We start from the raw sequence: 144,179 nt of genomic DNA on the forward strand, positions 1-144,179 counted from the left end.
GCGCTTTTTACTATCTTCAACAGGTTCGATTCGCTAAACTTACGACACCTTTATGTGGTGACCTCAATCACATGGGCTGAGTAAGAGTTGATGTGAATTATTCATAACCGATCGATACCTTGCCTCACTTTGTTGAGAGCAAGCCAACAAAATTTGCCATAGGTTTGCGTGGCTAAACAAAAGCCGTGAATTTAGTGTCACCCCCCTGCAATTGGTCGGACCTCATCTGCCCAGAACATATTGACCCAGGTCAGCATCATACCGCCATATCCTTCCCGACGTGCTTAGTAGCCAAGTCCGTAGAAGAGTGGATCCACACAGTAGGCCTATGTACACAAATATACATTTGGCCACATTTTATTATACGATTAATACGAATTTATTAAACATGGTAACAAATATTCTCTAGCAAATCGGTTATAGATGGAAGTGGTAGGCATATTATAAATTCGGGATATTAAATATCTTCCTGACCAGCCAGATCTGCGCATGGTCAAAGACGAGTATCAGACCGACGCAAACTGGCTTAGTCTCCACATCAGCCAGTTTGGTTCCGCCCCTCCACAGGGAGCGTAACCTGTGTAGGAGACTCGGTCGGACCTGGTCGGACCTCATCTCTCCCCATCGATTGTGTCCTATAATCCCCGACATTGCCCTTATGAACTCACATCCGCCTGGGTTGCTATACTTGACTGTAGGGTGTTGCAATATGTTATTGTCTGCGGGAAGAAGGAGAACTTATGACAGTCCTTATTTGATGTCTTCAGTTTGTATGCTTCACTGTGGTTCACTGTAGGCCTATGCTTGCACTCCTGAATTAACATATACCCAGGTGGACGTGTCTCCATCAACAACGACTCTCTGATTCATCTTTGTCTGGAAATTTGAGATCCAGTTCAAGGTATTGCCTGTGATGCCATAATTATTGATTTTATATCATAAAAGGCGCTGGTGAGGTACACAGTTTTATGAATGCCTTAGAAAAGTCCATGATCACTAGATCAACTTGGGATCGCTTATATAGGATTCTGCAAGATCGTTAAATGTCTAGATCAACTGGGTTTCGCAGGAGTGTTGTTGTCGGAAACCGTGCTACTTTTCCGTTCAGATGTTATAACGTTCCAAGTGTTTCATGATGTTACTGTGCACGATATGTTCCAGAGTTATATTGACGTAAGAGATGCTGGACGGTAATTACTGGCAACAGACCTGTCACCCTTTTTGTAACTTGACGGTTCGCCAGTCGGCAGGTGATTCAGCAGAGTCAAGTGATTCGGAGAAGATCAAGCAGAGTGCAGGTGCAAGCTCCTCGATCAGTAGTAAGATTTAGAGGGTATTCCATGGGGTCCTGAAGCCTTGTGCTCATTAAGTTCTTTCAGAAGTTTTTACATTAATGTCATTGGTGGCATAGACGGGAAGTGTTGTTTCATAGGAGCACCCGTAATTACCACCCACCTTTATTGAAATAAGATGCATTGATACTTTTAACTTAACAATGAATTCAAGTTACATATCATCTCGCATAATTCCTTGCGTTTTCTTTTCTGAACAATAGACTAACAGAAACTGAAAAGATAAAAAGGACCAGATAAAAAGGTTTCAGATTCTTTATCAGTTTAAACCAATAAAGAATCTGAAACTAAGATCCTTTTTATCTTTTCTAACATATTTACACAGCTTAAAAGGGTAATGTGTGGATGAGTTTTACAAAGACGTCATTATCAGGATTGTGTCAGTGTTTGATAGTAAACTAGCGGGTACCCGCGCTTCGCGCGGGCCCCAGCTAGATGAGTAAACGGGAGCGGTTAGCATAAACGATGGAAATGGTAATCATGGCAATTGGTATCGATTTAAGGCGATATAATACCCTGATTTTCATCAGTACCCATCTCTACATACAAAGTGGTTTTAAACCATTTTAGAAAATCATTTGTAGCCCTATATATTTTTTTGTTTACTGTATCCTGGTAACTGAGATGTGTGTTTCATAACAAACCATAATTTATTCTATTGAACATGTCCAAGTAGAATACATGAATAGAATACATTAAAACCTTTGTTATACTATCTATAGAAATGTACTCACTGATTATAACACTGAATAAATTAAATAGGCCTAATTTCTTCCACATAGACAATTTAATACTACAACATGTATGTATCTTCTATAATGTGTTGTTAGGAAAAGAGATTAAAAAAGGCTATAAGGTCATCAAAGGTCAGGTTATAGGTCAATTGGTTCAGGTCAAATTCAGGCATCAATTTTGAATACATGTGATAGTCTGTGATATCATACATGTCATAATGAGGCATCAATTTTGATATTTTGTCTGTTACTGGATATATAATGGAAATGTGTGAGGTGGGTATACTAAAATATCTTGGGATGTAAATGGTGAGTACAATTTAGATTGCTTAGTTGAGATGGATTGGGCAAATAAATATAAAATAGTTACCAAAATCACAAAAATGCAGCTTACGGAAAACTACCTAATATGGTGGTATAGGTGACAAAAAATACAATCTTTTTCAACATTGCTGTAGTGTGCATGTGGTTGTGGTAACCTGTTACCTATGGCTTAATTAAGTTTCAGTTCAGTTCAGTTCAGTTCTCTCCATATGGAGAGATTTTATTTCACAGTATATATAGGCCTTCGGCCTTACAATACAATAAAGTACAGAACAATATATTTACCCATCACCAGGGGGCAAAAGAGTTTGCCTGATTTTATGAGCATTAAAAATAAATTTTGATAATGAAATTATAGTTTGTTGATTTCTAGACTGAAATAGAGTAATAAAATAATTGAAATTTGGAATACACTCTGGCAATAAGCGATTTCTTTCATTAGCATAAGCAGGACATTTTAATACAAAATGATACAAATCTTCAATTTCACCAGTGTGGCAGATTTTACAAATACGTAAATTTCGAGGAACCTTAAACCATATTCCACGAACATATTCTAACTCAAGAACACCCAATCTGGCTTTGGTCAGAAGTATTTTATGAAATGGTTTCTCCAGCCACAATAAATAGTCTTCCACCACTAGATTTTCTTTGATTTGAGTATAGACATAGTGTCGCAAGTTCAAAATACAAAATATAGCTCAACATTGAAAATAGAAGCATTTTAATCGGTTCGTTTTTTGATAGTTGTGGAGCACCAAGTTCATGAAGTCATAAAAGAAATCAGGGACCACGTATTCCCATTTTACATATCAACATTATTTCCCTAATGTGTTAGCAACACATATCCACAATTTTAACGAAATCCGTTGGCTTATACCATTAGAAGCATGTACGCGTCGTTGATACTGATGCCACCAATTAAACGAGAACATTTGCCCCTTCATTTTGCATACCACTTTGTCCAATTTCTTTTTCTCATTTCTTCACAACATGCAAAAAAATGCAAAAAAAATGCAATGGGTGTAGTACCCCCTTATCAGCTCAATTATCACGTGGTCAGTGATGTGGTACCATTTGTTGCCTCCATGTTGCAAACGATTTCCTTTAGCATAATCTCTTGCGTAATTTTTGTACCAAACACCCTTTTGACTTATTTTTTCTTTGTCTTTGCTTTTTTTCTTTCAGTTTCTCTCTCTCTATCTCTTTCCATTTCTTGCTTTCCTGTTATTTCGTTCCCTCTCCTTTTCATTTTCTTGCTTGTTCCCTTTCTCTCTCTCTAGCTCTTTCTTTCTTTCTGTCTGTCTTTTTTCTTTGTCTTTCCCTTTCTTTCTTTTCGTTTCTCTCTCCCTTCCTCTTTCTTGCTTTCCATTTTGTTTCGTTCTCTTTTTCTTTCTTTCTTTCTTCCTTTTTTTTTCTTTCTGTGTGTCTTTCTTTCTTTGTCTTTCTTTTTTTTTTTCCCAAGTATCGATTATCGGCAAGTTCCTCTTCAAAGTATCGATCAGTTCCTCTTCAAAGTATCGATTATCGGCAAGTTCCTCTTTAATAGTATAGATACCAGGGCGCTGTGAATATGGTGTTACCAATAAATAGCATCCAGGGAATTTTGATTGAAATAAATGCCAGGAAAATATGTTGCCCCCAAATTTGTAAAAATATTTTTGCCGACTGAAATTGTTACTTGTTGACCCCTATTTTTTTGGCCCAGGGCGAAATTTATTTACCAAAGCACGTATTTATAGCAATATTAATTAATGTTTCATTATTATGGCCAGATATTGGTTCATTTTTGTGAAAACAGACAAGCAAATCAGCAAATCTTTGCAACATATTATATAAGTACACACAAAAGTTTGAATTGGTTACCTAAGACGTCGCCCAAGGCACGTGTCCCGGAAGCGTGGCCTGACTGGCCCAGGGGCTATTTTAACGTGCCTGTGCAGTGAGATTAAAAATCCGTGCAGTGAGAATTAAAAATCCGTGCTTAAAATATTTTTATGCTATTCGACAAACTCAATATGGACGCTTTAAATATAGCATCTACCGTATGGTCATTTTCAGATGAAATGACAAAGGTTTTGCGCTGGCCGCCCTTTACACTTCATACCCCTTTTCTCATGTTTCTAGAAAACTCTTTAATTTTCACAGGGCCTCATGCATATTATAGACATAGTTTGCTAACCGCTAGTATCATCAACTTCCCCTCCCCTCACGCCTTGCTCACGATAGTCATGATAGTGTTTACACATACTGCAGTTACTGTCCGTTTTCCTATACACAATACACAGTGCTCTTTCCCATTGACGCGTGACCTCTACAAATAGCCTACGTTAAAAGTATGGGGATATGCCTAGTTAACGTCGCTGTGTGAAAAATAACCGGCCAATATTAAAAGTACTCTTCTAAAGTTCTAGAAAATATAGTTTTGTAACATGTCCTAAATTTTTAGGTAATTTAGATGTTTGGAAATATGCGTACTTTGGTGTTTTAGGAAGGATATGTAAACGACAGATAACACCAACAAATATGAAGAAATTATTTCCAAACCGTGTTAAGTCTGCAAACCACCCTGTTTCTCATTTCCAAGAACGCTGGTTAACAATAAGCACGTTTTGTCTCATTTCGTAAACAAAGACCATGCAGAATTGTTCTCTAGGGCTCGCTTTATAATCGTTCACCCAACTGAAAGTATAATCCCAGCGCATTGCTCCATTGTACGTGTAAAGCAGAAACATATGATGTGTGTATTTAACCAGAGAAGATATGATTTAATCAGTTGAGCTGTTTTCAATGAGTGTTATCTTGGTTTAATAGCTTTTAATGGGGTTTAAGTCCTGCAAAGGTCGAGTTGAATTCTACTGTAGACATGACTGCATCATGAATCAAAACAAATTCTGGAAACTTTCCATTTTGTCAACCTGCGTGGCAAATGGGGTTGTGTGCGGCAACTACCAAAAATTGATAAGGGGCACAGTATAATACAATCACCCCCACGTTGACGTAACACCTGTATGTGGGTTTCTGTCCAAATTAACCTCATTTGGTCATTTTATCCTCGCGCTCATTTTTGCGCTCTTCATTCAAATTATTCTACTTTTGCACCATATTTCACCATTTTAGCTTCAATATAGCAAAATGTTCGCGCGCTTCGTGCGCATTTGTACAATAAACTTATATTATGTCGTCAAAACGTGCGGGATTCGCTGTACTTCAAGACATTTTTCCAACCCCGAAGTCGGGGGATATTTGAGGTGAACGTGGAATTGCAGTATAAACGAATCCAATTTCACGCATTCCTACACCTCGATGGCAGCCATAGCTGGGTCCCCCTTAGGTCTAATCCCACCTAAAATGTGAAATGATGTGGCCTTGGCGGGGATATTAAACTGCATTCCATCACCCGTGTTACACGTAGACAAAATAATGATGAAAGTTTACAACACAATACAATTCAACATCGATTTTTAAGCGGATTTAATCCACCCATTTGGGCAGTAATAACACCAGTTTGGTGCAGTCGGGACCCAGTAATGGCCGAGTAAATCCTGACCATTACTTGGCTTGTTGGATTCGACTATAGTTACATTATTTTGTTGTTTCTGATTCTCTGACGTGACATGTCCTGACATAAAATCCGACGTGCCAATTTGTCATCACTGAGCTATTTAAAATATGACTACATGTAGACTGAAATTTACCCAAAATTGAGAAAATGGTAATTGCTTTCTATTAAGGGCATGATTTTTCGGAGTTCAAGTATACCACATCTACTCCAAGTAGATAATCAAACATCAAATAGTATTAAAATGCTTAGGACACTCATTTTAGAGACAAAATTTGGCCAAAAGGACCAGAAATGTAGGGTACCTGCAGGTAATATGGGACCATTAAGGACGTTTAGCTTATGTGCATAAAAACTATAGAAGATATGCCCAAAAGAGATTGTTATGATGAACAACCTGTCCTTTAAGATTAATAAAACAGGCAATGTTATCTTGTTTTTATGTTTGTTTGGACGCTATGACGTCAAAATGACGTCATCGTCAAGTGTCCCATATTACCTGCATGTGCAGGTAATATGGGACACTGTGTTATCTCTATGGTGAAAATCAAAATGTTCAGAAAATCACTCTTTTGTTCTAAAAACATTTTTGTTACATGATTTTGAATGTTAAATGCAAATTTCAACAAGAAAATTCAATTTTCTAAATAGTTTTGCTTTTCGCATTGACAATGCACACAATTTCCTATGTGTCCCATATTACCTGCACCCATTCAGTTGAAAATCAGAGAAAATAATCATTTATAAAGGAAAGTGCCACTTTTCAGTGGAATTTTACCTGCTGATAAGCTTAACCCATCACCTAAAGATCATAAAAAGTGACAAATGCACCCTCAGTACCAGAGTATTTGGATACACAATCATAAAATGTGGCGTCATTGATTTTATATCAGGCCAAAAAAACGACGTAAATTTTTGGGCAATTTCACTCTTTTGGCATTGATTTCCAAGAGTTTGATACACAGACTCCAAAACTGCATTTCTAGAAGCACAATTGATGTCTCTAAACACTTAACAAATCAACTTAAAGTGTGTACCTTCTCTAAGCTACTTTTTGTTAAAATGAAAACAGGTGTCCCATATTACCTGCTGTCCCATATTACCTGCACCTACCCTAGTAATAGTCCCTTACTAATTTGTTAGTAATTTGTTTCTGACTCACTGGCGTAGCCTGGTGAACATGATGAAGTTTTGAGCTTTGGATATATTGAGAAATATCACCTATTACCAAAAACTACTCAAATTGAATTTAAATTGAGAAAATAATAATACAATCATATTGCCTTCAATGTTTTTCTCGTTTCGGTGTCACAATTTGCTCTTTGTAGATACCAGTCGATAAATGACATTAACATGTTTAAAAAATCCCCTTTGGGGCACCAAAATGACCAAAAATAACCCAAAAGACATAATAGTTAAAAATGTATTTAAAACAGTCATGTAAGATGGTTGTATTTGTTACTAGAGAGATTGCGGAGAGGCGTTCACTGCAAACGCCATACGGGTTACGGATTTCTGCATTTTGCGGTAGAACGTCATAGTCCCGTTCACATCCAAACTAGCCTCCTACACAGCCAGTTTGTGTCGGTCCTAACGCTCGTCGTTCCTAGTATGTTCGTGATAGCCGCATAGAGTCTGAACCAAGACTACGTGTAAACGCAATTGCAATCATGATGGCGCTATGCTGAGACAAATAATCTAAAGGTAATAGGAAGCACCCATTGATTCACCTTGGGTGCATCGAACCAGAGAAGATTATCTTCTTTCATCGAACTACTTTCCTCGGTATTGATATGCGACTGGCTGTATCTATAATGTTCTAAGCATTCAGTCCAGATTAGCGATATTTGAGTTTTGGAAAATGAGTATAGGCCTATGTTCACACGTGTATGCTATTTGTCTAAATAATCTAAACAGAGTTTGATGTTGGATGCCTAGGAAGTCTTGGTGTATATTATTCGAATAACAAGAAACAAACTCCATTATCATATAAATAATACCCTGTTTACTTTCTAAAGCAAAATGAAAATAAATAATCTAATATGCCTAGTTCGATTACTACCCAGCAAACACCAAAATATTACAGAAAACGTTAAATGTCGGGTTAAAGGTTATGTGAGGGTCAAGGACATTAAACGTTTTAATAATATTCAAAAAACCTTTTGTTCAAAACTTGCTGATAAACGTTCTAACACAATAGACACTTAAATATGTTTGCCAAATGATATTTTACTATAGCATTTCGAATTTTGGCTTAAAATGTTGTTGTATTACTTTTTCAGTATAACACGAGTTTTCATGATTTTTATATAAACATACATCGATATGTTATCAAAATGTTTTAACTAAAACCAAAAACACATGCATTATCATGTTTTAAAAACATTTTTAAGTTTACTGAATAGTATCCATAAGCAAAACACTTTGACAGCTGTTTAATGCACAACGAACAAGCAAGGCGAAAAATAGCGTTGCACGAACTTCTGTTCCCCGTCCCAAACAGACAATTATACCGCATTTATGCCGTAACACGACACAATCTTGCCCAAAACGCCTCTTCGCAAGCTGATTTTTGGACGGCATTTTCCACACACAAATGAATAGGCAATTTGCCCGTTCGAATTCGCGTCGAAAAAATTGAAATTTGTTCACTTCTTCTTGTCTATACGAGATCAAATTTTAACCCCCAAAATGGATTTTATTACATGTCGGACTCTACTTGTTCTATTAGGATACTTTGATTCGCTTCATAACAAGATAAACATAACATTTTTCTGCATTTTATAATGCGTTTTTTTGTCATTTTGGAACGTCATTTTTTGCTACCAACCGCAACGTAATCGCCTTACGGTAATTCCACGATTGACCAATTCACAATAGATTTCATCCTCTAGAGGGCATAATAACCGATTTTCGACTAGTGTAGCTTGCTGTTCGCGTTCCCGTGTCACGTTTCACGTAAATTTCGCAATCTCTCTACTTTTTTCCGGCCTACGCTACTTAAAATATATATCATTCCCAGTAACTAGTAGTAGGGATGACCACTGTTAATACAGTTTCCACTAGAACGATTTTTCATTTACTGTGTGCGTGCACTCACACACGTATTGTCTATGGAGAAAGTGATCATACAAGAAATCCCAGGCCTGTTAAATGGCGCACATACTTGTTTTGATCCAAATGTGGGCCTATATCAGGGTGTTTCAAGAAATTCCTGATTCCACCAGAAAACATTAACCAAACTTTTTCCTGTTTGGTCAGTAAATAGAGAGGACCTTCCTTCATGAAGAGATCAACTTTTTTAATGAAAAATTTAATGAGATGAGAACTACAACAGGTTGAAGTGACACCATTCCGTGCATCAGGTGTTCAAACGCAATTATCTCCGAATTTGGAGTGAATCAGACAAGCAAACTTACATACTCATAAAATTTAACTATTTTTGAAGACAAAATGTGCAGGATGTTAAGAAATTTAAGAATGTTTAAGCCTACTGCGGCCCATCTCAAATCTTTTACTTCCCCGTGCACTACTCACTACCTAGTCTGTGTTACAGACCGTGTACCTATATCCATAGGGAGAGAAACTACTGGGAACCACACACTCTCGGAAACCATAGTGGGCACATGCACACACAGTGTATTGCTCAATGTAGTAAAGATAACCTTTGAGTTGGAGCAAATTTCTCAAAATTGGTAGTGATTAATGTTACCAAACTTATGCCATGATGAAATATAATAATTTTTGAAGATAAAATGTGCTGACCTTAAAAGATTGAACAATGTTTAAGACTACCGCTATTCATTTGAAATAATGCACTTATTGTTCATCTCCTCTATGGAGATATTTTCCATGGCGGCCATCTATGATCATGCTTGAGGTTTCACCAAACAAACCATGGGTTTTGAGGTCTTATATTTTTTGTTGTATGTCAACAAAATCGATTAAATTTTCAGGATGATCTTATTTTCATGTTGTTATAAGCAAATATAATGTTCCAGATAACGCTAGTTAATAAATACATTAAGAAAAAGTACCTTAAAGTTGCACTTTCTGTTAGTATTCCTTTTGGACTTTAACTTTTTAACATGTTCTAGCAGCCCTATATAAAACCGTGACACTCGAAAGGCCATATCTCTGGAATGAAACGTCCGATTAAGATTATTTAAACGCCAAAATGTTTCTTTCATCAATTCCAAGCCAATAAGTTAGGTCTGAATCAATTTAAATGTACTTCAATTTTTAGTGGACATGCCTACTAGTAGCCATCAACATTAAACGGCTTATGAGAATAATTTTAGGGCCAAAAATTTGTAAACAAAATCTAAAATTAGACCCTTCCTCGGGTCCATGGAGAACGACTGGTAATGTAGATTACATAGCATTAAAAATCAATGCGGTCACTGAAATTTAGCGTTCAATATAGGAGGTGTGATTAGTGTAGTGGCATCAATTTGTGTAGAAAGAGGAATTGGTTTTGGGCGCTGTGAATTTGTTCGGGGCGCTGTGTATTTAGAATCGGGGGGGGTGAAGGACTATGGCATATTTTGATAGGCTATTATGTTATTATGTAGGCCTATCGTTCCATTATCCAGGCCGGACCGAACCGAGACTGTGGGACAGTCTATCCAAAATGTGTAATCGTTAATTTTGATTTTTATAAAGGTTATAATCGCTAGTATCGTTTCAATTCCTTTGTTGGTCCTGATCCTCTGACACTGTCTTAGAATGAAATTCTGGACCTTGACTCGCTTGTCATCATTGAGTAATTTCAAAGCCTACCAAAACACTGTGAAATGGACGTAACATTTTTAAAATGGAAAAGCAGAAGGCTGTGTATTTGTTACATAGTTCTTTACGGTTGCAATGTATAGTCACCGAGTCGAAATATCTCTAAAATAAGCAAATTTAACCCATATCTCGGCAAATAGATATATTGACAAATCCAACGAGCCAAGTGAAGGTCAGAATTCAATCGGCCATTACTGGGTCCCGTCTGCACAAAACTTGTGTTCTTACTGCCCAATAATTGGGTGTATTAAATCCGCTTAAAAATCGATGCTGAATTTTATTACGTGTAACACGGGTGATGGGTGATGCAGCTTAATATCACCGCCAAGGCCACATCATTTCACATTTTAGGTCGAATAGACCTAAGGGGGACCCAGCTATGGCTGCCACATATGGAAAACTTTGGTGCATCTGCTCACGCCACTTTCAAAAGGTCTTTTTAACACAGGAAATTCTAGTAAAATGTCGACTTTTCTACCTATCTTCAACCACTACAGGAAAACAAAAAATGTTTTTAAATATCTTCGCTCGGTATTAAAAACTTTGATATATCTACTTTCAAATAATATAAATTATAAATGCATTGAGTTTTGGGAAAAGGTGGCACTTTTTACTTAGAAAGTTGTACGTTTTTCAATTTTTAATGGGAAATGGGACATTTTTCTTTCTTTTTCAAGTTTTTTGAGCAAATTATTTGATAAATAATTTCAGAACATTTCACTGGAACATGCTAACATTTTTCTTCGCATTGGAATAAACACTTGAGAGAGTTATCTTTCTGATGATATAAAATTCAAGTTTATTAGTGGATAGCAAATGGTGGCACTTTTTGATCCAAAATAATAATAAATATCACCAAAACTCATATTTTCGATGTGCACGGGGATTCCTAACAATGGAAATCAATCAGCCATAACGAGTGAACAATGGGGAGCACAATGGGTTTTTCCATGCTTGCCTAATACAAGGTCGTGCAGTAAAATAATGCTGCTCTTCATGCTACCACTTTTATGCTCATATTGTGGCCAAACTTTTTCATATGTTGAGGTGTAGGAATGCGTGAAATTGGATTCGTCTCAGTGAGACATTGAGACATAGGTAAAATGTTTTGAAAACGTTCTAAACATATGCTATAAACGCGTTTTGGTTTTGGTCAAAACTTTTTAATAGCATCTAGATGTTTGGTTATGGTCTTAAAAACGATTTTTAAGATGGCTGATATAAAAAATAATCAAGAAAAGCGAAAAAAAAATTTGAAACTAGGCCTATACTCCAATTCCAGGTTCCCGACCAAATTTAATGTTCCCAATCCCGACTATATGGTTTGACATAGTTTAACAATATTTAAGCAGTAAAGCCATTTAGACCATGGTGAATAAACTAAACAATTTTAAAGAAAATAGTGGTGTGAAAAAACAGCCTAACGCCTTGAACCAAGGCTAAAAGTAGGTTACCTGTGGTTTCTTTTCAGGATCTAGATCTTTTGTGCACAAATCCATGTATTCTTCCGTGATATGACTATGCGTGGTTTGGAAACAAAATAGTGGGGATTATGTTGTCAGTAATAAACACCTCAACAGATGAAAGTTCTTACTGTTTGAGTGGTCATAAAATAAAATAATTTTTAACTCAATGAATTAAACCAAATTATTGTCTACACTCACCAAAAAATAAGTAAATATCGTATGATATGATCAACTTGTAAATCTCGAAGACGTTATTAAACGACTTCAAGAAAACGCTTTCCAACTTAATCATGAAAACTTAATAAAAAAAGGCCTTTAAAAAACTCGTGAGCTTGAGACTCTACTCCTTGCCCCAGCAAGGGGCTTTGACGATGGATTCCACCAAAGGATCTAAGGTGGATCCTTGGACCCCACCCGTTTGAGCTAATAACATTGATAACTTGCCAGTAAAATAGTCCTAAACGCCCTACAAGTGAGAAAAGCGTTTGACTGCAGTATTTCCCCCCTAAAATCAATATGTTAGACCTTCGGCCAAGTTGCTTTTTTATTCAAATTTTATTCAGACCTATTTTGCACTTTTGTTTGTAGATTAAGTATTGATATATAATGAGTGTCAAGTGTCCAATCAGGTAAAGTCAAAAATTACTAAAATGCATGATTTTTAAAAATCGCCAAAGCTGGAGAGGGACCAGCCCTCCACCCCTCCCCGCAAGCTCGTCACAGCTGGTTGATCATCGAGACTTTACATTTGCCAACGTGCAGTGACTTTTTCCTCCTAAAATAGCCCCTGGACTGGCCTCCTAAATGTTCAGGCCTCCTAAAATTAGAACCCCCCCCCCCGTCACTGGGTACCGCTAGTATTTTGCCGGTATACGTCAATATCCCCCCACACACACAAATGCAAGCCGGGAAATATATTTACTAGTATTTGGAAGTAAATGGCCAACACTATATATTTCCCATAAAATATTTAATTTACCGCCAATTCTTATTTTAAAGTAAATAAAGCACAGCCGACAGGTGTAAAAAGACAATATATTCTTTCAATATTTTATTAAGATTGATTACCTGTAATCAAATGGCTAGAACACGTTGCTGTAACTAATGCTATTAGCTACTGCATGTAGCAAAGGCTTGAAATGTATGTCTGGATTTATACCAATCGTGTTTTAAATCTATAATGAACTCTCACCTTAATTAAAAGCACATTTTATTTTCAAACATGCACATGATGCACATTCCACCACATACAAAGTATCATGAGAAAATAACACCATGTGTCGCCAGCATGCAAATGGTATAACTGTAAATTGCTATTTGGTGTACACAAAACGTTATCTACTGAAGATAGCATATCTACTGAAGTAGATGAAGTATGATATTAACACATGATGCTATAATGTATCTACTTAAGATAACATGCACACAGGTTTCAGGTTTGTCTGGATATTGTTATAATAATTTTAGCTTCCATATTGTTATTCCTGTTCCAAAGTAGAAACTGAACTTCAATCAATAAATAAATATGGCAAATATTTGAAAAAAATATATACATCTCTTTCAAATAGCAAGAGTTGATTTCAAGCTAAAGATATCATCAATACTACATATCATTAAATGATTATTGTATGGTGCCCATCTTTTGTTTGTGCAAAATAATTTACTGGGTGGGAATTTTTGGGCAATGCAATGGGCAGGTTGAACTCGCATCCAGTTTAACTTGATATCCGAGGTAAATACCTCCGCTTATAATAAAAATAAAGTATCTTTAAGGGATCGGATAGCAACGTTTGCACGGTATTTTTGTGGGACATGAAAGCACATCAGACATATGAAATTGCATTCTGAATACGAGGAATGTCAAATAATTTTTTTTTTAATTCGCGATATAATACAAATTTTATGGCAAATTATTAACAAGAGCACCAATGGTGCTGTGGCTCTGTGCTTTTTTGAATGTGAAAGTAATTGCAGTCGAATGTGCAACAGGTGAAATCATATACATTGTATGTGCCAGATCACACACAATCATACATCTTGCTGGTTGGTAGCTATATCTTATTTGCAGAGCATAATACATCCATCAATAAGTTTCATATCCACATGAGGTTTTAGTAATTTGACCACAGATGACCCCTGAGTGACCTTGGATGACCCCAAAATGACATTCCAAAAATTTGGCTTGAAATGTTGACTGTACCCACCAAGTTTCATGCCCATGCGAGTTTTTAGCAACTTAACCTCAGATGACCCCTGGGTGACCTCGGATGACCCCGAAATGACCTTCCAAAAATTTGACTCTAAATGTTGACTGTACCCACAAAGTTTCATGCCCATACAACAGTTTTAGTAATTTGACCTCAGATGACCCCTTGGTGACCTCAGATGACCCCAAAATAACCGTCTGAAAATTTGACTCTAAATGTTGACTGTACCCACCAAGTTTCATGCCCATACGACAGTTTTTAGTAATTTGACCTCAGATGACCCCTTGGTGACCTTGGATGACCCCGAAATTACCTTCCGAAACTTTGACTCATAATGTTAAGTGTATCCATCAAGTTTCATGCTCATACGACAGTTTTTAGTAATTTGACCTCGGATGACCCCTAAGTGACCTCGGATGACCCCAAAATGACCGTCAGAAAATTTGACTCTAAATGTTAACTGTACCCACCAAGTTTCATGCCCATACGACAGTTTTTAGTAATTTGACCTTAGATGACCCCTGGATGACCTCGAGTGACCTTCACCCACTAACCAATACAAACTTGTTCTGTCTGGGGTCAAGATGCACCCGCCCACCAAGTTTGAAGAATGTGCGACCCCTAGTCTCCGAGAAAAAAGGTTTTTGCATATTATGCATAAATTATGCAAATTAGGTAGGTAATTACCATATTTTGCGCTGAAAATCGAATCAGGTCGAGATCCTCTGGTCATGCTACCCCCACCACGTTTCATCATCATAGGGCTTAGCATTCTTACGGATCCCCAGAAACAGCTTCACAAGGCGGATTTCTTCAGATTTCCAACCATTTTGTAGAAGCGTTCCGCATAAATTATGCAACTTAACAACTAAATGCGCATACATTTCGCCAAAAACTAATCAGGTGATCAGCAGGTGTGTATCATTCCTGTCACAAGGTTTCGTTACCATGCACCGCTATCAATTTGCGCTGATATTCGCATAAATTATGCAAATTAGCTATGTTAATTTGCATATTTTCACCGAAAACATACAATTACGGAGCAAACTTGGATACCCTTCCTACCACCAAGTAGCGTCCCCGTAGGTCTTACGGTTCCCCAGATACAGCTCCGGACAAACATTCGGACATCCCACCCCCACACACAGACGGAAATAGTGATTACTAAGTCCCATCCTGAACAAAGTTCAGAAATGAAATTTTATCAATTTGCGCTGATTTTTGCATAAATTATGCAAATTAGCTATGTTAATTTGCATTATTTTTCACCGAAAACATACAATTACGGAGCAAACTTAGATACCCTTCCTCCCACCAAGTAGCGTCCACGTACTGCGTAGGTCTTACAGTTTCCCAGATACAGCTCCAGACGGACACACGGACATCCACACCCCGGACAGACAGAAATACTGAGGCGAGACAAAAATGAAATTTTATAACAAATTTTTGTGACTTGAGATCATTTGCATTTTTTGTAAACACCAAAACTGTTCTGTCCTGACATGTCTGTTGTGTCATGTGTGTTGAACCCGGTCCAACCGAACAATCGTAAGTTCTGTTCGGATCTGGATCTGCCTGGTCTGGATGCTGTACTCCGATTAAGCAGGACTAGCCTACATCACATCAGTGTTTATTTCTGATAGATTTCACTTCATGATTTTTTCTTCAATTTCATCACTTACGAAAGTACAAAAGTAGACAATCTAGTAGTCAGTATAACCTCGGAGCAGTTCGTGTGAGACCTACGTACATGGAATAGTAGTACATGGCTTCCGAATTTGGAACTTCACATGTTCAACTTGTCATGCCGGTCGAGTCCCGCGTTTACAACTAAAATCAAACCACTTCTATATTAAGTCCATCGCTGAATTTTACAAATAACTTAAATAAACATCTTTATATATAATAAAAAAAATATTATGGTATGCTCGTAAATGCTTCGGAATGACATTTACCAGAAGCTCATGAGCTCAGAATGGTAAACAAACTAGCGTATTTTCACCTCGATTATGCACCGTAGCTCTCTGTGGTTGAGTTTGCAAGGTCAGTGGGTCAGTGAACTTAGTCTCCTATGCAGCCAGTTTGGTTACGCTCCCTCCACAAAAATGTTTGTGTGGAAGGGGCGGAACCAAACTGGCTGCTGTGGAGACTACTGCAAGAATCGATCAATCACACAAAACTGTTTGCTGATTGGTTCAGAAATGGTGATGTCATCAATCAAGAAAAACTAATCGATTTATTGGTTCAAAATAGCCTCATAGAAAAGTACGAAGTTTGTTGAGCATCGCAGCTTATCGGTAAAAACGTGACCTTTAACAAAAAAATCGGCACAGTGCTTTCGTACTGCACTTGCGCAAGCCAAATAGTCCCCCAGAAAAGTCATTTGTTCAGATTTATTCGGGGATTTATTCAAGATTCAGACATGTTCTTGACTATTTTTTGACATTCCTTACCTATCTCTTTATTTAAATTATAAAGAAATAGTGAAGAAAAGTTAAGAAGTAGTCAAATAATTTCTGATCTGAACTAAATCTTAAGAAATGTACCTCCATTGGTTTCCGTCTGTATTACGCATCTTAAATTATACAGACCAGAATAATCTCTAGCACACACAGGGAACCAAGATATAACTCGATTATCGTGACTATTTTGGTCTTTTTTACCCAAAAATAATACTTTTATCGCCTGAATTTCAATAAAATCTGGAGTGCAATCGATTCGAAAATAACTTAGCCAAACTTAGAAACGAAACTTAAGTCTTCATATCAGTCATTAAATGATCCTTAGCATAAAAAACCAACAGCGTATTGTGGCCTGAAAATGAATGCTAGTTAGTTGCATGACAAAGGCACTGATAAGCTCCGCTCAGAGCCAAAAATGTATATTTTTGACATTTAAAAGTCCTTAAAGTAAACTTAATCAATCTAATGAGATGTACTTAAGTGTATGTGGCTGGGAGGAAAAGCCGTCCATGGTTTGAAAAATTTTGACCTTTCGTATTGAAGATATACATGAATTTCCCCAATACACCAACATAATTTAGGTGTTTTGGGGAGAAAAATGTATATGTATCTTCAATACGAAAGGACAAAATTTACAAATGATGTACGGCTTTTTCTCTCAGCTACGTAAAATTTAAGTAAATATCATTAAATTTATAAAGTTTATTTCGAGGACTGTTTAATATCAAAAATATTTGCCATAAAATTTGTATTATATCGCGAATTAAAAAAAAAAAAATTCAAAATTATTTGATATGAGCAGGACATTCCTCGTATTCAGAATGTAATTGGGCATGTCTGACGTGCTCTCAGTTTCCACAAAAAATACTGTGCAAACGTTGTTATCCGATCCCTTAATGATTTCAAATTTGAGATTTCACATAATTGGTTTTACACCTGTTACGGTAATTTACATAATAATTGCACTGATTTAACCCAACACGTGTTTTGAAGAGGAAATATACAGATCTACGTGCATTTTGGTTACTAAAAAAAAGAACTAATATTTTGAGATTAATTTTTGTTATCAATTTCTGTCAAATGAAACACAGCTCAATCCTAATTATTTCATTTAGTACTAACTGGCAATAAATGTTAAATTCCACGAATTGGCCAAATTTATGAAGGGTCAAAAACGGGCATTTTAGGGTGTTTTATGTGCTTGCAAGTCTTAAGACTAATGTCAATTTATGCATTATAATTTTTGGAAAAGACATGTTTCATTCTTATAACCAATCATTTAATTAAAGTATCACAAAAAGCTGAACATTTGAGCAAAATTTTGACTTTAATTATTTTTGTGACGCGATTGTCCCAAAACATGCTGAAAATTAGACTTCTCCGTAGTCCACTTGCCCATTTTGCATACTCTGGTTATTACATAAGCATAAAACGCTGATTTGTATTACTTTGTGTGCAATTGATAGATTTTCACATCCTATCTTTTCAGTCACCGTACTCCCTCTGTTTGTTAGCTTCACTCGGGCTTTCGCAAATAAACTGGTAGATTCCAAAATTTTCAGTATTAAAGTGAGCCATTATGCAATGGCTCATGGATCCAATCTTTTCAGTCACCGTACTCCCTCTGTTTGTTAGCCTCACTAGGGCTTTCGCAAATAAACTGGTAGATTCCAAAAATTTTCAGTATTAAAGTGAGCCATTATGCAAGATATGTTGCATTCAATAACATAAGTATACTTTACTTTTACTGTCACTAATTATATAAACTCTTTAAGACCATTACTATTAATTATAATACACATCAGTATAATTTCGAGTTCCAACAGATGCGTTCAAAATTCGACTATGGCATAGGCCAAGTCTAGCTGAAAATCTTTATTTTTTCAAGAAATTAGTAAAACAGTGAGCTTTTTCTTTTATCTCAAGTTAGTACTAAATGAACGATAAGGATTGAGCTATGTTTCACTTGGCAGAACTTAATGTTTAATCCTAAAATTAGTGCTGTATTTTTCTGGAATAAGGAGTAGACATTGCGATTCTCATACGCCGTGAACGTACGCTTGTCTAACTATTCAAAACCACTCTCCCGTGACGGAGAAGTCATGTCAGTATTTAGTATTATACACGTACGCAATGAACGCGCAGAAATTCGAAGAATTTGTTCAGTTTACAATATAATGAAGACAATCAATGATATTGAATACACGAAGGAAATACCAACTATTAACTTCTATTTTGTTGGTAAGAAATCATTATAATAAAGAATCAGCGAGTTGTGAAAATTTGAGGTCATTCATACGCGCGGTATACGCGAGGATTGTTCATTGAGTTGTATATAAGACTCCCCGTACAACATTATTGCATCTTTGATACACACTTCTATAAAAGCCCGATTACACAATTTGAGCAACGTGACTATTTTCCCCACGAAAAAGTATAATTTTGATAATGACATTATATGCACGCAATGGTCCTTTATCTACAAAATATATTTTTGTTACAACCATAACATTAGGAAAGGTTTTGGTAGTTCATCTTACACTCGTTTTCTAAATGTATCCAACGTGAACGAACCATCGCGTACGTATTCGCTGTCGAAGTGACCAAATAATCGGATTAACTACCATAGCAATATATGAATACAATTTTTGAATATATCGTCCTGCACTATAAGCAGGTTGCACTGATCACCTGTGTGTGTCTGCAATCATAGATGGAATACAATACAGCTCTTTTCAAAGATACTAATCTTACAGGTGCAAGTTATCAGCATTTCTTTGACATCTATTGTTCAATGCATGTACCGCGTGAACGTTGTCGTGCAGGGTGATCTATATTCAAAAAGAGTATTCATCTATTGCTATGGTAGTTAATCTGATTATTACGTCACTTCGACAGCGAATAACACTGCTATTTGTCCGCCGCATATTTCGCATTGTAATAGGTCGGCTATTCGATTTTTTAAAAGGGAAAATGAAAGACAAAATTACAATTGTTATGGTAGAAAAATATGATAATATTATACAGATGGTTTTAAACACATTGAAATGTGACGTTTATGAATGAGGTTAATGACTGTGCATCAGTTTATGGTTGGGCAGTGTGAAAAATCTAAACATCAAAACAATTGATGCGCAGTCATTTTCTTAGCTATAAATAATATCAAATATCTACCTTTCATTTTTAAAACGCTAACTTTATTACAGCCACTTACCCAGCAAACACAAGAATGTTCTTAAAACGTCATAAACGTGTTATAAACACGTTTTGGTTATATTCAGAACGTTTTAATAATATTTGAATGTCGTGTTATATAAAGGTCGTGAAAGCATTTTTAAACCGTTTTATATGAAAAAGCACTAAATGTTTTCAAAATGTTATTGTACTTTTTTAGCAAACTTTTTTCAAAATATTTTGTCAACTCTATAACATTCTATTTAAATGTTTTGCATCAAATTTTCAGGAATATTTTTTTGGAATGTGATTAAAACGTTTTACACCATGTATATATAACCCGACAATAAAACGTTTTCTCCAAAACGGTTTGTGTTTGCTGGGTATAGTTGATATTACATATTATTATATAAACACTTCCAATATAAATATAAAATAGATTTCCTCTACTCTATGCAATCCATGACGACACGGCTGCTAAGTCGACGTTCCCACCGCACAAAATAACACCTACATTCTTCAGATTGGATCCTTCTTTTTTAAACTGATCCGATAAAACAGCTGCCACGCCAACTCCTGCAGAAGGCTCAATACACAATTTCATTGTGTTCCACACCAGCTTGGTTGCCTCCTGAAAATACAATGAAAACATGATACAAGAAAGGCACAAGGCGTGTCAGAGTAGTCATGGTCGTTCAAACCCCCCTCCAAAAAAAATCAATTTTCATTGTCTATAGATTAGAGGATTAATGAAAAATTTAATCTTGCAGATTTGAATGGGTACAGAATGCAAAACATGCACTTTCAAAAATTGCTTAATGTATTGTGGTTCTTGAGATATACGTGTCGTTTTATGAAGATGTTTCGTTTTAACACTCTTTGCATCTGAACTCAAGACCCACCAGACCTACAAAGTGTAACTGTTAATATTTGAATTATTCGTCAAGCCCTCAAAACAACCACAATAGTTTCGCTAGAGCTCATTACTATTCACAGGATACCACGATTCCACAAATTCAGCCTTTTAACAAATAAACAATATTTTGACTATAAAGTTTAAGGAATTTGATGATATACATGTTTGGCATTTGCAGAATTAAAAGAGTAATGATAAGTTGTTATCTTTTTTCATTTGAATACCTTTATTTCATCTTCACCGACGACTATGACGTCATCAACTAGATCTTTTATGATTGGCCAAGCGACTGGTCCCATGTTGATCTTTAACCCATCGGCAACTGTATCCGGATACTTCGGAAGGGGTAATCTTGTTCCTGCGTGGAACGATTGATAACAGTCGTCTGCAAGCTTAGGCTCGGCAGCTATGACTTTGATACCGGGTTGAAGCGACTGCAATAAGCACAAAAATGTCATAAGAGGTTGCGTCGATATTATTTAGCAAAACTTAACCCTAACCGTGCGCTGTTCGTGCCTGCATCCCACGTGGTGTGACAACGCAATCGCTCTAAGTGACATATCGGCACGGTTTCGCTGGCCAGCGAAGCCCAACACCCATGACAAAGTGTCGCCGACCCAGTGCTTGGCATGCGAGGGGTCTCAGGTTCGAATCCCACCCAGAGCAAACAACTTCTTTCTTTGTTCTCTCTCTTTATTCCTTCCTTATTTCCCTTCCCGTCGCCAAAAAGCCGTAAGGGTTAGTATCTAATATGTGGCTTTTCAAAATTATAACCGTCTCGACGACATATTCACCTTGACTTTCAGTTCAGCAACTTCATGCAGACGCACTTGGAGCCCGAGTGTTAAAAGCCAATGATTTCAAACACATCATTCCCTAACTCACGACTTTTACTTGTATTACCTTTATCATGTAGGCCTATATTACAAACATGCATATTATTTGAGGCATTTAAAGTAAAAACATAAAAAAAATATTGAATCAGTAACTCGACCGGTTTGACGTGTAGTTGCATAGGTTCGAATCTCAAAATTCTAGCCATGACCAGATACTTTTTTCATATTTGAAACTACCTAGATCCTGGTTTTCAAAGCAAATATACATTTGAAGCAACCAGACCCTTTATGGAATGCCTGTCATTTTTTTAGCAAGGTGTGGGGTAATGTATTTGTGGTGTGAACCAATATAGTAGTCACACAGTTTAACACCATCTATAATTGCATTCATTAAGGAAATTGTATATCAATTTAAAAGGGCACACAACTATAATATGTTGTAGCTTACCTTAGCAGCAACACAAATACCAGCCAACATTCCCCCACCGCCGATCGGTACCACTATTGCATCCAAGGGATTGTTGTTCTCATCCGATACCTGATCAAGGAGAAATTATAGATGTTTTAAGAATATCAGTGGGGGGTACAAATTTCGTAATGTAGGCCCTACCGACGGAAATATTTGTTCCCGACGGTGTGTGCAAACTTTTCAACGACAAAAAAATGTTCAACCCACTTTTTATGTACTAGCCTATTAACTTATAAACAGGCAGATTGTGGCAATATTTACTTTGTTTCTTATGGATGGCGGAAACCTTCTAAGGGACCGTTCACAAACACTTGTTAGGGGGCCTGATGCAAAAAGGGGGGGCCCTGAATTTTTTTTGACCCTCCTAAGGGGGGGGGCCTGAAAAATGACCACAAATTTTCCTAGAAAAATTGAGTTTATATGCTTTACTATGGGGTTGACCCATAATTTTCATGTCAAAAAGGGGGGGCCCTGAAATTTTCGAGGTCTGTAAAGGGGGGCCCCGAAAAATTTTCGCGATAAAATTTGTTTGCATCAGGCCCCCCTTACAAGTGTTTGTGAACGGTCCCTAAATACGCCTAAGATAATACGCCTAACCTTAGACGTCTACGATTGCATCTTAGACGTCTAAGATTGCATCTTAGACGTCTAAGATTGCATCTTAGACGTCTAAGGTTAGGCGTATTATTTTAGGCGTATTTAGAAGGTTTCCGCCATCCATAGTTTCTTCACCATGTGCATGCAGTGCATACAAAATTGTCTATTGTTTACCTAATTAAATTTTTGCCAAGGCCTGTCGTGTATCGACGGCCTAAATGAAGGGGGGGGGGGGGCATCGGCACTGGTTACGACACTGAGAATAATGGCATTGCACCTCAAACTTATAGTTTGAATTTGACGATTTATAGTATAATATATAAGAATAAGATGAAATAATTATGATACCCGGAGGTGATAGCACTTTCAACAGCACCTGTCGACACCTATGACGTGCAGTGTTTTTTTCACTCTTCTGACAGTTATAAATTAGCAGATTCTTTTCACGATTTTAATCAATATTATGTCCTAATTGTCATCATTCAATATCTACTATATAGGCCTATTACCTGTTCAAGTAGTTCTGATGCTATAGTTCCTTGTCCAGCTATGACGTCATAATGTTGTGACGACGGAATATAAACAGCACCATTTGTTTCCACAATTTTATCCTTTTGAGCTTCACGATCCTTGTTAACATGTTAAAAGAAATAATATTAAGTGCATGAAAGGTATAACGCGTATACAGTTGTTTAAAAATCAAATTACACCGTGAAGTATTACCCTTTTTCAGAGGAAAGTTCCGACTCAAATTCCGAGGGGGGGGGCGGAGAACTCACTCAACTTGAATTTTTTGAAGGGGTGTGCCCAGGATGTGTGCGACGCAGCGCGGTCCCCGAACTTTGGGAATTAAAAAAGAACTTACATTTTGGTAGGGTGTGCGTCGCGCTTAATTTCTTTCTGCAACCATAATGGGCCGCAATATACCACTAGCCGCATAGTCCGAGGTAAGGTTCATTATTGATCGGAATTTATATACGGTAAGTTTATAAACTAGTCATAGAATATCGTGTGTATGCGCTTTATTCCGTAATACACTTCTAGTGCCCGTTTCTATTCATCGTTATGTATTCTTCTCCCGTGCATTATTTTTGCGAACTACCCTTCATTTTTTTTTTTTTTTTTTTTTTTTGTAGACAGCTGATTTTATTAAAAGTTTCTTACTACATAATACTGCCACTAATCAGTGACCTTAATGTACATTTACATGCATTTGATTAATGACATAGGCATTAACAGAGAGTTATAAGAGGATTGGAAAAAAGCAACACTTTAAATAAAAACTAATCAATGCAGAGCAAAAAGGGAACAGAGCACCAAAATGTAGCGAATAGAGCCCAATGTTGACAACCCCGGGTTGACAACTACTGGATTACGACTCAAATTTAGTAGGCCTATCAAACACACAATCAACACTGAGCTCCACCCGTCTCACCCGCTGTCCCGCTCCCTCTCACTCAACATTAAGCAATTTTTACTATTTTTTTTTTTAAATTAAGAGTGAAGCGAGTTTACAATGGTTAAAATACACAGGGATTAGATTTTTATCATGCCATTAACAGTTGCCAGGATTGCCACCTTTTATTAAACTTTTGTAACTGTAAGCTACATTTTGCTTGGTATTTCAAAACATTGTAATAACATTTAACTTCCTTTTAAAACATCGAAATTTGGTCGTTTTTCTGTCATCTTTACTTTATACAAATGAAGTTTTGCAATAGTCAAAATCAGTGTTAAAATAAAATCATGTGTTGATCCAAAAAGAATTAATTGAGGGGCTATAGCTAGATCTATTAAGCTTCTCTTTTATCCAATCTTTAAAGTTATCCCAAAAGTTTCTAGAAATAGTGCAATCCACAAAGAGATGCTTGATTGTTTCCGGATTTGTCTTACAAAATGTACATAAGTCATCATTTCTCGTGTTCATTTTCAACAACAAAGTGTTTGTGCCTATGATACTCTGATTAATTCTATATTGAAACCATCTCATTTTAATATCAGTAGAAAATTTAAAATTTAAGGTACATATTTTTTTCCAATCATCATTGTCCATTCCAAATTCCGTTTGCCACTTACTCATTTTATTCTTCATCTTTGATCCAATAGAAATATCATAGAACACTTTGCACCCTTTTCGTTGCTTAAAAAGTAATTCCATATTATATGACTGAAAAGGCGAGGCTAGTTTGGAGCCTATAGTGCCATTGTAATTAAAGTTTGATTGAATTGCCCTGACAATACCATTGTATTCCAAGAAATTGGTCTTCACTTTATAAAGTTTTGTAAATTCTGCACTAGACAAAAAAGATCCGTTTACTTTTAAAAGATCATTTATAAACAGCACACCCTTTTCTTCCAATGGGCATAACAAACTGATTTACCACCAATCTTTATTTTATCGTTCCACCACAAGTATTGTTTTGCAATACGATTGAAATCCAGATTATTATAATTTACAATGTTTATAAGCGAGGACCAAGAAAGCAGAGTATCATACCAGAACTTGTTATCGATCATGTTTTTCATGTCATTAAGGCCGTACTACACCCATATATTGGTTTGATTGGTCTAAAAAAATATTTTTTCATTTATAGCTAGGCGATATATGCACGGATCATGTGAAATAAAAATAATTATGAAAAAACTTTGTAAAAGTGTGTCTTTTCACCCATTTGTCTTAAAGTTGACTGGTTGGTAAGGACGCTTATTTTTTAGCGATCCACTTTTTACGTCTGTGACAGGCGGCGTAGGAAGCGCAACACGTGACGTACGAGGCTGGCGAAGATACACTGACAGCCCCATTCAAACTACACGGTTAGCAATTACAAATAGAAAATTATCATACTTGCAGTGGGGTACTTTGTCGTACCCCGACGGTTTTAAAGTAAGATAATTTTGCTTTGACACCACATAACAAATTTAGAATTCTTTGTGACGATTTCATGATTATGTGTTAAATCTAATGGCGACCTCAAAATTGGCGATATCGTTTCCATCACCGCCTGGTCTGTGATGTCAGCGGATGTCACTCTCCATAGGGATGGGCGATACCAGCTTTTGTCGATTGTCTATCTAGAGCAGTCAGGGGGTGGCGGCCGAATTTTTAGAAAAAATAAAATAAAATTTAAAAAATGGCCGCGGAGCGCGCTTGCGCGACGCAGGAGGTTGTCTGAGGGAGGATGTTCCCCCTCAGAAATAAGAAACTGGTGCAAAATGAAGATCTAATTGAAGCGATTTGGTGGACAATTTTGGCGCTATTACTCACGGCGTAAAATTTTAGTTTGGCGGCCGAATATTTGTGAAAATTGTTTTAAACATAAATCGGCGAAAGAAGAAGCGAAAATGGCCACTTGTATATCGATTACGCAGGGGAGTGTAAAATGAAGAAAATTGAAGTGTTTTGGTGGACCATTTTGGTACTAGTGTGTAAAACTTTAGTTTGAAAAAGCCGCGAATTTGTTAAATGATGGTCCATGAAACCTTCCTTGGACAAGTTTTCCCTGTAAGCCTATACCGCAAATTGTGTTAACATAGGGCTTAAATTTGCAAATGTTGGAAGAAGAGCGAAAATGATCATATGTTTATCCACTACGCAAGGGTTAGTCTGAGGGATGTTCCCCCTGAGAAGTTTGAAAAATTTGCAAGATGAAGGTCGAATTGAAGCCATTCGGTGCATTGTTTTTACACTACTATTTGAATCAATTGCTTTAAATAGAAAAAAGGGCCCGAACTCAATTTGCAAAACTTGAGATTGGCAATTTACTAAAGCATGCATAAATCGATGAAGTCGGTATGGAGTCCGTCTTAATACTGACTTTGGTGGCAAAATGTGAGGGGCCCTGCATATCGGCGGACCCGCAGTAATTTTCACATGCTTTTAGGACGAGGACCCGCCTTCAAGCAATACCGAAAATAATCGCAGGCCTATAGGCCTATAGGACCTACTTCCAATCGTCCCGACTGTGCGATTATTTAGACATCGGCCTACTCAATTACGTGCAATTTAGTTTCTCTCCTCCTTTCCTCCATTTTCTCTTCTCTTTTTCTCCTTTCTTCCCCTTCTCTTCTCTCTTTTTTTTTTGGGGGGGTGGTGGGCCGTCAGCCCCCGAATCCGCGCCTTAAATGAGTCAATGTGTATGTTGGGGGAGGGGAGGGGGGTACTGAGGCCTACCACATTTAATAACGAACTTGCTATACTCTTTGTGGGATTTCGAATCGCAACACAGGTAATAATAAAAATAGTAGCAAACTTCACTTTACTAACAAGATACAACAACTTTACAACTTTCTTTTTAATTAATGAAACAAAGCTTATTTTTGACTCAGAGTTTAATTTTAAGATGCTAGCCGAAGTCAATAACTTTGCACATATTTCTTCGGGTTCCTTTGTTTCCACTCTTGTTAAAAGAAGACATAAAACCTGATGATCAGCTGACTCTTTCTGTTGACAATTTAAGTTTAAAACATTATTAACACAATTTGTGTGTTGATTGTAAACAAAACCAACAGGCCTACAATTGGCTAGTTTCAAATCTTTCGTAACATATTTTAAACCGTGTTTTTTGTACTGAAAATATTTTGTAAAAGATTTGCAATTACTTTGATTGGGATCGAACATTGCCACTTTACAATGCTCAAGGTCACCAAAACTCAGATGTGTGAAAAATCCTTTTTGTTAAAAATTGTATGAAATCATCCCTCAGCGTAAACTAGTTTCTATACCGGGGTACACTTCTAAATGTGAATGATACGGTAGGTAGCTGAAAAGTGTTTTGTGACGTTACATGTATACGTAGGCCTTCATTAGGAAAACAATTGTTATTTAAAGCACCGTAACATTTTTCAAAATCGGGATTTTTACCTAATTGTAATAAATATAACATAACAAACACACCTTGAAATGTTTTATCGTGTAGGCCTACATGCCCCGCCAATACCCGCCATGATGTGCTGCTGAGTGCATATCCATAGACAATCCATTGGATTATTCAAAACACTGTTAAATGTAGGCCTAGGCCTAGCGGTGGGCCTGGGCTGCGAGATCTGGATCTGGATCATTTATACTCCAATAAACTAGCAGTGAATTCTGCACCCGGGATTCTGCATCACACTAGCTCACACTAGAGTTGGAGATAGTCTAGACCTACCACACAATTTATTCGCTACCTGAAGTCGCTAATAGAGAATGAGAGATTAGAATATTTGTTTTCAATTTTCTAATATTTTTTCAATACGTTCCATTAAATAATTCTTTAGGCCTATTCTGTCATGTCTGTAAAGTACGGTATCGTACGCGTACCGGTATCAGAGAATCCGCGGTATCGAGTATCGCGCAACCTTAGTCAAAGGTCAAAACCAATTATAAAAATATGGCGTCGATTTCGTCGGCTTATCTTCGAAGCGAGCAGTGATTTTATCAGTTCCAAATTTCACACGGATTTTTCATCTTTCTCAAAGTGGAAGGAATACACACCCGCTACAGGTAAGTGACGAAACCGTTACTACACATGAAGTTTTAGGGTGTGTCCAACAGTTTAATATTGAGGTTTTACCATAGTGAACATACCGATTCACATTATTATCGTGTTTTGTAAGCTTTGCTATTTTCTCAGAAAACTGAGCAAAAATTCACCTAATACTGAAAATTGACTGTTTTGACTGTTCTTTAATTTCAACCGTATCAAACCTGAAACAAATGTGCTGCCTTGTGAACACAAATTTTGCATATCATTGTCAACTGGAAGGGGGAAAATAAGTTTAATTTCATTGATAACATGAAATTGATGCATATTTGTGTTTTCAAAGCTGTGCATAATTAATGCATTTCCAAAATAAAAACTATTTTGGTACTATTAGGGTCTGCCATTGCTGATAAATAAGTGTGTAAAGTGGATTCACGTCAGCAGTTCTGAAATTGCAAATATGATCAAAATTGTGATGGGGTCATCATGTACCTCTCTTTGGCTTGTACAATTAAAAGCATGTAAGCTACATTATTATCAATACCACCAATAGAACGAGAAGATTTGCCCTTCATTTTGCATACCACTTTGACCAATTTTTTTTTCTCATTTCTTCACAAAATGCAAAAAACCCGCAAAAAAATGTGATGGGTGTAGTACCCCCTTAAAACGATTCATACCAAAGCAACAAATATCATCACTTATTACATTCAAACAAAAACGAAATAGCTTAACCCATTTTGATCACCACAGGCAACTCTCCGAATCCAATTTACCTTTAGAGCATTTATATGCATTTCTACATTTGGCATCTTTACTCCACCATTTTCATAATTTTGTATAAATTGGCTTCTTTTTACTCTGTCTGGCTTGCCGTTCCAAATATATTTATATATCTCATCATTTACCGTTTTGATAAACTCCTTGCTTGGGTTTGGTAGCATTTGAGCAATGTAACTTATTTTTGGCAAAGCCAGTGATTTCACAACTACAATCCGTCCCAACACAGTTAAATTTTTTTTTCCAACTTGATAACATTTTTCTTATCAAAAGAAGTGCATTATCATAATTATCATTTACCATTTGAGCAAGGTTTGTACTAAAAGAAATTCCTAGAAAATCAAAGCCACCATTGAAATTCCATTTTATTCTTAAATTGTTACTAATTTTAGTATTTCTGAATTTCTGAGACCCAATCCAAACTGCAACCGTTTTATCTATATTAATTTTTAAACCAGACATCTCATAAAATGATTGCAATGTTTTAAAGGCACTTTCCAGTGATTTTTCTGTACCATCTAGTATTAATGTAGTGTCATCTGCATACTGCGCAATTTTAAAATTTATGTCATTTATGCAAATTCCTGTTATATCCTTATTTTGTCTTATCATGGAAGCTAATACCTCCGCACATAAAACAAAGATATATGGTGAGAGAGGATCGCCTTGTCTACAACTGCGCTGAATTTGGAATGGTTTAGATATATTTCCATTTATGATTACAGAAGAGGATGCATTTTTATACAAAGCTCTAAACCATTTGCAAATGTCTGATCCGAAATTAAATGCCCTTAAAGTTTTAAGAATAAAATCATGTGAGACCGTGTCAAAAGCTTTTTCAAAATCTATCAGTAAAAGCATCCCAGGAATTTCTTTAACTTCTGTATAGCTCAACAAATCATAAATAAGTCGAATACTTTCACCAATGAATCTATTCGGGACAAAACCTGTTTGGTCCTCCGAAATTAAATATGGCAAAACCGATTTTATGCGGTTTGCAATACAGGCAGAGGCCAATTTATATGATACATTTAGAAGTGATATAGGCCTCCAGTTTTTTAAGAACTGGCGGGGCTTATCTCCTTTCGGCAGAAGAGTAACATGACCCCTTTTTTGAACTTGAGAAAGGGACCCATTTTTAAAACCTTCATTTAAAGATCGAAGAAGAAAACTGGATATTTCCAACCAGAAACATTTGTAAAATTCCACTGTAAACCCATCCGGCCCAGGTGACTTATTGTTCTTCATGTTTTTCAAAGCATAGGTGAGCTCAGAATGAGTAATTTCGCCCTCTAAGGTATTTGATTGTATTTGCGTTAATTTGTTTATGCAAGCATAATCATCAATTTTAACATTATTATTTCCACCTTTTTCTTTATACAGATTTTCATAAAACGATACCAGTGGCGGCTGGTGGGTGTTTTTCTTGGTGGCGCCGACCCTCGCACTTGTGCGAGCAGGGGGTGTCTGAGGGGGGATGTGCCCCCCTGAGAATTTGGAAATTTTGTAAAATTACACACCAAAATGAAGCGATTTGGTGCAAAATTGTACCTAATTTGATCCATATGTGACAAGTATAAAAAAAGTATAAAAACATGAATAGTGATCTAGTGAAACATGATGAATGACATGAAAATAAAATGAAAACTTTCCTTGACAATAGTTTTGATGTTTTGAATCTCATTTTCAAAACATTTGCTGAACATATTTTGGAAAAAGACAAGAAAACTCCATTTGCAAATCATCATCATTTTCTCAGAATCCTCTGTATACTATAGGCCCCTATTGTGCTGAAAATAAAATAGGTTAGGATGAATCAAGGAGAATTTGAATTTCTACAAAAATCTTACCTTAAAGTTAAACTACTCATCATCAGCAAGATGACACAACCGCATACATAAACTAGATGAAACTAAACTGAATATCCGATAGGCCTATACAGCAAGTCAAATCACTATGTTTCTCAGAAACTGAAACCTTGACCTGTTTTGGTCCATTATACCAAATGGCCTACAGGGTGTAAATTTCTGATGAATACAAATTGAGCCTATATAATTCCTCACTAAAACTCTTCATATTTTACTTGTTCAATGTAGGCCACCCTGAATCATGCACCTATAAACAAGGACAAAGTTGATACCCTGCACCCTATTGACCTTAACCACAAATGCCATAACTTTGAGTAGATGATAAAGTATCTAGTCTCTTGAGAAAACTCGAGGCTAGGTTAGGAGCTATTACAGGTTAGACCCACTGATAAACTTTGGGGTCATATGGTTTCTTATGGAAGGGTGTACAGATATATGACAATGCCCTTTTTCAATGAAGATAATAAGGGCTGTTGGAGCTATCTCAGATAAGCTCCACATTGGAGTTGCCAGTTTATTATTTGGTACACACTTGATATAAATATAAAAATCCCCAGCAGAAATGAAAGCATATGAATTACACTGATAAACAGAGAATATCCACTACAATAGCTTACAATAATAAGGGTAAAAAATAAGAAGTATTTAAGATTAATAAAAATCACATAATACTTTGAAAATCTGGGTGGGGCTCTGCCCCATTAGTCCCAATGGAAGAGCCACCCCTGCACGATACTACTTCCTTTTCAATCTCATTTTGAGCTGTTACCTCTGTGTTGTTACTTCTCACAATTTTTACCATTTGTTTGTTTACAAAGTTTCTCTTTTCAAGATTAAGAAAATATTTGGTGGGTTTTTCTCCCTCCTCTATCCATCGGGCCTTTGTTCGAATAAAACATCCTTTAATCCTTCTACTACGAATATCTTCAAGCTCATGTTTAGCATTATCTAACTCATTCTTTAAAATTTCAACATTAGGGCTATTTTTCAATGAAGCTTCCTCGTATGACGTATTTAAGTTTTCTATTAATTTGTCAAGTGCTTCTTCAGACTTGTCTATCTCTTTCTTTCGTTTTGATGAGTATGCTATAGTAGCGCCTCTGATTTCCAAAAGCAGTGTTTCAAATAACAGTTGGTCATTAATAGTTAATTCTAACTCATTTGGATCAATATTGTTTATATTTTCTCTGTCATACGGCGAAGCAGCATAGATTTGTTTCACTTTAGTTATCGAGTCTTTAACCACTTTCACATATTCATCATCTTCAATTAAATCATTATTCAACTTCCACGAACCTCGTCCCCTTTGTATATTATTGCTCTTACTTAGACCAATGACTACCATGGAATGGTCAGTCCTATAACCTGGTAGAATGTCTGTTTGACCTATTATATTCAAAATTTCAGAAGAAATCAAGAAAAAATCCAGCCTAGCTTGTTTTATGGGATTGTTTCTTCTCCAGGTAAAACGTTTTATATCTGGGTTCATAATTCTCCAAGGGTCACACAGACTCAAATCTTCTTTTATTTGTAAAACAGTTTCTTTTGCCTTTGGATTATTAATATTCAAATAATTAAATGTATCTTTATTTTGATCTTGGACTAAGTTAAAATCTCCACATATAATACAGTGTGGGTTCCCAACGTTTTCGATAACATTTTTAACATGATTATAAAAATCTGGATTATCCTCATTAGGGCCATACAGACAAACTATCGTGATATCCATGGACATCATAGTAATATCAAGTACAATCCAATTGCCTGCTTGATCCCGCTGAATATTACGCACATTGAAGTCAAAGTTGTTATTCATTAAGGGATCTAAAATGAGCGTTTATTGCGTTTCGACAGTATTTTTTGTGGGACATGAGAGCACTACAGACCTATCAATTGCATTCTGAATACGAAGCATGTCTTTCTGATATCAAATAATTTTCATTTTTGAAAATCACAATATAATACAAATTTTATGACAAATTATAAAAATTTGATATTTTTCAAATTTTGATATATAACAGTCCTCGAAATAAATTATATAAATCTAATGACATATTCTTAAAGTGTATGTAGCAGGGAAGAAAAGCCGACGGTCAATTGAAAATTTTGACCTTTTATATTGAAGATATGGATTTTTTTCCCAAAAAGACCTAATTTTTTTGGTGTTTTGGGAAAAAATCCATATCTTCAACACGAAAGGTCAAAATTTTCAATTGATCGTCGGCTTTTCATCCCACCTACATACACTTTAAGTATAAATCATCAGATTTATAAAGTTTACTTCAAGTACTGTTAAATATCAAAATATCAATTTTAATGATTTGCCATAAAATGTGTATCACATTGCGAATTTCAAAAAATCAAAATTATTTAATATCAGAATGACATTCTTCGTATTCAGAATGCAATTCGATATGTCTGATGTGCTCTAATGTCCCACAATAAATACTGTCCAAACGTTCATACCCCAGCCCTTAACACTGCCACACCCCTGGAATTTGTCTTATAACATGCAGTATAACATTCGTATCCCCATTCTGATCTGATCATATTTTCCCATTTCTGGTCCCAATGTACATCCTGAAGGCAGTAAATTGAAAATTTTTTTCCTTAAATAATTTAAAACATCTCTTCTCTTCGATTTATCACTCAACCCTCTACAGTTTACAGAACATATATTTATAGTACTATCCATTCTTTAACCATGTTAACATGTTTAACAGAAACCTTCATTTGATTTTTGATTACCACATACATAACCTGGTTCACAGCTGTCTTTATATGAAAACTATAGTACATACCAAAACACATACACAAAACTATAAGTGAAAAAAAGTTGTTTTTGAAAAAAAAAACACAGAAAAAGCAAAAATAGAAAAAAAAAAATCGTACCACCGAGCCCACCAAGAAGAAATTACACTAATTTTGGGAAAACTGTAACCTCTGCCTTCGAAGATTTATAATCATCTAGCAGGGTTAGCTTTTTGTCACAGAATAATTTACATCATTATTATACACTTTCATAAATATGCAAGCAAGCAAATAAATGATACAAGTTACTTTTATACAACAATTTCTCAACGTTTGATGCTTTTAAGCAGTGCATATAGTGTTCATTTCATTTAATTAATCGTTTTCAAGTTTTCTGATTTTTTTTTTTCAGAGATGCACTTTTTTCTTACTGTTGACTTGAAAATCTGTGAGGGTTTTTCACACCTCCTTATTTTATTTTTATTTGTTCAACTGTTCCTATATATTGAATTTAAATCTTTCACATTTGGATTTTATAACCTTTTCGGTGTTTTTGAGCTAAAGTCAGTCAGATTATGCAGGGTTTTGAAATAAGAAGCAGATTTGCATATTCATCCTGTGTATTTCACCCACGGCCCCTGTCGCTGTTCCTTGGCTCTATGTTCCATGATGACTTCTGTGCCTTTGATTCGTGTTACTCTGCCTTCTCTTCTTAACTTCTTCGCTTCTGCTGCCAACATTCCCCTCTTTCTCTTCATTTCTGCGGGTAAATCTGTATATACCATCACTGGTTTCCGTTCAGGCACATAGCTTCTGTTTTTTGCTTGTTCCAGGATCCAGTTCCTGTCTGGCAGATGTCCAAACCTGACAATTATGGGGTCCGGGCCTTTTCTTTGACCACCATAATTTCTTCGAGGCAAACGATGGGCATTGACAATATAGAAATCATAAACATCTGCCTGTGGTACATTAAAATCTGTGATTAGGAAATTTCTCACCACTTCATAAATAGTTTTGTCTTTCTTTTCTTCAGCTCCATAGAACAGAAGATTAAGTTTTCTGTCGTGGATTTCACTGAGTAAGAGTTTTTTCTCAATGTCTTGTTTTAGATCCGTAAGCCTTTTGTCTATGTTTGGAACTGTTTCCTGTGCTAGCTCGTTTGTTTGTTCTGAGTCCCTTGTTATCTTTTCTTCTAGGGTCCGTATCGTTTCTTCATTCGTTGAAACAGATTGATTTAGTTTGTTTACTTGTGATTGTAGTTTATCCATTCGCTTATTCAGCGTGCTCTCTAAGCGTAACATAATAGTCTTTAGCTCGGCGTTGGACACGGTATCCGGTCCATCCTTTGTATTGCCCGCCATGTTTCTACTCACGTACTGTATACACGTACTGCCTGGTTTCTGTCCTCGCTGTTTTTGTATCTCAGTTGAGTCAAAATTCGATGTCCCGTGTTTCAACTGATTTGGCTTTCCACTTCGAAGATTGTATGTACGATTCAGATTGATTTTGTTCCCCTGCATACTATTTTTTTGATATTTAAGTAGGCTCGGTGGCCGAGAAAAAATTACCCACGTCCGGCCATGATGGAGTCCGGGTTGCCAGTCACCACCCTTCATAGCCCAAATTATATAAACCTGCACGCTAAACAATGCATTATCTAAAACCCGCACGCTAAACAATAGATTCTAGATAATACGTGCACGCTCAAACACTAGAAATACTACTTTCACATAACTATATAGTAGATTTAGGGGGCGCTTTCGACACAGAGGTCACATAACTATATAATTGTCAAAAAAGTACGAATATACATTCTGTGGTGTTAAAATGGTATAGTTACAAACGGTGTTCTATTTTGCAAATATCATTGTCATAAATTATGATAAATGACCTCAAATAAATCAAACATCAAATGAGAATAATCGAGCTTCTATTAATTAAAAAGGGCCAAACACAGGTGGATCATAATTATAGGCTACAAGATGACACCATTGCAAAAAATTCAGCATTTTATAAATGAAATACATGTAGGCCTATATCTAAAATAACATGGTCGGGCCCGGGAAAAACACACTAACGCATAATATCATGATCATGCTTTATAATACTGAACAAATTGTAAAATCCCAATGTCGTGTGTTTTAATATAAGTAGATTTTTTAAAGTTCAAATTATAGAGCTATAAAGTCCAGTTGATATGTTTTTTTTCTGATCTCAATTCACCGTAGTACTAGTCGGACATCTAAATTGATCGTTTCCAGGTGAGCTGGTTCAGTGCTCTCTGTGTTCGAAACCACGATATTAAATGATCACAACATAAAGTCAATTGGTTACAAACCATGCGTGAATAAGTTACTAAAGTATGACGTATGATAGTTAACTTATACAGGGCTTGATTTTCTTTACCAGTTAAATTTTACCTAGCTGGTCAATGACCTGACGGTGTTTTTAAAATGTAAGATATTTTCCCTAATATTAAAACTAATATAATGAATGCAGCAATTAATATTGCCTATTGTTTTAATACACTCAAAGTGTATGACGGATAATGTACACGTGCAAATGCATTCGTCAAGATAATTGCACTTGCCATGGAGTTATTGCATTTAGCTCTCGAGCCTATCGGCTCTCGAGCTAAATGCAATAACTCCACGGCGCGTGCGATTATCTTGACTAATGCATTGCACTCAGTTCATTATCCTTATCATCAATAAGTATGATAAACCATAGGTATCTCTTCCAATACCTGTGGATAAACGCCTTTCTGACAGAACAACTCGTAGCACAGCGGTATAGCCACTGGACTATGGATCCATAGATTGTAGGTTCGAATCCCGGTTGAACCCTGGTGGAATTTTAATTTTAATTAATGTCTTCTTTTTTTTTTTGTTAAGAAAGGGTAATACTAATGGTAATAAACTGGCGTTATATCTAGCCTCGTATACTTAAGTACTATGTTCTCGTATTGCGGCCCATTATGGTTGCAGAAATAAATTACGCGTGCAGCGCGGGTCCCCGAACTTTAGGAATTCGTACTGTACGTCAATTATGAGTATCACACGGGCGTTAACATGCACAATTAAACACATTTTGATGTTAATTTCTTTCCAAGAAATGCCCGCGGTCTATATAATGTTTTGTTTGGTGTTAGCTTTAGGTTGCTATAAAGTAACTGGGACGATTAACTCTTACCTGCTCCGACGGTTCACATAATATCTTAACAGCCCCGTATTCTTCGATTGCTTTTTGCTTGCACAACGGAGCTATTTTCGGCAAAACGACATACGCCTTGAGTCCAACTTGGTGTGCAGCACATGCTAGACTTTGTCCATGGTTTCCACTACTATGTGTAACAACACATGGGTACGAACCATCTGAATGTTTCTCCGTTAATTTACACACAGCATTTGTGGCTCCTCTGATCTGTTAAATGATGAGCATAAAGAACAATTTTATAACAAAAAAGTTACCTCAAGCTAAAACGATTCCGAAAAGGTTTGGTCACATTATTTTTTCCACTGCAATGCACCGCTTTCTCAAAGGTGATGACCATGTCCAGACTGGGGTGGGTGGGTGGGTGGGTGGGTGGTTATTTCGGCTGGGGAAGGTGCTGGAGGCTCAAGATTAATATTTAGGGGTTATGTTTGGGTGGGGTCAGTGCACCTAGAATAAAATTCGGCGTTTCTAAAAATTTTGATTGAGGCATTGTTTTAAATTTAGGGAAAGATTTTCTTCATTGAGGCACGTATTTTCGAGAGTAGGCCCTATATATATTAGGATATAGGTGGCTATTTCGGCTGAGGAAATGGTTAGACTAAAAATTAATATATCAGGGGTCATTTTTTGGAGGGGTCGGTGTTTCTAGAATAAAAATTTGTTTCGGTATTGCCAGCAGCACACAGAATTTTCTGCCCAATTAGACGACTTTAAAAATGGAATTAACAATATCAAGCAAATGAGACACAACTAAAAACAACAACGTACTTTAACCACAAACCTGTTCATGAAACCACAACTTTTTAACCCCTCATAATGAAACTTAAATATTTTGACACCCCTTATTTCAGATACAAAACCTTGGAACTTAACGTTAATTGTTAAACTTTTTGAAGGGGGGCGGGGCTGAGTAACTGAAACTGATTTTGTATGAATACAGTCTGCATGGCTGATATTAATTTCAAATTCACCTTGAACGAGCCCGTTCTCTGTAATACTTCGCATTTGAAAAACAGATTTCTTCCTGCCATTTTGTCTACTCGTCGTGACGTCATTACAGGTGTTCTATGTACATAGTTCTGTATTCGTTTGGCGGCATCCTGCACATCTTGGATGGACACGGGCTGCTTGAGTAGTTTTGAATCGCTGGGTAATTTCAAATTACCATTTTGCTTCAATTGATTGCGTGAGGTGGATACACATCTTGCTGTAGCAATGATGAAAAATACAGGAAATACATTTTATATTGAATAACATAGGGGCATAGCCGGGTACGTTGGCGCAGCGGTACGGGTTCTGCCTTATAACGGTGGATTGCGTGTTCGAGCCCAGGCGGTGCCATCGTGTTGTGTTCTTGAGCAAGGTGCTTTACCTTACTTGCCTCTCTCTACCCAGGGGTGAAATGGGGAAGTTATTTATTTATTTATGCTTTCATTTATACAGGGTATCCCCTTCAGTAACAAAGCAATGCTATGAATATTGTCCATTGAGCACCATCCAAAGGTAGGAGCATGCCTTTGGCATATGACAGCTGATATATTGTAACACCAGCGGAATAATGATGTAATGTGCACATGTGAAAGGCGCTATATAAATACCAACATTTATATTTTATTTTAAAAGACCTTATTGACGGTTCCCAAACATTTTTTTATAAGCAACCCATTTTTACCTGACTTAGTATTCGCGACCAAAGGAGTCTGATGTCAATCAAAATCAAATAATTCAAAATCAAATAATTCAAAATTAAATTTCAGTTTTGATTTTATTACACGAGCCATTTGCAGAATAGGGCAAAGTAACATGCACACTTAAATGATCAATATGCCTTTTGTTTGAAGCAAATCGGGCACACGGTTTCCATGCCTATTGTCTGTGTATTTTGTAAAATTACCAATAATCAATGGAACATACGAATGATACGATTAATAATCAATAATTACACAGGGGAAAGAAGAACCACGCATCGCACACCAGCACAATTTAACATGAAATTACAATTGCATAACACGCATATCTGCCTAAGTTAAGGGAACTGGAATGAGCGTTTTGAGCGTTTCGACAGCATTTTTTGTGGGACATGATAGCACATCAGACCTATCGAATTGCATTCTGAATACGAAGAATGTCTTTCTGATATCAAATAATTTTCATTTTATGAAATTCACGATATAATACAAATTTTATGACAAATTATTAAAATTTGATATTTTTCACATTTGGAGATATAACAGTCCTCGACGTAAATTTAATAAATTTAATGATATAGTCTTAAAGTGTATGTAGCTGGGAGGAAAAGCCGACGATCAATTGAAAATTTTGACCTTTCATATTGAAGATATGGATTTTTTCCTAAAAGACCTAATTTTTTTTTTGGTGTTTTGGGCAAAAAATCCATATCTTCACTACGAAAGGTCAACATTTTCAATTGATCGTCGGCTTGCTTTTCATCCCACCTACATACACTTTAGGTAGAAATCATCAGATTTATAAAGGTTACTTGAGTACTGTTAAATATCAAAAATATCAATTTTTAATGATTTGCCATAAAATGTGTATTACATTGCGAATTTCAAAAATCAAAATTATTTGATATCAGAAGGCCATTCTTCGTATTCAGAATGCAATTCGATATGTCTGATGTGCACTAATGTCCCACAATAAATACAGTCCAAACGTTCATACCCCTTCCCTTAAGGTTAGTAACTATTTTAAACTGTTGCGATTTGGTCATTCACAGCATCTGGCGAATGGTACATGTATAGCTTTGGGAAAAATTGCATTGATCATTTCATAGCGAGCGTGTTCAAATATCGCAGATATGCGTTTGTAGGTCATGTGGTTCTTGAGTTATGTTGTAAACATATCACCTTTAAAAACGTACATAACTCATTAACAACAATAAATCAAGTAAGTTTTCAAAGTATGATTTGTAGACTGAACTTCTGCAAAACATCAAGGTGTTATTTTTCAATATTGATTTAGACAATGTAAATCGACCTTTTTAGCTGCCTCGACCAACAATACTTAGTCAACCCTGTGATGTGCCCTGAGTAATTTAATTTGATTACTTATCTATGTTTACAATTAAAATCGATTTCATGAGACATTTTAGGGATTCCCCTCTGATGCATCAAGTTGAGCAACAACAAATTGAATCATTTCTGATTTTGGATACTTGGGAATTCTTCTTTCTAAAATGTTCATTTTGTATTGCACCATTAGGGGAATCCCCAACATTGTAAAGTGAATATGACATCATTTTGGGAAAAACCCACAGGAAGTGATGTAATATGAAAGGTTAATGCTTGGGAATTTCCCTGATTATATCATGTATTGTGAAAATATCAATTGGCTTTTAATAGAATGGGATTTTACTATGCTTGGTATAAGAAAATGGTCAGACAATTCAGTACAGTTGAGTGTTGTTTTGGGCTAGTAAGAGTGTGCTTACAGTCCACATGCCTTCAAAGAAAGGAAATTGCAAACCACACATATCTAATGTAGTCAATGTACTACTATCCAGTGATATCGGAGATCTAGAATACGTCAAAGTGCGAACCTCTTCCGAGAAAGGAATAAATATATTCTTCTGTCGACTTGCTGAAGTCTGGTTTATTAAACAACATGTTTTGCTTTTATATTGATATCCAAGGTGTATTTTAATAAGAATATCCTGAAGTAATTTGACACATTTTTGGACATTTCAGACATTTATTTCACATATTTTGTGACATTCCGTATTAGGGTAAATTCTGCTCTAAAATATTTACGTGTCCTGAAGTAATTAGACACCATTTTTGGACATTCAAAAATAATTATTGGTCAAGAAATTAGTTTTGGACATTCGTTATTGTGCTGGAGTAATTTAACACGATTATTATAGACATTCAAAAAATTTTGACCAAAAAAACTTGGGCATTCGTTTATTTTTAAACACATTTTTTGCATCGATCACGTGTCCTGGGGTAATAAGATACCATTTTTGGACATAAAAAACGTTCGCTAAAAAGAATATGTCCCAAGCCAGCACTCTACTTGGATAGTAGATAGTAAAATTAGCCGGCACTCAACTAGCTAGAATCCTGGTAGAACCTACACTCATTGAATCCCCAAAACGTACTTTTTCATGGATGTTAATATTGCTTACTGTAAAATAGTCAACATTGGGTAGAAAATAACAGCCAATATACGTTTTCCTCTCTTCACTCATGTTATTGGGAAATACTATTAAAGTAGTAGGTATCAAATGGTTGAGCTGGTCTACCTGTAATGAACTTAATTCTTAGCTATACACATTGTTCCCGGGTCATTGAATCGTTGCACAAATACAAAAGAAATATTCAAGTTTCTTCTCGTGAATCAAGTACCCTACCCATGGAAACCTTTGAAAAAGTAGTGTTAAATGTATACATAAATCCCGGGGATATGGATCATCAACAATTGACAAATAATTCATTGGATTGCATTGAAATTCAGATATTTGTCGGTTCTGGGCCATAGTCCGTTTAATTTTCTATAGAAAATATTTGACATTGAAATTGTAACGTACACGTATGCACACGGCTCCGTTTACCAAGCACTTTTGCACTTTAATATACGCTTTTGGTAAAAATTTTATATGATCATTACCGGTATTTGCCAAAAAGTTATTACAAAAAAAAATGACCAAGTTTTTTCAAGTGTATGAGACCAGATCTGGTTTCTTGAGACGAAATCATTTACAGGAGATATTCATCATTTTCCACCCCGGTATCCGAAGATTTTCGTCTGATATCAAAATCGTGCATAGCAATTCACGTGTATCGATCCCGGGTATTTATTTTAGTATCTCTGCTGCACCAAATCATTATTAGCCAGGCGATGTCGGTGAACCCCGTCAGTCCGAAAACCCTAACCCCAATACCCTAACGGGTTTTCGGACTGACGGGGTTCAGATTGACGGTGTTTCGGTCCTTTGGTATTATTGTTAGCAGTAGTAGAAGTATTATTATTATTATTATATTTTATTATTATTAGGCATATTATTATTGAATAATTATACGTGATTAGGGTGAGAGTCTTGACGGTGCCAAAAATAATAATAACGTGATTCAAGTCAAGGTCGTTCTGTGCGCCTGATGAGATAAATAGAATTTGACATGTTCATGGTTCATTTATGTTTCCATTCATATATTACTCTTTTCATTACAGTGTTTACAATGCTAGAGAAGATCACCTGCATAAATTATGTACATGCACAGGTGTATACACACAGTTCGAAATAAATCTACTCCCTATTCCAGAAAAATACAGCACTAATTTTTTGGGATAAAAAAAATATTATCCTGTTTTGCCAACTGAAACATAGCTAAATCCTAATCCTTTAGTTAGTCCTAACTGGCAATAAAAGTAAAATTTTAATATTTGGCCAATTTTTAGAAATAAGGGCCAAAAACATGCGTTTTTAGGGTGTTTTTCGTATGCTGTGACAATCAAGCTCAAAGACTTATACTAAGACTAATTTCAGTTTATGCATTCTAGTTTTTGGAAAAGACATGTTTCATTTTTATAACCCATTATTTAATTATAGTAACACAAAAAAGTGGGAATTAGAGCAAAATTGCGGCATCTACTCAAGATTTTGAATGCTTAGACTTGTTCCAAGTCTTTGATTTTTGTGACTCGATTGTCAGAAAACATGACAAAAATGCATGTTTTTGGCTCTTTTTTCAAGAAATTGGCCAAATATTAAAATTTTACTTTTATTGCCAGTTAGGACTAACTAAAGGATTAGGATTTAGCTATGTTTTATTTTGCAGAACTTGATCATATTTTTTAATCCCAAAAATTAGTACTGTATTTATCTGGAATGGGGAGTAGTTATAAATGTGTAAAATATATCGTGGTAACAAGTACATGTACAGGTTTGTTGCACAAAAATGTCATGGTTTACAGAATAGAGATCATAGTCAATCAATGATTTTTTTGAGTCAATATGTGTAACAAGTTTCAAAATCATCGACCATTGTGTTGCCTTTTCATCTACTCTTCAAATTTTTATTTTACTATATGTATGACTTCCGACTACTAGGCCTAGTATTTGAATGTAATTGGACAATTACAATAGTTACATGTAATAACAACTAATATAGAATTCATATTTTAACATAAATATATAAACCCAGCAAACACAAAAATGTTTTTAAAACGTTTATTCAAAATGTTTTAATAATATTAGGCCTACAAGTTAGGTTATATAACGATCATGAATACGTTTTTAAAACGTTATTGTGAAATATGTGACCCGGCAGCACAAATGAGCCGCAAATTCCCTAAATTGTATTCTGAGTTACGGTGTAAAATGTGTACGAAGGTCATATTCATCAGTAACTTAAGCTGGCCCGACATCCGTCTCATTTCGATAGTCAAAAACTAATCAATAATCCTATTGTTGAAGTGGATAATAAGCTTCTACCTTAAGGCTGGTTCAAAGTGAATATTCGAAGGCGAATATTCGGCTTCGAATACGTTTTGGGCGTCAAAATATATGCGGCTTCGAATATAAAACTATGAACCGGAGAAAGATATATTTCTACAGTTCATAGCGTTGCCCGACTGTTAACAAGTATTGCCCGTTGACCAAGGTAAGCAAAATTAAGAGAATTTCTTTAACGAAGTTAATAAAATCATAATAGGTAAACTCCATTGAACTATTGTCATGATTTAATGTCTGTATAAACATGATAAATGGGTTTAAATAGGAGCAGTGGCGTAACCAGTGGGGGCCGGGTGCAAGCTGCGCCCCGGACACACAAAAACCTGGAAGAAGAGTCAAAAATTGGGAAGAGGGAAAGAGAGAAAAAGAGTGAAGAAAAAAGAGGGAAGAGAAGGGGAAAGAAGAGAAAAATGGGAAGGAGAAGAGAAAAAGGGAAAAAGAGGGAAGAGAAAGGGGAAAGAAGAAAAGAAAAAGAGGGAAGAAAAGGGGAAGAGAGAAGAAAGGGAAGGGACTCAAGGGAGAAGAGAAAAGGAAAAGAAAGAGAGAAGAAGATCTATATAGGCCTACTACTTTCATTGTAAAATTTGTACTCTGAAACACTGATATTTTCTAATATGCAAAAAACCAGGAGCTTCATGGCGCTCAGCCCCCTTGACCCCCGCCTGGGCTTTGCCCCTGGACCCCTGGACCCCACCGACTCCACCCGTTTAACGCTTCGTGGCAAGCGAGCGTTTACTCGAATATAAATACTAAAACTTTTGATCAGAAATTGGGAAATTTTTCAATCTTGCCCCCCCCCGGAAGGTCAGGTCTGGTTACGCCCTGACCTGAATAGGAGTCAAAAAGATTTGCTTTTCGGGGCATTTACGACCTGCCTGTAACAGGCGCCAGTGAGGCGCGGAGGTTGACCCATACCTTCTTGTAGGTTTCAACTGCAAAGCAAATCAAGAAATGAATGAGTAATAGATAAATAAATAAATAAAATAAATAAATAAATAAATAAAAAATAAATAAATAAGTCAATAAATAAGTCAATAAATAAATAAATAATTAAAAATTTAATAATAATAAATAAATAAATAAATAAATAAATAAATATATAAATATATATAAATAAATAAATAATTAAATAAATAAATAAATAAATAAATAAATAAATAAATAAATAAATAAATAAATAAATAAATAAATAAATAAATAAATAAAAATAAATAAATATATAAATAAATAAATAAATAAACATATAAATATCATAAGATATGATTGAAGCGACGACAAATATGACAGCCCTCACAAGTGTTATATATGAGACCACCCACGGTGACCCACCAAATATATATCTGTCGAGTTCAACAAAATTCAACTCCCACAAATATATTTCCGGTGAATACTTTTTTCATTGGTTGATATCCACTTGAGATCGGTATCATCAAAGTAGTATTGCTCTCATTTCATGATTCATTGAGCAATCAATTTTGGCATTCGACCGAAATACGCGTCAAAAGATAAAAAGTCTCGTTCCGAACTTGTGTAGGCCTACATTGCTAGGGCCTAAGTGTGTTTTAATGCCTGATTCACAAATTATAGAAATAAACAAGAATTTATTTTAAAAGAACACGCAATGATAGGGTACCAACCCTCGTGGTTTTGGTTGTTCTGCATAGTTTATGAAGAGATTCATTGCAAAGCGCTATATATCCATTCCTACATATTACTTATTTTGCCCTCTTAATTATTAATTATAATTATGAATTTGACTGATAACAACGCATTACATCTTTAATCGGCCCAAAATAACAAAAATGGGTGAACTTCCATGGCAAACGCATTTTTATATCAATAACCAATGATTTACCACCCGGACCCTCACACGTCCTCTGCCAGGGGCAGATGCATATGGGGACCTAGAACTGGGGCCAAACATTATTTATGTAAAACCGGGGTGGAGGCATAAATCTGAATTTGGAGTTAGACTTTTTTTCTGCATCAGTCGATTTAAATAGAGCTACGTTAAATATGGAAACATTCACTTGTACATATTTGTAAGCCTAAATATCATATTATTTGCATAAAACATTACTAATCATATAAAAATGGGTACTCTTGTACCGCACTAATAAGGGGGCACACCACTAAATCAATGCGCCATTTGTGTAACCCTAATGAGTTCCGGTAAAATACAGAAACTATTTGAGGTATTTTGGGCTGGTCTTTAGACTTATTAATCAAAAAGAGTGGCGAATTATAGCTTAAATAAAAGTGGAAAGCCTATACATAAATTTGAGTCACCAAAAAGTAGCATTTTTATAATTATTGAGAAAATAGGTCCGCGAATTAAAAAATGGCAGAATCGGGTTTGCAGTCTTGACTCTTGAGACTGAGAGCATGTCAAAAACAGTGAGGGCGCTGTTCGCGGCCTCGTAGCGGGAAAACGAGGTGGAAGGACCCCTATACATTGAAACATATGTTAAACTTTCATCGATTTACAATCGACTGGTCATCATAAAAATTTTTTAAACGAGCCCAAAAGGCCTCAAAATGAGCAAAGAAAACCGGTGTTTTTACACGTATTTCAATGGGAAGATTATTTAGTGGTGTGCGCCCAAAGCATTTTCTTTCAGTTCGTTATCAGCCATTCGCTACTTGCACGGTTCCGCCATTATGCACTATGTGCGGGGAGAGCCTCGAACTGGCAGCATACATGAATGGGAATTGAACTAGTCATAACGTTCTGTTAAGGTTACATAATTCTTCCTTTCATGTATGCTGCCAGTTCGAGGCTCTCCCCGCACCACACCACTCTTCGCCATACATACATTCTCCCAGCCACATTTCCCTAACATATTAAATATGAAATTTAAAAAAAGAAGGAAATTTAATTGGCAGAGGCGGGGCTCGAACCCACGCTGCATTGCGCCGCTATCACGTATACCATGCATATGACCAGCGCCTTAGACCGCTCGACCACGAAGGACTTGATAGTGTCATCGTGAAAATTTAAACATATAATATTAATAAATCGCAACTTCATTACTACATCATATTTTGGAATTTCATCTGCATAAAACATTAATGTGTATTATAATAAAGCTACCATTATTTATATTGTTGAATTCTCAAGCGCATAGAGACAATTAATACGAGGGAGGGTCCTATGAATATACATACACAATACATAAAATCGATTTTGATATCGGCCACGTGCTCTGCTGTGCATGTGGTTTCCCGCAGTGGCGGAAGTTGTATTACGAAGTGCATCCGAACTCCATTTTGAGGCAAATGCTTTTGACAAGGCATTGGATTGTTCCAGTTTGCATCCTAAATCCACATTAGACCCCTAATTTTATATACGAAATCAAAAGATTAGATTATCATAACAACAAAACGGTAATCTTTTGTCGGGTCTAATGTGAAAATTACATTAAAAAATTACAGTTTTTACAGAATTAATTTTCACCTAATTCCAAAAAAAAAAATGGCGTATATAAGATTGAAATAAATTCTCTACCTTCTATACTAGATCAATTGTGACGCAAGTTGTTATCAAAAATTGTTGTGATAGATGTACAGTTAATATTCATATATTCCATTACCTATCTGATGGTGCAGTTTTTACACAGAAAATATTTATTTGAAAAACCTACCACTCGGCTTTTTTTCCGGAAAGGTCACAGGGTCGCCGTGACCTGTGCAATAATTACAATTAAAATTTTTCTTATTCTAACAGCCAGCGTTTCTAAAATGCAGTATGGCGAATTGTGGTGTATCCCCGCACATAGTGCATAATGGCGGAACCGTGCAAGTAGCGAATGTTGGAACTATCCAGGCGTATTTGACAACTGGGCAGGTTAAGGGATGGGGTATGAACGTTTGGACAGTAGGTCTATTTATTGTGGGACCTTGAAGCTCATCAGACATATCGAATAGGATTCAGAATACGAAGAATGTCCTTCTGATATCAAATAATTTTGATTTTTTGAAATTCGCAATGAAATACACATTTTATGGCAAATGATTAAAAATTGATATTTTTGATAGGCCTATTTAACAGTATCTTAATAAATATGATGATTTATACTTATAGTGTATGTAAGTGGGATGAAAAGCCGACAATCAATTGACAATTTTGACCTTTCGTATTGAAGATATGGATTTTTTCCCCAAAACACCAACAAAAATTAGGTCTTTTGGGGAAAAAATCCATATCTTCAATATGAAAGGGCACAATTTTCAATTGATCGCCGGCTTTTCCTCCCAGCTACATACACTTTAAGAAAATATCATTAGATTTATAATATTTACTTCGAGGACTGTTATATATCAATATGTGAAAAATATCACATTCTAATAATTTGTCATAAAATTTGTATTATATCGTGAATTTCAAAAATGAAAATTATTTGATATCAAAAGACATTCTTCGTATTCATAATGTAATTCGATATGTCTGATGTGCTCTCATGTCCCACAAAAATACTGTCGAAACGCTCAAAACGCTCATTCCAGATCCTTTAATTTTCATTGGGGATTTTTGAAATCATCGTTCGTCGAACGATATTCAGGTGACCTCGAGCCTTTCATATAAATCAATAGTATCTCGCTATCAGTTGCGCGATATTTAATCCGGTTCAACTCATATTTTATTCGTTGCCGTATATATTTTGACGTCACAAAAAGTATTCGAAGCCGAATATTCGTCTTCGAATATGCACTATGAACCGACCCTTAGATGGCTATAGAACTTTTAATAGCTCTGGTCTTTGTTTGCTTATATAGTGGTGGGTTACCAGGCATTGTATTTTGTACAGGTATGCATAACCAACAATTAACAATGAGAGAACTCTCTTAAAGCTCGTTGACTTGGGAATGATTTGAAATGACCGCCAATTATGACTGTTTGATATTTATTGCCAACAATGTGGAAAAAGAGACACATGTAAAAACGTAAAAAGCTATAATTTTGTTGAAGGAGCAAAGTTTAACAAACCATGACCCCGCTTCTGATATACCATTTTAAGTTTATGATGTTTATTTTTAAACACGAAATAAAAAAACAAAATTGACCGGGGAGGAATTTACGGCTCATTCGCCGTGGACGGTCACATATTTTGGGCAAACATTTTTGCAAAATATTTTGTCAACAGTAAAATAGTTAAAATGTAATGTTTTACATTACGTTTTCAAAAATGTTTTATTAATGTTATTAAAACGTTTTTATACCCTTTATATAACCCGACATTTATACCTTTTCTGTAAAACGTCGTGTGTTTGCTGGAAAGATGGTTTAGTTATACGCATTTTGTTACCCCATTCCACAAGTTTCGTTCAAATAATATTAATAACAATGTAGAAAAAACCCACACGTATTATCAAAAATTAAATAGGACCTAATGAATGTAAAAATAAAAACAAATACATCGTGATGGCAAGAATGCTTGAACTTCATGCCACACAATTTTCATTTAAAATTGGCAAGATCTGAAGTAATTTTTAAACCGTCATCAAGTGAGTTCCACACAGGCCCGTACGCAGGGGGGGGGGGGGATTTGGAAAAGTATATAAAAAGTCCCAAAATTTCAGAATTTGCGAGCGTAACGAGCAAAAAAAAATCATTTTTTTAACGCTTTTTTGGACAAAAAAGGTCCCAATTTTGTCCAATTTTCACAAAATCGCCCCCCCCCCCTTGGAAAAAGGTCCACTTTTTCAAAATCAGCCCAAATGAAATCCTGCGTACGGGCCTGGTTCCACAGTAATTTTTTGGCACCTTTGTAAAACTTCGTTTTTATATTATGTAGGCCTATATGGCTTGTTAATACACAAGGCTTGATGTCATTTTAGCTCTTCTATTATAATTCTTCACATCAAATAGCCTGCATCGTTCTTAAAGGAAGTGTCCGGTAATCACAACATTAGGTTTTATATGTTAGAAAAATAATTATCAAGCACGAGTCATATGGTTTTATTTCAAACAAACTCATATTAACCATAAAAGCGAATAAAAACAGCCATCTCTCAACACGCGATATTCAAAATTCCCGCGCCAAAATTGTCTAGAGCAGTGACGTCCCAAAAGTTCAATGAAGCCTGTCGACAAATGAGCACAAATAACCATGACGTCACTGCTCTAGAACATTTCGGCGCGGGAATTTTGAATATCGCGTGTTGAGAGACGGCTGTTTTATTCGTTTTATGGTTAATATGAGTTTGATTAAAATAAAACCATGTGATTCGTGCTTGATAATTATTTTTCTAACATATAAGACCTAATGTTGTGATTGCCGGACACTTCCTTTAAGGCCGACATACACGAGGCAATTTTCCAAGCAATTGCCTGTTGCACAGACCTTGGAAAAAGATTGCTCCGTGTATTTTGGATTTGCAAGGAATTAATCCCCCAAGCATCAGGCAAATTAATCCCCGGAGCAACAGGCAAAAAGGTAGAGACATGCTCTACTTTCAAGGTTGTTGCATGCAATCTAACCTCCTTCAGCCAATCAGCTGAGTGAAAACGAGCTGGTCGCTGCATTCATTTGGGAAATGTAGGGACCAACTTGATTCACCATCCACAACATGATAAATGTGTGCACATGCTACATTATAATACACTAGGCCTATGTTGTTGGCGGTGGTGGTGTTTAGCCCTTTTGATCTTAGTTTTCATTAGCCGTTTCTTTATGGAAAATTGTCTAGATATACAGGAGAGGATGGCAATCTTTTGCTTTCAGGACAAGACATGCGCCATTTGAATATGATTACGAAAATCATTAGCCACTACTTATGTTTTGAGTATATCCCCAAACCTATGAGCACGCTCAAGGAATTGCAAGGCCACCCATTGCTTCGTGTATTTTGATCAATTGCTTAGCTTCATGGTCAGTGAGCACATAATCTCACCCACTAAGTAATGGGCCTTGCAATTTCCTCGTGTATGCCCACCTTTAGAGGAACAGTTCTTAGAGGAACTGCACAGTGTCAACACCCTATATTATAAATATTTTTTTCATACAGCTCCATACTCCGTTGGTGAAATCAATATTCTATTGTTGACATAGATAAAGAAAGTTTACATATGCATTGTGATATACACGTGTGATCGAATATTCAATACAAGCACCTGGATTTTAGGCGAATAGGCTATTTGTGTTCCTTTATATAATTGTAATTCTCAAAATTAAATATATCACAATTTTAACTTACGCCAAAAATGCAGTAAAATGTATCCAGAGCCAACAGCAATGGCCGCTAATTAGTGTATTTAATTTCAAGTTAGTGTATTAAAAACAAAACCTGGGGTTTACCTCAAAACAAATCGAATTTCCTTGTAATAGCAACACCATATGGGATACTAGAGCATGCGCAAATCGTAATAATTTGTAGAATAGAACTTGGTGGTATCTCATATGATAGTCGTACTATGCTTAACCTGAGTCGCTCGGCCTATCTCGAACAAAATCGCCATGCGTAGCTATTGAAAAACGAGAGGATTCGCCGTACTATCACGGCAATTTTTGCGGACACGAAGATATAGGGATAATGACGTTGTGCAGTGCACTGTGCGTCGTCAGGTCGTCCTTAAAAAAAGGGTGGTCATCGTGTATATTCGGCTTCAGAAGTGGGGTCTATTGACAGGAACATAGGCCTATCCATGATATCCGCCACTTCAAAAGTTGGTGAACCTGACCTTTAAAAAAAAAAAAATTGCGATCGGACAACAATATGTCAATATAAATTATTTACGATACGCTGACTGCGCACATCCCGGTCCCATTGTTTTGCAGGTCAAAACTAGAAACGTCGTGGTTTTTGACGCAAGGCGCAGCGTCGATTGGGATGCCTCCCCCATGGATTATAATGGGACGATTCAATTTTAGAAATATATAGTTGAGGGTTCCCATAGTGCAGCTATGACCCAAGTTTGGTTGCAATTTGATTTGAACTATTCATGTGAGACCAAATTTACAACTTGACCTCAAATGGCCTTTGACCTCAGTATATGACCTTGAACCCCACCCAAGAGCCAGAGACCATGGCCCACCTATCCTGAAAATCTGAAGTCAATCCGCCCATCCAACTCATCCATGCCCGAGATATGTCTACAGCATCCGGACGGAATGCAAAAATAGTAATGCTTTGCTGTGGAGGCATAAAAATATGAAAGGCACAAAACCAAAATATCTTGACAATGACATCGACAGTACGGTAGCTTATATTTTACACAATTTCTAACTGGAGTCAGGGAAGTAAATAACAGGAAACTACGTGAACATTTACCCACCCAGTAAAATATTTCCCCACCCGGTAAATTGCCAAAAAAATGCCCAGCCAGTAAATTATTATCCGTTTTGAGGGCAAAAATAAATTTAACCAGCCAGTAAATTTAGTTCCCTGACTGACTGAAGCCGCGATGCCGTTTTGTGGTAAATATAGGCCTATAATGTATACATGCAATTGCACATATTGAACAATGCTCGACAAAATCGCTTGCGCTGTTAAACTAGATACGCTAACAAAATACCAATAGAATCAAATTCAAACTCACCGTTCTCCTTACTTTTCGACATTTTTGTTGTCAGATACAAAAAGATAATTCCAGTAACAAAACCAGTTACTGTACCCACAACAAAATCATAATCAGGCATGATGAGATAATTATAAAAATCCAATTGAGAAAGCGACTGCACTGCCACTGGTGTATCAAACTATACTGAAATGTATGTTATGTATACATTAGACAATAAAGATCAGCTTTGGCAATAAACACAGTAAATTTGTCTATCAATTAAAAAGCGTCAATACCGGGCGCCAATACCATGAACCAGTACGTCGATTTATACATTGGAGCGTTGCGTTGGGAAATTGTTATTGGACTTCGACATTTGTCCTAAATAGCAATGAAGATAAGTTTCTCTGGAAATCACCGATTTAAAAATAACAAAAGTATTGTCTGAATGTTGGTAATTATTTATCACTCCGTGCCACGCATAACTGGGAATCAGTACAGCCTGCATCAAAGTGGTGTTTCCTTCATACACGACATGCAATTGATGCGAATCTCTTTGCGAAACAACAATTTTTACTTCAAACAAATCATATCAAAACAAATATGTCCCAATTTCCGATATATAAGTGAAAAGTCCATTGCCGAGAGGTCTGTATGAGATCCCACTACTAAATCAGGTCCAACCCTATCTGACTGAACAAATAACAACTAGTGCTTCCATTCGCTGATTGATTTTTAAGGAAAAAAGTTCTGTGTATGTTTTCTCACTATCTACGCACAAAAAGACTAATTAAACATATTACAATTACGAAATTTTAGAAGGTTTTTAAGCTGGTTGCCTAGTTCTTGGGTAGAAGTATAACATAAACTTCTGGCATAATGGTGTTTTGAATCATGGATGATAATGCACGATGACGGTATCGGTAACCATGAAAAAATGACGAATTCTTTTCTACTTTTTAACCAGTAGCGTAGCCAGGGGGGGGGGGGATAGAAAAAAGAAAAAGGGCAAGAAGCCCGATTTCCACCAAAATTCACACCGATCATGGGCCACAATGTGGTAAATACAACATTTTGGTAACAAAATTTGTGTACATTCAGCGCACATTCTTCCAATGAAGCCTTTTCACCCGAAGATGGGCCAAAATTGTATTTATACAAAATTTGTGTGCATTTGTCTTAATGGACTTACTTGACAAAAATAATGTAAGCTAATAAATGTAGGGGTCCAAAATGAGCAGAAAAAGGGACACTCCCCAAAAAAACCAATGGCTGCCTGTACGATTTTATGAACGCGCGCGGTTAACCAGAGACAAGCCTTCTTTTTTCTTTGGCCTTACAAATTACAATTGACAGATAAGTAAACATATAGAAAGTTAAACATATAGAAAATATGGAATATGTTATCACAAAGTCCAGTCGAGGGTCATAGTACACTGAAATGTTTATCTCGGGCTTCTGCTTTTCTGCACGATTTACACGTCACATCAGAAAACTCGTTCATGGCGTAGAATATAAGAGTTCTAAATTTGTGGCCCAGGCCAATTGCGTGTACATGTGTATCAAAACCATATTGTTATGGCCAGATATTCGGTAAGCCCATAGCAGAGTTACTACAGGACTGCTCCAGCTGGAGTAGCCCTGCAATAACTCAACTGTGGGCCACGCAATTACTGGCCATATGAATATGGTTGTGTCATGGTTGTGTACATGGAGCTATTATCGATGGAGACACAATAGATTACGTAACGCATTGTTCCTTTGTGCCGATTTGATTTGCCGACAAGCTATTCATCGAGAGGTAGGCCTACCTTTTGTTCAGGACAAAAGGGGTCCGCCCAAAGAGCTTTTAATATAAATAGAGTGACAATAGATTATGTAATGCTTTGTTCGTTTGATGCCGATTAGAGTTTGCGACAGGCTATTCATAAAAGTGGTACCATTGTTTCGAACAAATTAAATTGGTCACTGATCCGGCATCATATTAACGCTCTACACAACAGGCGAGCATCAATAAGTGACCACAATACAGTCATGTGTAAGGGCAGTCATGTGTAAAGTGGTACCATTGTTCTCACGTATCCCAAATGTCTGCTTGTGTGGGTCTGAAGTCTACAAATGAGGCTTTAGCTGTCGATGCAATCATCTTTACCACCCACCTGACTTTAGGCGCTTCATTTAAATAAATTGAATGCTCTTGCTGATCGATTACACATCACAATGTATTAAGGGCGCCATGTCCACATATCTATATTACTCTATAATGTTAATCGCTATACGTATACATGTAAGTATAAGTATAGGCCTATAAAGGTTGTTTGTAACAAATGTCCATTTAATTTTATTTTAAGAAGGAGATTGGTATAGAAATAGTGGCGTACTCAAAGAGGGGAGGGGGTTGGGGAGGGGCAGATTCACCCCCTGTGAGAAGTCTTGCGGGGGGAGGAGGGAGGAAGAGGGGATATGGAGAATGAGAGAGGGCTGGAGGAAGGGAGAAAGAGGAAGAAATGATGAAATATAATAAAGTAGATCAATAGAAATATAAGGAAAATGATAGGAATGAGAGAGGGAGGGTGAGAGGGGACAAGGAGAGCGAGGGAGTGATAAAGTGTAGGCCTAGGAAAGAATAAGTACAGAGAAGAGAAAAGAAAGGAACGATGAATGCATTTAATAATAATTATTAGGCCTATATAATAACTAAACACATAACAACACTGGGCAGCCATTCGATGATGTCAATGCCTTTATTCGTTACGTAATTAAAACGCCCAGATGTATTTCACACCTGCCAAACACAAGTCACCCAATTTCGAAAACTGGACGTTGAATGTACACTCTCATGAATATTGATTGGCAACATTTTCCAATATGTCAGCGCTCTAATCGGAAACAATAGAACAATAGACCCTGTAGAGCGTTGGTTCATCAATCTGAGACAAGCATATAAACCGTGTTAAGTCCACAAACTCATGTATCTGATTTCCCTGTGCCATATTGCAATGCTGTAGGTATTATAGTTTCAGTTGGATGAAATATTACAAAGCAAACGAATAGTAACAATACTGGGTGAGGCTTTGTTTCCCAAATGAGAACAATAGTCTGCATATTGTTATGCAGCATTGTTATGGTAAATAATAGTACAACTCATGGTTGCTATTGTCAAACTTGTTAAAGTGATTGTGATTGTATCACACAAGTAAATGAGAGCATGATCACTGATGATATAGTGTCCGCTTCATTTACTTACGTCATCAGCCCGCTGCATTGAAAAATAATTTCGCTTCAAACGGGGGAAGAACACGAACTTTACCCACACAATTTCTCATTTTTTTCAGGAGAAATATGCATAAAAAAATTGCAACGAGTGTCAACTTGTAATGTAATAATTATTCTCTTCGAATGGAGATAATAGATCTGCCCTTTAAGTCAAATGGGTTTCTTAATATCACGAATATCCATTTCAAAAGCCAGGGGTAAGTAAGGGAGTGAAGGAGAGGTCGAGGGGTGAAAAGAGGAGAAGCGGATGGGCTATCGAGGGGAGGGGAGGGGTCAAAGAAATCGGTCAAAGAAAATAATAATGTCGTACAGTACCAAGTAAATGTTAGAAGTCCATTTTTAGGGGACATTTGAGCGACACATGATATGGAAAAAGATGTTCTGTTATTGTCGAAATGCTTCGATATCTTAATTGTGATTATTTTAGGCATATTACTAATTGTCTTTAATATTTATGTTTATATTCATATCTTTTTCGACATTGATTTGACAAATTTTCCTGGTGCTTTATTTGGCGCGCGATCTGCTAAAACGCAGCGATCTGCTGAAATGCTATAAACAACGCCCTCTGGAATCCAACATCTGGAATCAGACCTTAACCTGCTCCGGGACCATAAGAAATCGCATATAGCGGCGCTATTCATTAATTAACACCGGGCTTTTCGATTCTGTATCTTCTGACGACTTTAATAGGACGGCGTGTTGCAGTGGTATGGGATGTAAGGCATAACACATACGCCGGTGGTTCGCGGCTGCAATTTTCTGTTTTTATTTTATTTTTATTTTCGAAGATAATATAGATGAGGTTAAATTAGACCAGGGAAGTTGGGAAGGCCTACAGCAGGTCCGAACTCAAATTTAAAACTTTGATGTTACTCCATGGTTACACAGGTCCATATTAATGCGAAAGACTTCAGACTTGCAATGGATGATGTTGCTGGTGTGCCCCTTGGAGCTCATGGACATTATTTTCACCCTCTCCCCTCCTCTAAAGTTCACCATCCCTCTGCTTCCCATCTCATTTACTCTGTCAATAAATCACGTCTTTTACCATCTTTTTAATTTTGGGGCTTTAATTTATTTGTTTATTGTTTGTGGTAGTTTACCTTCCTCGGCAATAAACATTTAAAAAAAATCAACTTAATAGAGCAGTTTGGAGAACTATTACGCACACTGACATCGCCTAATACATTGTACAGCAAAGAAAATAAAATCAATACCCGGGATCGATACACGTGTATATGTGCTATGCACGATTTAATATTCAGACGATAAATCTTTGGATACCGGGGTAGAAAATGATGAATATCTCCCGTAATTTTGTGATTCTAAAGAAGCCAATTTTAAGGTTTGCACTTGAATATATGTATTGAAAGAATATGATAGTCTTTAGCTTGTGTATTGAGAAAGAACCGTGTATTTTGAACTAAAAAACTGACAAAATTCTGATTATATGTGCCGAACAAAAAAAAGACAGCTGTCCTCATTCGTAAACACACGGGTCACGGAAGCGCAGCGTAGGCCACTGATGAAAAAAAAAGACAGCTGTCCTCATTCGTAAACACTAGGGTCACGGAAGCGCAGCGTAGGCCACTGGTGGAGGCAGTCTAAAAGCAGATGTCGTCATGACGTATACCATGCTCACTGCACCCGTTGTCACACTTTAGCACGCTTTGTAGCGATCAAATAAGTGTTTTGGGATTAGCAATTGCTATTGTTTCGAATGAATGGAATCAATTAATCAGTCTCCTTGAGCAATTATGCCTGTATATTATCAGTCCCAGGTGATTTGTCATTCCTGAGGTTTTTTGTGGCTTCTTCAACCTCACTCATCAAGATATCTGGATCGTTATAATAGTTCTCCTGGTCTTTTTCTTTAGGTGGAATACTTTCTTCCTGTGAAGCATATGGCTTCTCAGAATATTGTTTCCCTCTTGTTTGAACCTCATCCTCTATGGATGTTGCAATGTTCGTCCTTCACAGCTCTTCACAACATTGAGCCGGGCGTTGGTTTGCTGGTCAGTAGCCTGCTGTTTCTGTACATGTCCCTGGTGTAATTAATTACACTGTTTTTTACTACCTCGGCAAACTTCTGCTTGATGAAATCAGTCTTTTCTTTCCTGATCAGCTTCTGGATTTTCCCACTCAGATCACAGTATTCTTGGCGATGGTCATCCTTATCAAGTCCCTTTTCCTTGACCTTCCTTCGTTGGTCAGCTAGGTTGAAAACGTCTTCTGTCAGCCATGGCTTTTTCTCACTCTTACGTTTGGCAGTGTCTTATGTGCTGAATCTGTTGACGCATGCTTGATTTCTTCACACAGTTTCTCTGGTGTAGACTCTTCAGGATCATCTTCTAATAACTTTTGGAATTGGTTTCTCACTTCTACTCTATAGCTATCACTGATCTTGCTAACATCATCAGATCTTATTGGGTTTTTTTTGACGCTTGATTCAACTTCATGGTTGATACAAGCAGTTGGTTGTCTGATCCACAATCTGCCCCTGGGTGGGTCTTTGCAGCCATGAAGATAGATCGCCATCTCTTCTGGACCAGGATGTAATCTATTTGGTTCCTTATGGTATGATCTGGTGATGACCATGTGTAGAGCCTCCTTGGATGTTGCTTTATAGAGGTTATTTAGGATGATTAGATAATTTTCCTGGCATAAATCAACCAGCATTTCTCCTCTTTCGTTCCGCTCTCCTAAACCAAAGTTTCCCATCATATTACTGTTGGTATACTTTTCTCTCCAGTTTTCGCATTAAAATCTTCTGTGACGATGGTTATGTCTCTCTTATTGATGTCATCTATCGCCTTCTGGAGATCATCATAGAAGGTCTTGATTTCTTCTTCTGTTGATGTTGAGGTAGGTGCATATGCTTGAACCACAGAAAATTGGTGTTCCTTGTAGGTCAAATGATGATAATTCTCTCATTAACCGGATTGTATCCAAGGACACATTTGGCAACATCTGAATTCGTTATGAAAGCAACTCCATATTCTCGTCTTGGCCCTTTCCTGTCCATCTCATTTCGGAGATTCCTGCAAGATTAAGATCGTTTCTATCAAATTCTCTGGTCAGAATGACCAATTTTCCTTGGTTCATTGTTCTCACGTTCCAAGTTCCAAGTTCCGATCTTTAAAGTTGTTTTTCAGAAGTTTCGTCTGGCCGCAATGTCCACGGAACCATCTACTTTAACACCTCCAAATGGATTTAATATGGATTTAATGGACTAAATATGACCACCATTTCCCTTCTCCTCTGTTCATCCGCCAGTGGACTGCCGTTGACTTTGTAATACCTCTCCGCCTTCACTACCGATATGCTCATTACTGATGCTGGCTCGCTAGATTCGCCGTTGGTCTTCGCCGTAACCCTGCCCAGGGAGGCTAAGGGGTACTCAGTGCTTGCCCAAGGCACTGCCCCTACCAAGTCTACGGAAAGGGGAGGGGTGACTCACTGTCCCTCCACAGGCTGCTTTAAAATGGGTCCCGTACAAACCCTAATCAGAGACCCATTGGGAAAAGAAACACCCATGGGAAACCTAGCGCCATACCAAAACCAATGTCGTAACTAGACCTTATTTATTTTGCCAAAATTTTTGAAATATTTCTTTTCTAAACACCATTGTAGATCCTGGTCTTTAAAGCTTTTGCTAGATTGCGGTTTTTTTGGGCAGAACAAAGGCCCACACAGCAAACCTGGTTCGTTTCTTTACACCTTCCTCCACAGAAGGAACATCGCTCCCCAGGTGCATCGATGATCAACTACCGAGCTGCTCAACTACTAAAATATTGCTGGTTACAGGGTAGAATATATCATGAACTTTAGGCAAAATGGTCTTTTGAGTGCACCAGTTTTAACCATATGCAAATGACGAATTCTTCTTTACCTTAAAAGAAAAGGAACTTGATTTTGTGTTATGAGCCCTGCTACTGACTCAAATTTATCACGAAAAGGATCATAATAGGTCTGCTCTGAATAAGAGAAGTATAAGATCTAAACCAATGCCAATTAAAGTACAGATACTGTATCATTTAATGAAGTGATAATAATAATAGCGAAAAGCCACATATCCACTTAATTAAGAGCGCTCAAGGCCCTAAAACAAAAAACTGAACAAAAGACAATGAAACAAGATGCAAAATCAAGGAAAATAACTCCTCTCTCTGTGTCAGGTGGCGCTGTGTAGCGCTGCTATGGTCTTCACAAGAGTACGCCATCTCACTCGATCTGATGCGAAGTGCGTTGCACCTTGCATTCCTTGGTTAGAAACCAGCTTCACATCATTAGTCCAAGATGTTGGCGGACGTCCTCTTCCTCGTCTGCCTTCCATAACCCCTTGCAAAATCTGTTTTTCTACACCTCCATATTTCCTGACAATATGGCCAAAGTACTTCAGCTTTCTCTCCATTATGCCGCTTCTGATGGTTAGACTTGTACCAATCTTGTCGAGGATCCAGGAATTTGTTCTCCTGTCTTTCCATGTCACTTGTAGAAGCCTCCTGTAACACTACATCTCAAAAGCATCTACTATTTTCCTATCATTCTTGGTCATAGCCCAAGACTCGCATCCATAAGTGGCAATGGAAAACACAGTTGCACGAAGTAGGCGTACCTTGAGGTCAATGGATAGGCTTCTGCTTCTCCATATGCTTGACATGCCCTGCACAGTTGTCCTTGCAATAGCCAGTCTTCTCTTAATTTCAGTTGTGCTGTCACCACTGTTGTTAATCATTGAACCCAGATATTCAAATTGCTTCACCTCCTCAATCTGCTGTCCATCTATCACAAACTCATCACTTTTCCGCTCTCTGTCTACAACCATTATTTTTGTGTTCTTTGTGTTCAGGAGAAGGTGTTTTTCTTCGCTGGCCTCTTTGATGCACTTCAAAAGATCAATCAGCTCTACTCTGCTGCTACAAATAAGAGTGGTATCATCGGCTTACCTCAGGTTAGTAATTCTTGTACCGCCAAACTTCACTCCACCTTCAAACCCCTCCAAAGCTGTTCTCATTAATATGTCTTCAGAGTAGATGTTAAATAGGTTTGGTGATAGCACACAGCCCTGTCGTAAGCCTCTTCCAATCTTGAACCAATCTGTGTCCCCACTACTTGTTCTGACTGCCGATTCTTGGTCTTCATATAAGCAGGTGATCAGATCCACAAGATGACTTGGGAAACCCATCTTTTTCATAGTTTCCCACATCTGAGGGTGGCTAACACAGTGTAAAGAGGAAGTCTATGCTCTCTGCATTTCTCAATCACATTCCTGATATTGACAATTTGGTCCCTGTCCCCCTTCCTTCATGAAATCCTGCCTGCTCATCAGATATTCTTGCTCCATTTTGTTCTTCATTCTCTTGATGATGATCTTCAGAAGCACTTTACTTGCATGACAAAACAGGCTGATGGTCCGGTGATTGGCACACTTTTTCAAATTTCCCTTCTTTGGCAGTGGAATAAATACTGCCCTGCACCAGTCTCTCGGCCATTTCTTCTTTTTCCAGATGATACAACATAGACGCCACATTAGGTCTATCCCTTCTTTCCCAGTTGCCTTCTACAACTCAGAAGCTACATTATCAATGCCAGGTGACTTAGCATTTTTCATTTGTTCCATGGCAAGCTCAACTTCGGATCTCAATGGTGGAGGTTCTTCCTCATTCGTTTCACACTGTACATACACCTTGTCATCTTGTGCCTCAAACAGCTGGGTGGAGGTGGAGGTTCTTCCTCACTCGTTTCACACTGTACATACACCTTGTCATCTTGTGCCTCAAACAGCTGGGTGGAGGTGGAAGTTCTTCTTCACTCGTTTCACACTGTACATACACCTTGTCATCTTGTGCCTCAAACAGCTGGGAACTATGACCCATCGCCTTTTGATGTCTTCACTTTCGGTAAGAGTGTTACCTTTCTCATCATTTATAACATCCATCCTGGGGTTCCACTTCTTAGTAAGTTCTTTGGCAATACCAAAAGCTATTTTTGAGTCACCCTTACATCTTTCCATTTCCACACAAATTTCGATGGAGTTTCTTTTGTCCTCCTTAACACTTTTGGAGACCTCTTTGTTTAAGTGTGTCCATTCTTCCTTTCCTCCAGCTGCATTTGCTCTCTTCCTGTCATCAGCAAGGTTTAAGGTCTGCTGAGAGATTCACGGCTGTTTCTGTTTCTTCTTTCTGGGGATCTACTTCTTTGCTGTGCTCTGGACTGCTTCTTTCATGTCTTCCCACAATTCATTTGGGGTCTGCTCCTCTTGAAAATAACTTACAAATAACATACAAATATGAAAATAACTTACAAATAAGAATTACAGAATGTCTCCGACATAAGATGAATTTTTTAACATCTTTTTAAACACCGTAATTTAACCTTTCTCCCACCGCTCTCTGCATAGACGGTCAACAAACTATAGGCGGATTGAGGTGTTAGCTCTGGTGTTTTCTTGGAAACGGCTCTGGAGACCAACCTGATCAGTAGGTGACGTCATCGAATATGGAAAATTTCTTCTGCCCCTGGTCTGGCTGGGTTTGATCAGGTTTGCAGGATCTAGTTCCAATCCTGTGTCTTCTTGTTTCTTGATCTAGATGGCTTCCAGGACTCTCCTGGTGAAGTCTTTTGTTTCCTTCTCCAGTACTTTTATGTTATCTCAATTCTATTTGGGTCACATTCTTACTTGCTTATGTTCATTGCACCGAGACTGGATCCTGTGTGTGACAACCTGATCAAATCCAGCAAGACCGTAAATTATTATTTATTATAATAAGAGTTATAAAGGAGGGACAGATAAAGGGGGGGGGGGCATATGAATCATGCTGGAAACATATTATCTATAACTTGTTTGTCTGACAACTGCAAGAATTGATCAATGGCAAAGTGGTCAAGCTGATCATAATAGTACTGTTCATACTGTTTTAATATTTGGGATAACCATCAATTTATTTCTTATGTCAAGACTAATCTAGGCAAAGGCATATCTAGGCATTCATAGCATGAAGGAATTGTCTTGTAGAGACTGCTGGCAGGTTTGCAACCAGATAGCTATCAACGACCTCGTTAAAGCTGGCCCAATGTTTAATAGCAGGGATGCACACGGAGAGCATTCCAAATGTGGGCTATTTGTAGATGGTACAAAAGATCTTTGATGGCTGACAATGTCTGATCATGGTAATCCACGGCAAGATTGTTGGAGCTTATGTCAAAGCATCTGTGGTTTGTGTGCTTAGCATTAGCTGGTGCAGTAGTCATACAGTGAAAGAGTGTTGCTGCCCCAACCTTTGCATGGTGGTTTAGTGGGTGAATATGGTGGTCAAGGTATTCATCTTCTGATAGTCCGATGGTGTGCTTTAACAGCTCTGTTTTGGATAGAATAAAGCTGAGGTAGTCTTGTAGATGATGGCTCTCAGCCACTGGTCTGCTATGTTGGCCATTTTAGTGACAACTGGATTCCATGATAGATCTCTACTCAGGGTAAGGCCATGAAGATTTACACGATCTACTTCCTGCAGCCTTATACTAAAGAAATAAGCCTCAGGATGTTACCCTCCATTTCCATATGCTTGAAGATGGACTTTGATGTTGTAGCCTATGTCTCAATCATACCCTATTAAAGTATGCAAGCCACCAACCACAAGCTGTTGGAGCTAGTCTGTTCTGTTGTCATCTTTACCTTGACTCGTTTCGTTGGTTGAAATTTGTGTTTCTTGAGATTAATGTGTATCATAAAATGCACTTCTAGCTTTGTTATCCATCATAACATATCATTAAATTTTATACACAAACGCACAAGAAAAGGATTTAATATTGTATTTAGTATACCCAATTTCCATGCCCCACAGAACTGGTGTGCATCAGGAATTAACCTTTTGTTATGCTAACAGCCTTCCCAATTTTTAATGTTAAAGATCACACTTTACATACATCATTGAACATAAAAAGAGAAGTTAGCTGTTTTCTGTGTCAAAAAATGACACAAATTTCTGGCACACAGTGTATAATAAATATGTATTGATGTACTCAAGATGTGACTCAGGAGTTTGAAGAGCCTTACACCTCCTCCACCGACGATCTTTTTCTTTCAGGGCCTTATCACATTCCTTATCCAGATCATTCCACAACTCAGGACGCAGTGTTCGAAGGGTTTGACCTTAAAAAGTTACCGGCCAGCCGGGCCGTCAACTTGATGCTAGTCAGAAAAGTTACCGGCCAGGCCAAAAAGTTACAGGCCAATGGCCGGCTGACCGGCCCTATTTCGAACGCTGTCAGGACGGTTAACTGCCTCTTTTGGGAAATGTATGTTAGCATCATATCATAGATGGTGTTAATGATGCTTGAATCTGGTTTTGAAGTAGAAAGTGTGAGCAGTTATGGATTGGCAACAAGTCACCTCTCCAGTGGTACAAGTTGACAAATCAATGTTGAATCGGTGTCAAATTAATGTTGATGTATCAACTCGTTGATCATCAACCTGATATCCTGGGTGAAGGGGGGTACTCGAATTCTGGTCGGGTACCCATGCTCGATCCGAAAAAAGTCAGACTAGCACTCGGGACCCCTCGGGACTCACAAGGGGTATCAAATTCACTGTATCCTCTTCTAGTCCCGTCTAGGCCTGATATCAACTTATTCAGGTTGATGATCAATGTTGATTTGATGTCAATTATTAACAAGATTTCAACCTGATTTCAACCTTTGTTGAAATGTAGTTGAAATCATGTCATTGTCAACCTTGTCAATCATGTCATTGTCAATCCTTTTTCAACCACATTGATATTGGGTCATTGATATCAGGTTGAAAATGTGGACGCATATATTGAGATTAAAACAAACAAACATCTTACTTGTTTGAGATGATAGCAGTCTAACTCTTTTCAGCACCAAATAGTACATTCCATGGAGTGGCCCAGTAGTCTATCATGCACCAAATAGATCATCCATGGAGTGGCCCAGTAGTCTATCATGCACCAAATGGTACATCCATGGAGTGGCCCAGTAGTCTATCATGCACCAAATAGATCATCCATGGAGTGACCCAGTTGTCTATCATGCACCAAATGGTACATTCCATGGAGTGGCCCAGTAGTCTATCATGCACCATATAGATCATCCATGGAGTGGCCCAGTAGTCTATCATGCACCAAATGGTACATCCATGGAGTGGCCCAGTAGTCTATCATGCACCAAATAGATCATCCATGGAGTGGCCCAGTAGTCTATCATGCACCAAATGGTACATCCATGGAGTGGCCCAGTAGTCTATCATGCACCAAATAGATCATCCATGGAGTGGCCCAGTAGTCTATCATGCACCAAATGGTACATCCATGGAGTGGCCCAGTAGTCTATCATGCACCAAATAGATCATCCATGGGGTGACCCAGTTGTCTATCATGCACCAAATGGTACATCCATGGAGTGGCCCAGTAGTCTATCATGCACCAAATAGATCATCCATGGAGTGGCCCAGTAGTCTATCATGCACCAAATGGTACATCCATGGAGTGGCCCAGTAGTCTATCATGCACCAAATAGTTCATTTCATGGGGTGACCCAGTTGTCTATCATGCACCAAATGGTACATCCATGGAGTGGCCCAGTAGTCTATCATGCACCAAATAGTTCATTTCATGGAGTGAGAAAAGCAGCAGCAGCTTCTTATTCTCCTTTATGGTAGTCATAAGTGTAACATCATCAGCATAAAGGATGGATGGATTCAATAGTCTATGTGTGATTTTATCTATAAATATGATGATTGATCCCTGTGGAACACCTACATGTATCTGTTTCTTGCTGGATGTCCTACAGACAGTCCGACAGCTTTCAACCATTATAAGCTAAATTGTAAACCTTTGATATTTTGGAGAACTTTTGCTTGGTTCATTAATGGCATCTTACCTTTTTTAAATAACTGCTCTAACATTCTGCAAATGACAAATGGTACAATATGTATGGCTTGCTGTCTGTCAATCCCTCTGAAATATGATGAACAGAAGAGGGCCAAGGATTGATCCCTGTGGAACACCTGCATGTATTAATATTTGCTGGATGTGCTATGCCTTCATGGTCTAAGGTAGTCCTGCAGCCAGTCCAACAGCAAGTTTGAAAGTGTTGATAAATCAACTTGTGAGTCTGTACTGTGCGATATCTGCATCCCTTTTGATGTTTTGGGAGAACTTTTACTTTATATTAATAAATTAATGGCATCTTACCTTGTTTTAAAATAGTTGCTCTAACATTCTGCAAATGACAAAAGGTACAAATATGTATGGCTTGTTGTCTGGCAACCCCTCTGAACATGATGGTGCTACAAGGTTCCTTCAAATATGTAAAGAATGGAGATAACAGTCCACACAACTATAAATGCTGTATTTCTGTAAAATTGATCTGTAATTGAAAAAGCAAATGAAATCTACTATTATACTGATATATGATCATTTAGGGACCACATTGAATTTAGTCCTATGATGACTCTTTCCATCATATACCCTGTTGATTTAATAAATTGTCTCAAACATAATAATTAACTAGAGCATTGACTAGTGGTGTTAAAAGTGAGTACCAAGAGTTTAACTTTACATTAGATCTGGTACATTATAAAGCAAGATTATTAATTAAAATGATCAAGTCAAGTCAACACACTGGTCAAGTCAAATAAAAAATTTAGCTTTCAAGAGTCAACTTGAGTCAGCAGTTGACTCGAACAAGTCATCTTCAGTCACTTCAGAGTAGTAACTGAACACAAATCATGTGTCCGAGTATTGCCTATGAAATTATTGAAATATATACTCATTAGGCTTTCGGTACTGGTATCATGTTTAGAAATATATATGCTCCAAATTACAAAATTGTGAACAAAATTGAAACAGAGTTTATGTAGATTAATTAAGTACAGATCGAACTTTTATGTTTAAAGCATAATGGTGATGAGACCATAAAACAAAACAGCTGTTCTGACTCATCTACCGTACCTAATATACCACTACCATTTAGTGCACTGTATATGTACTCATATTGTTTTTATGCATGTCAAGGCATATCTAGATATTTTTTAGCAATTAAGAAACCGGTATCATTATTTTGTAGAAGCTGCTAGCAATCACCTAGAGAGTGATAATCTCCGTACAGCAAGCCCATGATCTGATGGATGTGAACAGGAAGAGCATTCCATCCATATGCGGGCTATAGATGAATACAATGAGCCATATTCCTATACACCGCATTGGCAGCCATAGCTGGGGGACATCCATCCATTTTACGCGGATGGCCCCCTGCAGCTATGGCCGACTTAATCCTGACCATCACTTGGCTCGTCGGATTCGTCTATAGATGGCAAGAAACACCTCATGTGATCATCTAATAGATCTTCATAGCCTTGGATCTGGAGTGAGAATGTATTGATGTCATAGGCATAGATCCGGGGGGATGGGGGATTTATCCCCCAATATTTTGCCAGGGGGATGGTCCATACAATTATCCCCCCCAATGTTGACGCCTGATAATGGGTTTCTGACCAAATTAACCTCATATTTGCCCATTTTAGCCCCAAAAGTGCAAATTTTTGCGCGCATTTAATCTACTTTTACACCATATTTCATCAGTTTAGCTTCAAAATAGCAACAATTTTCGCGGGCTTTGCACGCATTTATATCATAAACTAATTGTCACCAAAGGGTGCTGGATTGACTATACTTCAAGATTTTTTTCCAACTTCATCCCCCCCAATGTCAAAAAAGAAATCTACGCCACTGATTGATGTTGGCAAAGTAGCTCAAGCAAAAATTCCTCAATGACTAAAAGCATTTAGGACTAAAAGGTAAACTTGCATTCATGAATACATGTATTATATATGCACATGCCTTACATTATATTCATGGACCACTGAACAGATTATTCATCAGGTTTGTAGATAAATAGATAAACAATTTCATATAACAAAATCAAATTTGTGAGTAAAACTAGTGAGTAAAATTTGGTTTTGTTATATGAAATTGTTTTATCTTTTTATTTATATTCGTGGAGTCTATATTAGCATTCAAGAAACACAAGAAATGTCATGAATATGCATATACTATTATAGTGGTGGTTGAGGTTGGATGAATCCTAAGGCTTTTTGGCGACTGCACAGGATAGATCATAGATGGAAGAAATAAAGAGAGAAAACAAACAAAGAAGTTGTTTGCTCTGGCCGGGATTCAAATCCGCTACCTCTTGTGACATGCCAAGCACTAGGCCGGTGACTGGTATCAACGGGTCTTTCGCTGGCCTGGCCAACGAAAGCGTGGCTATATATCACTTTGAGTGATTGCATCATCACATCACATGGGATGCATGCACATGCAGTGCATATATATTATGTATAGCCTTTGCAGTACCTGATGGGAGTGTTAGGGTTAAGAATTTTCTATCTATCAAAAGGCTGAAAATTGCATTTATATTGTTCACTTCATTTGTTGGGTTGTTGGCAGTATGAATTATGAGATACTGGACAACATTCCCTGCAAGAATCATATCTGTTTTTTCCCATAATAATTAATATCATTATCATGTATTAAATAAACCAGCAGTTATAGACATGCGTCATTACTGTCATACCCTATCATGTACAAATGTATTACCATGATGACTAGATGCTTCATGCGCTTAATACTGATGTTCATTTCTCTCGACGGAGGGAAAATTAACATTGTCAAGATAGGACCCATGGGATAGGACATCTGGGCCCTGCTCTGCCATGTTTGGCTGAGTAAAGGTACATGAACATGTTATTTTGTGCCTATAAAATTATTCATTGTGTAAAGCTGAGTTTATGTATACTCATGGCGGGGTACTCATGCTAGACTGAATCCTTGTCATTACCAACTGTGCAAGTTTAGTGAACATTAAAACCATTTGAACCCACATCTCATATGCACAGTTTATCCCTTACAATTCAGCATCAAGTGGTTACGTAATTCTCTTGGTTACCGGATCACGCTACTTTGGTATGCCTTCGAGTGCCATATACTTTATGTGGTGATCATTTCGATCGTGGTTCATTACTCTGTAGCGTGATCCCGTTGACATAGTAACATTACGTAACCTCGATACTGAATAGCTATTCAAGACACATGGTAACATACCAAATCTATGGTAAAGAGGCTAGGAAATAATTCCTAATATCTCATACCCTCGCTCGTTGGTATGCCTTTATCTAATCCTGCTCCCCATGACAAGGACAATTTAGCACATTTAATCTTCAGAGAGACTGCTCAGAGTAGGGAATTTTTAGCCTTTTTATTAAACATGTTTACAATTGGTTTATAGCAATCACATGCTGACAATACACATAACTGATTGGTTAAGCAGGTCACCATGGTCAGTATAATTAGCTATAATTTTATTTATTTAGTGATAAGGCATAGAAACCTACAATAGGCGATTTACTTAAGAAATAAAGGGTAATGCATGATCCTTTACACGAAAATAATGTGTCCGAGGCAGTAAAAACGTAAATAATGGGTGAGGCGCAGCCGAACCCATTATTTAAACATTTTTACTGCCGAGGACACATTATTTGCGTGTAAAGGATAATGCTGCACCCTTTATTTCTATTCTATTACCACAAAATAGTGTGATTTAAAGAGAAAATATCAAATTTTTTGCCCAAATATTTCAAGTTGTTTACCTCAAGGTGGAGCGCATGCACGTATGCACATTCCAATAACACAACCTAACATTCCATTCTCCCTATAAGCAGGTATGCACATACAATAACACACCCCTGACATTCCATTCTCCCCTACATAAGCAGGTGTGATGTGCGCTCTGCAAAGCGCTGTGATGATAGAAGAACATAAAGTTCGTTGCCCTTGACACTTTATCGCTAATTAATGGTCTGTCACGTGACGCGTTTCAACAAATCACAGTGCGCGATTTTGAATAATGGGTCGTGGGGGTAATAGAATTCAGAATATAACTACAGCGCACAAAATTAAGTCCATTCTCTATAGTTAGTTGAACACTGTTAGTTAATCGATTGTTTATTGACTCTTGTAATAACCGTTGAAGCAATGTGTGTATAAACATATCCAATGTTATATTTTCTGTTACAAAATAATAATTGGTGTTCATAAAAGCTCATATGCTGACAAAAACTAGCAAGACCATGTAGTGTAATGTGTTTACTTTAGTGATAATAGAAAACTATTCATTTCGTCGACGGGTCCTTAAAGAACTTTAGCAAAATTACCCTCGATTAGAGAAAAGCGAGGGTAATTAATTTTGTTTCACTGGTTTCATTTTCTGATATTGGATTTCATAATTTGATCTTATATACCTCGACACCTGCTGATGTTTGACCTTTTGCATGTCAACACATTCCTGGTGCTCTGGAGGTCAGCTGGGCAGGGGAGTGAGTTTCAGGGCTGGAATTGCCAGAGGGCATATAGTATGGTGAACCAAGTGAAGTCCAGCTGGTTAGGATGACAGATTGACCACTGTGTTTTTAAGACTAACTTTCATGCTCATGGCAATTGCCATGGCAACTGGCTGTCAAAGCTGAAAACATTTGAAGAAAGCATGGATTCAAAAGTTTTAAGGATATGTACATGAAATGTCAACAAAATAATTTGAGATGTATACCAATTAAACATGCAGTGTTCCTGAAACACATTAGGCGATTTGCTTCCAAATAAAATTTCCTTTAAAAAGGAATGGGATGTCGAATGGGAAATAGCCCGGGGAAATAGCATCTGATGGGCTGATACAGTGGACATTTTGATGTAAGTTTGTTTCCTGTAGGTGGCTTAAAAATCTAATTTATGCAAAATGAGGTTTTTTGAAAATTATTTTCCAGAGTCAAGATGCAAGTATCATTTATGCCTCAAATCACTTATTTATTGTTAAATCAGTGCAGAGTAGGTTAGTATCTGTGGGTTAGTATAATAATATTGAAAGTTAGACCAAAGTAGAGTACTATACACCTGATCCGTGAACTTTGTCTTTTTAAAGACAAATTCTTGTTAGTGGATGTTAACCGAGGTCTACACCTGTCACTTTTGCAAAACAGCGAATCACTCTCATGCTCAGCATGCAAATACGACAGTGATTTTGCACACTGATCCAGCTGATCGTGCATGCAATTTGTTTTCTGTAAAAGCGACAAATTTAATGCATCTTTACAAATGACCAACAAATTGTGTAGGGTTTTATTAGCATCCTGACATACATTTTGTATATGTTCAATCAAGCATTAAAGTGCTTTCAACTTTTGTACTGGATCATTCCTGCATGCACTCCCAGTTTTTCAATGTAAAGTTCTCTGGCTTTAGAAAAAAGTAAACACGGTTACTATAGTCAGACTCAGAGTTCTATGGCTAATAATGACTAGGCCAGCTATAGTAATTAGTACTAATCATGCTTTTTATTACTCGAGAACTCTAGCTTCGAATTTGCACACGATTTTAGTTATGCATTCGATGCTGGAGTGTGTTGCTATCGTTTTTCGGTCGGACAGAGGTGCAATTTTTTGCACCGGAGGTTATTTATTCAGTAAATGTTGAAATTTGGATGAATATTATTTCGATGAGTCAACTGGATCTTTTGAGCAAGATTTGCCTATATTTTGGCCCGGGGGTATTTTGGACAGTCTAAAATTTTGCTGAAGTGTAATTTTAGCAACATTTTTAATGCGATCGCCTGTTGTGATAGCACTGATCGGCTATGTTTACTTCTGAACTTCCATTGCTTTACACATGTGTCATGCTTCATCAGCGAATCCGACTAGATTTTGAATGCAATGGTCTCTAGCCACAGCAGCTGAAAGGAGTATCCCACCATGCATTGCAGTATATCTGCTTGCTCCATAGCAAATATATACGAAATATAAACAAGAGCCGCTTAGATATTGAGAGCTATTGATAGATTCACAATACTCTATGGCTGAGATTTTTTCAAACAAAAGTCTAAGCTTCCCTGATTTAAGAGAGTAATTGAAAGTTGAAGTGTGGTATTTTGTGTACATTTTCTATGGCACAATCTGTTCTATAATGGTACTGCAAAGCATAATGGGATACTCCCTTCAGCTGCTGTGGTCTCTAGCCTAGAATGTGAAGCTATCGGTGAGCAAATTCTTGGCTAGACTTCTCGAGCAAGCTATTCATTCATTCATTCATATTTTATTTTCATCAATCATCAACATCAATCAAGTGATACTAATAGCTCAACAAACTAATAAAATTAAATGTAAACAAGAGTCATTGGCATAAATAAATATCAATACATTTAGGCAGTAACAATTAAATCAATATAAATAAATTAGAATAGCATTACTATGTATGATTGACCAAAATACACTTTAAAATGCATAATGATATTACGAGCGTGCATGTAGTAGTTTATCACGGAAATACCACACTGCAATGGCAATTGATTTTGAAGTACTTCTACGATGATAAGCACCTAACAACAGATAAGCTGGCTCTCTACAAACACGCTCAGTGAATAATACATACTATCAAAATATAACATAGTAATACATGATAATAAATATAAAATTTTCAATGTTTTTAATATTATAAGAATATAATAATGTAATGATAATATAATAATATTATAATATAATAATATAATAACATAATGATAAAATAGTATAATAATAATATTTCTAATTCTCTTATAGTGATGGCAGAGCACATTTTAAATGTTTGTTGATACAATGGATGCATAATATAATGCATTAAATGCATGATAAGAATCATAAGTATGATACATTAGATTTTACAACATACATAAATGACCATTGATATAATGGATAATAATGTTAATGAGTCAATCTCTGCATACTTCTTCTTCTTCTTTTTTAGGTATACTGTCCAACACCCCTTTTATTTCAAAGGAGTCAACCGGACAGGATGTGGTGGTGCGCTTTCTGCTTTGCTGTTACTTTCTTGCTGCTGGTGTCTTGAGATAATCTTTAACTGCCACTTTGAAGTTTTCTTTGTCCGGGATTATGGTTAGGTTACTTGGTAAATTGTTCCAATCAACTAAAGTTCTTGGTATGAAGCTGAATTTGAAACAGTCTTTGTTTGTGGTTATTGGAATAAAGTTGTTTGCTGAAGGTGATGTGTGCCTTACCCATATCGAAAAAACACAACTTTGCGGATACCTATCCGCTACTCACCGGGTAAGCACCGGCTGAAATGACATGCAAATTAGGTAGATACCGGGTAAGCACCGATACCTTTTAGTGGATGCCTCCATGGTATCTGGTCACTTGTGAATAGCCATCGGGTAAGTACCAGATAAGTATCGGTGCCTATCGGGTGCCTACATGGTATTGTGAATAGCCATCTGGTAAGTACCGGATAAGTACCGGTGCCTATCGGGTGCCTCCACGGTATTGTGAATAGCAATGGGATAAGTACCGGTGCCTTTCGGGTGCCTTTTGTGGAAAACTTTTGAGAACCGTTAGGTACGCTTACCGGATAACTATCCGATGGCTTTTTGGAGACCACCGGATAAGTACCCGATGTCATTTGGCACATTTCAATTGGCATCAATGGTTTTCAACAAACCGCACTTGGTCGGCATATATTTAGGGGCTGTGCAATAATTATGAGCCCCGAACGGCTCGCCAAAAAATCGCCCCCCCTCTCGGTCCACTAAAATTCAGTTGCCCCCGTGCATGCCAAATTTTTGTGATCCCAATTTACAAACCTTAAATGGTCTAGATACATGTTGCGAGCACTGCGAGCAGGAAAATTTGCATATTTAAGCGTTTCTGTACTGTTTTCCTAAGCCTTTTTAGAGCGTTTTCTTTAAAAGGTGCCTTTTCCCCCCCCTCCGGATGGCAAAAATTGCTTGTCCCCCCTTTCGGCTCGCCTAAAAATTTCTTGGCCCCCACAATTTTACCCTCCCCAGGGCTGAGGGCTCATAATTATTGCACAGCCCCTTAGGCAACATTCTTGTGGAAGTTCATGTAAATGAGGCAATACATTGATTGAGTATAACATGGATACAACAAACCGGCGAACATGTGAGCTTTATTATCATGGGTGCAGTTTTTACTGTAATACGACGGTACATTGGAATTTACTTTAACACAAAATCTGTAAAACACAATGAATTCCTGAACACTAAATGATTTTGAGTCCCAAGCATAAATTGTAGGCCTACATAATGACATGATAACACAAAGTAAAATGCAAAACTAAAATCCAATTAGGCCTGGACAATTTTGTTTGACAGGTTTCAGACTCCTATAAGTGCCAACCCGGGCCCAGAGGTACACCACCCGGGGGGGGGGGGCACTCAACACAAATGACCATATGGGTATGCTCCCCCGGAAAGACCCCCCTTTTTGGGTTTCGCAGCGCCGAAAGACCCCCTATTATTTGACCAAAATAAAGCTCTGAAAGACCCTTGATTTTGATAATTTCAGCTCTAAAAGACCCAAAAATTGCTTATTCCTCATATTTCTTGTTTTTTCAAGCGATTTTCAACCAAAAAGCCAAGAAATACCCTTGATTTTGACTTTTCGCAGCTCCAAAAGACCCCATTTTACTTGTTCACAGCCCGGTTCGCAGCTCCGAAAGACCCCTTTTACCAGTACGTCGTCAGCTCCCAAAGACCCACCACCTCAAAATTCGGGGAGCATACCCACCAAAATTTTTGATGTGCCCCCGGTACACCACATGCTATACTTTATGCATTGTACAATTATACCTCCGATCTCCAACCTTTTAGACATGTATCAGTAATTGCCAATGATATGAATCCAATTTGCAGTGGCTACTGAAGCAAGGTTATCAGAAAACTAATTTTGGATACTTGCAAGTGCATACTGCAAAATTCAGCAGCCTTTGCACACATTATGTACAAGCAGTTGATAAGCTTATAACATTTACTGCTTGAAATGCAACTCTGCAAATCTTTAATTTACCTGTGCATCTACATGTGCATATATATAGTCATTGTAGTCATCTGTAGTATAAAATTCTCCATAAAGAATGAATGATTTGTGTGAAGAGACCAAAACACCACCATCAAGAGAACAGCTTGTTGCATGAATCCAACAGCAAATTTGAAATGGCAGTTGGTGATCATGTGACCTTAGTGGATACCTTTTGGATGCCTCCTTTTATTGACTAAGTTAGTGGATACCTTTTGGATGCCTCCTTTTATTGACTAAGTTAGTGGATACCTTTCGGATGCCTCCTTTTTCTTGACTAAGTTAGCGGGTGCCCTTTCGGATGCCTCCCTTTTTATTGACTAAGTTAGCGGGTGCCTTTTTGGATAACTTGTTAAGGCACCGGATACCTACCCGGTAGCTCCCAACTCTGACTTTGAGGCATCCGAAAACTAATCCGCTAGCGGGTGCCATTGGATGTCTTTAAAAATGACATCCACAAGGTATCGGATACCTTGCGGATCAGCACCGGGTAGGCACCCGCTACCTTATTTTTTTGATATGGGTAGACTCCGTTTGACCGGACGCAGGGCCTTTTGCACTGGGATTGCGAGGTGACCCGCGATTGCCTGATGAAAAATGGTTAATCTTGTTGTTTTCTTCCTGTCGCTGAGATTCTCCCATTCGAGTTCTGTTTTCATCGCTGTTACGCTTGACCTCCTTTTGTAATTACCTGTTACAAATCGTGCAGCACGATTTTGGATTGCTTCGACTTGTTTTATTTGGGTTTGGGTATGGGGATCCCATACTGGCGAACAGTATTCTACCATCGGGCGCACAAGCACTTTATAACTCATGTCCTTGATGTGCTTTGGGCACGAGTAAAGGTTCCTTCTTAAAAACCCGAGAGATCTGTTTGCTTTTGCTGAAATTCTATCTACGTGTGAGTTTCAAGTTAAATTGTTGCTGATGTCTACCCCTAAGTACGTATGTGATGATGTTTCATGAAGTATTGTATTGTTTAGTGTGTAAGAGAATATATGAGGTGATCTGGCGTGTGTGAAACGCATAACAAAACATTTTTGAGCGTTAAAATCCATTTGCCATGTATTCTGCCAGTTTGTCAATGTATCCAAGTCCCTTTGTAGTCTGCTAGCGTCCTCTGGCCCAGCAATTTTGGTATACAATATGCAATCATCCGCGAAAAGGCGAACATGGCTTTCAATGCCCTCCGGAAGGTCGTTTATAAAAAGTAGGAAATCTAGAGGTCCAGTGACCGTGCCTTGCGGCACACTAGATTCTACATCAACCCATTCCGAGCACTTTACAGTGAGTCCCATCACACGCGTCCCATCACACGCGTATCTCCGCACGGAGTGACTGTAAAAAACAAACAAACAGACAAACCAATGCTACCTTCTTGTTCCCAATTCCTTTGATTGAGCCCAGAGATTGAGATTCTGGATTGAGCCTACCTTGATTCAAAGCTATTGAACATGTAAATTTCACAATGTTATTGTATACGGGCATTGCCACTTTCAGCTGGTTCCATGTATCCACAAAATATGTAGCATTTGTAGGCCTGATTAGCCAATATCCTGCGATTTTGGCGTTACGTATTTTACGAAAAGCCTGTTATGAGAAAAGTGGTATCGCCCAATAAGAGGGGTGTATTTGTAATAATTTCTGTACCAGAAGCAGTAATAATAGGACAGATATAATAAAACACGTCCTATTTTGTTTTTATTGAAGTAAATGAATACTTTATACTCCCGGATATACATTGCAAAAGAAATTTGGTGACATACACATGATACACTGTACGTTATTGGTTTAAACCACTTCTAGTAAACCTATAGAAAAAATGGAACCTCTCGTGGGAATTTTTGCGAGCGGTTACGAGAAAATGGCGTCTAGAACTGTTGACATTGTTCGAATAACTCAAAAGGAACTTGAAAATATAAGTGGAAACATGTCAAAAAATACAGGACGATCACGTCTTAGAGGTAATGTAATTATAAACTTAATTTTCTGATAAATACAGCTGTATGGCGAGGATGGTTGTCGGCATATTTTCATTTTTGTGGCGAAAATGCTTACTCTTGACTTTTTAGGTCTTCCATGGCATGCTTCCGAATTTTGCAACCCTGTCAAGTGTCATGCTATGATGTGTGGCTTATTTTTGAATTTGACTTTGAAGAATACTCCGCAACGCTTCCATACATGAAGTCAAGCGCGAAGGGATGTGAGGGCGCGTAGGTTGCTTATGCTTGTTGTAGTTGCTTTCTTCTTAGGTGATCTGTAACTTCGGTCTTGAATGAATGTTGAGGTGATTGGTATGTTAACTATGAATGCCAGACGACTCGCCCCAAATACAACTCGCCCCAACGGACAACTCGCCCCAACGGACAACTCGCCCCACGTATACAAACTGGCCCCACGTACAACTCACCCCAATGATAAGTACGCAGAGAATATCTTCCCTAGCATACGTAAGAAGGTTTTATCACACTGCTACAAGGATAGAACAATGGTATATCAACAACTATATGAACGTCAATTGGCAATATTTTGTGATGATTATTGCTGAAAATGTTGGTCAAATGTGACAACTTATTAGTACACTAAAGCGCACGAACGGAAATTCGCACATAAATAAATGTCAATCGGTATTCAGAAACATCAGTAGAATACACGCACTCAGTAGAAATTAATTGTTTCATAATACTTAAGTATAAATAGAAACAGCATACCAATTAATATTCTTGGGTATGTCAAGTCTAAAAGTTGTAAAATTGAGCAGAATTGACGCCAGGATTTCGATCACCCGGACGATCACCGTATACAGCGAAACCTGTCGAATTCCACTACCATAACACTGGTCAAACTGCCGTCGATCGCGTCGTTCTTTGCATGTTATAATTATAATTATGCCTTGCCGAGATACACCGTAAAGAATCCACCATAAAATGGCCTACTCAAAGTATATAATATGGCAAAACAAAACATTATAAAAATAATAATAATAATAATAAACAACAACAACAAAACGCTTGCGAGTTTTGTGCATTTTTATTTTACCGACTCAGTTAGGTATAAAAAAAAGCCTCAAAATAAGTTGGAGATCACACTTTGAGATGTTTAAAACTTGCAGTCCTATAAACATTATTAAATCAGAGATCTTCTTTGACAAAATGAAACTATTAAAAGGACTGAAAAAATATTTGGCAAATTTTTCAAAGACAAATGAGCAAAACAAACACCAGCAGCAGATTTGAGATATTTTGTGGGTTCCGTCTATGCACTGACTTTCACCCCCCCCCTGTTTTTTTGTTGTTTTTTTTGCACCGCGTGTTAGCGGCGGATTATTTGCTGTCACTTACACGAAAACGCCGGGTGTGATCATGTTCAATCAATGGTACCGTGATTAAGCACGCTGAACTCGGCGAAGTGCCAGAACACACCGACGGCGTAGCTTGCTTGACAAGTCCCCGGGCCCGCGGCCGCGTGCTTTACACACTGACGTAGGCTACAATCGATTGCTTGACAAGTACCCGGGTCAAGTAGTCTGCTCTCAATTTGATTAAGACCCCGAGAATTACGAGTCGCGTTTTGTGTTTGCGACGGAGGCGTATCGGGAGGCAGTGCCTTGAACTTGAAGAAGAAAAATGAAATGATTTTGTTTGCAAAACTGGTTAAAGCCTAGCGATTAACGATTTCGGTCTAATTTTAATTTGGCTATTCTTTGCCCAATATTATTATAGTAACAACTGTCAGGAAAGATTTCTGGTCATTTTAAACTGTGGTGTTCTATAATAATCACAGATATAAATCTAAATTAATTATATATCTTTAATTGTTTTAATTATATAATTTTTTATTTTTTATGTATCAGATCGCCAATTCACCAATTCAAACATCTATTTATTTTTGGTAACAAAGAACCACTTCCAAATCTGGGTGTTTGATATACCTAGATTTGGAAGCCGAGTTTATTTATTATTTAAATTTTATTTATTAAGCATATCGTATGTAAAGGCCCCCTCCTGGTGTTACTGGTAATAGTCATTATCAAATATAGGCCTACATAATGTTATGTTGGGTTGATGAAAATGCTATTATTCAACAATGAATTAATTTATCGGAGATTTTAAAGCTCTTTGACTGTCTCCAACTAGGAATTCCCTTTTAACAAAGGAACACCGGCGAATTGAAGCGCACTGCTGCATTTAGCATAATCTATCGACATGATCAAATAACTGTCAATTCTTTACAAATCAGAATATAGTCAGATTGCACCCTTTTTAATAAATAAGTATGATTAATATAATATATAGCTAGGTTTGAAAGAAATAATGCATGTACAACATGCAGAAATGTATAATCATCAACATGGTAAATGAAAGAAAGAAACCTAATAATAATAAAACTGAGATTTTCCATTTGAATTATTGGAGAAAGAAAACACAAATTCGGATTTATGTGCGCAAAAGTAAAATTTTCCATTTCCTCGCTCAATTCTTCTGTTGAGTATGCGTGAGTCATGAGGGTGTGTGATATGTAGGCCTATAGGGTGTGGGGAAGGGTGTGTGTCCGGAGTGGATGCAGAGAGAACAAATAAACAAAACAGAAGTCAATGAGACTGTAGAATTACGTCGTCGTCGTCCTATGAGTCATGACTTTTGATGATCATTCCAGCTATTTCGGTATTGTGCAAGACGATAGGCTGCAGTAAGAGATAGTCCTGTACTCCTGTACACTCTTTGATTCCATGTTAGCGGTTTAGTATGCCTACTGCGTCAAAATCCCATTCCTACATTAAAATCTCATTCCCACATTAAAAGTATACAGTACCATGCATGATGATATAATAATGTCTCTACTGCACTGCAGGAAAAGAAAAGAAAACAAATTCAGTTATGCGCGCAAAAGCCGGGCGCAAAAGTAACATTTTCCATTTCCGCGCTCAATTCTTCGAGTAGGCCTATGTGTGTTCAATACTGCTCATGAAGGTACTAGGTGTGCGTTTTATGGGTGTGTAGGTCGGTAGGGGCGAGGATATGGAGAGATGTAGTTGTTAAAGGTTTATAATGCCTACTGCGTCAAAATCCCATTCCTACATTAAAAGTATACAAGCTTATACAGTACCATGCATGATGATATAATAATGTCTATAGGACTAGGCCTATATACGTTCAAGCGCTTGCTGCTGCACTGCAAGACACCATAGGCTTCCAAATTGACGATAATTTCTATGCTGAAATCTGTCGGACTGTCTTGTTTTCTTGGGTACTTAGGTGCCAGCTAAGTACATCATCATTGTAGTTTTACAGCAATCACGAAAACAGAAAGAAACACCCACGCCCCACCCACACATTATTGAACACACATAGCCTACTCGAAGAATTGAGCGCGGAAACGGAAAATGTTACTTTTGCTGCGTATAAATCCGAATTGTGTTTTTCTTTCCGCTATAATTCAAATGGAAACTCTTTCTCATTTAATTCTCTTACAACATAATATAGTATATAGTAGGCCCTAATACAATATATTGTGGCATATTTTTAAATCTGTTAAAACTTTGTTTATCCGTGGGTACACGAAAAAGACAATAATAATTGTATTTATACTTTGTTTTTACGTTTCTTACACCTTCCCATTTCACACGAAAGATATTCAATTTATTTATTCTCTCAGAACAAGCTTTTCTTCTTTATTTTTTTTTTTTAAAAAAATGTAAAAAGTGGCGATATTTAATGTTTAAACATGTCCAAGCTTACATTGGACTCGGCCAAATTCATTATGTTTTTAAGAAAATGGGACTACCATGGGTAAAAAGAATCCAATTAATGTGCAATAATGTGTTTATTGGTAGGTTTTGATATAATTTGAAACGTTATTTTTCCCTGTTCTCGCGCGCAAGTTATATCATGTATATGCCTTCCCTATAATCAAACACCCAGATTTGGAAGATTTAGGTTGTTCACCTTTATATGCATGATTTCATTTTAAACGTCATATAACTATAGATCTTCCCTATCTTGGTATATCAAATCCCCAGATTTGGAAGCCATAGGCCTATGATTTCATTTTAAACTTCATAATAACCCCGCATATAACTCATATTTTTCCTGTTCACCGTCTACTAGGTGTTCACTATCTACATTTATCCAATACCCAGATAAAATAGGTGGGAGAGAGGGGGATGGCAGGACGTCAAGGTGTAAACCGATGGCTCACAAGGAGAACGAGAAGGGTGCGTCACCCTTGAAATAAAAATCCCTGAGTATTCATTTAGAGTAAGTTTCACGTAAGAAACTTGGGAAAAACTAAGAGCAAATGTAGCCTATACGGAAGACCATTATCATCACAAATCGTAGAAAACCCCGTTTGAAGTTTGACACTTGTAGAGAAAATAGGAAACATTTAATCTTTGTGTGTGTGTGTTGTTGTTGGTTTTCTTAAACGTGTTTAAGAATATCCAATATGGTAGAACTAACAGTGCATGCGAGGAAGGTCTGTGCGGCCTGCGGGTGTGGGAGCTTGTGGGAGAAAAGTTATTTTCTCTGAAAAACGTCATCAACCATAAGATGAAAATGACTTGACATGCACGCTATAAAATATGTTAAACAGGTTAGAGGAAAAAGGGCTACCTTGTACCTACAAAAGTACCAAGATTTAAAAATGGGAAGGTTAGGGACCTATGGCCTCGGGTAGCTGGTCATAGCTCATTTATATAGAGATAGCCAGCGACGCATGTCCCCTTGGGAGTTAAGTTGCCGTGGTGTTTAAATCAATCATGATCAAGTTGTAAAAACAAAATGAATCATGATAGGCCTAACTGTCAATCACAATTATCAAAATCATAAAAATACATTATGTACTCATATGTACATTTAAAAAAATGTATCTGATATATAGAAAATATTAAATTATATAATTAAAATAATAATAATATTTAAATTAAAGATATAGGCCCTATAATTGATAATTTTATATCTTTGTTTATATTATAGAACACCACAGTCTAGAATGACCAGAAAACTTTCCTGACAGTTGTTACTATAATAATATTTGGCAAACAAAATTAATTTAGACCGAAATCGTATTAATACTAGGCTTTAAAACCAGTTTTGCAAACAAAATCATTGCATTTTTTCTTCTTCAAGACACTGTCTCCGACACGCCTCAGTCGCAAACAAAAACACGGCCCGTAGATTCTCGGGTCTTAATCAAATTGAGAGCAAACTACTTGACCCGGGAACTTGTCAAGCAATCGATCGTGGCCTACATCAGTGTGTAAAGCACGCGGCCGCGGGCCCGGGGACTTGTCAAGCAAGGTACGCCGTCGGTGTGTTCTGGCACTTTCGCCGAGGTCCGCGTGCTTAGTCACAGTACCATTGATTGAACACATAACACACCCGGCGTTTTTGTGTAAGTGGCAGCAATAATCCGCCGCTAACACGCGGTGCAAAAAGGGGGGCGAAGTCAATGCACAGCACGGAACCCATAAAATATCTCAAAGCTGCTGCTGGCGTTTGTTTTGCTAGTTGTGCTCGTTTATCTTTGAAAAATTTGCCAAATATTTTTCAGTCCTTTCAATAGTTTCGTTATGTCAAAGAAGATCTTCTCTGATTTAATATGTTTATAGGAGCTTATAGGACTGCAAGTTTTGAACATCTCAAACTGAGTCGGTAAAAAAATACACAAAACTCGCAAGCGTTGTTTGTTTTTGTTGTTTTATTATTTTTTTATATAATGTTTTGTTTTGCCATATTTATACTTTGAGTAGGCTATTTTACGGTGGATTCTTTACGGTATATCTCGGCATTACATAATTATATTATCGGGTAGAACTCCTTGGCCCTCCTCTACGTCCTCCATTCAATGTTATGCGCTATAAAACGAAAATAATTACAACATGCAAAGAACGTCGCGATCGAAGTTTGGCCAGTGTCATGGTAGTGGAATTCGACAGGTTTCGCTGTACGGTGATCGCACGGATGATCGAAATTCTGGTGTCAATTTTGCTTAATTTTGCACCTTTTGGACTTGCCATACCCAAGAATATTAATTGGTATGTTGTTTTCTATTGACTACTTATTAATTACTATTCGAGTTGATGAGTGTGTGTATTCTACTGATAGTGATGTTACTGAATGCCGATGTGCGACTTGCCGTTCGTGCCAAAGTATAAGTTGTCAAATATTGACCGAAATTTCAAGCAATAATTATCACAACATTTTGCCACTAACGATGTTCATGTAGTTGTTGATATACCATTGTTCTATCCCTAGCCGAGTGATAAAACCTTCTTACGTATGCTAGAGAAGATATTCTCTACGTACACTTATCTGAAGTTTGTATGTGGGGCCAGTGTGTTACTACTATGGGGCGAGTTGTCCGTTGGGGCGAGTTGTCCGCGGGGCCAGTTGTCCAGCGTTGGGGCCAGTTGTATTTGGGGCGAGTTGTCTGGTTTCCTTAACTATACACCCATCGAATGTGTGTCATCAGCCCTCAGATCGGCCCTCAGACACACACATACAGGCATAGAGTTCTGCAGTAGCATGTTTTGTTGACATTTTGTGTAATGTTTACATCCATGACAGTTCTAATACCATCATCAGACAACTCAAATACAAAGGATGTCAGTTGGCAATCTTAATGTTATGCAATCAAGTTTACAACACTATCACTTTTACAATGAGCAAAAAGTCACTCAGGTACGCAATTCAAGGACCAATATTGATTACCTGAAGTGGCCTACTGCAAATGACCATGACCAGATATAACCTTTCTCATTTTCATATGTTATTTTGCAATAACAAAACCATGTTTTCCTTGATTTTGGTATGAAATTGTGCAAATAGAATTAATTGTCATGTCAATTTGGAGTTATTAGGGGCAACTAAAACTGATATAAGGTAAGTTTTATATGTTTGAAATCTGTATTGCCTATTCTGAAGGAATTATTGCCATGTAAACAAACCATCCCTTGGCCAATATGGACATGGTGTACAGCTATTCAGTACACTGTTTTCCATGGGTGACTGTAGGAACCCATGGATTCGATCCATGTATGTTAACTATATGTTCAGGCAGTACATTCCACTCTTGAATTGTTCTTGGGAAGTACAAGTCTCTGTAGCAGTTTTTCTTTGCTCTTGGTCTGAGATATGCTAGGCTGTTGTTATGACGAGTGGGGCGGACGTCTATCTTGTTACTGTGAAATAATGGTCGTTTTTTACTCTGTTCAAAACGTGACAAATGCGTGACATGTATACAAAATACAGCCCCCGAAATGGCCTAAATGTACTTTAGTTTAGTGGACCTCAACCATGTCAACTCCGAAACACAAAATTAGTCATAATAATTTTAAAAATGCGATCGCCAACCCTTTGCTTACCTTGGACGAATTTGTAGAAGTCTCTGTGTCGAAAAATGCCCGGTACTTGCCAGGTACAAACATAGAAATGGCCACATTGCTTCAGTCCTGTTAATTAATATTTCTTCCGTACTCCAAATGGTTCAATCCAACGTGGCCGTGGACGTTACGATGTATTTTATTAGTTCGCAAGGCAAACTTAAAAAAACTGGGCAAAACAGACGTGTCATTTATCGGTATGACATTTTCGTTATTGATGCTGCCCTATTTTAAGTTTGCACAGAAGAGGCATCTCAGTTTTAGTGCGTCAATTGTCAGTAAGTTGCACATATACTCACTCTAAATTGTTCATCAAACTAATCCTGCGTTCCTTAAGAAAAGAACCATATGCTGCATTGTATGTACAATCACCAAAAAAGATGAAAAACGCATCTAAAAAATTCGGTACGTGCAAGCTTACGGCACTAAAAATCAAAGTCATAAAACAGCCTAAACATAGTCGAGAACTCTAGCTTCGAATTTGCACACGATAGATACGCAATCGATGCTAGAGTACTTTACTATGGTTTTTCGGTCGGACAACAGCAATTTTTTACACCGGAGGTTATTTATTCTGTTAATGTTGAAATTTGAATGAAAGTTATTTCGATGAGTCAACTGTATCTTTTGAGCAAGACTTGCGTATTTTGGACAGTCTAAAATTTTGCTGAAGTGTAATTTTAGCAACATTTTTGATGCAATCGCCTGTCGTGATCGGCTGTGTTTACTTCTGACCTTCTGTTGCTTTACACGGTGTCATGCTTCAGCGAATCTGACTAGATTTTGAATGCAAAGGTCTCTCGCCTAGAATGTGAAGCTATCGGTGAGCAAATTCTTGGCTAGAGTTCTCGAGCAAAAACATAGTGACGTCATCGCTTTGCCACAGAGCTGAATGTACCACGTGACACCTGATCATGTGATATTTCATATTTACGGCACTAAAAGTTGAAGTTGCATTGGAATTGTGTGCTCTGGAAAACTTATTTTTTTCTGGATTCATAATGGAGTATTAATTACAATTTCAAACATGAACATTTAGGTAAGAAGTACAACAACCCGTGTAATTAATATTATGACAAACATGCAGATATTTAAGCTTCTGGTGCCTTGTATGTTTTCGTAATAATTGCTTTAATTGAAATTACGTTGTGTTAGCTTTCTGCATACAGATCCTCCCATACCGTACTAGCAGAGAAGTACGGTATGGGTTCCTCGTACTAGTATTTTATGATAGTCTCCTACACAGCCAGATTGTGTCGGTCTGATGCTCGTCGATCCTAACAAACATGTGATAGCCACATAAGGTCTGGTCTGAGACTAATTTTATACGCATGCGTGATGGAGTTCTTATGCCCCTGTCGTCATACTTGCATGCTGCTTGCCGTTGCGGCAAGCGATATGACGTAACAGCCAATCGTAAGCCTAGTTTATGTCCGTTTACATTGTAGTTGCACTGCTCATGCGTCATGCCGATCAGCGGCAAGCGGCATGAAAGTATGAAACCAACATTAGACCCGCCATTTTGCCATGTGCGCTCTGCTTGCTAGATAATGTGAGAAAATTACTTTTGCTGATTATCAAACAAAATTTTCGATAATGGACCCGTCATACTAGGATTTCAATTTTATGTTAATGAAGTTACATGTTGTTTTGAGGAATAACACTGCTTTTTTCAGGAAGTTTTGAGTTTAATTCAACTGGTGGTGTAGGATCGCAAGGTGAGTGAATTCGTGATGAGGTTTTTTTTGTTTCAACGATCCGATAGTATATTAAACTAGATTTCGCGGTTCTCGGGTCGAGCTGTTCTCGTGATAGGCCTATTTCTAATTACCCAACACCCGTTACCCATATACCTGCCCTGACCTTTTAAACTACTATGAAATGCGTATCTCAATGATCAAGACCAAACTTGACACAACAACTCTCTTTGTTTTGTAGCTGTGATGCTTAGGCCTACTTCGGTAGTTACATGTAGGTAGGCCTACCCATAATCTGGAAGCCCATCATTCGCTTCTTCCAAGCCCTGTCCTGCTATATAGGCCGTTACTAAAGTAATGAAATCAATCGGGAGAAATAGGCCTATTGGTCCGATGAGATGCAGCTGTTAGTCACACTGTAATGCTTTCCGATGCGCGCACTGTACTCGCGCCCATTGATACTCAGCGATAGCACACCGCATGAAAGCACGCGAACTCGCGCGAACGCAATAGCCAGCGGACAGAGGGACGGACGGACGGACACACCATGATTAGTATTATGATAGAGTCATTCCATGCCAACTCAACATGAAAGTTAACCCATACTCATGGATTTTTTTCTTATTTTGTGTACTGGTAGATATTATTGAGAAATGAAAAACCTGAAAATTGAGGTCGTAACTCCCTTTCGTTTCCGCGCTACAGCAATTTTAAATTTAGGGGGGGCACGCGAAAATAACGGGTCGCGAGGTCTACTTTGATTTTTAAGGTGGCGTAATTTCAAAAGTAAATATCCCACACCCTGAAAATTTGTATTCAGGCAATACAGATTCCATAAAGATAAAACTTACCTAATTTTAGTTTTAGTTGCCCTTAAGGGTACTACACCCCTGGCCAATTTTTGTGCCTACTTTTGCATTTTTCTTTAAAATTATAGCACATTGGTGACAAGTAAGATATGTATATTATAGGGGCAAGGACTACAAATATTACACTGGAAATTTTATTTCAGCACAGCACAGTCCAAAATGAGGAAAAACCTATATTTGATCAATAAATCAATAACTACTTGCCTTGAGTTGCTGAGTTTTTAGTTAAGTACTTGTAGTCCTTGCCCCTATAATATACATATCTTACTTGTCACCAATGTGCTATAATTTTTGAGAAAAATGTAAAAATAGGCACAAAATTGGCCAGGGGTGTAGTACCCCCTTAATAACTCCAAATTGACAAGGCATTAAATTCTATTTGCTCAATATCATACCAAAATCAAGGAAAACATGGTTTTCTTATTACAAAATAACATGAAAATCACACAGGTCATTTCTGGTCATTGCAGCAGGCCACTTGAGGTAATCAATATTGGTACTTGAATGGCGTTACTAAGTGACTTTCTGCTCATTGTAAGACTGACAGTGTTGTAAACTTGATTGCATACCATTAAGATTGCCAACTGATATCCTTTGTATTATGAGTTGTATTAGTTCTGTCAACAAAACATGCTAGTGCAGAACTCTATGCCTGTATGCGTGTGTCTGAGGGCCGATGACACACATTTGATGGGTGTATCATGAGACTACATGCTGTTTTGTTTTTTAATTGATGCATTAAATGTTGGCTGAATATTTTTGATGAAAGTCAATCTTTGAGCACTGGGTGGTGGACAGTTTTGGAACCCACCACTCAGCTGCAATTTTAGCACTTGAGCCCAACACTCAGATGCCAAAATTGCACAATTTTACTGAATTAGTCAAGAATTTGGTCCATTTTAATAAAAAATGGCAGACAGTGAGAATTTTAAAATAAATTTGTGAATATTCAGAGTTTTTAATGAGCTATGAGGTAAATTTTTATTACACTCCAGACCATAAATCGGATAATATTTTTACTGGCATGTGGCGAAATGTACCGACTGGTTATGACGATGTACACAATGGACTGTTGGGACCAGGGGCACCAGCCCCCCTTTTGGCTACGCCTGGGGCTTTTGCCTCTGATTCCTATTTTATTCAGCAGCAGTTTCTTGCTGGTAGCCATCTGGTCCTGCAGCTTTATGTGCTTTTTAGGTTTTTGAGAAGCATTGTTTTATCATAGTGAAGTAGTTAACTTCTTCACACAAGAGTAGGGCCTACCTAGTGAACTTCTGGGTCAAAACCACTAAAAACGAGCAATTCGGACTTCCAAAAATCAGAAAAATAAAATGTTATTCTAGTCATGTTTACACATATAAAATCAGAGATAACACTTCGAATTCTGACCCAGACAAATATGAGCGCGTAATATTGTGAACTTTTTTATTTATGGCACTTACAAGTAACCTAGCGAAATTTACTGCTGTAACGTATATACATTACTATGTTTTGTAAGACTCAGCAGTGTTTTTGTCAGTGAGGGAAGCGCATTACTAATGATCGGTTTTCACTATTTGAAATGGATGTTTGAACAGTGCTTCTTTCAACCCAAAAGACTTATTTCACCCTTACCATTGGTATCCTATATGACATTTACAAGTAAACTAGCGAAATTTGCTGCTGTAACATACGTTACAATTGGTTCGTTAAATTCAGCAGTGTTTTTGTCAGGGAGGGAAGCGCATTACTAATGATCGGTTTTCACTATTTGAAATGGATGTTTGAACTTGCTTCTTTCAACCCAAAAGACTTATTTCACCCTTACCATTGGCATCCTGGAGTGAGTGTGAATTTGAATACAGGAGATGTGGAATAAGTAATCTATATCCATCTTACATAATTTAGACTATTATCTGGTACTTTAGAGAATCTTATGCAAGTATTGGATCAAAAAGTATCTTGTTTAATGTGTTTGACATTATACCACCAAATAATTTCTGTAATGGTTCCTCATATTGTATTGTGTCACTGTTAAGAATGGTAACGTATGTTACAAATCGTTTACATACTCATAGAACTCAAAAAAATAAAAATGTTATACATTGCTAGCCGTATGTAGGGGGCTAGACGAACTAAATATGACATGCAGGTGGGGTCTGATGTGATTTTCTTATATTTGATCATGGTCGTACAAATACTGGTAACGTATGTTTCAGTAACGGATGTTTCATTTAAACTTCTAAAATTTCCACATGTTCTGTTAATGATAGCAGTGCAACAAAATTATTTCACTTTTATCAGGGTATCACGTGCTAATGTGTACTACCTACCAGGTGTATATTCTACCGTTTGATTTTCAGATAAATGGTAACGTAGGTTACTTTCCTTAACCATACGGTCATAGATTATGGTACTTTGTCTTACTTTTCTCTAAAACGGATACCCACATTATGTTTTCAGTCATAAATTTAATTTCCACGCTATTAATTTGACATTATAAAGGCAAAACATGATACCTAAATTGATAATAAGGTTTAGATAACATGTCAATGTAACGTAGGTTACACTGCGACATATTTCAATTGTAAATAAATCATCTTTTACAATTTAGGGATGGTTGTTTCCTTTTTTTCTTTGTAGGAATACACTATAAATTACATTTTAATACTATTTCAAGGCATATTCATTGCGTTCCTTTTAAGCACATTACACAAATATGTGAAGTTCGTGATTTGCGACATAGGGGTTTGACCGCTCAGCCAACTTCGAAACATCGCTACTTCCAAAATAATACGATTTGAATGATCAAATTTTCAGATAGTATAGCCTGTTATGTGTTAAAGATATTCCATGATCATTTCTTTATATTACGATCCACATTGGTACAATATATTAAGTTGAATGGTTGCGACAGGATTTTCGCCGAATTGCTCATTTTTAGTGGTTTTGACCCTTCTACTCTACATGTATATCCGCCAAATTGCAGGGTAGGGCTGGAGCCCAGGTTCGTAAAAAAAAAATTGTTTGTTTGTTTGTTTGTTTGTTTGTTTACCTAGATTTGGTCCATGGTCCAGATCTATGCAAAATGTATAAGCCGGGCTTGCTGTAGGCTATAGGAAGCTCATCATCAGAGGGCTCTTCTTTGTAAACATTGCGATTTTTAAATTCCAGCTTACATTTTAAAGAACAAATTGGAATTATGAAACTGATCAACTGGACTCACATTTTTGAGAGGCTACAATATCGCACCTTATCCTAGGTGCATCTTCAGGCCGTCTGATGATCTGTCGGCAATTGGTCACTGACCAGTGGCGAGATAGTGTTGCCAGAGGTGACAATGTCAAATATGCAAAATGATATCAATTTTAAAGACTGCAAAATGGTTAGACTAATCAAGAGTTTTGAATTCATTATGACAAAAGCTTTTGTACATTATCATTATTTTTGTGTAATAATTTAATTACAGATGATGGGGCAGACAGAAGAAAAACAGCAGACCAGATGTCTTCTGGACAACGAAAAGAGAGGAAGCGACCGGACATGGCGATCTACAGACCTGGCATGTCAAGACTCAGCAGACGGACTACACCGTCTTCAGACCACTCAGAAGAAAGTTCATCTGGAACAGAAATATCGCCTCCCAAATCAGTCAAATCTTTAAGTACATTCGGTACAGAAATACCACCAAAGCCAGTCAAAGCGCCATCTGGTACAGAAATTTCACCCCGAAGTCAGTCAAAGCTTCAAGTACATCTAGAGCTGGTATAGAAACATCACCCCCAAAGTCGGTCAAACCGTCAAGTACGTCGGGTACAGGAAGATTACCCCCAAAGTCGGTCAAACTATCAAGTTCGTCTGGTACAGAAAGATTACCCCCAAAGGCGGCTAAACCATCAAGTTCGTCTGGGACAGAAAGATTACCCCCAAAGGCGGTCAAACCGTCAAGTTCGTCTGGTACAGAAACATCACCCCCAAAGTCAGTAAAACCTTCAAGTACATCTGGTACAGAAAGATTACCCCAAAAATTGGTAAAATCTTCTAGCACAGAGGTTTCACCTCCAAAATCAGTAAGACAATCATCCAGTACAGAAACATCGCCTCCAAAGTCAGTGAAACCATCATTTGATGCAACAACCAGCACAGAAACATCCCCTGGACAACAATCAGCAAAACTACCTGCACTAATGTCACTAGTTGTGGAAAGATCGAATGTGTCTGATAATACCAGTAAACAAAGCACACAAGCTGATTCAAAGCCACCTGACCCTAAACATGGTGTAGATGTGGTATCAGGTGCTAATAGGAGTGCCAGAGGCAGGCCAGCTCAGCAGAGACCAGGAGAGAAGAGACAGAAACACAATGACGATTTGGAGAAGGAAAGTGTAGCAAAACCATCTGCTGAGTCAAGAAGAACGGCAAAAGAAACTGCTGCAGAGGCAAGACAAACAGATATCAAGAGTAAGATGCATGGTAATATGTCAAGGAAAGATAAAGAACAACTGAAGATTAAGATAGGAGGTGATGTTACTGAACCACCACAAATCAGCCCAACAACTGTTGAACTCATCAAAACGTGGAAGGGAAATCAGAGTGTTGTCAGTGGCACAAAAGAACCACAAGAAACGCATGAAAAGACAGTAGTCGATGAAAAGAGTATCAGTATCTCCAAAGGCAAAGCACCTCTTAGAGGTGATGATAATTTGACGGAATTAAGTCCAGAGTATTCTCCGAAACCACAAAGAAAACAGACGCAATCAGGAAGAAGACAGGGAGAAGAAGGAGACAAGTCACAAGAGGTTTCCAAAGCTGATTCGGGAATGAAGGCTCATGTTCGGGAAGCAAATCGGGATTCGGGAAGCAAATCAAGTGGACAGGTGCACCAACAGAAAGAAGTGATAGCGAGTCCAAACATGCCTGGGCCGGATGAGAATGCAGCAGAATGGGATTGGGTGAAAGAGTTAATGAATGAAGAACCACCAGCAGAGCCAAAGTTTTATCATGGAGTAGTCAAGGAAAGCGATGCTATCCTTCCAGTGGATGGTCACATGTCACAAGATAATAAGGATCACAGAAAGGAAGAGGAGGATATATCTGGCAAAGATATGCCACCTGTCCAACATGCTCAAGTAGCTGCCCATGGGCAAGGAGGGAGGAATGATGATGCCCATCAGCAAGGAGGGAGGAATGATCGTGGCCATCGGCAAGGAGGGAGGAATGATGATGCCCATCGGCAAGGAGGGAGGAATGATGATGCCCATCGGCAAGGAGGGAGGAATGATGATGCCCATCGGCAAGGAGGGAGAAATGATGGAAGAAACCAGCTGGCAGATCATCATAAAACATCTAGAGATGAAAAGCAAGGAATTGCAGGTGGAGGGAGATATAGAGGAGAAGGAGGACGAAGGGGGGGAGGTGAAAGGAAGGGACAAAAGGGTGATAATGTAATAGAGATTGAGGAAAGAAGTTTGCCTGTAAAAGATAGTAAAACATTAAGTAGCGAGAAGATGCAAAGAGGGGATAGAGGTGTCTCTGAAAGAAGCCAACCAGTAGGAAAAGTTGCAGAAAGGAAGACTACATCAAAGCGACACGATACAAGAGAAACATTTACTCCCGGTAAGCGTCCTGAGAGAGCATTATATGTCAATCCAAGGAGAGCAGGAAAACAGTCGGAGAAAGCAAACAGTGTCAGAGACGACAGACATGGTAAAAGTCAGAAGAGAGAGGATGAAGAAGGTGTACAGGAGCATGATGAAGGGGATGTACATGTAGAAGATGATGAACCAACATCCAGAAAAGTTGCAGTTAGTCTTAATAAGAAGGATCTTATGATTACTGTCAAAAGTGACGTCAAAAGTGACCACTTGCGGGATGTGAAACAGAAACAAGAATCGGGAAGAGAAAGTAAACGCTACTCCAATCACAGATCTCGTCAGCGTTTTAACAGCGGGAGTTCTTCGGGTAGTGAAGCACGTCATGAGAGGGTGCTGTAGCACCAGAAATAGATCCACATGATGATGTCAAAGATGTTAGTTCTCAGCTTGATAAGTTGCATATGAAGAAAGTTCATGGAGATGCTAGTTCATTGCGCGATTCTGTGTCAAGTGTAGAGTCGGATAAGGAGAGGTCGTACAAAAAGTCAAGTAGACATCCAAGACGACGTTATGAAGAGGATGAGAGTTATCAAGACCAAGCAGCTACCTCTGTAAGAAATAAAGATCAGTCAAGGAGCGAGTCAAGAAAACCCAAACATCACCCACATGTAAAATTCAGTGAAGATGTTGTTGACAGAAAACATGGTTCTGATGATGACAATTCAGACTTGGAAAGAGATGTGCGATCAAGACGTAGGGATGCAAGATCAAAACGTGGTCATGGAGAAAAGGAGATCAGAAGGAACCAAAAAGAATACAAATCTGAAGAGGACAGTACTGAACATCACCCGAGAGGTGGTGGTTTACCGCGCCTTCCATCAGGTATACAGTCTGGAAGTGAACCCAGAACAATTCCACAAAGAACAGACATTCCCAGTGACCACAGTTCCTACTCTCCCTACTATGATAAGCATTACCCACAAGCACAAAGTCACTCTCCATCAGATAGCAGACATAAACCAGAGAGTAGACCGCGTGGAGTGGACAGAAGTCGACTGTGGGATCCAAGTAAACCGCAAAAGAAGCCAGCTTTGCCTGATAAACATGCTGACAAAGAAGAGTTGCAGTTTTATGATCCAGAAGAGGAACAGCAAGCCCATGTGAATAGAGCAAGTCCAGATCCAAGGAACTCTTACCCTTCTTATTACCCAGCAGGGTACTCTGGACCATATTATCCAGGCTATCCACCACCAGTACCTCAAGGCTACTATCCTCCAGGGTATTATCCATCCTCTCAACAACCTGCTCCTACTACCTCATGGGCTGAACAGGTTGAGAAAGCTAGTCATGGCATGCCCATTACACCACCACCTGGTGCTTACACAGGACCAAGCTACAACCAATTTCCTCCTTTGTCAGCTGCGACGGCTCCAGCATCGGATCCTTACCAGTTGTCACCACAGGTAAGGCTTGTACATGTATTATTTGGTTCACCTCATGTGTGATAGTGACATCAATGCTTTCTCGCGATTGCACTGTAAGCGTTACGACAAACCGCTCTTGTATGAGTGAGTGTGATTAAATTTACGCACATGATTCGACACTGCGACCAGCAAATGCGTATCTATGTCACTATTGAACTTGAGGCAAACCAATGAATAGTTAAAGAGCATTTGTAACAGGTATAAAAAGTGCAGTGAAGCTTTGTAATAGAGCAATAACCCAGATAGTAGGTCATGTTAGGGTGCAGCCCCTCCCCCAAATCGGCAAAGGCCAAAAAGTCACCTTTTTGACTCAAAAGTTCCATTTGCAATTTTAGCAGGCAAAAAAAATAAAGGTTTAAATTATGCCTTTTTGGTCAACAAAAGGTCCACATTTTGAAAAAAAAGTCCACTTTTTCAAAATCAACCTCCTAGGCCGCTTTTTCACAATCAGCCCCCCTAATAAATCCTGGTTACGGGCCTGAGGATGCATGCAGGATTGCATTATGCAGCATATTTTTAACCTTTATTTTCACCATATTTTACAATTCGCTTAATGGTGAATATGGGCTGCTTTGACAAACTGGAGTTTTAGGCCCTTTTATCCCACCAGCAAGTGAGGGCACGGTCCCTTAATTCTTGTTTGGATTTGTCTGTATGAAATTTACCTTGACATCGTAATCCATGTGTGCCATTTGGGGCGAGTCTTTACGGTATATGAAAGTATTGGTAATCTAAACCTGATTGAATTTTGATTTCAGGAGATTCAGGGGCCAGGTGCTCAATCAGTGCACCAGCAGTCGGCAATGAGGATGTTACGGGAGGCTTCTTCTATGGATATAGAGCTAACTAATCTGCTGTCCAGAGGTCTCACAGGCAATGATTGTATTGATAGAGCCATAAGTATACAGTGAGTACTACTTGTAATTTGTATTTCTGAATTCCTCTTAAATGGTTCAGTAAATTATAATTCAATGTCAATGTCAAATTGGGACAAGAGAAGAGTACAGAATTGACAGAAATAATGCAGAAGAGGTACAGGTTTGAGGTTTAAAATGTATAGGTGGGTAAAGACCCGGAAGGGTACTCAAGTTTGATTTTGGTAGGGGTGTGCCGCTGAGAATTGGGCAAAATTGGGCTATTTTTCGAGAAAGTTGAAAAATTTTGAAAAAAGGACCCATTCATATACCAAAATTGGCTTAGAAAAAGGGGTCATTGATATACCAAAAGACAGAGAATGCTACCCATATTTGCGGCATGTCCCTGTATGGTCATTTGTACTAAGTACCCCCTGGGGTAAAGAACGGAGAATCGATCAACAAAGTGATATGCCATTCCAGAACATCCTTAAAATCATCAAAATTCTAGAGTTTGCATACAATTTGCTTGAACGCACTCTCACACGCTTATTATTGAGGGAGTGAGACTGTCAAATTTGTTAACCTATGTACCTGGCAGGTGATGCTGCGGATTACTATTTACTTTCATGGTTACCATTTACAGAGCATATTATTTGCAATCTTTCATGAAGTAGACACACCAAATGGACATCCTGTATTTAATTGTTGCTCATTTGGTGGTGCTGCACTTAAACAAAATAAAAATATATACACTGTACCCTTGAGGTGAACTGTTTAATTGTCAGCAGTGAAAATTTGGTGAATAATGTGTCATCTCTTATTTTTTTCAGGCACGATCTGGAAAAGGTCTGTGAGAAACTATTATTGCTTGATTTAGATGCCTGCAATAAGTATAACGTAGAACAACTATTGTGGAAGAGTGCCTACTATCAGGTAAAGTGTCTTATGTGTGTCCAGTATTGATAAACTTATGAAGAAACACATGTACTAGGCCCGTGAATGTAAGCTCATTTACCTGATTTTATCATCATGCTATCGCCAAATTGAGGTCCAAAAACTTAACCATTGCATTTAGATTATTACTAAAATATCCTTTGGGAGTATAGAGGACTTCTCGTCAAACATAGTTACAATAGTTAGACACATTGAACTTGCAGAATAGCAATGAAGAGTTAACAATATTGTCACTTGTCATTGTGTGCCTAATATTCTTTTCCTTGATTGTAGGCTGGGGAAGCTACAGCTAGCTGAAGCCTATGTACATGTATTTAATCCCCTATAGACAAAAGGATCCTTATATTATATCAAAGCACATTCAGGCTGAACTCTGATATTCAGTTGATGGGCTTTCATATGGAAATGGAATCTATTTTACTCTCAAAACTGTCAGTACAAATTTACAAGATGTTATTTTGTGTTTACTTCTTTACAGTTAATAGAAACTCTAAGAAAACAACAAGATCCCATAGGTGTATACAAAGAATACCTGATGAACCTACTAGATCATGTAAGTATCTTGAGTAAACAAATATTTTGTAGCAAAGTTCCAAAAATGGATACTACTGTATATATGCATAAGGCCAAAAAAATTTTGTTTGTTTGTCCTCCACCGACCGCTCCTCAGATTAAGGCCTGACCAATATTTTATTTTTTTTTCTATTTTTTTTTTTTTTATAAAAATAAGTAAAATTCAATTTTTTTTTTTATTTTGAGTATCTCTGGACCTAGCTAGAGCTAAATACTAAGATCTTTCATTGTTGTAACGCCCTAAAAAACATTTTGTGTCTTCAATATACAAAGTTATAACTTGTGTTCATGTCATAGTCTATTATTTTTAGTGACTTCAAAATACATTGGATTTGAAATCATTAAAAGACTATAACATGAACACAAATTATAACTTTAACTGCATATTAAAGAAACAAAATGTTTGTTTTTTTAAGTCACCATGAATGATTGTAGCATTTAGCTCCAGCTAGGTCCAGGAATATGCCAAATCCGAAAAAAAAATTTAAAAAAAAAAAAAAATCAGCCGCCCAGCACGTCCTCTTTCAAAGCTGTGGAGGACAAACAAACAGTTATTTTTTTTGGCCTAAGCATATGGCAATACGCCCTGTCAGGGTTTCTCTACCAGATGTCAATTTGCACCGAAATTCCTTCCCACAAGATAATAGGCATATTGCATAACAATAGATACATTTCAGAGGTTAACCCATCTCCTTTGTTATGCAATAAGGAATTGCGGTACAAATCAACATCCGGTAGAGAAACCCCGAAACTTTAGGCATAAGAGTCCATTTTATATTTCCTTGTGCATCATCCGATGAGTGAATTATTTGGGTGTTCAGTCAAACAAATACTTGAGTCAAGTAATTAGGGTAGACTCTGAGTCAAGTCAGGTTAAGCCATTTCTGGTCATTTTCGGGCGTGACTCGAGTTGATTGCAACTTGATACCGAGTCAACCTAAGTCACTATAACACTGCCAAAATGTGCCCAAAATTGGTTAACCCATTTAATATTCACAGTATTCTATAGAACCTTGCAAATATGTAAATTTGTCTTGTACATTTGTCTTGTACACACCCCATGGAATATCTGACTGACCTTTAAATCTATCACACAGGGAGTATGAATTTCAAATGAGGTTACCTGAATTTGATTTGTTCGGATTTTGACAACCCTGGATAACCCAAGAAAGCCTCTATTGAAGCTTATTTCCATTGGGGTCCATTTGAACACCGGGATGGATTGGGAACAGTCAGGGGTTAACACCCTACTCTTTTCGAAACTGGCTGCGAAATACATGTACAGGTATGGCTCTCTGCACACGGGACCGACGGCTTAACGTCCCCTGAAGGACGGAGTACTTTCATGATTCATTTACCCAATTCTAAATGAACCATGGGGAGAACGGAAGTCTGAATTTAATCTACAGAAATTGCCAATTAATTTCAGACTTTTTTTCCAAGTCAATATCCCAGCAAATCACCACCGCCGGGAATTGAACCCGGGACCTCATGCACCAAAGGCAAGTACCCTAACCATTGCGCCACGCTCTCCTCGATTTTTGATAAAGGGGACGCCTGTATATTTGCCAGGTAAAATTTTTTTTCTGGTTACAGATATTTGAATGTGTGGCTCTATTTGAAATCTAAAGCCCCGAACTATGAAATAAGTTGAACACATTTTGGCCATATCTTGCAAGCAATTTTGCAGATGTATAGAGTATTTCTGCTTGATCACATCACTAGTAATGAAACATTAATGGTAATATGTATTTATATTCCAGGGTACAGAGTTCTACAAAGGTATCCTGAGTAAACTTGAGAGTGGGTACAAGTTTGATTTAGAGCACTACTCAGGAATGGACCCACTTAGGGATGAAAAGAGGAGAAGTGTAAGTAGCATGAAGAGAGCGAGGGAATGTCTGTCTCTGTTTTTGCACTTTAAATTCACTTGTGAGAGCTATTATTCAATTCAGTAATTAGTACACTGATCATATGTTTATCCTTCGAGATGTGACCATTTGCTTCTTGAATAGCTTTGTGGTACCTGCGCTTTTAGGCGTATTTCTTAAATTCCACCATTGAACTAGTGAAATGATGACACTATTAAATGCCCATGGAAGGAGCGATATTTTTTCAGTTTTAACCATTTAACTAACTGTAGTCTACTTGTAAATATGAATACATTGATCTTGTAGGTAATAAGTCAAGGAAGCCAAGAATCACATTTATGTTTCTATAGGTCTTGCCGTTCACTTGAATTAAGGCCAATAATATATCAAAATGAAAGTTTGGCATTTTCCCCTCCCTCAAAAAATCATGCACAACTGGCAGAGATTACACCCTTATATTAAGCCTTGGTATATCCTCTATAGAACCCATACCATTCCACTTGTGTGTCAGTTTTATTTGTCACAATATTCAAACATGGCTATTGGCTAGGTCATGCTTCCTTCAGACCCACCTTCAGTGTGTCTCCCCACTTTGTTTTTTGATGAGGCTGAAAAGAACTTATTAGCTAATAGGTAGCCTATCTGTTTAATCCCAAATAGTTCAGGTAGTTCATTTTCAAGTGGCAGGTATTACAAAATCATATGGCAGAGTTTGCACATGTAATATGTGCACTTTTATTATGTTTATTCTTTGTAGGTAAAGTTAGCCTTGCTGAGTGCCCAGCGTTGTATGATTGCATTAGGGGACATAGCACGCTACAAGGAATTAGCCAATGACACCAGCAACTATGGAAAAGCTAGAAGGTATGTATACTGCAATAATACATTTGTAATTGCCACCAGAATTAGACTTGGAATGTTGTTTGACACTGCAAGATGTTTGTTGCTCACATTTTGTATTCAAATGCATAATTTTGGAGTAACATTATATTTCTGTTGTGACTAAAATATTTGTTTTTCATTTTCAGTTGGTATTTGAAGGCTCAACAGCTGGTACCTAGAAATGGTAGGCCCTACAATCAACTGGCAATATTGGCTCTTTATACTGTGAGTACTCAAAGAACAAGTTTTGGCAACATGAGCTGTAACTGTATTCAAATATTTTAATCAGCTCAAAGGATATAATCTTCTTCTTCTAGATTACGGAACTTCAACAAGCAATATTTAAAATTATCAGAGTTGGTATAGAGTTTTGACCTCGACACTACACAAGGGAGCATAAAACATGTGTAGCTGAACTCTTTTTACCAAATCCCTTTTAAAATGCAAACTATAGATATGTTTTAAAATTGTTATTCATATATACACATTATCTAATAGTGTACATGATTGGTTGAGAACTGGGCATAAACAAAGTTAATGCCCAACTGCTTTAGCATGACAATCACAGTGCAAAAAACATAGGAATATAGCACTTTAAAGAATGTTAGGGAATGTAAAAACTGTTACTAATTGGCGATCATGCCCACAATTCTAAGCTGAACCGCTATTGTTATCCTCACTGATGTTCTCATTATAATTTAAAACTAAACAGGATTTTGAAAGGGATTATGTTAAAAGCCAGAAATAAAGAAACCAGATCGCATCCTCATAGCCTTTGATTGGTTAACATTGGAAAGGTACCAATTAGTTACGCAATACTAACCAATCACAGGCTGTGCTTGAGTTTGATTGACAGAATCATCAGATGCGTATTAGTTTTTTAATGCCGACTTTATTTTACGAGGTAAACATAGAATATCAACAGTTCAGTGCATTTCAATATATCTTAACAAAGACCCAAGAAATAATGTTTTACATTTTCTTAATCCCCAGCGCCGTAAGCTTGATGCAGTGTACTACTACATGCGCAGTTTAGCTGCTAGCAACCAGTTCCTTACGGCCAGAGAAAGCCTCATGTCGCTCTTTGAAGAAGTTAGGAAAAAGGTTGGTCAAAGTAGTAGTGTAGTGTAGCGTAGTGTAGTGTAGTGTAGTGTAGTGTAGTGTAGTGTAGTGTAGTGTAGTGTAGTGTAGTGTAGTGCAGTGTAGTGTAGTGTAGTGTCAGAACGGCCACACACATCACCTTGGAATGTGACTCCCAAATCAGTGGGAGGGCAAATTTCAACAACTCTTCCTATTATTATTATTATTATTTATTATTTATTCTTTCTTTATTGAGGGTAATACTGCTTCAGTGACAAGCACTGCTTTTCAAGCAGGCCCTCATTGTATACATGTTATAGCAACAAAATATATTACGATACACAATATTTACAAAAATAGCATACATAATATACTAGTATTACAAATAAGTATAATGGTATCATCAAATACAAGAAAATTATAAATACCATGATTCAAAATACAGAAATACAATAAATATATTTATACAAAAAATAAGCAAGCAAATGAACAAAATGTAGATAAAGACAGGCCTAAATTTCTTTAATTTTTGACTGAAATTGGCCTAAAGTCATATTTTCCATCTGCGCTCTTACTGTCGGTGGCAAAGAATTCCATGCATAGGCTGCCCTGACGTGAAAAAGTACGTTGACCTGAATTTGATCTAAATTTTGGAACAATCAATGTATTAGAAGTATGATTTCTAGTTATATGATTATGGTTATCATGAACAAAATCAAATTGAGAAGATAAGTATGATGGATATTCATTCTTTAAACATTTGAAAACAGTCATTAATAGAGTATTATGCCATCTTTGATCAAGTTTAACCCACTGCAAAGTATTCATTAAATCATTAGTTGGTGTCCTTATATCTGCTGAGAGAATTATTCTAGCTAAATTATTATGAAGTACCTGAAGCCTATTATGGTACTCTACACTAAAATTTGACCAGACCATGCTGCCATAATCAAAGTGGGGAATAACAAGAGCATTGGATAACATTACAGTGGTTTTGTATGGAAGGAAATATTTTATACGTTTTATTATACCAGTTCTTTTGGAAATAGTTTTACTAACATTATCAACGTGAGCTGACCAAGACATCTTGCTATCAAATTTTACACCTAGATATTTAAACTCATCTACTCTTTCAATATCATTGTTGTTATATAATAAATGTACATTGTTGAACTTTTCAAGCATTTTGTTTGTACCAAAGATCATAAACTTAGTCTTTTCAACATTTAAAGTGAGTTTGTTTACTTTGAACCATTCAGCTACCCTACTTAGACATGACTCCATTTGAATTTTAAGATCAGATTCATTTTTAGCTTTACACATTAAAGAGGTATCATCAGCATACATTACAGTTTTACATTCAGACACAGCATTAGGTAAACAGTTAACAAAAATGATAAACAGTAAAGGACCTAAAATTGAGCCCTGAGGAATACCAATATCAATTGGCCTAAAGTCAGAAAGAGTTGAGATAACATTAACAGTTTGTTCTCTGTTGTTTAAGTATGATTTAAACCATAATAATTCATCCCCATATACCCCATATTGTTTAAGTTTCCTAATCAGAATATCATGATTTACAGTATCAAATGCTTTCTTTAAGTCTATAAATAAAACGCCTGTAGCATAACCTGTATCCATATTCTTTAAAATGTAATCTTGCACATCTAGAAGGGTTGTTGTTGTGGAATGATTCGGACGAAATCCTGATTGAGCATTTGATAACAGTCCTACATTACTCATATATTCATATAATTGATCATGGACAGCTCTTTCAATGATCTTTGATACAATTGGTAATACAGAGATAGGTCTATAGTTACTAACATTAGTTTTATCACCCGATTTAAATATACCTATGTACAGGAGCTCTTTCTATACCTATGTACAGGAGCCAACCGTTGTAAATTGGTGATGAATCCACATTAGAGTAGTGTATAAGAGTTAATGGAAGCACGCATATACTTGTTACGCTTGAGTGCATAAACTTTGTCATGGCTGAACCCTCTTTATGCGTATGCACGTTAACACGTTGAATTCGTCATTTTGGAGGAAGCGGCTGAACATTCCGTATCATTCTGTAGTTTTATTGTTGATATCAACATAGAAATCATCAATCTTCTTGTCATATTGATTGGCAATGACTATAACTGACATTCCTTATGATATAATCATATGAATAAGATACCGTATTTCCTTGAATAGTCGCCCCCCACAAATAAACGCCCCCACCACTTTTTTCAACCAAGATGTTTAAAAATGCCGATATTTCCATGCTATCTTGTGTAGTAAGTTTACCAAGTTGCACACATGGCTTCGATAGTCGGCGAAAATCTGGTCGGAAACCCGGAAGTGAACCAGAAGTCAGTGTTTCTAGTTTGTAGTTCGTCATTTTAGCGTGAGTTTTAAGCTTACCGATTTTTAATGGGAATTATTGTTCTAAAAATGACCTCTAATAAATGCCCTCTGTTTGAAAAAAGGCAACGCCCCCGGGGCGTTTATTCAAGGAAATACGGTATGTATAGCTTGTTTTTGTTGTTGAATGGGATTCAATCATGTTTCACCGTTTAGGAACTTGCGTCCGGCGCGTCAGAAAACATGTTTGAATCCCTTTCAACAACAACAAGATTGTCTAATTTAGGCTCCGTCGAAGTTTTAAATTTCAAAATAAAACCACTAAATACAAAGTGGTTGTATTGGTTACAATATATATTTACAAATGTACATTTATATATATATAATGTATATATATTCACTATGTACTAAATGTGCATTTCTTCCAGTCCCACAATAAAGAACAAGAGGAACTACGCATCAGACGTGAGAAGGAGCAAGCCAAAGCCAAGGCACGGCGTGAGAGGGCCAAGAGATTCCTGCGTCATAGTGATGAGGACCAATGGCGACAAGAAGTATGGGTGTCACATGATGGTGTGAGGTCAAATGCTGAGGGTGAGGTCAAGGAAGAGAATGAAGAGGAAAGTGAGGAGGCTAAATTGAGGAAGATGTCACCTGTTGAGGTAGGTCATTGACATGATTTAAGAAATAAAGGGTAATGCATTATACTTTACACCCAAATAATGTGTCCGAGGCAGTAAAAACGTAAATAATAGGCGAGGCACAGCCAAACCCAATATTAAAATGTTTTTACTGCGATTTAAAGAGAAAATATTGCCTTTTTGTTAATAGAATTCATAATAATGTGGATATAATAACCTACTCAGTACCTAACCTTAATGTTGAGATCTGTAAGTCTCTGGTATTCCATTGTTTTTGCCTGGCAGTATGCGCACGCATCATATTTTGTTCAGGGCTTGTGTTTTTAAAACTCCCGCCACATCACAATGAGGCTATTGAACAGTGTAGTGGTTGCATGGGGTTCACTCAAGCAATCGGTATACCAGTCCCTTGCCTTTGTTAATAAACATTGAGGTCAACTCATCTATAATTACTTTCTTTTATGTCCATTTTGTTTTTGATTGGTTTTTTTTTTGCTCATCCTCATTGTCTCCTATGTCTTGATTTCATTATTGCTTACTAATAGGACTGGTTGGACCCTATAGTATCATATATTTGATGTGATCAAGCTAAAGTACAGTCAATATTTTCGAATTTTTTTTTTAGGTGTTGAATTCACAAATAACAAAATATGATATTGATCTTATGACAAAACTTAATTGCTTCCAGCATTGCATCCTTATCATTTGCAATGAATTTATACCTTCTATGCCACCGATATTATTTTGAAAGAGGTAGTAAGCCTGCGTTTTATTCAAATTTGAATATTTGATGCAACAAGTATTCGTTATTCAATTCAATCTTATTTCCAATTTATTTCCATTCATGTTTAACTTCTAACAAATGTTTGTTGACATAAATAAAAATTCAAAAATATTTTTCTACCAGACATTCAACATCAAATATAATTGATTTTACTCCAGACCTCACCAACCAAGTATTGATAGTCTAACTAAGTGTAATGCATTTCAGCATGTGAGATTTGTGCCAAGAATTTGTATAGCACGCCAAGAGTGCCAATGAACTGCATCAGGAATACCCATAAATCAATATTGTCTCTGAAAAAGGGTTTATTTCTGACTTTAATGTTGGGCTGTACATTTTTTGTTTCATGCATGAAGTCAATATTTTTGTATTAACTTGTCATACTTATTCTCTTGTTTCATTTTTAGGTGAATAAGAAATTTGTACTAAGTTTTCTCAATGCACATGGGAAGCTGTTTACCAACATTGGGTAAGTAGCTGACTATAAATGAGATCTTACCAATTACACCCAAGACTGCAGTACTTGGTAGGAGGGTAGCAGGGCCAGAGGTTCTCAACCTTATTAGAGTTTCATTTTTTATTTTAAATATGTGACCCATCACATATCACATCAAAACCGACCACTTGTCGGCTGGCTTCATTGCAGATTACGATGAAAGAAGGTGAGAAAATATAAAGAAAATAAAAAGAAAGTTGAGCTTGTTTTGCCTCATAAAATATTTTTCTGTATCTGCTTTCAACAAGTAAGGTGTCATTTTAAAGCTAAAAAACAGCAGCTTATCTTAGTGTTTAAATCTCCATTTTCATTTCTGTTGCAAAGTGGTCGGTTTTGATGTGATGGGTCGCATATATATTCATTTATTTATTTATTTATTTATTTTGTAATTTTTGACAATTTATTACTGTTATTATTTTTATTATTATATTTTTTATGTATATATTGTTTTTATTGTTATTTTAATTTTTAATTTTTAAAGTTAATATTTTATTTTATCTTAATTATTTTTTAACCTGTAGGTACGGTGCGAAAGTTAGCGAGACCTTGCGGTTACGAACCGCTGATTTTTTTAAACATTAAGTTAGGGAGTAAATTAAACTAGTACAAAAATGTTAACAGTAATTATTTCAAATGGTATTGTGCACAAAAAGTGATCAACTAGATCACATCACTTCATATAAAAGTAAGCATTAAGTTTGCTTTTAATAAGTTTACACAATGTGGTGTAATAATTCTCCAAAAAGTGTTAAAAATAATGTTGAATATCATTGAATGTAAATTCGTATAGTCTTGTGGGTTATATCCTTTTAAATTCACTGAATTATTCTTTCCTTTATTATATATTTTGCACATATTTGCTTACATACAGGATGGAAGCGTTCCCACATGTTATAGACAAACTGCTGCGTGAGTTCAGCATATTACTGAAACATTCCCCACCTCCAATTAACAGTACTAGATTGATACAACTGATGGCTATTAATATGTATGCAGCTCATCACACACAGAGACAAGGTATGTTTGTTTGTTTACACCTTAGATTATTAATACACAGATTGGAATTTTCCATGCCTGTGCCCTCTAAGCGTACTCGAATTCAGCTGACAATTCTTTTGTGTAGGCTCGCGCTGTTTGCGCTATTTTTGAGAAAGGAGAGAAGGCCACTCCCAAACACAATTGTACAATTTTACTCTTAGCCCTTACTTTGTGAGAAAGGAAACTGGAATTCCAATCTCAAGCCCTGATGCAAAGGCTTGGTTGTATTTAGTGTTTATTGTTTAAAGCAGCAAGAGCTTGATTATTTTTTAGACCAGAGAGACATGCTTTCAAGTTATTAATTAATTATGACAGATGCAAAATAAATGAAAAAATTCATTTTAAATTTGATTTATTATAGATGGAACAAAGTAGTTTGTGACTGCTTCTTTTCATAAGAAGTTAAAACATATTTTACAAAATGTGAATTTTAACCATCTGCAGGCGGACGGACTTGTCAAAAAGTGCTGGCTGGTCTGGAATTTTTTTATTTATTTATTTTTTGGAAGAGGTTAAATGACCATAAAATTACCAGAAGCTTGAAACATCTGAAAAAAATTTCTAAATTTTTTTCAAACAAATTCAGTCAGAATTTAATCCACTTTGTCCACAAAATTTATTTGCAAACAGCTAAAAAAATCCCCAAGATGCAAAATCCGGATCAGTCAGGTCTGTAGAAGAGGGTTTGTTTTCACCAGCTGAGAAGTAAGCAAGTTGCACTTAACCCCTGAGCACTACCTGCCGATCTAACATTGCCTCTGATTGGTCAATTACATGATATCTTCACTTTAATCACCAATCAGAATGGAGTTTTGCAAATAATTCACCCCAATATTTTTGCATGGTTATTATTCTAACAATGTTGCTGATTGGGCCAATGGATAATGAAAACTTCTTTTTGGCCAATCGGCAGGTAGTTCTCATGGGGTAAAGTTATATTTACTGACCAAATACATTGTGAATTGTATTCTTTGTATTTTTAGAGCCTGAAGCAGAAAACATGCGAAGTCTTCAGCAAGAACAAGCAGTGCAATTAGGGCTTGACATGTTTGGTCTACTCATAGTAAGATGTACAACTCTCTTAAAAGGTAAGTTTTGTGGTAATTAATTCCTCATGTCAGTCAACTCGGTGACAACAATGTACAGGTAAATTAAGTCATTCTTGGCCAAGTTCAAACATACCTGTTCAGGTAAATTAAGTACTTCTTGGCCAAGTTCGAACATAGCTGTTGCGTCTATGTAGCGTACTAAGCGTGTAAGCAATTAATGTAAGGCGCGTGTAATGCTTTCTTCTGTACCATGGTATGTGTGTGTGTGTTTATCGCGGAGCTACTAGCGTTTGGAGTGTCTTAACCCTATTCTATTACCCCCACTAAAGTGGTATATTTAAGTTGTGTGAAGGTATCATATTATCTACTGCATTGCAGTGTTATCAGTTGGGTAAAAACCAATAAGTGGCATACCATTGGCAAGCTTGGACTTTAAGCTTTTAAAAAACAAGATTAATATTTAATTATGTAAATTTTATGCAAATTAGCTCATGAATAATTAATGAGCTCAGCCAAATATGATGAAAAAAATATTTTGATTTACATTTTGAAGTGTATGAGTATATCAATGAGGCATATTCATGCAGTTTTAAATACACTGCTATGTTTATACATATAATAAAAAGAAATCCGAGTTAATTTGGACTATATTTGAAAAGTTTATGGACATTTTTGGGCTATTTGTAAGGCAAAATTTGGCCTAGAAATGGTTAAAATATGCAAGTTTCTAACATTTTATGATGTGTAAATGGTAGTTATACAAGGAAAAAAAGTTTTTATGTTGATAGAGAAGTGATAAATTATTAAAACTGTTCAAAAGATAAGACCTTATTTGTGTAAATATTTTTTACATGTATATTAAGCTATTTCGTAGAATAGGGTTAAATCTTAATGGAGGTACCTTGATATTATATTGATCTTGACATAAACTCCACCTATATGCATATGTAATGCTGTGTGCTGTGTGCTTGTATTTTTTGCTGCACCAATGGGCTATTCATGTTGATGTCCATACACCAATGGAAGACTATTAGTTATTGGGTGAAGCGGAGACATGTTATTTGAATTCCATGTTATACTGGGTGAAACCCGGTCACAGCGTCATCATCCCTATATCTTTGTGTCAAAAATTGCTGTGATAGTACAGCGAATCCACTCGTTCTTCAAAAGCTACGCATGGCGTTTTTGTTCGAGATAGGCCGAGCGACTCAGGCTAAGCATATCACTTACACGATATGAGATACCGCAGCGTTTCCATTCATACACGTTTATACGATCTGCGCATGCTCATACCCCATATTGCCATTACAAGAAAATTTGATTTGTTGTCACTTGTCAGGTAAAACGCAGGTTTTGTTTTCAATACACTCGGCTGCGATTGCTGTTTTCTTTAAACATAATGATTGTTACGATAGGATGTTTGTTCTTTCTAACAGATCATATCGCTCACAAGCCATCAGAAACTCATCTATTACATGAAGACTTACATGAATTTCTACCGGGCATCAAAGTGTTTGCTGATTGGTTGATGTGTCACATTCCATTATGGAATCCACCGCCAAACTGTACAGAAATGCCTTATGGGTAAGACCAATATGTACTCTACTTTATTTCATCTCAAGTTTGGTAGTCACAGGTTTGGGGCATATTTTGCTTGTCATGAGAAACAAATTGTGCATCACAACCTTTTTCCAAAGATTGTATACTTGTGCATACAAGGATGGTTTGTTGGTACTGCCGGCAAAAGTATTGATGTCAATGCCAAACTGTTGGTGGACCGAAGTGTACATTGTGTTGATAATTTAAATTAAATAATTCAGAAATAAAGAGGTTGCTGTAGCAGGGGTAGAGTAACCAAAGATGCAACTACTAGGTAATTTGAGAATGAATATGAATGAGGCAATCTCCATCAAAAGATGGATGTCTCAAGCTTCTATAAAAATACCAAAAATCACAAAGTGTCATCTTATTGCTAAGGTTTTATATATCCATTTGTCAAACTCTAAGGTGTATCAATACTCTCTTTTTTTATCATGTAATTCAAGTGGATTAAATTTTGTCATAGATATACAGCAGTTGTCAGGAAAACCTATTTAGAGATATAATATATGAAAGAATCATGAAAAAAATAACAATACATTTTTGCAGTATTTATCGCATCAGTGTTCTACATGTGACATCACAGTATGCCAGATGTCATTTAAAGCTCAAAATTGTTTTCAGATGTTAGAGGTTACATATTCAGATTTGTGTGAATTTGCTATGCTAGAAAAATATTCAGCTTTGCAATTTGCAGTTCTTATTATTTCCTTACTTTGATAAATTTTCAAGCAAATGCTTATGTCAAATACTGGTTGTGATGGGAATAGTAACCATTTCATTCATTGTTGATTTGATTTGATCACAGTGCTGCAGTAGATGTATGGAAGGCCCTGGCAGGTTTCTTCAATGTAGCAGATAAGATCAATACCTCAGCTGTATCTTTCATCAAACAACAGCCAGAAGGTAGGAAACATAAAGCTTGAGTTAGCTATATCAGTCAAACTGATAGAGAAATTTTAATATTTGGAAGTAACCAATGATGCTATTTGCCAGGTAATATGAGAACGAACATGAGGCAATGTCCAGAAATAAAAAGTTAGCTATATCAGTGGGATTATTAGTAAAACCGAGCAAGTATAGAAATGAAGTACATTTATTGTGTTTGTCTTTTGGAGGAGATGCAACATTTTCACTGAGGCACTTAATGTAGTACCCAGACTCTTGACTGGTGTACTAAAAAGTTCTTAATGGTTGTGGGACTGAACAATATGATGATGATGATACTATTTGTAGTATAACTGTAAAAAGAAATTTGGCTCCAAATTGAGATTTGCCAGGGATTAATAGTGTGATTGGATTTGTCAAACATTAGTCAAATTTCGTGACATCAACTTTTCCAGTTTTCTATGTTGATATTTTAACACTTAGAATATTTTAATTGTAAATAGTATGGACACAAATTTTAACACATACAATTTGATATGTTTACAAATCAATTTGACCAATGTTTGATGTTTTGCAAATGAAATTGATACCTTATCTAAAAGGTGAACCATGTTTTTCAGACTGCACAGAGATACGTCTTCCAGAAGACCTTGCCCTGTCAGGATTTGTACCATTGATGGCTCTACCTCTACAACCTGTGTTTGTACCAGCAGGCACTGATAAGGTAGGTCTTTGAAAGATCATCTGGTTACAAACTACATGTAAGAAAAGTGGTCAATGATTAAATAGTCAGGGATGAGCTTAACATGTAAGTGGGATATCACAAATTCCTTCCTGTCTTCAACTCTATATCAGCTTTCCTATTATGAAAACCTCAAGAAATGGCTCAATTTGTAAATAAAGTTGTAAGGCAATGGTAATATAATTGAAATGATAATGTTGATATTTTAAGCTCTTCAACATGTGGAACTGCTTATTCTCCAAAATGTGTTGACAAATAAAAAAGAAGTTCCTTTTGCGCAGAAAGCTGGAATCGCTTATGTGGCTGTCTTTAATTAATAAATGTAATGCATGTAAAGCTATGAAGGCAAAAATGGTCAGTTTTATATTTACAAAGATTATGCACATTCCCTCCAATTGTAGGTTGTCCTACAAAGTAATAAAGCAAATGAATGACTGTTTTTTGTAACCATTTCTGCCATGTTTTTAGATTGTTGCAATGGACTGTACCCGAATCAACTCACTGCGTTTCTTTGCTGAATTCCTGTGCGGCCTGGAGATGCCATTACTGGCATTCAGGAAATCCAAAGGAGGATTTTTCTCGGTAGCACCTGAATATATCCATGCTTATCCTGAAGCAGATGTAGTAGGGGAATTGGTAAGGAAAGGGGCTCTTCCAGTTAAATTCCATACACCCTCTATGAAAGACATTACCCTAGTCTCCCACACAGGGGATATAGATTTCAAATGGAGTAACCTATTTCAGGTAACCGCATTTTCACACTCCCAGTGTTGGAGATTAAGGTCATGTCTTTTATAGGGGGTGTATGGATTTCAACTGGAATATCCCAACCTGACAGCTCAAAAGTATCATAAAATACTTTTGCTTCCAAAATTATTTTGTTGTTTTTATATGTCATGTTGTTATGCAATCATGTTCTCCATAAATAATACTTGCTGTTTAGAATATTGCTGGTCTAAACAACAAGTTCATTTTAAATCTACAGTAGTGTAATCATTATCAACTTTATATAGTTGCTAGGTTCTCTTTTGAACTTCATAATGAGTTAAGTAAATAAATCCCAATTAATATAATCCAATTAAATACAATGATCACCAGTCATATTGTGAAATGGACATGGAAATATCATTTGTTGTAATTATAGCAGTATGTTTTAGCAATGTGTTGTAATTATGTTATAGCAACGTATTGTAATTTTTTTATAGCAGTGTGTTGTAATATTTTATTGCAATGTGTTGTAATATGTTATTGCAATGTGTTGTAACTTGCAATGGCATTTGTAACCTGTACAATGTTTGGTAACTCTTTGTAAAATCAACCTCTTGTATGGGGTTGTCAAGTGACCTTTAAAACAACATGTATTGGGAGTTGATGTCCTTTTTTCTTTGACCTACTTCAGGATGAAGATGATGATGTGATAATAGAAGATTACACAGAGGAAGATGAAGGTGAGAGTACAGAGGCAGATAGAGATATCAACAGATTGAGAGAACGTAAAGAGGATCTGCAAAGGAAACTCAAACAGCAACAGCACAAGAAAGCACAAATGGAGGTAGGTGTTATAACATATCGTAATTAGGCAGACAGCCAAATCCAGATTCGGCTTTTGGTAAATTCATTTTACTCATGCATTATTTTTGAATTAGAGAACAAGGGATCAATGATCAATACTGTACATAATAGAGGGCAGCATATCAATTTTTAATGGCGATCAGATGATAATGATAAGTGATCAAAAGAGGGCAGCATACAGGGTTAGCTAACAGTGCATCGCAGTAGGGACAACGATGATAACCGTTAAAAAACTGATATCCTGCCCTGTGCCCTCTATAGGTAAAGCATTGATCCTCGCTCTCTAATTCAAAAATAATGCATGCGTAACACAAATTTACCAAAAGCCGAATCCGGATTTTGCAGTCTGCCAAATTCATAACGATATAAACTGCCTGCCCAGTCTTTCACCACCATGCAAAGTGTTTCAACAGCTAATAGACTTTTCCAAATTGATTCATTATGGTTAAACCCAACGCCTGAAATAATTTCCCGAATGCTCGTGTATGTCATCAGTTTCAGGCTTGTTGAGTAGTTCGAGTAGTTCGAAGTGACATCTGTGGTTTCATATGTTTAACATTTCATATGTTTAACTTTTCACCCAACAGGCAATTGTGGAAAGATATCGACATCAACGAAAAATGAAGATTGAAATCCGTCCAACCTACTTAGTCCCAGACACCAACTGCTTCATAGATCACCTGTTAACCATTCAAATGCTCATCTCATGCAAGAGATATACACTGGTAGTGCCATTAGTAGGTAAGTCACATTTAAGACCTGTTCTCACAAAATATGTGGAAAGTCGCTAGGGAAGAAAAGGAGATATGGTTCATTGAAAATTAAAGAAAACATTAGAAAGGAAAGAAATTCTTCAATGAAATATTGACTTTTTGATGTGAAGTGAGGGAGCAACCCTGGCAAGTGCAAGTTATCATTTTAAAGCATATGATCCAGAGATTATGAATCTGCACATAACTCAAACATTTTAAATTTGCAAAAATTGCAACTTTCCTGTCATTTTAGCATATTTAACTCTCTCCACGTGGATGTCGACTGCAGACGACAAGTTTCAATTTATTTTTTAATTTAAAAATGTCAGAATTGTAAATTTTCATGACCATATTTGGAATCAGCATGAAAAATGCATTAAAATGAGTACAAACGAGCCTGGTATTAGTTCAGTGGTTCTTGAGATAACTCATAATATTTTCAGAAAATTTCTCAAAACTTGGGACTTTTTATGTTGAAGCATATTGTTAGCACACAGATAATTTGTGTGCGTGGAGAGTATGGACTCAGTCATGTGTGGCTTGTACCTCCACAGACTATTTCACCATGCATCCATCAAACTTTGATGAAAGCATATTGTCTGAATCAATACATCTGGTATTTGTTAATTTCAGTAATCAATGAGTTAGATGGACTAGCCAAAGGTAGTCGTGAAGGTCAGTACAATGACCCCATCCATGCCTACCAGGTACAGACAGGTGCTGCTAATGCTATTCAGTATCTAGAGGACCAATTTGACAGGGGCAACAAACACGTGAGGGCGCTGACTGGGAAGGGCACAGTCATGGATACCATTACATTCAGGAGTGAAGAGTCAGCAAACAAGGTAAGTTACATATCTGACAGTCCCCCTGGCTCTCCCAAATCAAGTAAATCCAACATGTGGGACAGGAGTAGGCACATACATGTATGGCACCTCAAAACTTTCCTTGGTGTTGCCAAAAACAAAAAGTGACCAATGGAATTTTGGCAAAAAAAAACCCCAAAACACCATGTCAACACTGACATATCTTTGTTTTACCTTTGGGTGTACTTGTATGAACCAACACACAATTGAATACATGAATACAAAACCCACCCAACTCCATGGAAAGTGATTTTGAGAAAACTAAAAAAACTGTATCATTTTAATTCCTTCAGTTAGACTTACCTGGTAAATAGGGCATGCAAGTTTTACATGCATAGAGTGGGTTAAACTGTATTAGGTATGACGATTAGCATTTCGGGGACTTCGTGAGGGTCATTTTGTATGCCGGCTGTTTTTTTAAAATCACATAGTAAGTGTATTCCTTTGCTCTCAGTCTTTTTTTTTTTTTTTTTTTTTGTTCTTTTATACATATGATAGGCCTATGTATAAGTAACAATTTCCCATGCTTAACTCAACTTGGCCAAAGTATGGACTTGGGTGGGTTTTGTATTCAGGTATTCAATTTATTGCTGTGGTAATTTCGGCCGTTTTAGCACAATAAAGGCTATCTTGAATTCTCAGCATGGGTGTGCTTATTATGATTGTGTTTTTTTAAATATTTATATGAGTATGTGATACAATTTGGTAATTGAGGCTTAGATTGATTTAGTGATCGACTTCTAAAAGCTTTATCACATTCTTTGTAAGTTTTGTTGTTCCAACCTAAATTGCATAAGAAGAGCATTTGAAAATTTTCTTTTCACAGGGTAATAACGATGATCTGATTTTGAGGTGCTGTCTACATTACTGTGAGGACAAAGCAAGGGACTTCATGCCGCATGATAAAGGTATGCTGATAGATAATGGTGTGAGAGTGTTTGTCAATCTTTGACATTTGTATGAAACAAGCATCTAATCCATGGACACACACAGAATATTGTTGAGTCCAAACCTGTGACTAGAAATACCTTCAAATTGCATTTGATGTGACGTTTAGTACTAGGCGCATCCACAATTGCATGTAATTTACATTTACAAAATTAAGCTTGAAAAAAGTCACTGGTATGGTGATTGAAAAACCCAGGCGCACAATCTGCATTTGAGTAATTGTGTGCATGGTCATCGTTTGACAGCAAATATGTTTTACAGCTGAAAGGAGCCGTGCGTGTGTGGGGTGCGCGTACTTTGGTGAACGCCTTCAACTGAGGACATTGACTAGATGCAGAATCCGCTTCACATAATAGTTGACACTGAACAACTGCAGACATCGTTTGTTCCTTTTCCCCACCAGCATATTGCAGGCAAATGTTAAAATGCATTATAAGCTAAACCTGCACTCGGGAAGTAAACTACACAGACGATACAGATGCATCGTTGTTAAACAGTGATGAACCACGGTGAAACAGGATTGAATCCCAAAGTAAACATGTTCCTAGTTTTGCAGGAATTGGTCACATATTTGAGATGGAGAGGTAGAAAAAATTTCACAGGTTTCCACCATATAGTTATATGTGCCATCTTATTTTAAAGATCAAAATCAATCTTGTTTTGTGATCAAAATTAATCTTGTTTTGTAATCAAAATCAATGTTGTTGAGGTAAATTTAAACTGGTTACACAACTAAGAAAAAATTTGACTTACTCAAATTTTCGTCCGTCATCCGACGAGACTTTTTCAAGTTTTTAGCTTTTTAATTATTTTAAAGGGCTATTGGCATTTTCACTCCCATCTCCACCAAATTTTATAAACATTATTATGTGCAATATATTTTCTGTTTCTCTCATTCATTTTTGTCTTTTATTATGATCTTAATATGCTAAGTAATTCATTTATGAAAGTATGTGTGTGCCGAGAAGGAGTTTGAGTATGTAGTCACTAGTGCATGAGTAGAGAAAGAGTTTGAATAAGTGGTGTGTAAGGGCAGTGCGTGTGATCTTGTGGTAGTGATAGGTTATGAGTGGATATGGGATGCAGGGGTGTGTGTGGGGGTGTACATGTGGATGAATGGGTGAAAATGAATGTGTGGATGTTTTACTATGTAATTTGCTTTTTTCTTCATGTTTTTGCTGTATTTATATGTACATTGTATTTTAGCATTTATACTTATGTATTTTAATATTTTATATGTGTATACTTTTGTAAAATTGTTGCATTTCAGTTTTTATACTGCTATGACAATTGTGTAATAAACCTTTAATGAATGAATGAATGAAGTAGTTGACTATTTCGCAAAAATTATGATCAAAATCATTACTGTTTTGTGATCAAAGTCAATTAAAAAGAAATGAAGACATCATTTGATATATTTTTATGTTGAGTCATCCTGCCTTCAGAAAGTACCAAATTGGTGTTTGTGTGACACATTTTGAGCAAAACCAGCACCTATTATGTATTCAACTTCCTGCCTATGTTTATTACTTGACATGTTCGTTTCTATCTTTCCAGATGCACCCATCCATTTATTAAGAGAGGTTGTCCTCCTCACCAATGATCGTAATTCACGAGTCAAAGGGCTCAACCAAAATGTACCTGTCAGGGACATTGTCTCCTTCATCAAGTGGGCCAAGTTATGACAGGCATCCTGATATGGGAGGTTGGACCATGGAATGTTTGGGAGATAAGACTTTCAATCATAATTGCAGCATTCAGGGATTTAGCCTCACATTTTAGGTGAGGAAAGAGGTAACCACAACCCGCACATCTAGTCCCGACTTTTTTACTTTGTACAAGAGTGTACTCTCTAGTGATATTTTGTGATAGTAACGTCTCATCAGCTAAGTGTGCCATAGTATGAGGTCGGGCCTTTATGCATTGGCCTACATGTAGAGGTATTGTGAAGAAACCATTTATGAGACTAATAAAATGTTTATGTGGTAGAGATGTTGTTGCTTTCATCACCTGGGCCTAGAGGCAATCATCACTTGAGCCTAGAGATGCATATCGGAGACCAAATCCTGCACAACGTTGTAACAATGGTAATTATGCTACATTAGCATGTTGAAATGGATGTGATGAATTGCCTACTGGGTAATACATGGGGACTTATTTTTAGAGATTAGCTTTGTTTGTCCAGAAGTGATGTGATCTGGTTTCAATGATATGGCATATGGTAGGTCTGTATATTCCTATGTACCATGATTCTGTGATAGTGTTGATGATTTATTTTCAGTGATTTTATTGCATATATCAGTAACATAAATTGTGTCACTATACCGTAGGGTTTTAAAAAACACAAGAAACCCTTGGGGTCATGTCACTAACTGTTACAACAATATTCATGAAATGTTGGGCATTGTGTGCATTCACTTTACTGTTTTATGGCTGAGGAAAAGTAATTGGTGTAGAATCAACACAGAGGAATAATTACAATCTTGCATGGTTTTGAGGTTTACATTAATTTCCTGGTTTCTTTGTCAGTGATGGACCAAGCAAGTAATGGGCCATTCCATTTAAAATACACACACACCCTGTGGGAGATTTCACTGCCATCTCAATTCCATTTGCACCATTTGTTCAATCCAGTTGGAAATAGTTGAAATGTATACAATCCAGTTGAATTTTACACGATTTGGCCCCAAAATGAGTACATTTTGTTTGAAATTGAAAATCTTCCATATATTTTCCACTTATTTAAGGGGGTGTGGTTTTTAGTTAGAATAGCCCAATCTCTGAGTGTGAAAGACTATTTATTGCCAGTACTAATGATTCTTGCCTTAATCATATATTGGTTCCACTTTCATGTCGTGTAGATCTAATCGCTGGATGAAAGTGAAAAGTTGGACTGCGATAGCCCTTTCACTCTGCAATTGATAAAATTTTATGAAAATGTTAGATGGAATTTGACCAGTGTGTGTGGTGATTGTGCAGTTGTTCTTGTGAGACAAGTAAATAAATAAAATTTTCCCAAAGTTGAGAGAATTACTATAACCATATAAACCAAAAGTTATTCAAAGTACTTTCTTGAAGCAGCTGACTGCCAAAATTAGTTTTTCATATTTTTTTGTTAGCAGATTATGAATTTCATGAGGTTATGAATATGTTTACATTAGTGTACTCTAATTCTAGCTGATTTTAATTGTTATATGTATTCAAAATTGATTTGCAAAAAAACGAAAACAAATGTTTTAACTCAAATTTTAAAGTGAATAAACAGGTAATGACAACATAATATTTTGTTTACAAACTGTTGAAGTGGACAGTAATTTATACAATGTAAACAATTGTTTTCCAAAAGCATTAAGTAATTAGTGATAAGATAATGAAAATTTATATGTTGTTTTAGACCTGGTACTCACAAGTGTGTATTTTCCCATCGATTACGATCGTGTTATGATCGTATTATGATATTAGTATTGAGTGTCCGCTCAAAGTCATCGGCATACTACAAACGTGTCATCATTCGCGCATGATTAAAATTTCCATCATTGGGCTGGTTTGTAGCATGATCGTGTCATAATTGCTGATGAAAATTATTGGTGTTTACGCATTTTGTCATTCTATTTATGGTTAGTCAATGGACTTCGTAATTGCAGTAGTGTATGTATAACCAGAATGGATTATGACACGATGACGAGGTGCTGACCATGTGGACGTTCTCATCTTACATTTATCATAATCGTTTGTCATAATCAGATGACGATGATGGAAATATACTAGTGTGGACCGGGTCTTGGATTTACATATTGTTGGCAAGAACATTGTATGTCGTGCATATATTTCCCATCACTTGCATACCTCCAGAATACCCTTCACACCTTATGTGTTATAAATAATGTACTTTATTCTATTCAATGTAGAGTGTGAAGGGTATTCCAAACTTTCCCACATTCTCTCCTTGTTAAGTTGCAAGTGCCTATGTAGAGAGATATATAGGTCAATGTTGATATTTATAAGGGGATACGGTAAATGTGGAAATTTTTGAGAAACATTATTTTTCACGGTTTTTGTGCTCAAAACAGAAAACGGTCATTAAAAAACCTGAATATGTTCTTTTATGTATGTAGTAAGAAAACACAAAATTCAAGCAAAGTAGTTCAAAATTGGTAACGTGTGAAAAATTACACACATTAAAAATTTTACGCGTGAAAATTACCTTTTACATAATGAGTTTGAATGCCTAATTTTGAAAGCTCATTTTGAGAAGATTTTGATAATTTATCAGTGCTTATCTGGGATAGTCACAAATTGTAACTGTTGTGCCATTAATAATAATTCTTGGCAAGCAAAGCCTCAATTCCTAATGTTTCATGTATTATCATTTTACATTACCAGTATTTAAATATTAATTAAATACAACCTGAAATATGTAACAATGTGATTTTGCATCATAGTTGTCAAGCGTGACCTGTTCTCACTAACGACAAAAACATATGTTGATTTTAGATGAAATGGAGCTAAGAAGTTTAGAAGAGGTAAACAAAATCACAAAATACTCGTTTACAAATACTATAATTTTACATACTTTTTGATGTCAGATGAGTCAAAAGTGATTTGATGCCCAATTGATTTTGCTATGTGACACAGTCTAATCCAATCAGACTCAAGTCAGCAATAAGGAGATATAGGGAGCAATGATAAACATAAGAAAATGGACATAAAAAGTTCATACAACTTTGCAACCAAGTATGCCAGGTACTAAGCACAGTGGTAATGAAATTTCCCACTTTTGTCTGAGTGTCATATATATGAGGTATTCAATTTCGTGTATATTTTCATTGTTGTTATGATTGAGTGAACAAGTCTCAATATTTTGTATTCCTGGCCTCTTCTGAAAATATCTTGCATATGTGACCATCCCCACGAAACCAGTGTAAAGTCGCCAATGTTTATTCAGAGATATGGACCAATAAGCATTACCGAAATCAGTAGAAAACAAAGGAATTGATTTTTGAGCATCTATTTCCCAAGCAGTTATGACAAGTGAATTGATATATCATTTTAAAGCTTGTTTAATGGAGATTTCAACTGTTTAATAATGTAAGATATTCAAAAGTGCGACTTTACACTGGATTTGTCGTGAATGGTCACATATATAGGCACCAATGTAATCAATGCAATTGCTTTTATCATATATTTCAGGTAAACTTGAATATTGACTAGCTAAAATTGAATATGACTGCAATGAGATAGTGGAAAAATAAGGTTCACTAGCTTTTTCCCCCATGTATTTGTTTGAAAATACATTGTTTGAAAAGCAGAAGCCACCAACTGTATACAAGGTGTGTTTGTGTAGTGTAGTCATGGTGAAAAGTAACCCCAGTCAAAAGCATTTAGTTCTGACAATTTATATATTCTTTTCAGTACTAAGGTAGTTATTGGACTATTCCAGTTGAAATCCATACACATCCTGTTGAAGACATGACCTTATTCTTCCACACAGGAAGTGTGAATTTCAAATAGGATTACCTGAATGAGTGACTCCATTCTAAATTTACATCGCCTGTGTGGGAGATAAAGGTCATGTCTTCCACAGGTGATGTATGGATTTCAACTGGAATAACCCATTCCAAGGAAATGCACTTAGGTAAAAAAACAGATTGGACCAGGTCTAATGTTAGACTTGTTTATTTTGGGAATTGTAGAATGACAGTCACAATTATTGATCAGGGAGCACTTTTCTGGTGTCAACCACTTTTTGTTTCTGTTTTTTACTCAAAAAGATGCAGTAATTATTATATTACCACTTATGTTGCAAATCTAGGTAATCTCAGTATGCAAGTTACATTTGGTAAGCATTATGTAGGAAAATAGGCATAATCGTATGTTATTTGTCATGCTCTTTGTCCACAAAATTTGAATGACCAATCAGAGGGCAATTACTGTGTTTGTCCTTTCTCTCTTTTTATTTTTACATTCTGTAGATGATTCTGTTTTTAAGGTAAACTTGTAAATGTTGAATTGTTTTATGTCCAGGGAGTTGACTGAGCACAACGATAAATAGATTCCACCATAAATGTTAACTTTTGTTTGACATCTGTGGGGCTCTGTGTAAGTATAGGTAATAGCAAATAGGTCACTTATATTATTTTACCAAATTTAGTGTAGTTTAGATATTGAATATACATGTAGTTAAATTAAATTTCGGCTAGATAGTCAACTCAATTTGTTTGGGTTAAGTATCAGCGCAGCAGTTGCTGTGTACAACTATGAAGCCAGGAGCGGAGTAAGCTCAGTACATTTTCTCTATTATTTGGACAATCATATTCGCCATGATTGAGGTATTCACTGTTGAAGTATATACAGCCTGTCTCAAAAAAATTGTGCAAGTGAAAAGCGCCCTCTTTGGCAATTAGAAAATACCGTTGTGACATAATGCTTACATCAACGTCACGGGCGCAGTCTTAGCTCTCAAATGCCCTTTGTGCTGTTCAATTTGCTTGTTCCAATTTCGAGATATGTTTATTTAACAACGAAAGGGTAAAATCACAATTGTGCCACTTTTACTATTGGGAAGAGAGCTGTACATGTAAATCAATGATAGCTGATGTTGATGTGTCTAATGCACTCCCCCTTTCGGGTCGCATGCATTAGAAGCATCAACATCAGCACACATGCATTATTTTGTCTAATATCTCTCCCAACAAGTAATACGCGTTCATTAACCTATAACACGTATAAGTGCGCAATATTTGTTTGTCTCTTAAGGGGGTACTACACCCCTGGCCAATTTTGTGCCTATTTTTGCATTTTTCTCAAAAATTATAGCGCATTGGTGACAAGTAAGCTATGTATATTATAGGGGCAAGGACTACAACTATTGCACTGAAAATTCAGGAACTCAAGGCAAGTAGTTATTGATTTATTGATCAAATATTGGTTTTCCCTCATTTTTGACTGTAACTCCACAACTGTTGTCTGTGTTGAAATCTAATCTAACTGAATGATTATTATAATACACATCCTATTGCATACATCATATCAGCCGTATTCATCCCACATTATATACTTGTCACTAAATATATTAACCATTCCATGCGCTGAAGTCATTGCAAAAATTATCAGTGACAATCATCAAGATCAAGGTACCTCTATTGTGACTACAATAGTACTTGTGTAATGGGTTAAGTGAGTGCTTACTCCTGCCCTGAGTCATAAGGTTGGTCACATTTCACAGGTTTTGTGGGGATGGTTGACTGAAATTTGTAGAATGTCTTTTTTGTTGCGACTTCTTAGTGGGGTACATTCATTAGTCAACAGGAGATGACAAATGAAAGTTGCAAGATCCTGATTACAGTGGCAACTCATTAACACCAACTTGTCTGGTTCTCGCGATTTAGTTTGTGTTAAGGTTGGTCTGAACCCTGGAATTATGGAAACTTTCGGCCTCATAACTTCTAAATTGTTGGTCTAAAGTATATAAAAGTATACATATTTAGAATGGCAAAGACTTGATAAGTTCATCTGTGAGGTCAAATTTGGGCCAAAATGGCACTTTTGGCCCAAAATCCCAAAAATAACGGTTTTTGGCCCACTTCTTTTTTTTATGCACCGTAACAAAAAAATTCTTGGGCCAAAATTTTTTTTATTAATTTTTAAAACTAGATCAAAATATCTAGGACCGGTTTTTTCATTTTTTTGAATTTCGACTAACTTAGAGAAATTTAAAAAAAAAATGGTCAAAAAAAACGCTGATTTTTCAAAAAAATCATAAAAAGCCTGATTTTGGCACAAATTTCAAATATTTTTGGTGAAATTGGTCAAAATTCAAAAAAATGAAAAAACGGGTCCTAGATATTTTGATCTAGTTTTTAAAAATTAATTGAAAAAAATTTTGGCCCAAGAATTTTTTTTTGTTTTTTGCATAAAAAAGAAGTGGGCCAAAAACCGTTATTTTTGGGATTTTGGGTCAAAAGTGCCATTTTGGCCCAAAATGACGTCACAGATGAACTTATCAAGTCTTTGCCATTCTAAATATGTATACTTTTATATACTTTAGACCAATAATTTAGAAGTTATGAGGCCCGAAAGTTTCCATAATTCCAGGGTTCAGACCAACCTTAACAGAAATTGGTGTTATCAGGTTACATTGTAGCGTAGAATATAAGCTTGGGACTTAAAAACACTTCAGGTTATCATAAATTTCATGTTAACAGAGTTCGTGTTAACAAGTTGCCACTGTATTTTGATAAAACAGCATGTTTTGTGAAAATTACAGGATCTGATAATTTGTTCAATTTTACAGAACTGAAAGATATGTTAGTCTGTGGTAATTTTGTGTGAAAAATGTTTTGTTGCAAGCTCATTCTGAGGCGAGATAAAAAATGGGCCTGAATTATGTATGTACAGCAGCAATTGCAAATTGCGATATAATTACAATTGTGATGCCTTGAAAGGTACTAAAATGACATTATGATACTCTCACAAGTCACAATTCATTATTCAAAATAATGGGTCAAGCGCTGTAACACATTTAAACAAAAATTTGCCTCCTTTGTTTAGTTCAAAATGAAAAGGGGACATATCTGAGAGTGAAAACTAACATTTTGTGTGGAAATAAAAATCTATTTTTATGGAAATGTTACAATCTTGCTAGGGCTTGTTTTATGTAGAAATACAAAAGAAAACTTTTTTGCTTGTTTTTTTTTTTTTTTTTTTCATTGTAAATATGTATTATGAATATTATTATTATTATTATTATTAACTTAACCTTTAACATAGTGCATTTCTTTATTGAAAAAAAAAATCTTCCAAAACTACAATTATTGTGTGTGCGGGAATAAAAAGTTAATAAAAGAGTTTAATATGAAGAGAGTAAATATGAGTTAAATTGCAACAAATAGATTGAAGCCTAGCAAACTAAAAGAACACAAAACAGTGAAAAAAGAAAAGATTGTAGATGTCCTTTTCACAAAGAAGTTAGACTGGTGGGGGTGCCCATTTTTGGTTTGGGTAGCAATGTGCTGCTGAGAATTTGAAAGTGGACCTATCCATAAACATGTATCAATATTCACCAAGAAATTTGGACCCTTCGCTATACTAATGGTCAAAATGTTTGGTCAAATTTAATGCATTTTGGCAAATTTCCAAAAATTTTGGCTACAGTTGGGTAATTTTTGTTGTTGAAAAATTGAGAAAAACAACCCATCCATACAACAAAATTGGTGTGGAAAAGCCGAAAAAGGGGTGATTGATATACCAAATGGCTGAAAATGTGACCCATATTTGCGGCACCTGGAGGGGGCTGGTATACTCCACCCTGTTTGCATATTTATTACTGGTGGATAATGTACCTCCTGGTTCTGGATTGTTTCTACTGGGGAAAATGACCATATGGAGATGTGCTGAAAACATGTCACATTTTCGGCCAATTGTTGTATCAATGACCCCTTTTTCTAGGTATATGGATGGGTCATTTCTCAATTTATTTGGAATTTGTTAAATATTTTGGGAAAGTTGTAACAAACAGATAGCAGTTGGGCACTTTCTTGCACTAACCTTGTGCAAAATGAAAAATGCAAATCGAGAAATGACCCATCCCTGGGCCTCAAGGAAGAACAGATGATTAATTGTGTTTTCAACTGATTGAGTGACCCAGGTTAAAGAAGAAATAAAACTAACAAACAAAAGCATAAGTGGTTGTATTACAGTAATTAAATGTTTTGAGCAACACATTTAGACTTAATCAACTTGTAATCTCTTACATGTCGAATCCTGAAGTTATCATTTTAGATGTGAATTGGAAATCAATGTGTGTTTGTTCAGTTGTATGATAATAAGACATTGTTCAATGTATTGAACTAAATAGAGTGCCTAGCATATAAAATTTTGTCAATTTGGAAAAATGCCAAGCATAATTCAAAACTATACTAAAACAAAAGAGTGACTATTTTTTACATTTCAAATAGTATTTTAAGTTGGCAAAATTTGGTGAAGTATGTATAACCTGTAAGGCATTTGTTTGTTTTACATTTTTGTAAGAAGATGACACCCATTGGATTCTTAGTTTTGTTAAATATGTGTGATGCTACATGAGTTAATGTTGTTTGTAATGGCAATGCCATTTTTAAAAATCAAATGTTCCAAATAGTCAAAAATTCTTGAATTCTGATGTGATCACAGGAAATGTACCATATGTGGTTTAAAATACAATGTTGCTAACCAGTATCATATATTTGCAGTTTTGTACAATTAAATCTCATAAAATGATGACCAAATATCAAATCTGAGAACAAATCAAAACATGATATGTAGCCCTACAAATAGCACTAGTTTTGTTATGGAAGAGAGCAGACTAAAATTACATTGTATTCTCATATACTCTTTAAATATATGGATATTATTTTTACATGTTGTTTTATCAGCTTGTAATCGGCAGGAATTGTTAGGCTGTTACCACTACGCTGAAAAGTAGACCCACAGTAAAAGTGATATAGTTCACCTGTCTGGTTTTTATTTTGCGTGTTAAAGAAAGTAGGCAAAATCATTAGATTTACATTGATAATTTGTGATGCTTCTTGCAACATGTCACAAGATATTTCTTGAAATAAAATATATTGATATTAATGCGCAGTGTTATAAGCCCCACTGAGTACAAGCCGATAAAACTAAAGTTTTATTACAGTTGGGGAGTAAGTGGGCAGCTTTGCAACAATGACTACGTTTACAGTGCTTGATCTATCTATTGGTTTGTTCTCAAGTCATATAAACATTTGGAAAAAATCAAGTGTAGATAATTGGTCACTCATTCAATGTTGTGTTCTATAATTATGTTCGAATGGCTGTTGTTAAAAATGAGTACCTCATGAAAAGGGAATCTCTCGGTGTGACTCGCTTTTAACCTAATAGGAAATGAAATTGATACAGATTTGTGGGGAAAAATGTGTGTGAACAAAAACTTTATGTGATTTAATGAAAAGTGAAGTAGTTTGGATAGTAGCAAACTCAAATGGATTATGCAGCATAATGTTATGTTAATTGACAGTGTTCGAATTTAGGAAAAATAAATGTCCCACGGACAACCAGATTACAATTTCTGGTTGTCCGTCTAAGTTTTTGGTTGTCCGTAGGCCTACAAATGTGACTTTTGGCTAGATTTATGGTTGTCCGGCGGACAACCGAATCAGTATTTTTGGTTGTCCGGCGACTTTTTTAGTTGTCCCGGGCAACCGGACAACCAAAATTTCGAACGCTGTTAATTGAGGTGTGACTCTATTTGAGTCAACCTTCTGTGAGTAGCTGCTAACTATTAGTGGAAAGCCCAGTCTATTCCAGTTCTGTACCACTGTTTATACATGGGAGTATGTTTTAGTAATGAATAGGAAAGGTGCATTTTTTAATTTGCAATTATTTAATTTGCACCAGTTGTTTTTCAACTGTTGAAAGTATCCTTCATGTATAACTGCACTGCATTAGCCTAGCACAGAAATTTTATATTGAAAGATTATGCAGCTTTATTCTGTAAGCTGCTTAATTCCTCAATGGTGAATTTACAAAAGTCTAACTCGTGAATTTTACACCAAGGATACACCAAAAAAATTGGCCCTTATGCATTTGCCAAATTCTGTACACATCCACTTGTTATTCACGATACATGATTTCTACCCCATTCTTGTTCTAACACAACATCAAAGTTTATTTTTATAGGTTTACAGGTATAACAAAAAGAAGCTCAATTATATTTCCCATAATTTGACACCTCATTTATGCCAGTTGCCTCAGAATTGTTGCCAGCGGGACACTGCAAATGAAAAAGCAACAATCAGATGCATATTCCAAAAGTTACAATAAAAGGCTACTCAAGCTAGTTACATGACAATCTGCATAACCTGTTATCAGACATAAGAATTTTCTGTTTAAACACAAATTCCTTTTTTGATTGATAAGGCACACAATTGAAATGGTTTTAACTTTTTCATTTAGTTAGTTGCCATAGCAATATTTTGGCTGTTTTAGCATAGTTTGACACCATTTTTGTTGTGTTAAAACACAACAAAACACAACAAAAATGGTGTCAAACTATGCAGAACATGATTGATCTTTTTGCTGCTATAAGTCAGTTTAAAGATTTGATGTACAGGTTGTGAGATGTGGTATTTCAAAAGAGTTATTAACTTAAAAATCATTTTGGGTTTTTTGCAATTTCCTGGAACCCTAACTGTGGTGTATGTAGAATCCCTTTTTTCTAAGAGTAATTTCTAACGAGTTAAATAATATAATATGACTTGTTCAAAAGTATGGGTTTACTAATCTGTAACCAAAGAAGGTGACAAAATGGGCTATTCCAGTTGAAATCCTCACACCCCATATGGAAGGCATGACCTTAATATTCCACACAGGGAGTGTGAATTTCAAATGGGATTACCTGAATGGGTGACTCCATTTGAAACACCCCCTTTGTGGGATATTAAGGTCATGACTTCCATAGGGGATGGGTGAATTTCAACTGGAATAAGTTATGCTATGTGTGCCATTCAAGTCCATTTGTGACCAGGTTTTACTGTTGTAGATTTGTAGACTTAGTCCAGTTTACAGTATTCTGTATTGTCTTGGTCCCAGCCGATTTGTGCTCTTTTACCATTAACTCTCCACACGGTGTTGACTGCAGATGACAAGTTTCAAATTTTAGTTCAAAAATTAAAAAAATTTTCATGACCATATTTGGAATCGGAATGAAAAATGCATTTAAATGAGTACAAACAAGCCTAGTGTTGGTTCAGTGGTTCTTTAAGATTGTTCTTGATATTTTTAGAAAATATCTCAAAACTTGGGAATTTTTATGTTGAAACTTATATAAAGAGTAAGGTTGTATTTATGAAATTAGGTTGGGTTAATTTCCGCTTTGTGAGCGTTTACCTCATAACAAAAAATGATATATCTTTGTAGTAACAATGATACAGAATGTGTGTTTTGTGTCAGTTATTTCACAGTACAAAATTGTTACGTTATGTACTTATTTATTTGTAGGTATTTTGTGCAAGCACAAGGTGATATATTTTGTAGTATTTTTAACATTTTGTGACATCAACCAGCATCATTTGTACTCAGCTTTTGTAAATCACTAAATGGTGATAACAGTGTGCTTTCTTGGGCAGGTAGTTCTAACAATAAATGTTTGTTTCTAAATGAAATTATTGTGTTCCGAGTTTCTTTAAAGTTATCTAACTTGAAAACCCTCCATCTTAATCGTCAAGCTTTACATTTTACCCTGATTGGAGTCGTAGAAATAGTAGTTATTGTTTTGGCATGTTTATGAGTTCCCCGGGGAGGGGGCTAAATTTCCAAACGGCGTGCCAAAAAAGCTTGCTCCACCTCTCTGGCTTCCAAAAATCGCTTATCTCCTCCCGGCCTGACTAAAGATACCCCCCTTTATACATGCCAAATTTTGGGGATCCCAATTTGCAGTTTAGGGTTAGGGGGTTTGGTTAGGGGCTGTACTATAATATGCCATTTCCAATTCTTTATCTTTTCAAGTTCTATTATACCAACCGTTGCTACATTCATGCGAGATTTAAACATTCTACTGTCCGGGAAAGCCGGGTTGCAGATTTATATCCTATTATTGAAATATAAATAAGACTTCTTTCATGTCTCAAACCTATTCCACTGAGTGAGTAGAAAGGAAAAATATACTGGCTTTCGTACTATTTTAATGATGGACTATGACGTAACGATTAACACGTTCGTGCAGTGAGAATAAAAATCCGTGCAGTGAGAATTAAAATTCTGTGCTTAAAATATTTCTATACTAGTTTCAGCCCGAAAAATGACCACGAAATTAAAGAAGTTCATCCACAAAGTTAGACTGATCGAGTCCGAAAATCCTATATGCAAAAAGGCAAAAGGGTATAGTTTATGGTAATCAGTCAAACTTTCATTTGGCGGGGTACTGGGAAAAATCAAGCAAATTTTGCCTCACAACGCCTCTGGAAACGCCCTTTCTGCACAATTTATTTAGTAAACAGTGTGTTTATCTTTTGTAATAAAATTTATATGTAACTTTGCCGAATTTTTATATAATTTGCTGACAACTCATGCACCTTTGCCTCACTTAAGTTTCAATAATCTTATCACATTTTGAAAATTTTACCCCACTGTGCGACATTTTAAGAGATAGGGACATGTATGCATTTCATGCAACATTTAATACAGAGTTTTGTATGCGTTTTTCATTTTCATGATTAATATTTTTTAAATATAATACAGTTTAAATTGATATCAGAAAACCAGCTCTGTACTTTCATCGATTTGTCAAAAATGGATAATTCAATTAAATGGATTGGCATTCTACGAGCGTCTTTCAAAAAGTTCTACCTTCATCATCGTATCTCTGTTATCTTGCGGTCCAGGATATTGAAATCACCCAAGGTCATACTCTTAAATTTCGGCTACAAAATAAAAGTTATTTGATTAAAATGCAATTTTTGGTTGTTATGATGTGTTGGTTAAAGTGAATACAGATTTGGTACGTCGGAAACGGTCTGAAATGAAATGCTAATTTTGGTATAAAAGTTTGCCAACATCTGAGTAAATCATTACAGATTTATATCTGAAAATGATTAAATTGCTTTTGTTCAAATAATTTTTTTAAAGCGCAGTGATTTATAGTGCGCTACGCACAGGCACAACGCCTAGACGTTGATCCACAAGCCTCAGCATACTTTACAGTTTGTCGCTGACCACTACGGCCCCACATCATTCCATAAACCATTTAACAACAATTCAGGGACATTGCTGCTTCAAGAGCGCACACCCTTGACATTCCACAAATAGCCTTCGCAACCAGGATCAGCTCCCCGAGTTTCGTACGGGTTACAACGAGACAATTAGCAGTAAGTTCCTTGTCCAGGGGAATGTCAAGCTAACTCAATTTTTCCACGAGAGCGTACTAGGCACCGCCAGGGTTCGAACCCGCAACCTTCGCAGTCTCGCAATCAATATCTAACATGTCTAATGCTTGCAGATAGTACAGTTTTACTGGGTATCATGTCTTTTGCACAACAAAACCTATACATGTTCAGAATAGTCTTCGTATTGAACCTTTTCCATAGGTTGTTGACTCGGATCGGATGAGCACTTGTTGGTTCAAGTCCCGGTTCAAGTCATATTAATTGGTTCATTAGTTAAATCAAATAAGTCTTATGTAAAGGTTTTGGATTTTGTAAATATGCACAATGTTATTTCAAACTGTTCATCTTATTTCCACCTCAAGATGCATGCTTAAAATAGGACGTAATTATGAATTACCCTTAAACGTGGTCTAGTCGAAATCTGGCAATTTCACTAACATTTGTGTGTCTGTTGAACCCTTCGATGTTTTCTTCTCATAAAAACATGTTTCATTTAGTTTTGAAGTCCCAAACCACGTTAGGAAGCTTAAAAAGGACCAAAATATTTATCCTGAGTAAGCAGTTTCACAACCACATCTTGAAAACATTTTTATGGTCATTATCCAAAGCGACAATATGATGCTTACTAAACGTTTGGCTACCGTTTCTGACGTACCAAACCTGTATTCGCTTGAACCAACATATCTTAACCACCAAAAATCACATTTTAATCTAATAACTTAAATTTTGTAGCCTAGAGTTAAGAGTATAATCATTGGTTATTTCAATTGCCTGGCACGTAAGATAGCAGAGATGTGATTATGGAAGTGACCCTCGTAAGTAAATCCAATTATCCAAACATGTTTTAATTATTATTATTTTACAGATACTTTAAGTATTAATTTCGTGCAATTGTAGGCACATGTGTGCATTTTTGCATAGTTTGTATTCGTTTTTGCATTCTGATTAACATTGTTTAAACACAATACCATAAACTTAATGACATTAGTGAACCTTGTGTGTACTTTCGTTTTGGGCATATATTCCCCTCGTATCAAGGATCCCACCCGCCAAGTTTTGGCCCGATTGGACAAAGTTTGAAATTTTGACCTTTGACCTTGACCTCCGATGACCTTCAAAAGTACCCGGTAAACAGCGCCCGCCCGGTACCCATCTATGGCTGCAATATCGGAACGATGCGTCGAAGCGCGACGGAACGCATAGCCGGACAGACAGACAGACACACAACGGCTATTATTTTAGTAGTACTAGTGCACCTGCTGCTGTAAAAGCCCTGTAGCTATAATAAGGGCACCATCTGCATGATAGAGATACTTTTTGACCCCAGATGATGATAGAGATACTTTTTGACCCCAGATGACCTTTGAACTCAGATGATGAAGTTTGAGCCCGATTAGACAAAGTTTGAAATCCATGACCTTTGACCTTTGACCTTGGATGACCTCCATATAATGTTTTTCATGCTCCCCTCATACCAAGGATTCCACCCACCAATTTTGAGCCCGATCGGGCAAAGTTTGAAATTTGACCCCTCCATAATGACCTTTGACCTCCGTTGACCTCGATTTTATTTCGGGCATATATTCCCCTCGTATCAAGGATCCCACCCACCAAGTTTGAGCCCCATCGGGCAAAGTTTGAAATTTGACCCCTCCGTAATGACCTTTGACCTCGGTTGACCTCAACTTTATTTCGCGCATATATTCCCCTCGTATCAAGGATTCCATCCACCAAATTTGAGCTTGATCGGACAAAGTTTGGAATTTGACCCCTCTGTATAATGACCTTTGACCTCGGTTGACCGCGATTTTATTTCGGTCATATATTCCCCTCGTATCAAGGATCCCACCCACCAAGTTTGAGCCCGATCGGACAAAGTCTGAAATTTGACCCCTCCGTAATGACCTTTGACCTCCGTTGACCTCGATTTCATTTCGGGCATATATTCCCCTCGTATCAAGGATCCCACCCACCAAGTTTGAGCCCCATCGGACAAAGTTTGAAATTTGACCCCTCCGTAATGACCTTTGACCTCGGTTGACCTCAACTTTATTTTGCGCATATATTGCCCTCGTATCAAGGATTCCATCCACCAAATTTGAGCTTGATCGGACAAAGTTTGAAATTTGACCCCTCCGTAATGACCTTTGACCTCAGTTGACCTCGATTTTATTTCGGTCATATATTCCCCTCGTATCAAGGATCCCACCCACCAAGTTTGAGCCCGATCGGACAAAGTTTGAAATTTGACCCCTCCGTAATGACCTTTGACCTCCGTTGACCTCGATTTCATTTCGGGCATATATTCCCCTCGTATCAAGGATCCCACCCACCAAGTTTGAGCCCCATCGGACAAAGTTTGCAATTTGACCCCTCCGTAATGACCTTTGACCTCGGTTGACCTCGCTTTTATTTTGGACATATATTTTCCTCCTATCAAGGATCCCACCCACCAAGTTTGGGCCCGATCGGACAAAGTTTGAAATCTGTGACCTTTGACCTTGACCTCCGATGACCTTCAAAACTACCCAGTAAACAGCGCACGCCCGGTACCCATCTATGTCCGAAATATCGGAATGATGCGTCGAAGCGCGGAGAAACGCATTGCCATCGAACACACAGAGCTCATTATTTTCTTAATGCTAGTGCACCTGTAGCTTTGCAGCAATGCATTCTGGGTAGACATTACAGTGCATTTCAAATTGGGCAAACAGCCAAAAGCTGAATGAAACTTGTCCAGAGTTGCCCATTACACATCTTTGTATCCACTTGCTGCTGCTTTTGCTATCCAGTTGGGGTATTTTCCCCCTATATGACCTTTGACCTCGATGGGGCCCTACGAAAACCACCCGGTTAACTTGCTTTTCCCGTCACCTATCCATATCCGAAATTTCGGCTCGATGCGTCGAAGCGCGGCGGAACGCATAGCCGGACAGACAGACAGACAGATACACAGATAGAGACTGCTTATTATTTTATTAGTATAGACTAGTGCACCTGCAGCTGTGAGAGTCCTGATGCTGTGAGAGCACTGGTTGACCTCAATTTTGTTTGTGCATATATATTCCCCTCGTATCGAGGATTCCACCCACCAAGTGTGAGCCCGATAGGACAAAGTTTGAAATCCATGACCTTTGACCTTTAACCTCGGATGACCTCCATATAATGTTTTTCATGCTCCCCTCATACGAAGGTTTCTACCCACCAAGTTTGAGCCCGATCGGACAAAGTTTGAAATTTGACCCCTCCGTAATGACCTTTGACCTCGGGCGACCTCGATTTTATTTTGGGCATATATTCTCCTCGTATCAAGGATACCACCCACCAAGTTTGGGCCCGATCGGACAAAGTTTGAAATTTTGACCTTTGACCTTGACCTCCGACGACCTTCAAAACTACCCGGTAAACAGCGCACGCCTGGTACCCATATATGTCTGAAATATCGGAACCATGCGTCGAAGCGCGGCGAAACGCATAGCCGGACAGACACACAGACACACACACACACATCTAACGGCTATTATTTTAGTAGTACTAGTGCACCTGCAGTTGTAATGGCCCTGTAGCTATTAGGGTACCAGGTGCATAGTAGAGATACTGCTTGACCCCTGATGACCCTTTTTGACTTTATGACATGTTCCTGACATATCAATGATTCTTTTTACTATGTTTAAGCCCAATTGGGCATACTCTAACATTTGACCCCATACAACCTTTGACCTCAAGTGACCTCGGGTTTGATTTTGTTCATGCACCCGTGATATAAAGAATACTTTTAGCCAGATTGGGGGAAGTTTGAAATTTTGACCCCGGATGACCTGTGACCTCTGATGACCTTAATATAATTGTTTTCATGCTCCTCTCATATCAAGGATTCCACCCATCAAGTTTGAGCCCGATCGGACAAAGTTTGAAATCCATGACCTTTGACCTCGGATGACCTCCATATAATGTTTTTCATGCTCCCCTCATACGAAGGTTTCGACCCACCAAGTTTGAGCCCGATCGGACAAAGTTTGAAATTTGACCCCTCCGTAATGACCTTTGACCTCGGTCGACCTCGAATTTATTTCGGGCATATATTTCCCTCGTATCAAGGATCCCACCCACCAAGTTTGGGCCCGATCGGACAAAGTTTGAAATTTTGACCTTGACCTCCGATGACCTTTAAAACTACCCGGTAAACAGCGCACGCCCGGTACCCATCTATGTCTGAAATATCGGAACGATGCGTCCAAGCGCGGGGAAACGCATAGCCGGACAGACACACAGACAGACAGACACACAGACAGAGCTTATGATTATTATAGTATAGATAGATAGATAGATAGATAGATAGATAGATATAAACGATAATAAATATATCAAAGAAATTCCCATTAAATTCTCTCTGCTGATTACACGACAAATTGTATAATATTCAATTTTTATGAAGGTTTTTTTAGCACAAGTCTCCACATACATAATAACAGCCGTAGAGAAATGTTCACTGACCATACAGGATTTGAATCTGGGACCTTCGGATCACCGGATCGATGCTCTACCAACTGAGCTAATGAGTCAGATGGAGAAGAACAGTGATGTTATCTATTCTACAAAGGATGTTATAGATGGCAATCATGGTTGTATGAAATCAGCAAAGAGCTAAATGCAAAATTGTCAATAGCAAACGCACCATTCATTCATTATTTCGTTCTCGATTATTAACTTTCGGTAATGAATTTGTTTTAATTCAAAGCAATAATTATTGACAGGAATGGATGTTTTAAAAATGTATTTGTGGCATTTAGAATATTTTAATTGTCGTCTGCAATCACTATCCCCGTGATAAGTATAATGCAAAAGCGACGAGCGATACATTCGGCAATTATCCATCGTTTTCCAAAAGCGGTGAATCGCAATCGCTCGGCGATCGAGTATAAATTCAGCTTTTTAGAGTTTGGTTATGGTGGGGGTTGGATTATGGTCTGCAATTACCCATTATTTCTCTTTTCAAGTTGTATAATACCTACCATTTCTACATTCGTGCGACGTGCGGTCACAAATATTCTGGCGCTTTATTATCGTAGTCCAGCCGACTTGTGCACTATATTTGACAAATCGTGCACATTTATTTAAATGAAATACGCCAAATTTGGCGCAGATGTAGAGTGTGGTATAAAATAATTAAGGTAATGCATTATCCTTTACACGAAAATAATGTGTCCGAGGCAGTAAAAACGTAAATAATGGGCGAGGCGCAATACTCGCTATCTACGCGTAGGCGCTCCACCTTGAGGTAAACAACTTGAAATAAAAAAAAAAAAATGTGATATTTTCTCTTTAAATTGCACTATTTTGTGGTAATAGAATATAAATAAAGGGTGCAGCATTATCCTTTACACGCAAATAATGTGTCCTCGGCATTTAAAACGTTTAAATATTACGTTTTTACTGCCTCGGACACATTATTTTCGTATAAAGGATAATGTATTACCCTTTATTTCTTAAATTAATGGTCTTTCACGTGACACATTTCAACAAATCACAGTGCGCGATTTTGAATAATGGGTCGTGGGGGTAATAGAGTTCTGGATATGGGGCACACCGACATTGTCTGGTTAATAATTAAATTGTACAGCAGAAACACTGCAATCAATACCCGGAATCGATACACGTGAATGTGCTATGCACAATTTGATATTCAGACGATAAATCTTTGGATACCGGGATAGAAAAGGATGAATATCTCACGTAATTTGTTATTCTAAAGAAACCATATTTCAATGCTTGCACTTGAATATATGTGTTGAAAGGATATGATAGTCGTTAGCTTGCGTATTGAGAAAGAACCGTGCGTATTGAGCTTAAAAACTGATAAAAATTCTGATTTTATATGTGCCACTGGTGGAGGCAGTCTAAAAGCAGATGACCTCATGGCGTGACCATGCTTACTGATATCTACAGAGGTCAGTAACCAGGCTATTGTCAATGGCCTTAGTCGGATGTCCCTCGGCCCATTATGTGTCTCAAAACTATTAAACAGGTCGGAACAAAATGGCCATGCGTAGCTGCGGATTCAACCTACCATGGCGATTTCTGCCATGAAGATATCGGGGCGATGACACTGTGTGGGGCCGAGTGAATTTTTATTCAATTTGTGTTCAGGTTTTTTTTGTGTGTGTGATTTTTCCCATAGTATCTACCCAAAAAATGCCAATACATGTACTTTATTCACGACTTTGTAAGAAGACCCATTACATGGCATGATTCCGCTGCATATAAAGTAATCATCTTCAGAAAAGAGCGAGCAAATTGCTATGTATTTTCTGGAGTCAGTAGTAATTATTATAGTTTAACCAAGCAACCGTTGAAGAGTTGTTTGATTTAAAAATCACCAGTAGGTACTCTTCGTGAATGTACTTTATAATGGGTGGTATACACACTGCTTTTTTGATCCAGTTTGATATAGAACGGTGGATAACTGGATAAGGTACGAATTAGTACATATTCTGCACTAATTCTGATCAATCTGATTTAGCGCACACGTTGTCTACATTAATAATTAAAAGGAGCAGTGGTTTATTTGAAAGAAACCCGCATAGGTATAGATAGAGAAACCTGCATATGTATAGATAGAGACACTCACATTGACATTTACATAGTGATAGCATTTCTATTTATCTATCACCAAAATTAAATCAAGACATTCACAGTGCAAACAATCGAGGTATGTTTTACATACGGTTAACTTTACATTGATGAGACATTCATCATAACTCATGATAACAAGTGCCAGTCAATCAATTTGGTATATTAAACGAAATAGTATACACATACTAGTATCAACGGGAATTTGTTGATAATAGATTCAAATTGAAATAGCAATACTTTATACTTTATTTGTGTCATTGTGTTCTCTAATTATTCGTAATAGTTGACAACATTCAGAAATACTTCAATCAATGTATTTTATTCCGCTGCAACCTATCTAGGACAGTTTATTACTTTTATAACATTGGTTGGACTAATAACTTGTTTTTATTACCCAGGTAAGCGTGTATGCGATTATTAGCCAATATTAAAAGCCCGGGGTTTTCTAGTTTTATTGCATCATTTATTGACATGATAAAAAAACAGTCCCCGGGAAATAGTATTAGGTTCATCAAGCTTCATGCTCAAAACAGGTCGAAAGCTTATAGCTACTCATTGTTAGTCTGGTTGATTGTACACTAGTAACTGACTGCGATGTCTTTTTATTCACGGATACAGTACATGGGCTTGTAATTTTGTAACACTCGGGCCACAATTGCATCGACACAGGGCATTTTGTAAACCTCATGTTTCAACTGTTTGACAGTTATCTGTCTAAGGCAGTGTTCATAAATTCTTTTTTATGGTCTAAAAGGTTGTTGATCCCCCTTTGGAGTTATTACTCATTGAGTCATAGTGTTACACCCAAATTGTTAAGTGCGCAAATTCAAATACTTAACATTCATGCGCAAAAAATTGGAATGTGCATGCCTTGTTCTAAATGTTACCCCAGACTTTTACCCTCAATTTTTTGATCCCCTCTATTAAGGACTGATTGTTTTTGATCCCCCCATTTTAGGACCCAATTTGTTTGATCCCCCATATTTTCCAACCCACACCAAAATATTTATGAACACTCCCTAAGGTCATTAATATTTATTCTTACAAGATGAAATAATGAGTTAGCAGAAGATTGTGAAGCTTATTCCGGGGCCTGACAGTTTGTCTGGTTTGCCCCTTGTTTTGCATGTGGAAATTAGCTCACCATAAAGGCTTGAAGAGAATAACTCATTACTTTCACTTTAACGTTGTAACCATTTATCTATGATTAATCACTGCATTTTTGAATTTAGTTGTTCTACAGCTTTGACTTAAGAATGGAATGGAATGCCGTACTCGAACGGTCTGAAAGAGGTCTGCATAAACTGAGTAAATATTCAATGGGGTGTGTCGGGAGGTGGTGTCAAATAATTTTTAGATGCAAAATGTGTTTTCCATGAGATTACATGGTGCACATAATGTAGTACATCTGCTTACAATGACAGAATTTGAATTCGTCAGAGCTGAAATGCACTTATAATGTACCAGTTTTGAAAATGGGAGGAGCTTAAAACTATGGCTCTTAAAAGTGGTACGTATTATACTCAGACTGTGCAAAGTCATTACTTATGAGTATGAACACCATCAGCACCATAATGTAAGCTCATGGAAAGCACATTTTCTGTCAAAAATATTTCACATAATCTCCCAGCACACCCCAATTAATACTAGTTAACCCGTGCAGTTTATTCAGACCTCGTAAAAATATTCCGTACTTAATCATGTCAAGTCTGTACTTTAGAGTCGACCAGTCTTTTGTTTTTCATGAAATGTATTTAAACTCTCATCCCGGGACTCTCATATTGACTCCAAATACTGATCAAGCTTATTGATTTAGATTTAAAGCAAACTCCGGCAACAGAAACAGAAAATATGGGCACATACTTATAATATGCACACTTCTTTTGTAATTGACACGAGGGTCAATTTTTATCAATTTTACATGTAGATTAACGACGGAAATTCTATGTGTGCACATTATTTGCATGTACGTCGCCAAATACTTTATTTTGCCACTGTACACGACCAACCTTTTAAATTTAGATTTAAAGGGCAGGTCTATTGCAAAAACAAGTTTATCTCTATTCAAGGAGAATAATTATTCCATTACAAGTTGACACTCGTTGCAATTTTTTTATGCGTATTTCTCCTGAAAAAGAGAAATTGTGTGGGTAAAGTTCGGGCTCGTACGTGTTCTTCCCCGTTTGAAGCGAAATTAATTTTCAAGGCAGCCGGTTGATTACGTAAGTAAATGAAGCGGACACTATATCATGCTCTCATTTACTTGTGTGACACAATCACAATCACTTTGACAAGTTTGACATTAACAACAATGAGTTGTACTATTATTTACCATAACAATGCTGCATAACAATATGCAGACTATTGTTCTCATTTCGGAAACAAAGCGTCACACAGTACTGTTACTATGCGTTTGCTTTGTAATATTTCATCCAACTGAAACTATAATAACTATAGCATTGCAATATCGCACAGGGAAATCAGATACATGAGTTTGTGGACTTTACACGGTTTATATGCTAGTCTCAGATTGATCACGCTGAAATTCTAAGCTCAAATTATTTTTTTATTTTTTAGCCCAAATATTTCTCATGATATTGATATACATATGAATTGTAATATCACAATTTACTAATATATAAAAAAAGAAGCGGCTGATTTTATCCATATGTTTAAAACCATTACATTTGTAAAATTCAAAGTTTTTTTTCTGTGAACAACAACAGTATATGTGCATAATGTGCGTTCTGTGCATTGAGAATGTTTATAATCCCTTAATTCTGGCAAAGCAGGCACAGTCATTTCATGACGTCAACTTTTTTCTAGGTCAAATCTGTCTCGTTCGAAGGAACTCATCGAGTCATTTTCATTGTCCTCAAAATATTAGCTTGCCAGTGATATGATGTTGTCCGAGCAATATATATGACCTTTAAACAAACTCTGGCAACAGAAACAGAAAATATGGGTTAATATGCACATGCTTATAATACCCACACTTCTTTTGTAATTGGCACAAAGGTGTAAATGCAATATAATTTACCTGATAATGTAAATTTAGTCCATATACATGTAGATTAAAGACATCATTTGCATGGAAACACAAAATACCATTGGACATTATTACCTTTGGTGTTTGTTCTTCTTTCCATAGCGTAAGGTGATGGGATTGACCACCATAAAAATGATACATAGCGAGTCGAACATCTTCAATGATATTTACACTTCCAAGACCTTTTAGCATCAAAATAATACCGTGCATTTAGTGATTTGACAAATTGCAGTATACTGATGTGGATTATAGTGGTGTATATATTGTATGTGATCGGCAAAAGAATGAAAGAAAACAACATTAAACATACTGTATTTTCACATTTTCTTCTCTTTTTTACGTCGTAAAGTTTGTGGAGAAACAACTGAATTATGTGTGACGCAATTGTTTAACTCTTCTCTTGAAAATTCTAGACAATGTTTTTCAATAAGTTACCGAATTATGAAAGCGGTGCAGTGGTGTGACTGATACATGATGTAATAACTTATGTAATATGCATATTGAATTCAGCCATGTCAAACGTTGGAATACCAGATGAAGGCATGTAATGTCGAACTAAGGCCAAAAGAACCATTTTGGGCCTTACAACCGTACTGCTGATACACTTCAACTTTGCAATGCTGGGACGATTGGTTGCGATTTATTTGCAGTTTCAAGTTTAGATATATCAAATAATCATGTTTTGTTTCCTGTCAGTAACATTTGCAGAGCTGCATTATTATTAAACGGGGCCGGTATTATTTTTTGAAAGGAGCAGCACCTGTCAGATGCGAATCGAATATGGTCACGCGGAGTTTCCAGAATCGAGGAGTCAGACTGCAAATTAACAATTATATTTCAATATTGTTATATACCATGTATGTATTAAAATAATTGACACTTATTGACATTCCAGTCTCGGAGAAATCTATATGCAATTTCGCGCAAATGTCAAATGAAACAAATTTCATCTTTTCCCAGACTCTTACGATGAAGCATCATTTGCATGGAGGTTATCTGGTCATACTGAATTGTTGAAGTGGTATTATCTTCAAGCATGATATATAATGGGTATTATCGTTTGTCATTGATTGTGTAAATAATGTACATGTATTAACGGTAATGCACAAGTATCAAAACAAACATTGTTTTATATACAGTCGTCCACACCTTTTTGTAAGTATTTGAATTGCAAATCAAATGCATGCGTCATCGTGTACGGATTTCAAACTTCAATTAGCAGTATATATAGCTTTATATTAACCTCCCGAAAGGGCGCGCGTCACATACGAAATAAGAGAGTGATTTATTAAAACGCAGAGTTGTACACATTTTCTAAATTGACTCGTCAATTTGAAGAGATATGAAATATCACCATGACTATGATGATGATGAATTTGACTGATTGTGATTCTATTTGGAATTTGACCGATCCTGGCGAAGCGGTAAATGCCTTGTATTGGACGGCAGAGAAGATTATCATCTGGATTGCCATGCCATGTGTACTTCTTATTGGATTATTAGCCAATTTAGCGTTTCTTTTTGTCATATATCGGGTTTCCTACATGCGGACAACGACTAATTACTACCTGGCTCATTTAGCAGTGTCGGATATATGTTTCATCACTGTTGCTGTTTTGGAGAAAGTTTTCGCTGTGGCATCATCCCCAATATCAGGAGACAGTGCATTTACTGGTTCAATTGGGTGCATTTGCTATGTGCTCACTGTATACATTACATATTTTGCTTCAATAGGGCTGATAACTTTAGTAACTTTGGAAAGATATTTCGCTCTTTGCTCTCCAGTACGATATCGGAAGTTTAAAAACAAGGATAGAACTTTGAAATTGGTGATTTTAAATTGGGTCGTTGCTGCTTTACTCGCTGGCTGCGTAACTTTAGGATTCGCCAAATTAGTGAGTACTTGTATTATTTGGCCAGATCAAGAAAAGTTTCAAGGTTTACCTGGCACAAAGGAGTCCTGTGAAGCAATCAATGAGAAAATGGAGTACACTGAATATATTCAACTTGTTGCGTTTCCCTCAGCTTTAATAGGGAATGCAATCATGTATTGGAAAATTATCAAGAGTCTGAGTGACCGACTTTCTTCAAAGTTGAAACAAACCAACATTTCGGAGCAAAATCGACAAGCACGAAATCAAGTAGCATGGATGCTGGTTGTTAATGGACTGGTATTTTTCGTGTGCCATCTTCCATTCAATGTGTTGAATTTGATAGAGCTTACATCACTAATAACTGGAACTACATACATGAAACCGAACCAGATGAGAATTATGGCATGGGTTGGACGTTTAACAACATTCATAAACGCATCCTTAAATCCATTTATTTACACAGGGCTGAATAAGCGGTACAGACAAGCATATAAAGAGGCGTTTAGATTTTTTAAATCTTGCTGTTTTAAAAAGAAGAGAAAATTAGAGATATCTGCAATAATGAATGCAAATTATATCAGTGATAGAGATGAAAGTCCATTGTAATGAAGCTAACCGCGTACGATAAGTTATCTGATAGTAGTGCGGGGAGAAAAGAGAAAATTAAATATAATGTTATCAAAATATTGATATGATCATGTATTTTTTCCGATGAATACAATAGTGTCCGTTTGGCAATTCAGTCGATTCACGCGATGCGCCACCAGCGGTTGTTGGGGAGAGGTCAAAATACGCAGTGCAGCATAGGAAAATGTCGACATCCAAATGAAAGCCCACGTAATTCGCCGTAGAAGTTGTGATGTAAAAAACAATTTTGAATGTATTACCCTTCACTATAAGTAGGCTGCACTCATCACATGTCATGTCTGCGTATGTCTCCAATCATATATTGAATACAATGCCGCTCTTTTCGAAGACACTAATCGTACAGGTACGAATAAACGTACTTGAATCACTCTGGATAATGTGAAATTACGATCCAGGTTGTATGCATATTCTTTGATAAGTAATGATGCGATGCAGAATTACAGCGTACGTCTATCGCACTGTAGGATAAGCTAGGACAATACGTTCAAAAAATGGGAAATAAACCTGTTACATCACTATTTCTACAGCGAATTGCGTGTTTAAACAATTTACAATGTTCTATTTATTGATCACACGGAATCCTTCGCGGAGCTGTCTTCAACACGATTATTTATCACACTCGCTTAAAAATCCAATGGTGGCTAGAACGGCGATGTCGACCCTGGAGGTCAAAAATTGGGATGGCAAGAACAACCGCTGGCGGCGCATTGTATTGTGAATCGCATAATCTGGCATGAAAGAAATGCTATTCGACTGCAACAAACAGAGGAAACAAAGCGCAACCATCGCCGCACAGATTATAACCAGGCTGCAATTTTTTCTCACGTTTGATGGCTTTGTAAGTTTTTCTACAGGTAATACAAATTAGATTTTAAGGATGTCAAATAGTCGTTTTTGGACAATTCGAGAATGTCAAGGTCATACAGAGGTCAAATTCAAAAGTTCTCAACCAAAATGTTAAACTGGAACAAATAACAGGCAAACCGTCATACCTTGCTCTGACTGTGCAGTCGGACTACATATTATATCTTTCATTATAGACTATTTTAATAGTCTATTAAAATAGGATAATGTAATCGTACAGTACAGAGGCCGTGCAGCCAAAAGTGCCCTATTTAACGATTTCGTAGGACAGATGTTTCAAAGGGACAAATCAAAATGTTCATAAGAGTCTGGAGAATCTTTCCTGCTATGCTGTCAAATTTGTAACCCGTGCGTTGGCAACGGTCACGCAATTTAAAGCTTTTTGACATTTTTTACCTTGAATTATAACTAGCTATTTCTTTAAAACTAAATGCAGTAGAATTTTTATAATTGGTGATAATTTTATTCACAGATATGAAATATTCATGTGTCACGTATTCTGCACACCAAAATGAAGTTGCTATTCTATTTATTGTCAAACGGATTAATGGCCATAACGATGCATGTGTCTACACTATTCCCGGATATATTTGAATATATTGCCCTGCACTAGAGGCTACGTCAACTCTTCCTGCATTACACCATAGTAGATTATCAAAGACAGGATAACGATCTGGATCATAGTTTTATAGAAATTGCACATTATGCCGAGTCCATGTACGTTTTGCTGCATCTGGATTAATGATTGCACACATGCACATGGGATAAGTGCAGCCTGATTATAGTGCTGGGTGGGAAAATCATTAAAGAATTTGAATATGAGTTGAGTGTACCATTTACCAACATTCTGATATTATACATCATTTGTAGATGATAAGTCAGTTGAAAAAAGGAGACCGTTGTACCTGTATCGAAACATACCCTCATTTCAAATATATAGTTTTGGTTTCTCTATTGTTCAGAAACCAAAAATCAAGGGATTAAAATGTGGAGATGAACTGGTATGCAATCATAACACTATTGTGCTGGGAGGACACAAGAGGGTATATATAATCAAAAGTATAATGGCCTATAACCATACGTATATAATAGCCTATTGTGCTAACATTTTCATTATCGATATCTATCAACGCGGACGACTTTTGATGTTCTCTGCCGTAGCTGGCACACTTCCATGACACCATAAAATTACACCCGAATTCCGAGATTCGTTTTATAAGTTATGCATAGACATCATGTGCATATATTGAGGGGTGGGGGTGGGGGTGTTTTGTTTATTTGTCTGAAATATAAACGATGCATGATGATGTAGATGATTTGATTATGAATTAGATTATTCCCCGGAAAGCACAACCCATACCTCTTACCTATGTTCCCTCCGCCACCTATATATAACCTCCTCCCTCCCCCACCTATATATAACCTCCTCCCTCCCCCTCCCCACACTCGACATCGACTCTTCCCTATTATTTCACTCCACTCTTGAGCCCCCCCCTCTCCCCCTCCTTCCCTTCCCACTTCCAATGCTCTCTCCCCTCTGTTTCTCTTTCTCCCTTACCCTTACCCCCTCCCCCCCTCACACACACATACCCTCTTTCCCTGGCGATCTCTTCTATCTCTCTCTCTCTCTATTCTCCAATAAATAAATTGAATAAAAGTTAGTTTAAACCAGCTTTCTGATATTGATCTTCCGTCATGCGACATGCACATAAATAGAGTTGTGTATAATAGTGTTTATAACACTGAAGTCATAATCTGTCAAGTGCCTATTGTAATGTCTGTGGAAATATTTCGATGGTCTATATATTTTCACAGTGAAATCAGCTTAGGCTAATTCGTAGTCTCAAGTCAATGCTTTCAAACTAAATCAATGCTTTCAAATGTAGACTGCTTTGTTCGACTTCTCTGCTCGTGAATATTGCACTGCGAAATTTAAACATTTCTTTTGTATACTTAGAGTAGGTAACTTCAAGTCAAATAATTTTACGATCCACACCACTTATAAGAAACTGAAACCAAAACCGAAACTGACTGTCACAAATGTTCGGTTTTAAACAAAAGGTAGAAACAATGAGTTCGATATCTTATGATTCAAGTGGTTAGGCAGGACAATAGGAAACCACGTGACCAAAACCAAAACCAAAACTAAAACTATATATTTGAAATGAGGCATAGTTCCTCTCTAGTTTTATTGAACCAAAATTGGCCAAGATAGCAGAGAGCTTTGTTTTGAAAAGGGGCATCAATGACATAGGTAATCTAATTGATGATCGACACTATGTGATTGTGCTAGCGGTTTCAACAAGTCCTTACCTCGCCAACCAATGGTCCACTACCTTCACAAGGGTGTTGAAGAAAGGCGCATGTGAGAATGGTGGTCCTAACTGATTTTTCGAAAGCCTTCGATCTTGTTAATCAAACCACTTTGACTCCCAAGATCATTGACTTGCGTGTGCGCAGAACCATCATTTCCTAGCATTCTTCATAATATGCAGAAATGTGTAAGGTTGAATAGATATCCCTCTTATATTGGCGTCCCCAAAGAATACAAAGTTAGGACCTACTGGTTTCAGATTCAGATCTTGAAAGTGGTTAATTTTTATTTCAAACCTGATTTCTTGGCATAATAATGTTTACCCATGTCCCAACTTGCACTTAAATGGAATCAGCCAAATTTATTGTCTTTGTAGGTCAACTAGAGCAAAGTTCGACATAAAGTCATATTATGATTTTATTTCCTCCCATAGAACAGCATGTGAAACAGTCAAATTAATCAGTGAGTGTCTTTCACTTTACCTTGCTATTTCAGCTTAAAATGGACAGATATCCTCCCCTATAGTTATTACTAATATTACTTCAGCATTTAGAGAATAAAGAATAACACATTTACAATTTGATGGAAATCGTACATTATACCTTTAATGTAAAGAGTTAACAAACAAGTGAGTACTTATGCACTCCAAAAAAGTGGTGTTGTTCCTTATAAGGCTTTTGGGGTGAAATCAAAGAGTGATTTTATTTAGTCTTACGCATCAATCAGATAACAAGCAGCCCATTGTTGCCCTTTTCGGCAAAATAATGTAAAATATAAACTGCAACGGATG

At 36.9% G+C, this 144,179-nt stretch overlaps 2 protein-coding genes across 4 annotated transcripts; one reads left to right on the forward strand and one right to left on the reverse strand.

Annotated features, from left to right (window-relative positions):
* Positions 1–17,315: 17,315 nt before the first annotated feature.
* Positions 17,316–75,626, reverse strand: LOC140164880 (serine racemase-like). Of its 3 annotated transcripts, none has more exons than XM_072188258.1 (8): positions 75,592–75,626; positions 65,439–65,613; positions 37,939–38,174; positions 36,944–37,174; positions 23,400–23,519; positions 22,273–22,362; positions 21,213–21,422; positions 17,316–20,703 (listed from the first exon to the last, which is right to left on the reverse strand). In XM_072188258.1, exons 2-8 carry the CDS (start codon positions 65,524–65,526, stop codon positions 20,524–20,526), a joined length of 1,155 nt encoding a protein of 384 aa, XP_072044359.1. In that variant the 5' UTR covers positions 65,527–65,613; positions 75,592–75,626; the 3' UTR covers positions 17,316–20,523. The 3 variants fall into 3 exon arrangements, with proteins under 3 accessions (XP_072044359.1, XP_072044360.1, XP_072044358.1); XM_072188259.1 differs by having other exon boundaries at positions 75,533–75,626; XM_072188257.1 differs by lacking the exons at positions 65,439–65,613; positions 75,592–75,626 and adding an exon at positions 51,985–52,152.
* Positions 75,627–76,017: 391 nt separating this feature from the next.
* LOC140164881 (uncharacterized) lies at positions 76,018–119,456 on the forward strand. Its single transcript, XM_072188260.1, is given in 24 exon segments — positions 76,018–76,122; positions 89,555–89,855; positions 89,858–92,068; positions 92,071–93,142; positions 93,922–94,070; positions 94,851–94,953; positions 95,453–95,527; positions 97,311–97,418; positions 98,176–98,282; positions 98,447–98,525; positions 99,294–99,404; positions 102,164–102,397; positions 103,568–103,629; positions 104,528–104,673; positions 105,678–105,782; positions 107,180–107,327; positions 108,151–108,248; positions 108,851–108,954; positions 109,441–109,608; positions 110,372–110,524; positions 111,132–111,285; positions 111,930–112,141; positions 112,989–113,070; positions 114,668–119,456. Coding segments are annotated over 24 exon segments (6,210 nt in total). The 5' UTR covers positions 76,018–76,022; the 3' UTR covers positions 114,796–119,456.
* The last annotated feature ends 24,723 nt before the right edge of the window (positions 119,457–144,179 follow it).

Source organism: Amphiura filiformis, chromosome 11, assembly GCF_039555335.1.
Source record: "Amphiura filiformis chromosome 11, Afil_fr2py, whole genome shotgun sequence".
Taxonomy (NCBI): Eukaryota; Metazoa; Echinodermata; class Ophiuroidea; order Amphilepidida; family Amphiuridae; genus Amphiura; species Amphiura filiformis.

What these genes read in the sequence shown, in the direction of transcription:
- LOC140164880 (XM_072188257.1), bottom strand. Translation starts at nt 52,084, where the DNA reads ATGCCTGATTATGATTTTGTTGTGGGTACAGTAACTGGTTTTGTTACT. An exon ending in TATGTGAACCGTCGGAGCAG is followed by an intron (nt 23,520 to 36,943) that starts GTAAGAGTTAAT and finishes CATGTTAACAAG; the next exon opens with GATCGTGAAGCTCAAAAGGA. An exon ending in GTATTTGTGTTGCTGCTAAG is followed by an intron (nt 21,423 to 22,272) that starts GTAAGCTACAAC and finishes TGCTTATTGCAG; the next exon opens with TCGCTTCAACCCGGTATCAA.